General features: G+C 34.1%; 14 protein-coding genes across 29 annotated transcripts in view; 8 read left to right on the top strand and 6 right to left on the bottom strand.

Moving 5' to 3' along the window:
* Positions 1-15,813: 15,813 nt before the first annotated feature.
* LOC132278146 (E3 ubiquitin protein ligase DRIP2-like) lies at positions 15,814-18,822 on the top strand. Its single transcript, XM_059779960.1, has 5 exons — positions 15,814-15,979; positions 16,779-16,878; positions 17,756-18,038; positions 18,154-18,387; positions 18,505-18,822. Exons 1-5 carry the CDS (start codon positions 15,814-15,816, stop codon positions 18,820-18,822), a joined length of 1,101 nt encoding a protein of 366 aa, XP_059635943.1.
* Positions 18,823-52,678: 33,856 nt separating this feature from the next.
* LOC132275981 (protein ELF4-LIKE 3-like) lies at positions 52,679-54,618 on the top strand. Of its 2 annotated transcripts, none has more exons than XM_059777218.1 (2): positions 52,679-52,921; positions 53,990-54,618. In XM_059777218.1, the coding sequence occupies exon 2, from the start codon at positions 54,028-54,030 to the stop codon at positions 54,370-54,372; it is 345 nt and encodes a 114-aa protein (XP_059633201.1). In that variant the 5' UTR covers positions 52,679-52,921; positions 53,990-54,027; the 3' UTR covers positions 54,373-54,618. The 2 variants fall into 2 exon arrangements, with proteins under 2 accessions (XP_059633201.1, XP_059633200.1); XM_059777217.1 differs by having other exon boundaries at positions 53,982-54,618.
* A 3,787-nt stretch (positions 54,619-58,405) lies between these two features.
* On the bottom strand, positions 58,406-59,760 carry LOC132278145 (uncharacterized). Its single transcript, XM_059779959.1, has 3 exons — positions 59,710-59,760; positions 59,414-59,602; positions 58,406-59,314 (listed from the first exon to the last, which is right to left on the bottom strand). Exons 1-3 carry the CDS (start codon positions 59,758-59,760, stop codon positions 58,406-58,408), a joined length of 1,149 nt encoding a protein of 382 aa, XP_059635942.1.
* A 3,214-nt stretch (positions 59,761-62,974) lies between these two features.
* Positions 62,975-66,835, top strand: LOC132275980 (small ribosomal subunit protein uS3x). The gene is made up of 6 exons (XM_059777216.1): positions 62,975-63,134; positions 63,215-63,362; positions 63,461-63,632; positions 66,055-66,109; positions 66,195-66,326; positions 66,423-66,835. Exons 1-6 carry the CDS (start codon positions 63,105-63,107, stop codon positions 66,597-66,599), a joined length of 714 nt encoding a protein of 237 aa, XP_059633199.1. The 5' UTR covers positions 62,975-63,104; the 3' UTR covers positions 66,600-66,835.
* Positions 66,836-68,295: 1,460 nt separating this feature from the next.
* Positions 68,296-69,226, top strand: LOC132279157 (RING-H2 finger protein ATL52-like). The gene has a single exon (XM_059781088.1). The coding sequence runs from the start codon at positions 68,610-68,612 to the stop codon at positions 69,147-69,149; it is 540 nt and encodes a 179-aa protein (XP_059637071.1). The 5' UTR covers positions 68,296-68,609; the 3' UTR covers positions 69,150-69,226.
* A 2,116-nt stretch (positions 69,227-71,342) lies between these two features.
* Positions 71,343-76,610, bottom strand: LOC132275979 (vacuolar protein sorting-associated protein 2 homolog 1). Its single transcript, XM_059777215.1, has 5 exons — positions 76,415-76,610; positions 75,491-75,621; positions 73,316-73,420; positions 71,735-71,995; positions 71,343-71,622 (listed from the first exon to the last, which is right to left on the bottom strand). The coding sequence occupies exons 1-5, from the start codon at positions 76,449-76,451 to the stop codon at positions 71,479-71,481; spliced, it is 678 nt and encodes a 225-aa protein (XP_059633198.1). The 5' UTR covers positions 76,452-76,610; the 3' UTR covers positions 71,343-71,478.
* A 2,474-nt stretch (positions 76,611-79,084) lies between these two features.
* Positions 79,085-81,272, top strand: LOC132275977 (pentatricopeptide repeat-containing protein At5g66520-like). The gene has a single exon (XM_059777211.1). The coding sequence runs from the start codon at positions 79,173-79,175 to the stop codon at positions 81,081-81,083; it is 1,911 nt and encodes a 636-aa protein (XP_059633194.1). The 5' UTR covers positions 79,085-79,172; the 3' UTR covers positions 81,084-81,272.
* A 309-nt stretch (positions 81,273-81,581) lies between these two features.
* On the bottom strand, positions 81,582-91,817 carry LOC132275978 (omega-amidase, chloroplastic-like). 3 transcript variants are annotated; one of them, XM_059777212.1, is made up of 10 exons: positions 91,414-91,815; positions 90,630-90,746; positions 89,405-89,629; positions 89,151-89,244; positions 86,065-86,139; positions 84,258-84,336; positions 83,554-83,569; positions 82,606-82,686; positions 82,290-82,372; positions 81,582-81,876 (listed from the first exon to the last, which is right to left on the bottom strand). In XM_059777212.1, exons 1-10 carry the CDS (start codon positions 91,723-91,725, stop codon positions 81,789-81,791), a joined length of 1,170 nt encoding a protein of 389 aa, XP_059633195.1. In that variant the 5' UTR covers positions 91,726-91,815; the 3' UTR covers positions 81,582-81,788. The 3 variants fall into 3 exon arrangements, with proteins under 3 accessions (XP_059633195.1, XP_059633196.1, XP_059633197.1); XM_059777213.1 differs by lacking the exon at positions 82,290-82,372 and having other exon boundaries at positions 91,414-91,817; XM_059777214.1 differs by lacking the exon at positions 86,065-86,139 and having other exon boundaries at positions 91,414-91,816.
* A 1,036-nt stretch (positions 91,818-92,853) lies between these two features.
* Positions 92,854-95,222, bottom strand: LOC132278144 (uncharacterized). The gene is made up of 2 exons (XM_059779958.1): positions 95,163-95,222; positions 92,854-93,441 (listed from the first exon to the last, which is right to left on the bottom strand). Exons 1-2 carry the CDS (start codon positions 95,220-95,222, stop codon positions 92,854-92,856), a joined length of 648 nt encoding a protein of 215 aa, XP_059635941.1.
* A 3,434-nt stretch (positions 95,223-98,656) lies between these two features.
* On the bottom strand, positions 98,657-107,939 carry LOC132275976 (omega-amidase, chloroplastic-like). Of its 6 annotated transcripts, none has more exons than XR_009470814.1 (10): positions 107,387-107,939; positions 106,623-106,739; positions 105,400-105,624; positions 105,141-105,234; positions 103,149-103,223; positions 101,875-101,953; positions 101,182-101,197; positions 100,142-100,222; positions 99,790-99,888; positions 98,657-98,951 (listed from the first exon to the last, which is right to left on the bottom strand). XR_009470814.1 is itself a non-coding variant. In XM_059777206.1 (10 exons), exons 1-10 carry the CDS (start codon positions 107,459-107,461, stop codon positions 98,864-98,866), a joined length of 933 nt encoding a protein of 310 aa, XP_059633189.1. In that variant the 5' UTR covers positions 107,462-107,932; the 3' UTR covers positions 98,657-98,863. The 6 variants fall into 6 exon arrangements, 5 of the variants coding, with proteins under 5 accessions (XP_059633189.1, XP_059633190.1, XP_059633192.1 ...); XM_059777206.1 differs by having other exon boundaries at positions 99,790-99,872; positions 107,387-107,932; XM_059777207.1 differs by lacking the exon at positions 101,875-101,953 and having other exon boundaries at positions 107,387-107,937.
* A 2,978-nt stretch (positions 107,940-110,917) lies between these two features.
* LOC132275975 (protein Brevis radix-like 4) lies at positions 110,918-116,736 on the bottom strand. 3 transcript variants are annotated; one of them, XM_059777204.1, is made up of 6 exons: positions 116,219-116,366; positions 115,550-116,043; positions 115,073-115,458; positions 112,815-112,950; positions 111,986-112,392; positions 110,918-111,419 (listed from the first exon to the last, which is right to left on the bottom strand). In XM_059777204.1, exons 2-6 carry the CDS (start codon positions 115,676-115,678, stop codon positions 111,341-111,343), a joined length of 1,137 nt encoding a protein of 378 aa, XP_059633187.1. In that variant the 5' UTR covers positions 115,679-116,043; positions 116,219-116,366; the 3' UTR covers positions 110,918-111,340. The 3 variants fall into 3 exon arrangements, with proteins under 3 accessions (XP_059633187.1, XP_059633186.1, XP_059633188.1); XM_059777203.1 differs by having other exon boundaries at positions 116,223-116,366; XM_059777205.1 differs by adding an exon at positions 111,650-111,702 and having other exon boundaries at positions 111,358-111,419; positions 115,550-116,736.
* A 5,404-nt stretch (positions 116,737-122,140) lies between these two features.
* LOC132275974 (nuclear transcription factor Y subunit A-3-like) lies at positions 122,141-127,766 on the top strand. 3 transcript variants are annotated; one of them, XM_059777199.1, is made up of 6 exons: positions 122,141-122,323; positions 124,446-124,843; positions 125,608-125,720; positions 125,795-125,866; positions 126,182-126,349; positions 127,229-127,766. In XM_059777199.1, exons 2-6 carry the CDS (start codon positions 124,534-124,536, stop codon positions 127,565-127,567), a joined length of 1,002 nt encoding a protein of 333 aa, XP_059633182.1. In that variant the 5' UTR covers positions 122,141-122,323; positions 124,446-124,533; the 3' UTR covers positions 127,568-127,766. The 3 variants fall into 3 exon arrangements, with proteins under 3 accessions (XP_059633182.1, XP_059633185.1, XP_059633183.1); XM_059777202.1 differs by having other exon boundaries at positions 122,142-122,323; positions 126,188-126,349; XM_059777200.1 differs by lacking the exon at positions 122,141-122,323 and adding an exon at positions 122,345-122,744.
* A 1,394-nt stretch (positions 127,767-129,160) lies between these two features.
* Positions 129,161-137,914, top strand: LOC132275973 (alpha/beta hydrolase domain-containing protein WAV2-like). Its single transcript, XM_059777198.1, has 8 exons — positions 129,161-129,542; positions 133,713-133,748; positions 133,902-133,980; positions 134,117-134,171; positions 134,262-134,378; positions 136,381-136,545; positions 137,142-137,385; positions 137,680-137,914. Exons 1-8 carry the CDS (start codon positions 129,305-129,307, stop codon positions 137,694-137,696), a joined length of 951 nt encoding a protein of 316 aa, XP_059633181.1. The 5' UTR covers positions 129,161-129,304; the 3' UTR covers positions 137,697-137,914.
* Positions 137,915-140,166: 2,252 nt separating this feature from the next.
* Positions 140,167-143,887, top strand: part of LOC132275971 (PHD finger protein ALFIN-LIKE 5-like) — a 10,153-nt gene continuing 6,432 nt past the window's right edge. For 2 of the 4 annotated variants that reach the window (XR_009470813.1, XM_059777196.1), the window contains exons 1-3: positions 140,167-140,535; positions 140,714-140,746; positions 143,651-143,879. Coding sequence is in view for 3 of the 4 variants with exons in the window: in XM_059777196.1 (XP_059633179.1) it covers positions 140,439-140,535; positions 140,714-140,746; positions 143,651-143,879 (359 nt within the window). In the remaining variant the exon portion in view is untranslated. The remainder of the gene's footprint in view (positions 140,536-140,713; positions 140,747-143,650; positions 143,880-143,887) is intronic. The other 2 variants (XM_059777195.1, XM_059777197.1) reach the window with 2 other exon arrangements.

Below are 143,887 nucleotides of genomic sequence, written 5' to 3'. Positions count from 1 at the left end.
TTTTACTTATTTATTTATTTATTATATGCTATTAATTTAAGATGGATGGTAATTCCAGCAATAACCCTTGTTGATATTTTGAATTTAAACAGTCGTTTTTATGTCTTTTTTCTTTTTACTACGGAAAGAAGTGCATAGAGAATGACATGGTCTTAAAACTTTCACAATATTTCTCAAAAAATCTTTGATCTTTAAGTAACTAAATTTCAACCAAACCTGATGTCAAACATCTCTATATCTATTGAGAGATTTTAGGTAATGCACAGCAAAAAATGTAACCACTATAAAAAACATAAAGGGTTTACAGTTACCGATTCATGGCATAAGAGAGACACGAAAAAAAGATATGTAGCCTATTGAATGATATGATAAAAATGCATATGGAAGTAGTAGCAAAAGTCACAAGTCATAACGAATAAAGTAATCAACAAATAATATGCCTGATTATACATACTGGTAACTTCTACTCAATATGAGAAGAAAATCCAAGGAATTATGTAACTGCCATATACTTAAAAAGTTTTCCCTTTCCTGTATTATTTTTCATGAACTTTCGAAAATGACCGCACGAGGTAGCAAGAAAATCCTTCCCTGACATTTCACATGCCTATGGTGATCCTTTTTGTTTTGCAGTTTGCAAGAACTGCATATATCAAAAATTTCAAGAGGAAGAAAGCAAATGCTGCCCAGTATGCAACAAGGACTTGGGGTCCTCTCCTGAACGATTTCTAAGGTGATTTCAGGTTCAAGATATTATTCTTTGTAGGTTCTTTAATGCATCTTCTGATACAATAAATCTTGACAAAAGATAGATCAAGTGCTATATTATGTCCACCTAAATCTAGTAATTTTAAAATATTATGGGACCAGTTCTTGGTTCATATTGGATGGTTGGTGCTTATAGCTTTGTCCAATTATAATCTGATGGTGAATCTATAAAGCAACACCCCCAATACCAACAAAATAACCATAAGTAAGAAATTTGCATTTGGGCAACCATGTATCACATTTTTTTCTTTTTAATCATTTATCAGCAGTCATTTTAATTTAACGCTTGTTGTGGGTGGTCATTTTGTTGACAAGAATCATTTTTAAGATTTCAGTTTTCGTTATTATTTTTGTTTTAGTTTACTTGAATTCTTAATCTGATTCCATTTAATTTTATTTTTTTTAAGTTTTTATGATTTCATTTTATTTTCTCTAGCCATTTTAACCCGAGTGGATGTAAGTTTGCATTAGCAGCTTTATGGTCACAAAATTTCTATTTCAGTGATTCATTAACATTGACATGAACTGGAGCTTCCAGTCTTGACAACTAGAACTATTTTATATCTGAAGTTTCTATATTCATCCCCAATTAGTGAGCATTTATTCAGGCCAGGACTTACACAGCCTATCTTTTACTCAAGCAAAGACAGGCTTCTCCTTTTTTTCTCTTTCTTTTTATGCTTCTCAAATGTGTGTTCTCTATTATATAAATGTTTCTGAATGTAACTGACCTTTACATTTTATCAGAGCTGATGAACTATGGAATAATATTGCAAGGAAATTTTTCCCCCCAAGAAACTCTAGAAGAAACAATGCGACATCTGCAACTTCAAAGCTAAGAAACAAAAGGCCAGAAGTTACTAACGCCTGTGCAACTCGAACAGAAGCCGTGCCTCAAGATACATGTATGTTGCAAAAAACTAAAAGAAAATTTGATGATGGTAGCCATGTTGCAGGAATAAGAGGTCATCTGGATCGGACTTCTTCACATGGCATCTCACATTATCAGTCAACAGTTTCTAAAGAGAAGGTATTCATTTTCCCTAATATCTTCGTTGTAGATTCAATTAGGATATGTTAATAACTTCAGTGGCACATTACATTTCCATGATCTAACCATTGCGTTTTCTTCATTGTACTCAAGCAAATTTCTACTATGATGCCTGAAGTTACTTGTAATGTGTCTGAACATAACCCTCACAAGGATTTTTCTGAGACTGAAACACAATCAAAAATTCAAAGAAAGAAGAGGACCACAAGGGGAATATCTCGTTCATCATCTTCTAGCCAGAAGAAAGACAAAGAAAAGATTGAACATAAGAATGTAGAAATCAGCTCGGATGGTGCATATGGGTTCATGGACTCGGGAGAATCATATCATAAAACTTCATCTGAAGAAGAGCTCCCTGATAAAGAGAATGTTATTACTATTTGGTTAAGTCTATCTCCCTGTGAAAATGAGTAAGGAACCTGTCCAAATTGTTTCAAAATAATTTTATGTTCTTTTGACCCTTCAAATATTTTAGCTCACCAAAACATTTGTCATCTACTCCTTGCAGGGATGGACACATATACCCTCAGCTACCAGGTCCCTATTGCCCTGTCGAGTAAGTTGATAAATATGTATGTACATATAATCATGTGCTAATTATTCTAATTGCAACATGAAATGTTTACATGTTCTCTTCACCTGGGAATTCTATACAATTGATAATTAAGAACTCCTGAAATCTTGGTTGGTTGCATTGTTTAGGGCAATAGTAGTGAAATTACTATACAGATGGAATATACTATGGTTCCAGCAATAGGTTTTCACACCCATGAGCAATTGTCATGTTCTGTCATAGTAGAACCCTGATAGATAGGTTTAATTGGTTTCACTAAAAACTCAGTGCTGGTGGATTTTAAGTTATAAATTTCAGGTTATATTAAATGCATAAATTACCTCAATAATTAGGTAATACAGTAGTACTGCTTAGACATGCAGCAGTCACCCTGTCATCAGCCCATTAGAAAGTTAGCCTATTACCACCCCACCTTGCAATAAATCTTCTAAGTCCCAATTTGATTCTGAGAATGAAAGTGATAATCTTCTTTTAGTCGTTTGAGTAATCATCTGTCTGTATATTCATTCATATATGTAAAATAGGGTCATGAATGAAAGAGGGAGAGAGAGGGGTTAAGAGACGGAGGAGATGGAGACGTCCGGCTAGATGAGAGAGAAGATGACCAGTCAATGTGGGAAGAGAGAGGAGATAAGACTCTATTCTAGAATTGGATATAAAGATATACTATCTATTTATTGTTTGTATTTTAATAGAATTTGGGTTGGGCCTTAATTTAAATGGGTTATGGCTACTAATAGAAATAAAAAGTTAAGGAAAATTAAAATTTTATATATAACAAATATATATATTATTATTTTATTACCGCATCCTTCTGTGTCCGTCTCCGTGTCTGTGCTTCATAGCCTTTAAATATTGCTGCCTAGTAATTACTACATAACTAGCATCAGATATCTTATGCTTCAAATTTCATTATCACTATGAGAAAATATCATCAAACTATGTCTTTGTCATTTGGTTAGTATCAAGTCATTATACTTCCATAATCTAATCAGTGCCACTGTTAACTTCCCTTCGCTCCATATCAATATCCTTTTTTTCTTTTTTTCAGATTAAAAAGAAGAGACATTTATGTTAGCACACAATTTTCTTCCTCATTTGGCTATTATCTGAGATAATTAGATTTGCATAAACTTACAGGAATGAAAGAAATTTTAGAGTATTACACATCCAGAGATTCGTGAAGGAAAGACTCGGACTTGAAAGTGAATATGAGGTAATGTCCTGCACTGATAGTTGGGTAATGTGAATATGTACAATCATACACTTTTATGCAGCAGACATAAACACAACACATGCATGTCACATTTTAGTTCCTAGGTATGTAATTGGACATAAAAAATTGACTTCGCCAGAGGAAATAATTGTGGTGTTTGGGATTGTAAGGGGCAGATAGCTCCATAAATGTCTTAGACTAGTAGAGTATGTTCAAGCAATGAGAAAAACAGCTTTGATTCAGTCATGCTAAGATCATTGTAGCTATCACCTTGTATAATTTAAAATCCAATTGACCAATGTGCAAGGGTATACGATTTGAGAACTATTAGATACCACCTGCATTAATATATAACTTCAATTTGGATACTTACCGATATTATATATATATATATGGATGTTTCCAGAAATGAAAGGCAACAATCTGAGAGATGATAGTCCAGGAAGAGAAATTTTCAAAAGTAGGCTTGAGTGAGGAAAGTACAATGAGTTCGTGAGAGAGAGATGGAGAAAGAAAGTAGTCATGTTTTTATATTATCAAAATAATTAGAATATATAGGGATTTTCCCCTATTCATAATACTTTTGATTGATGTTAAATATGGCAGAAATGATTCTGCTATTTTGTGCTTAAAGAATCAAAAAATCATTGTAATCATAAGACCACTAAATAATTCAAAATTATTTTCGCAAAGGAGAGCTCTCTGAATCATAAATGTCAAAATGAACTGATAACAGTTTCACTTATGTTGACTGATTAAATTCCAAACTCCTGAGGAGAGTTGGTGATGCAGATAGGTAAATCTGGAAAAATTCTATGGAACATATGGAATAAAATCTGCAGTGTTCTGTCTCTATTCTTTTTCACCATCATAAGTACTATAGATGTACATGTGTCCCAACTGGGACTTAAAATATTGCACCTCCTTTCAGGGTGCAAGAGTTACCACTCAACCTAACAGTGTGCGATTACCATATTTGTGCAGGTGGAGATTATGTATAACGGTCAACACTTGGACCCACGTTTGGTGGCAAGAAGCATGGTTGATTTCTGGATAGACAAGTTGGAAGAGAATGACTACGTGATACATCTGGAATACAAAAAAAGCATAAATTTTGGAGCCCCAAAACAGAACTAGATTTGTTCAACCAATGGTCAGCCAAATTCCAGTGCATTTTACTCTCTGCTAAAAACTTCTCAAGACATTGTCTTTGATCAGTGTATTTAGTCTCACAATCAATCAGAACTGTAACTAAGCCAACCCTGCTATGTTTAAGTTACATTTCATCGTTATTATCGCCAAGACGTTGTGACAATCTATGCTTTAGGCCTTTAAACAATTGCCTGTCTATATTTTATATTTATTTTACTTGTGTTGTCTATTAAAATTTGCATTTGCTGGCCAATGGCTCATCAATTCAAAAGGAAGATATGTTTATGGGACACCATAGATTGTCCTTTAAACTAATTGTGAATTTATAATAAATTTTGTCTGCACGCAGACAAGCAGAGTTCAATGACACCCAAATTGGACCATTGACTTTTTGTTTCACAAGGTTCCTTTTGTTGGGAAAATTTGCAAATTGATTTTCAATTTCAAATACTTCAGTGTTGTTTAATTTGCTGTTACATCTGAAGGTTGATCTGTAACCCAATGATTCACACTCCTCACTTATTGACCATTCATTTACATGAATAAGACATGTCCCAGTCCATAGATTGATCTCCTAGAAATAGGCAGGTTATTATATAACTGGTGTTTGTATCCATTGATTTAAATATGTTTTTGTTCTAATTCGGGATCTATTTTACTCCATAAACCTTTGTTGATGAAAGTTCTTTGAAGTGAGGAGATTGTTCCACATAGAGCAAGAATACCGAAGTCAGCGTCCAAGGGGGAATCTAAGCAGCACAAGAGATTCTTCTGTCTTTATCGAGATTAAGAGAGGGAAGGCAGGTATTAATACTCAGGTAACTTGAGCTCAAAGGTTGCTGGTCTGTCCTTTAATGACTGATTATCTCTCCTATTTATACTTCTTCTTCCAGTTAAGAACCTCTGGTTGCGAGGATGACTCCTCTTTTACCCATAGTTTCAAATGGTCATGCGTCTGACAAATGGGACACCGGTAGGTGGTCCGAGGCAATTTATATCTTAGTTCAAGGAGGTGGTCATGTCCTGCATTAAATGCGGGTCATGTTGACAAGTTGATGCATTCAATGCGTCATCTATTCTCGGGTAAGAGCCCGGTCCTGAGTAATAATCATCCTCTACCCCTCGTGTTGGCCTCACCTTGAGGCGTTCCCTTAGATTCCAGCCACCTATCTGCTATACCTCAGATTCCAGACGTCAGAAATGCAGGAAAGGGGTCCCTTGGGGCTTTGCTTTCTAGATTCTCCAAGACCCCCCATCCTTGCTCCACACCCCGAGTTTCGTAAGCAGGTGAACTTGAGGTGAGGTCTTTTTTCCAGAATTGAAGCTCTATCTGCAAAGGAGAGCTTCGAGGGTAGCACGAGAGGTGGGACCCATCCTACTGGAGCGGGGTAACTCCACAGGAGAAAGAAGGGTAGCGACTCCTGTGATGACCCTGTGGGCGGGTGTGCCGTGAGCGGGTGCGAGAGACACTGTCAGGTTACCACACTGGCGAGCTATGGGTGCACAATCCCACATTGCCTGGGTAGAGGAAAGGTGAAGTGCTTATATGTAAGTGTGTCACCTCCAATTGGTATGAGGCCTTTTGGGGTGAAGCGCAAGAGTAAAACCGTGCGGACTCAGGCCCAAAGCGGACAATATCATACCATGTGGTGGAGTGAGTCGTTACAAATGGTATCAGAGCAGTCGGAAGTGTGCCGACCGGGACGTCGGGCCTCCAAGGGGGGTGGATTGTGATGACCTTGTGGGCGGGTGTGCCATAGGCGGGTGCGAGAGACACTGTCAGGCTACCACACTGGCGAGCTATAGGTGCACAATCCCACATCACCTGGGTAGAGGAAAGGTGAAGTGCTTATATGTAAGTGTGTCACCTCAAATTGGTATGAGGCCTTTTGGGGTGAAGCTCAAGAGCAAAACCGTGCGGGCTCAGGCCCAAAACGGACAATATCATACCATATGGTGGAGTGGGTCGTTACAACCCCTTCCTAATACAAGATGTGCAGTTTTAAGACAAGTAGCTCGAGGTTATTTGGTCACTTTCAGAGAGAGTCCAGACAGGTACTGGCGTGGTCTACTCAGCATTGACCATGTGTAATATTCCAGAAATGATGCCACGTGGCTTGGTGCCATGGCATGCCCATCTACATTTGCCCCCCTACTTGAGGTCACAAAGTGAGAGCTCAAGCAAATCATTACACCTTCAGAGTGTGCAACTTTTTAAAAGGCGAGTCCCAATCTTAGGATCATGGGGTAAGCACACGAGTGATTGGTTATGTTCTCGAGGTGCATGGTTTAATAAGAATGCGTCGCTTCATCTCCCTATCGGAGTTGCCAAATGTTGATGAAAGTTCTTTGAAGTGAGGAGATTGTTCCACGTAGATCAAGAATACCGAAGTCAGCGTCCGAGGGGGAATCTAAGCAGCACGAGAGATTCTTTTGTTTTTATCAAGATTAAGAGAGGGAAGGCAGGTATTAATACTCAAGTAACTCGAGCTCAGAGGTTGTTAGTCTGTCCTTTATTGACTGTTTATCTCTCATATTTATACTACTTCTTCCAGTTAAGGACCTCTGGTTGCAAGGATGACTCCTTTTTTACCCATAGGTTCAAATGGTCATGCCTCTGACAGATGGAACACCGGTAGGTGGCCCGAGGCGATTTATATCTCAGTTCGAGGAGGTGGTCATGTCCTGCATTAAAAGCGGGTCATGTTGACAAGTTGGTGCATTCAATGCGCCATCTATCCTCGGGTAAGAGCTCAATCCTGAGTTATAATCATCCTCTCCCCCTCGTGTTGGCCACACCTCAAGGTGTTCCCTTAAATTCTAGCCACCTATCCGCTATACCTCAGATTCCCGATGCCAGAAATGCAGGAGAGGGGTCCCTCGGGGCTCTGCCTTCTAGATTCCCCGAGAACCCCATCCTTGCTCCGCACCCCGAGTTTCGTAAGTAGGTGAACTCGAGGTGAGGTCTTTTTTCCAGAATCGAAGCTCTATCTGCAGGCGAGAGCTTCAACCCTTCGAGGATAACACGAGAGGTGAGACCTATCCTACTGGAGCGAGGTCCCTCCGCAGGAGAGAGAAGGGTAGTGACCCCTTCCGCATACAGACAAGTAGCTCGAGGTTACTTGGTACCTTTCAGAGAGAGGCCAGGCAGGTACTGGAGTGGTTTACTCAGCATTGACCATGTGTAATATTCCAGAAATGATGCCACATAGCGTGGTGCCATGGCATGCCCATCTACAACCTCCTTGCTCATTACTGCAATATAAATCTTCATTTCACATCAACGTCTTCATTTTACCATTTCTTACTTGGAGTGAGAATAGTAAAATTCCAAGAACAATCATAACAGCAGAAACCAAGTTCTTTCCTAAAGCTTTCTTCCAACTCTATGACTGTTGCTAGTTTTGAAATTTAACCTTTACAATTTTTTTTTTTTTTTTTAACAGCCTCAACGTAACAAATTGTTCGTGGGAAAATTAACTTATTCGTAAAATGTACAGATAAAACTAAAAACATCAATTTTGATTTACTTGGACAAAGAAAAGAAAAAGGAACTGGAAGATCACAAACTCACTTTAAAACTCAAAAGTGGTGAAATACCAATTGTTCTGAAGCTCCAGGTTCATTCAATTTCTTTAATTTTGTGATGTGGTTAGACACCGATTCCACTTTGGACTTCCCTGAAAACAAAACAGAATTGTTTGATTCAACTTCTAACCATTCTAGTTCCCAAGTTAATGCACCTTTTAATTAAGAGGAACTCAAACCTTCAACTTCTTTCATGCATCCAGTTTTACCCTTCACTTTGGGCTGAAATTCTTGGTCAATCTGCATCATGGTTGTGACTTGTGAGATTTAAGAATGAATGTTCATTAACATGAGCATAAAGTCAACTGCGGATGTGAATTTACTTGGTGTAAACTGCTTCAACAGTTGCCTCCTTAGAACGCCCATATATATGAGTTCATTCACAAGCTATACCGGAGGCAATGATTTGGCCATTTTAGCATTTTATTAAAAAAAACCTGTAACAGATATCAAACAGATATCAATATATATATATATATATATATATATATATATATATAGAGAGAGAGAGAGAGAGAGAGAGAGAGAATGTATTGGTTGGTAACATGGATAGACTACATTGGTGAGAAATATGTAAACTGATACGCAGACAAAATACAAAACACTGTATTGGTTTTTTCACATGGAGAGTCTACATCAGTGAGTGAAAATAGTTAAAGAAAGCTTCCATCAAAAGTTAAAAATTACAATACTATAGGCAACATAAAATGTTAAGTTTTATTTATTTTCAGTATTTGAGGATTACATGACATCATCTCAATGATAATTTTCTAACGCAGTTAGAAAGGATAACACATTAGTCAATAGACTCCCTATCTAGAGTATGCAACCCTCATTGGTTGTAATGACGGGTCGCTTGTAAATAGCCATGAAATTTGCCATTTTTTTTTTTGAGGCACATGATTTAACACCAAGTGCCTAGCTTCCTATTATTGCATATAAAACTTCAGTAAAATGGTGATACCAGAACGTTATCACGCCTACACGGTATCACAGACCAATCACAATACATCACAGAATAGAGGCTGAAGATTACTAAAGGCTACTTTTAATGCCAGAACCAACAATTCTACCGCATAAGGCTTAAGCACAATGGCATCTTTTTTATTAAATTGGTAATACCACATAATCATAATGATACTGTATAACCACCATACACAAGGTTTTCTCATGATTGGAGAGTTCGTGTTAAAGAGATTCAAGGATCAAGAAACATGGAATTGAATCTTACATTGGGTAAAAATTACCCTTTACAATGTCATATTTGCATATCCTACATACCCAACCAAATGCCCAAATCAATGGCATCACACAGAAATGTAAGTAATAATTTTGCCTATCTTTAACAGAAGTTTCTTCCCCTCACAATAATGAAAACTTCCTAACAAAACCAGACACATACATTGATTTGCTAGACAATGTTTCATATTATGTTTTTCTCCATGCCAAATTAACAACGTGTTTGTATGTTTCATCGTCATATAAAAACTTGTGTGTAAATAAATAGCAAAAGGATGAAGAATTAGACAACCAACCAAAGACAACATCAAGAATTCGTGTATATGATTTCATGAAAATATCAGTACTCTGTGTATTTGCGACTTGAACAGATATGTAGTAACCCTACTATTATATATAAAAATAATATATAGGCAATATGAAAATTGAAATGTATCAAAATACACTGACCTAGTGAGAAGAATGTTGGAAGCTTCTTTTGTGTTTATTGAAGAACACGGGCAAATTTAATTTAGAGAGCCGATCGTTTTGTAGTTTTCATATATACTCGGTATATATATATATATATATATATATAAGAACATTCATTTCATTGTGAAGCCCAATAAGCAAGACATGTCACAATCTGATTTTTTTATACGAGGAGTCTATGGGGTCTCGCGTCAAAATAAGCAAGACATGAGATGCAGATTTAGGCCTCCTTTCGCATAACTTTACAAATTAAAATGGGATAAAAAAAAATAAACGAGAAAATCAAGGTGAAGATAATGGGATGGACTTAGTAATTAAAAATCTATAATTAACATTATTTGAACTTTGGGCTTTGAAGGACGTTTTGTAATATCACTTTTACAACTATATAAAGTTTGTCATGAATTTTTTCTTTGTGGCGTTTGATCCAATCAAATCCACGAAAGCAATTAGATAAGATTGGAATAGTTACTCAGGTTATTTGGTCTTTAGTAAAAATTAACATATTTGTAATTAATTTTACTTAAACTATTTTGATGAGATTATTTTTAGTGTTTACATTCTAGTATTTTTTATTAAATTAATTCTACTTATAAATTATTTAGTTATATTATTACTATTTTTAATATTAACGATAATTATACAATTTTTTAACTTAAATGTTTGAAAATTATCGGTCCTCACACACAACATAATTACTTTTTTATTATTTATTATTCATTTAGTAGTACAAAGAATGGAAATTGAAATACAAAAGATCTCCCTGGGAAGATAAAGAATAAATTCATTCCTATTAAAGATGTTTTTGGAACTGTGATAATGTTAAGAAAACAAACAAAAAAATGTGCCTCCTTTCTTTTTCCCCACATTTGAGAGAATATGTGAGCTTGAAATGAAAATGCTTTCCTCACCCTTTTCTTTCCCCTTCTCTCTCCATCTATACCAAAAGAAAAATCTTCTATCTCTGTCTCTCTCCATTTCCCTCTTCCTCATTCCTTTTATTCATTTTAAACTATTCATTTCTCTTGACGTTATGTCTTTTTGTCCTAGCAATAATTAAATTTGTTATTAGCGTACATGTTTTTTAACTTAGAAATAAATTAGTTTTCCACAAGTAAATTTGAACTTACTATTCTACATTTAAAAAATGAAGATCCAAGACTATTAGAATTGGAAGGGGGGAAATAATTATCACAGGGGGTCAAGTTCAACCCGCCTCTATATTTTTATAATTTTCATGCAAAACCTATTTAAGGTGGAAAGAGCGCATTCTTTAGTTATGATTATATATATATATATATATATATATATATATATATATATTTTAAATAAATATTCGCGATGCAATAATGTTCGAACCTAGCCTTAAGAGATATAACAACATTGACAATAATTCGAGAGGTAAGTCATTAATATCTCTAGTCTTTCAATCGCACTCCTAATTTGAATGATTATACATTTTAATAAATGCACATTAATTTTACTTTTTTATTTAAATTAGATGACATAATTGTTTCATTATTTTATTCTCATAGATTAAGTTAAAAAAACAATAAATATAATCAATAATTCGAATCAACATCATTTCAGATTACAACAAATTCACAATCCGACCCTATCCCTAAGGCGTGTAATTAACAAATGAAGATTATCGTAATCAACAATTGTGCACGTGCACCCAATAAGTAATAATCAGGCACAAGCCAGCACAAAATAAAGTTATAGCTACCTCTAATAAGACGACACGTGTAAAGAATTGTATGTCAACTCCTTAATGTGACCTCAATCTAGGAAATTTCATGTTAAAAAAAATTTTAAAAAATCTAGAAAAATGCCACCTCAACTAAGGAAGCCTATCTTTCTGTGCTCCTACGCCCCACCGAATCTCAGTGGCCCTCACTTGACCACAAATAGTTAATGCACGAAGCCACCACATGCCTGACCTCTTGATCTTGTTATCCAATGTGGTTTGGTACACAGTACCATACTTGGACTTCTTCACATCACACAAATCTAAGCCACAAGTAACGTCAAAATCGTTGCATGTCCGCCACGTGTAACAAAACAAGATTTATTTTCCGAAAAAAACAATTGAACGCAATAGGATGGTGCCAAAAGTTGGTGATACAAAGACATAGTATATGAACATGATGTCACCTTTGTCTCAACTCATTATTTTATACTTTCTCTCTCTTCCCTTTCTCTCTCCTCTTTTTAAATGAAGATTATACAGTTCTTGCGTTGCGTGACCAAAAAATTTCACAAGCAGCATTGTGCAATATCAGGTGAGAGTATAGAGCCTGTTGTTCTACTGCATTACTTTGCTAACTTACAAATTAATCGGAAATTAGTTTTAATAGAGTTGGAGGACTTCAAGTTACATTTGATGCTAATAATCTGTTTATTTGTTGGTATAAAACAGGCATTGAAATTGTAAGATTGAGTTTTGAATACTTTTTTCGATCAAATAAACACCGGTTAGAATCGTTTAGCCCTCCAAAAAAAAATTTCTCTGTTGCTTCATTTTCTTCCATTGATGAGGCCTATTAATTTGGTGTGATTTTTTCTTTGTTATGCTTATTTGTAAATTTAATTTAATTGATTTTCACAAAGATTTACAGATGGAGTATGCCATCAACACCTGAAATCGAAGTAATGCACGAGGAGTAACTAGAATTGTTTATGTTGAAGATTTGGGAATATTTTATTAGTAGTTGTTTATGTTTAAGATTTAGGAATAATTGATTTTCTTTATTTAGTGTATGTTGAATCATTAGTTATGCATAAATTGACTGTTGCATATTTATATGCTTGATTTTTAGTGTTAGATCGCACATCTATACATGTTGAAATGATATTTTGTATTAAACCATATTTTCATCGATATTTTTTTATATGTCACATTTTTATACATAACCTGTGATATATCCCACAACTAAACATTCATTCTTAAACTGTGTTTGGTTGCATGTAATTCAAATCTGGCATAAAAATTAAAATTTTAGCTTCAATTTCATAGGAGGTGGAACCAAATTTGACATTCTATATCTAAGCACACTTACATGGTTAAAGGTAAAGAATCAAATTATACAACCAATTACTCTTACCTACCAGAGAGGAAATAATTTTTTTTGATAAGTCAGAGAAGAAATAATTACATTCAATTCAGTATGATCTTAAAACTTTCATAAAAGTGAACAAATCAAATCACAACCATATATTCATGTAGTCTATGACATTATTCAAGTTGTTTTCATTATCGTTGTTGTCTTTATTCCATACAAAGGAGGTGAACCATATGAATTTTCTTTTTTTCACCCTTTTCTATCATAAATCATATCTCCTACTAGATTTAAATTTTTTAAATAATTCTTTATCACTTCAATCCAAGTTAGTTTACGTTGACCTCTTTGTCTCTTACCTTCTATGCAAATCGGCGTTGAGTCATTTGCAACATTCTACTTTGTATAAAATAGCCGGTCAATTCATGATCCCTTTGACAGAGGTTAAGGATTTTTTACTAAAACTGTAGAAAAAAATCATGAAAATTAATATCACAATATATGCTTTTTTTTGACTTGGCAATGGTTAGAGAATTAGTAGTTAGTGGGGCTAGGGGGAAGAGGATTCAAACCTAGGATGATAGGATGGAGGACAATTAAAAGCCTAACCTTTTACGACTTGGATAACACCGCCACCACACCTAATATCATAATATATGCTTACTGTACATATATATGAATACATGGTTTCTTTCATTTTTTTCTTTAAAAAGCAAAAAACAAAATACAAAACAACTACAAAGTGTGGTTTCAAACTATTAAATATGACATGGTGTTTGAAATTTTTTGCATATGTTTCCTACAAATTGGCAGATATAATGTAAAAACATCATCATATATATTAATCAGATCCCTTGGCTGCACTAATGGTGTGCATCGTGTGTGTGTGTGTGTATTGTGCCTTACTAAGGAACCTCTTCTTGGTTTACCATAACGGCAGGAGTTTAGCACACACTTCTTGTACATACCTTCAACAACAATGCTCTCAACAATACATCTTATGTTAGGGTTTAAGAGCTGAACTTTAATCATTAATTCAAGCATTATCAAATTTGTACACAAGCCAAAAGAAGAAAAACTAGAAAGAGAACTGATTGCACGATATATTTCTTCTCATAATCATCCTATTAATTGAATGTGACTCAACTGCTCAATTACAAATACATTAGCAACGCAAAATAAGGGTTATCGCCACATTTTTTATTCTTCAAATTGCATTCTAGTCCATATACCTTACAAGGTAGGTTTTGATTCCAGTTGGAGAATATGAATTTTCAAGTAAATGATATCTGCACCCTCGTACAATTGTCGGTCTGAAACAAAGTTAACGTTGACAGCAAAAAGTTAGGAAACTGATTAAGTTTCAAACTTCTCTCATTTAAAAAAAACATATCTATAAGATCAAAACAATGTAAAGGTGCAACCTTAAGGGAAAAAAAAAAAAAAAAAGGTGCAAATTATCCATTATGTGTTTGTGTGTATTCATTTTGTAGTATTTTTCATTGAATTGTTCTTTCTTATTAAATTTGCTTTGTTCAAATTGGTCCATCACTGTTAATAAAAGCAGTGTGTTCCAAAATTAATGGTCTATCCTCTTCCATAACACCGAGAGGGGGCAAAAAATCTCACTCCAAATTAGCCCTACATTTTTCCCTTTGGTTTTGTTGTTATAACAAAGTGGTCTTATACCAACAATGAGGTTTGGTATAGAATGTATCAACCAACCGGATCAATGTGCAATCTAGCTTGCCATTTACTTGCAAATTTTAGCTGATAAATTAACCCTTAAAATACAATGTTTTGCAGCATTTAGTGTTTTACCATCAAAATAATTCTTACCTTTAGCGACAGCCAAAACCATCGCTAAAGTTTTTATAAAATACAAGTAAAGACTTTAGCTGTGGTCATCATATCCACCAGTAATACTCCCCAGAGTTTTAAATTGACCCTCAAGAACTGCCTCTCCTTTTGTATATTGTGTAGGCTTACACACACGCAGAATAAAGTCTTTAGCGGCGATCAGCATATCGGCCAATAAATACTCTCCACAATTTTTAGTCGACCCTCAAGAACTGTCTCTCCTTTTGTGTGGTGTATAGGCTTACAAACACGCAGAATAAAGTCTTTAGCGGCGGTTAGCATATCCGCCAGTAAATACTCCCCAAAGTTTTTTATCGACCCTCAAGAACTGTCTCTCTTTTTGTGTAGTGTGTAAGCTTACACATACGCAGAATAAAGTCTTTAGCGGCGGTCAGCATATTCGCCAATAAATACTCCCCACAGTTTTTAGCCAACCCTCAAGAAATGTATCTCCTTTTGTGTAGTGTGGAGGATTACACACACATAATAAAGTCTTTACTAGCAGTCAACATGTCCGTAAGCAAAGACCATCAATAAAAGAATTAGTAGCAGTTTAATTAGTCATGTTGCCAAGAAATACTCACTGCTAAAAGTAACCATTAGTAGTTAGTTCATATACCTGTTTTGTTTCACATACCATAACTAGCAATGGCACAAGTCTGTCAGAATGTATAAATTAACATATATTGTGGAAGAATAACTACATATCATAAGAAAATTTAAATCTGTTGATGCATTACTTCTCGCTTTTCTACTTGATCCACCTCAGTAATGTTCTGAATTTTTATGGAACTTAATATATAGCTAACCTTGCAGGTCTTTGTTGAAACAGATGGATCAAGGAAAATCTGTTCTAAAACCTCAAGCAACAGATTCTTCTATCAAATCACAAGATTCGGTAAAGGTTGAATCAGAAACAATTGTGGATCTATTGACTTGCGTTATTTGCAACAAAATCTTTAAGGAGGCTACCACAATTAATATCTGCCTTCACACATGTATGGTCTGCAGATTTCCATATTACTGAATTTGCTTCTTCTGATATTATTTTTATTCTTTTTTTGTTATATGTTATTAATTTAAGATAGATGGTTGGTAATTCCACCCCTTATTGATATTTGAATTTAAACTGTCCCTTTTTTTTTTACTTTTTTTTCTATTTACTATGGAAAGAGGTATATTCAGAGAATGGCATGGTCTTAAAACTTCCACAATATTCCTCAAAATAACTTTGATCTTTATGTAACTAAATTAAAACCAAACCTGATGTCTAGCATCTCTATATCAATGGAGAGATTATAGGTAATGCACAGAAAAAATGTAACCACTATCTGAATGAATATTAAAAAATATTTACCGATTCATGGCGTAAGAAAGACACTAATAAAAGAGATGTAGCCTATTGAATGATATGATAAAAATGCCTCTGGAAGTAAAAGCAAATATTAAGTAGCTAAGATATGTTGCTCAAACTATAAAGTCACAAGTCATAGCAAATAAAGTAATCAACAAACCAGTAATATTGGCATATATGCCTGATTATGCATATTGATAAACTTCTATTTAATATGAGAAGAATACAGCTAACTGGGATAAATTCAATTTAGTAACTTCTAAACTACATTTATTCAGGCTTTGGTTAGTGAAATCCAATGAAATATTTAACTGCCATATACTTGAAAAGTTTTAGGTTTCCTATATTAATTTTCATGAACTTTCGAACGTGACTGCACGAGGTAATAGGAAAATCCTACCCTGACATTTCACATTCCTATTATGATCCTTTTTGCTTTGCAGTTTGCAAGAACTGCATTTATCAAAAATTTCAAGAGGAAGAAAGCAAATGCTGCCCATTATGCAACAAGGACTTGGGGTCCTCTCTTGAACAATTTCTAAGGTGATTTCAGGTTCAAGATGTTATTATTATTATTATTATTTTCATAATTGGGTTCAAGATATTATTCTTTGCAAGTTATTTAATGCATCTTCTGAATTTTTATAAATCTTGATAAAAGATAGACCAAGTGCCATAATATGTCCACCTTAACAGTAATTTTAAAAAATTAGGGACCAGTACTAAGTATCCATATTGGCTAGTTGGTGTTTATAGCTCAGTCCAATTATAATCTGATCACAACCCCAGTACCAACATAATAACCATAAATAAGAAATATGCATTTGGGCAACCATGTATCATTTTTTTTTATGCATTTAACAGCGGTCAGTCAAATTCAACGCTTGTTGCAGGTGGTCATTTCGTAGACAAGAACAATTTTTTTCTGTTTTTGTTATTATTTTTGGTTTAGTTTACTTGGATTCTTAATCTGATGGTCATTTTGTTGACAATAATTTTTTTTAAGTTTTCAGTTTTCGTTATTATTTTTGGATTAGTTTACTTGAAATCTAAATCTGATTAGGAGTTATTTTACTATGTTATTACACGTAAGAGTTTTTTCTTTTCAATCAAGGAACTGTTCTGCAATGGTGCTTGGGTACTTTTGTGGGTTTCAAAATATTGATTTTCATGTAACTTTTTTCAATAGTGATCTCCTTATGCCTCATCACCCACCTAAGGATGTAGCTCTATTGTAAGTGTTTGTGATCTTGTGTTTTGGCATGTTTTCTATGATTTCATTTTATTTATTCATTTTTCTCTAGCCACTTGAACCTACAACTTCTTCTTCTTCTTTTTTCTTTTCCTTTTTATGCTTCCCAATTTTTGTTCTCTATTATATAAATGTTTCTAAATGTAACTGACTTTTACATTTTATCAGAGCTGATGAGAAATTGAATAATATTGCAAGAACAATTTTTCCCCCCAGCAACTCTAGAAAAAACAATGCGAGATCCGCAACTTCAAAGCTAAAAAACAAAAGTCCGGAAGTTACCAACGCCTGTGCAACTAGAACAGAAGCCGTGCCTCAAGATATATGTACGTTGCAAAAAACTACAAGAAAATTTCATGATGGTAGCCGTGTTGCAGGAATGAAAGGTCATCTGGATCGGACATCTTCACATGACATCTATGATTATTTGTCAACAGTTTCTAAGGAGAAGGTATTCATTTTCCCTAATATCTTTGTTGCATATTTGATTAGAATATGGTACTAACTTCAGTGGCACATTAAATTTCCATGATCTAACCATTGCGTTTTCTTCATTGTACTCAAAGCAAATTTCTACTATGATGCCTAAATTTACTTGTCATAGAAACAATGTGACATCTGCAACTTCAAAGCTAAAAAACAATAGGTCAGAGGTTACTAACGCCTGTGCAACTGGAACAGAAGCCGTGCATCAAGAAAAATTTCTTGATGGTAGACGTGCTGCAGGAATGAGAGGTCATCTGGATCGGAGATCTTCACATGACATCTATGATTATCTGTCAACAGTTTCGAAGGAGAAGGTATTCATTTTCCCTAATATCTTTGTTGTATTTTCTATTAGAATATGTTATTAATAACTTCAGTGGCACATTACATTTCCATGATCTAACCATTGCGTTTTCTTCATTGTACTCTAGCAAAATTTTACTATGATGCCTGACATTACTTGTATGTCAGAACGTAACACTCACAAGAATTTTTCTGAGGCTGAAACAAAATCCAAAGTGCAAAGAAAGAAGAGGACCACGAGGGGAAGAGGTCGGTCGTCATCTTATGGCCAAAAGAAAAACAAAGAAAAGATTGAGCATAAGAATGTAAAAATCAGTTCAGATGGTGCTTATGGAATCATGGACTCAGGAGAATCACATGATAAAACTTCATCTGAAGAAGAGCACTCTGATAAAGGGAAAATTCAAACAATTTGGTTGCATCTGTTTCCCCGGGCCGATGAGTAAGGAACCAGCTGTCCAAATTGTTCCAAAATAATTTTTTGTTCTTTTGACCCTACAAGTATTTTAGCTCACCAAAACATTTGTCGTCTACTCCTTGCAGCAATGGAATTATATACCCTAAGCTACCGCGTTCCTATATCTGTGTCAAGTAAGTTGATTAATATTTATGTACATATAATCATGCATCAATTATTCTTATTGCACTATCAAATGTTTACATGTTCTCTTCTGCTTCCTGGTTGAAAAGTTAAGTTGTATGTTAAAATACTGAGCTCCCGAGCTAGTAATGGCTCATTTGACTTGGTGAGTCAGTGGGGTTGTTCTGTTGGGATTTATATGCCCTGGCATAACAAATTCCTATCTGGATTGTAGTGACATATGTTCCTGACATATCTGAAATATTTATGATTTATATAATTGGTGAATTCAATGTATTATGTTTCGATTCACTATGAAATTGATAGTGTCCATGTAATTACAAGAAATATTTATATATATGTATGTGATGACAATCAATGCATGATATATAAATAGTAATTATAAATTATTCATAGTCGGTAATTATGGATGGACTCATAATTAATTAAGACTTGAACTGGATCCGCGTTAGGTTGAGATATATTGCGAGAGCCGTCGTATGCAATTACTCCCTATCACCGTCATGGCATTTGACTCTTAAGTATGAGAAAAGTATAGACTCTTTTATTAATTAATAATTACTTTGATTTGTTCGGCGGATTCTTCGGGATCCTTACACCGACACTTTGGGTAGTTATGTAATTAATAGTTAGAGGGTTATATTTTCAATATTTGCATCATTGCTACTTGTATTTATTTTGTATTGATTATGGTTGATCACAAAGTAAATTCGAAGGCCTTCGTGTGTTTTTAGACAAAATGATTTATTATATATTTATTTATTTAAATTATTATTTTTTGTCAAACAAATGTTTTATTGTGATCTAGCCAGAAATAATCAAAGGTACCAAAATAAATATATTAATTAAGTAGTCGGATTGATGGCTTTATTTATCCGATAACTAATTATGCATAGAGGGGTCAAAGTGCAATATTGACTTAGAGGTTATTTATTATTTAATTGGAGTTCAATTAATTTCTTTTAGTGGAGTAGAAATTAATTTATGAATTAATTTAATTGGGTCCATGGACCGGGCCAATCATTAATTCATTGTAGCCAATAAAATAATAGGCCCAATGGATTCTCACTCATAACCCAACTTGATATTGGAATCATATTAGATTTGAGACATGTGAATTAGAGATTGAGAAGGATTAGTTGTTTCCTTTTCTTTACCTTTATATTGCCTATAAATATACATGGTCTATGTATATTTGAGGGGGATTTTGATGAGAAGAAAATAGGAATAACTTTTCTCTCTCTAGAAAATTAGGGTTTATGTTCTCATCTAATGGAGGCTCCCACAAGCCTAGTTTTCCAAGGTCATTCATGGAGGCTTATGAGTGATTCCTAAAGGCAAGAGCATTACCAAGAAGATGGAGATCCATGGAAAAGATGTCTAGCAAAAGGGATCTACAATAAGTGAGAACATTCACTTTAGAGGAGAGATCTGAGATTTACTCAAACCTTGATGTAAGTATTCAATCTTTTAGTTGAATGATACATCATATTTTAATTTTGCATAAAACTTGTCTCTATGTGATGAATCAAGATTTATGAATTTAAATCCCTCGAAAAATTTTTAAAACTAGCACGTTTCCCAACAGTGGTATCAGAGCATGGTTTGATTCATTACTAGAGATCATAATTTTATGAAAATCATCATTCATGGATCCAAAATTATATTCATATATATTTTTTGATGTATGTTGATGTATGATTTAATATGTTGATATATATTGATACATAATGATGTATGAATAATTGTGAATGAATGATGATGTATGGTTGGGCCATGGATGAAGCTTATAGGTTAAATTAATGTAATTTTATCTTTGGATGAATGTAATTAAGGCTTTGATTTAGCCGTTTGAAAGTTCAATGAAGTAATTTAATTTTTTCCATTGTATTTCAAATTGTAAATATTTTTAAAGCCATGTAATCTTCGTCAAAGGATGCTATGAAGCTTCAAGAAGGTCCAAAAGGGTTAAATTATGCTTCAGTAATTTTTTGGAATTTTTCTGAATTTTTTGGAATTTTTCTGGAATTTTTTTAGGCTTAATTTAATTTTCTGGGAATTTTTCTGATTTTTCTGAAATTTTTCGGCGTTTTTCCGGTGGCCGAAGCATCGCTGGCGGCGAGAAGAGGCGTCAGAGAAGGCTGGAATCAGATGTGGTGCAGGTGGGGTGAGCCTGGCGCGTGAGGAACACGCGCCAGGAGGAGACATATGTTGGCGCGTGCATTGCACGCGCCAGCTAAGGTGGTATGGCCTCCACGCGCGTGCAGGCGCGTGGAGGCGCGTCCCACGCGCCCCACGCGCGTGCCAGCGCGTGGCTTCACCTGCAGCATGCCCCAGGCGCGTGTAAGTGCGTGTGGGGCCCTCCAGTCGCGTTCCAAGCAGTGTTTTGCTTCTCCTAGCGCGTATCAACCTCCTGCGGGTGTTTGCAAGCTGATGGAAGATCCTCGCGCAATACTTAGAGCAATTAAATGTTAAAAGCTGAATCCATTGGCCATTTAATTTGCTTTATCTGTCATTTATTGTTGTATGTGATGCATGAAATAATTAATTGCTAATTATTATTGTTCATGCATTGGATCCATGATATTTATTTAAATGGCTTGATTTATATTAGTTAAATTATGAAAATTAATTGGATTTGATTACTAATTAATTTGAGGGCACTTATTGGGAAACGCAAAATTATTTTTTGTAATTATTTTTTTTTTTAAAGTGTGCTTCAAATTAAATATTAGTGAATCATTTAAAGTCCAAATATTTTCTAAATTTAATTGGATTAAAATCAAGACGTTTTGCATGCATCATATCATGTATTTGAATAAAATGAAAACCCTAATTATAAATGATTAAAAAAAATTGAGTGGGAGCGGAGATTTTTATACATTGCCCCATGGCCTTCGTTATTAATACCATTGTAATTAGATCTTCAAAAATAAGGCCCCACGCATGATTTGAAGAGTCTTAATATTACAAGAATGGTTGTCTCATGAAAATAATAATATTAAATGTTCATTGTACTTATATCTTTAAAAATAAGGCCCTACGCATGATTTAAAGAGTCTAGATTATAATGACAAGATATTTAATATTTTATTTTTCATTAGAGCATTAATAACGTTATACACTCAATCTAAAATCAATAGTGTTAGCTCCCCAACGGAGTGGTCTACACTAGGTGATTTTAGAAAGGCTATACATAATCGGGAATCATTTCATATAGATAGACAAGGCATTGTCTTAAGAAATATGGAGATGATGGGATTTGCCCGCTAATAGCAATAATGAACTTCGCCAACCGAATAAGTTATTGGTGTATTGGTTATCCGATTTTTCATGCAGTGGTTAAGGGACCCACATATTATTTTAATGGAAGTGCTCACCTAATAGTAAATGAATCTCAACAATAGTAATAATGAACTCCTCCAACAGGATAAGTTATTGACATATTGATTGGTTGATTTATTATGCTACAGAGTTGAGGGATTCACATTAATTAAAAGGGATTGTTCACCAATAATGATAATGATCTCTTGTTCGATTGAGATTTATTATATTATGTGGTTAACAAACTCATTTTAATTTTAAATATGCATGATAGTATTAATAATTCACCTTGTATATCGTAGGAATGCATTTATATTCAGACTGATTATGTCTAATTCATTTTATCTGCTTGCTAATTTCAATGTATGTGGACTTCATTTATAATGACTAGAAAAGGAATTTAGATATTTTATTCACAACGTGGTGGTACAAATGTATTTACTACTCCTAAAACCTAATCCTTTTACTTTAAGATACCCAAGAGAACATTAATGCTTTGAATAAGTGAAATAAGGCAAATGAGATGAATTGGTGCAATATTCTAGAGTTTACCTCGAATACGCTCCAAAGCTAACATTTACATTATTTTATTTTCTTCAAGCATCATGTTAAATGTCAATAAAATATTTTGGTGAGATTAGATAGAGAGTATGCCAAAGTACTATGTCAGACTTGAATAGCATCAAGATAGCCTAAGGAACTCCAGTATGAAATCGAATTTTGAAAAATGATTGTTTATTATTTAAAAATTAGCTGGAGATCAATAGGGCTGACTTGAGTGGTAAGTTTCAAGTTAACATGATTATTGCCTTGTTACCAAACTCATTCGATTCTGTTAGAGTGAACTAAATAAGGAATCAGTTTGAGTTCACACTCGCTAATATTCTTATGGAATTGGTAACAGATGAAGGGATAATCAAGAGTATGGGCGTTCCTATCAATCTAACCTAGTCTATACCATCTTCTTCTAGGCCCAAGTGGACAGGCAAAGCAAAGAAGAAGGATGATAATAGGACTAGGCTAGCACAAAACATAGGTATCCAAAAGGTTAAAGGGAATAAGGCAGTGTATGTTGAGGGCAAAGAAAACTGTTTCTTTTGTCGCTAACTAAGACACTAAAGGACAAACTGTCTAAGCAATGACGTGGCATAGGAAAATATATATTTAATCATTGAGCCAGGTTCTGTGGTTGTATCTATTAATTTCTGATGAATAGATTCTGGAGCCACTAAACATGTTTGCAATTCATTGCACGGATTTCAGGAATCCAGAAGTCTCGATGATATGGAATATATTTGTACTTGACCTGATGTCAAGGTTGTAACTAAGTCAGTGGGAGTATTACATCTGAAATTAGAGAGTATGAGGATATTAGTATTAGAGAATTATCTTTATGCACAGAGGTTAGACGCTATCTAATTTTTGTTTCACTTGTGGCTTATAAAAACTAGATCGTTATTTTGTAAAACTGGTTTTATAAAATTGAATAGATATGCGATTGCTTCTGGTGCATTGAAAGATGGTTAATATACTATAATCACAAGCTCTTAAGATTTGCAGGATGTAGAAACTAATGTTGCATCTTCTAGATTGAATGTTAAGAGAAAATTTGTTATTCGTGACTCATTGTATTTTTTAGTGTCTATTTTTGGGTTGTAATCAATCAAAATGAGATTTAAAGATTGGTTAAAGAATGTTTATTACCTAGTGAGGCAGAGGAGCCTAAACCAAACTTGTGAATCTTGTTTTGAAGGATAGATAACTCTAAGGGCTTAATCAGCCAAATGAAATAGACATAAAGAACAATTGGAGTCGGTACACACGTACACGTGTAGTCTTATGAACATCCAATCAAGATTACTCACGTTTTGGATAAATTTACCTGTTGCGACACAAGTCTTATACTTTTGGTATATTCCGAGAAGGTCAAGACTGATGTGGAGCACAGATTAGGTAAACTTATCAAGACACATCGATCTGATCGAGTATTTGAGTATTTCTTGGGATAGTGCAAAGACTATATGGTCAATGAGGGTGTTGTGTACCAGTTTTCCGCAATTGACGCTAAATTAATTTAGGTGTCAAATAGGAATAACAGAATTCCACTTAACATGGTTAGATCTATGATCAATTATGCCACATTATCTCTTTCATTTAAGAGTTTAGCGTTAATGACATCGATGCGCATTATGAACTGCATTCCATCTTAGTCTGTCTCAAGGATACCGTTGAGCTGTGTTTTTTACTAAATCTTAGTTTGAATCATATGCACATATGGGGTAGTCTTGCACATGTGCGCTTGATATAGACAAGTAAGTTGGAAACAGATTGTACGCATGATAGATTTAATAGCTACTCTAAAAGTCACTAGAATGGATTATTTTATGATCTCAATGATAAAAGTTGATTGTTTACACTCACTGTTTATCTATAGGAGGATCATATTATGAATTATATACCTAGTAGCATAATGTTAGAGAATATGGTATGAGTACCAGATGTACCAAGTGTGAACACACTTATTATAGAAAGTGAGAATAATATATGAATTCCCTATTAATGCGTTAACATCATCGATTTCTGCATCGGTACATTGATGTAGTGGGAGGATTATTATCCAATTCGACAGAATCATGTTTTTAGGTGAGACCATTATGGATATCCCTGTTAAACATGAGTTGGACCCAGTAAGCTACACGGAAGCGTGAACCGATGTGGATACAGATCATTTTGGTGAGTTACTATGAAATCAGAGTTGGAATCTATGTATTCTAATAAATTCTGGGATCTTGTAGAACTTTCTAGTAGGGTGATTCCTATAGAAGGCAAGTTAATCTACAAAAAGATACCAGAAGATTTCTTAGTGAATAAATCATGGGTGTACAAGGGAATGTCATTATTTTTCTAATTCTATATATATTGATGACATCCTACTCATTTAGAATGATGTGGAAGTTTTGTCATCAATAAAGAGGTAGTTGTTCAATTACTTTTAAATGAAGGATTTTCAGGATGTAAGCTAGATTCCTAGGATCAAGCTTTTGCAAGATCAGGTTAAAAGGAAAATAGGCTTATATTAATAATCCTACATTGATAAAGTTTTGACCAAGTTTGGTATGCATAACTCAAAAAATGAGTTTTTGCTTTATTGATATGGATGACTCTCTCTAGTAAGTAGTTTTTCAAGACTATCAAAGGAGATTGAGCAAATGAGACTGAAAAAATATGCTTCGGCATATGAGAGTCTCATATATGCCATGGTCTATACCAAACAGGACATCCGCTACATAGTAGGGATAGTCAGTAGAGATCAGTCCAATACTGGACTTGATAACTGGTCTGTTGTGAAAAATATCATTAAGTACCTAAGGAGAACCAATGATATCATATTCATTTATGGATGTGATGATATGGTCCTAGTCAGGTATGCTAGTTCTGATTTTCAATCAGGAGTAGATACTATGAGGTTCATGACTCAGTGTAAGTTCACTTAATGGAAGGGAGATCAGTTGGTAGATTGTTAAGCAGATTTCAACTGCTGACTCAAACCTGTAGGTGGAATATATTGCAGCCTTAAAGGCGGCAAAGGAAGCCTATTAGTTTGATCTCACTGATTTAGAGGTTGTGGAGTATACTAGCCTGCCTATTGAGCTATGTTGTGACAATAGTGCAGAAGTAGTCCAAACCAATGACCCAAGGTTCCATAGAGGAACAAGATACACTGAGAGGAAGTATCATGTTCTACATGATATTGTCCGGCAAGAAAATGCACTTATAGTTAGAACATTGTATTGGAACACAACTTTGTTGATCCATTATCAAAGGTGTCATTGATCAATAATTTTGATCATCATCTGGATAACATTGGAGTTAGGTTTGAATTGGCTATGAGGGCAAGTGGGAGCTGTTGGGATTTATATGCCCTGGCATAGCAAATTCCTATCTGGATTGTAGTGACATATGTTCCTGACATATCTGAAATATTTATGATTTATATAATTGATGAATTCAATGTATTATGTTTCGATTCACTATGAAATTGATAGTGTCCAGATAATTACAAGAAATATTTATATATATGTATGTGATGACAATCAATGCATGATATATAAATAGTAATTATAAATTGTTCATAGTCGGTAATTATGGATGGACTCATAATTAATTAAGACTTGAACTGGATCCGCGTTAGGTTGAGATATATTGCGAGAGCCGTCGTATGCAATTACTCCCTATCACCGTCATGGCATTTGACTCTTAAGCATGAGAAAAGTATAGACTCTTTTATTAATTAATAATTATTTTGATTTGTTCGGCGGATTCTTCGGGATCCTTACACCGACACTTTGGGTAGTTATGTAATTAATAGTTAGAGGGTTATATTTTCAATATTTGCATTATTGCTACTTGTATTTATTTTGTATTGATTATGGTTGATCACAAAGTAAATTCGAAGGCCTTCGTGTGTTTTTAGACAAAATGATTTATTATATATTTATTTATTTAAATTATTATTTTTTGTCAAACAAATGTTTTATTGTGATTTAGCCAGAAATAATCAAAGGTACCAAAATAAATATATTAATTAAGTAGTCGGATTGATGGCTTTATTTATCCGATAACTAATTATGCATAGAGGGGTCAAAGTGCAATATTGACTTAGAGGTTATTTATTATTTAATTGGAGTTCAATTAATTTCTTTTAGTGGAGTAGAAATTAATTTATGAATTAATTTAATTGGGTCCATGGACCGGGCCAATCATTAATTCATTGTAGCCAATAAAATAATAGGCCCAATGGATTCTCACTCATAACCCAACTTGATATTGGAATCATATTAGATTTGAGACATGTGAATTAGAGATTGAGAAGGATTAGTTGTTTCCTTTTCTTTACCTTTATATTGCCTATAAATATACATGGTCTATGTATATTTGAGGGGGATTTTGATGAGAAGAAAATAGGAATAACTTTTCTCTCTCTAGAAAATTAGGGTTTATGTTCTCATCTAATGGAGGCTCCCACAAGCCTAGTTTTCCAAGGTCATTCATGGAGGCTTATGAGTGATTCCTAAAGGCAAGAGCATTACCAAGAAGATGGAGATCCATGGAAAAGATGTCTAGCAAAAGGGATCTACAATAAGTGAGAACATTCACTTTAGAGGAGAGATTTGAGGTTTACTCAAACCTTGATGTAAGTATTCAATCTTTTAGTTGAATGATACATCATATTTTAATTTTGCATAAAACTTGTCTCTATGTGATGAATCAAGATTTATGAATTTAAATCCCTCGAAAAGTTTTTAAAACTAGCACGTTTCCCAACATGTTCACAGGGAGTTCCAGACAATTGATGGTTAAGAACTCCCGAAATCTTGGTTGGTTGAATTGTTTGGGGCAATAGTAGTTAAACTACGACACAGATGGAACATAATATGGTTCCAGCAACAGGTTTTTCATACCCGTGAAGCAGTTGTCATGTTATGTCTTAGTAGAATCCTGCTAGATAGGTTTAATTGGTTACTAAAAACTCGTGCTGGTAGATTTTAAGCTATACAGGTTAAATTAAATGCATAAATTGCTTCAATAATTAGGGAATATAGCAGTACTGCTTAGCCATGTAGCAGTCACCCTGTCATCAGCCCATTAGAATCTTTAAGCCTATTACCACCCACACCTTGCAATAAATATTGAGGTCCCAATACTACTATCAAGCTGCATAAATAGTCTCTGTTTGGCACAAGGACGGACCAGTAAGGACAACTCTTAAGCAACAAGTTGTGTTTGGTTGAAGCTTTACTACCAACAACTTGGCTCTAGTGGTATCTTCTCTACTTTTTAAGTGGAAGATTGAGAGTTCTAGTCCCCATAACGGGCAATTATGGATATTATTTTGAAACTAAATAATTTTTAAATTATCATGTGACTAAAAGGACTGAAAGGTAAGCGACAAAAGGGTCGACCAAAACTTAGATGGGATTAAGTAATATAGAACGATCTTAAAAAACTAAATCTAAGAGAAAACATAGTATATAATAGAAAAGAATAGAAAAAGAGAATTCATGTGGCCGATCTCATCCATATAAGATAAAGACAAAGATAATAATGATGATGATGTTGACCTTTATTTAGATTTCATTTGATTAGCTTGAATTCGTATAGCAATTGAATCCACACAATCTCATAAAACAAAAATAAATAAACAAATGAAGGAGAGACGCCAGTACTCTTAGGTAATATTTCAATAGAATAAACCACAGGTACTATTAACAATCCACCATGAGAAAGAAGTTTTACAACTATATTACCAAATTTCCACCCTATAATTCCCTGGCTCTCTCTCTCTCTCTCTAAAATATTGATTTTCTCTCTAGATTACTTAGAGACACAATCCATGACCCTGGACCAACTGTAACTCAAATTTATAGCCAATATAGGAGTCTAACGTAGTATGGTAAGTAAAATCCTTTTACAAGTGTGATTTAAGAAAGTTTCCAAAAACAAGTAGCCGCAGTGTACCATCGATCGAGCCTTCAATCAACACCTACTAGACAAGCTTCGATCAATCTAGCCACCGGTCGAAGCATACAGGTTTTGGAAAACATTTTTCCTAGGAACACGCCATTTATCCAACAATCAATTGAGGATTACTAAAGTTCCCTCGATAAACTGACCTGACAATCGAGTTATCTAAAAATTCCCAATTTAAAAAAACTTCGGAAAATTTTGATTGAAAACCGTAATCTTGAAAAACAAGTTCAACACATAATTTGAGCCAATATAAGATGAAATCTAGGTCATGTAAGGTATCTATGGTCTCATTTACCACCTACATATGTGATTGAGACTAGCAAGGTGTGCGCCGTGTTCTTCACTGATCATCATCTATATCATCAACCGCGGTTGTAGACTCCTGATACTTTCACACATACTACAACAGTACAACCACAAGTTTAGAATAGAAAATTGCCAACACGTCTCGTAATCCTGACATTTACATTCCATGTATTTAATTTTAATTTTAATTTTACTTATCTTAAACCCCTCTGTATTTCCATGACATCCAGGTACATAGATTCCATTATATAACAAGTCATCAGGCTCCCTCTAGCCACCTCTATACACATGCTTTTTGTTTCATGTAAAGCCTTCAAGTTGCATCAATCATTTCACTCCCGAATAAATACAGTTAAACAAGGCATAAATGCAGCACAGTTTTTTAGTAGATAGAGGATGAATAATTGCAAAACAAGGAAAACACAACAAGGGAAGTTACAATTTTATGACACTTTTGACTCCCTCCCATGTCCCACAGAGAAAGGCAGTTTATCCCTACTGTGCTAATTTATTCAGGAATTTACTTATATTTTGATTGGGATGCTCATTACCAATAATATCCAGGGAGGAAGAACAAAACCGGACCAAATAGGAGTGCTCATGAGGATCCAATCATTTGAAAACGTTGTCTTGGCATTTACGGGCACCTATCTATCTTTTCTTATAAATGTTCTGCGCAGATGAAAACTGCTGCTCAATAGTGAATGCCGGAGTGTATTGCATGTCTTGAGGGACTAGAGCTTTCTATTTAGTTGGGGAACATTTTAGAAGATACTCTTTTTATGGGTTTTGTGCAGAGACATTGGCCTTGACTAAGTATTTATGCATTCTAAGACAACATATGCGGAACCAAAGACAAGTGCTATGTGACATTGTTTTTACTTTTCCATCCCGTGTATTTTTGTCATAAAGATGCGCTCTAGTCATTACTACATAAGTAGCATCAGATATCCTATGCCTCAAATTTCAATATGACTAGGAGAAAATATTGTAAAGCTTCATGTCTCTGTCATTTGGTTAGTATCAAGTCATTATACTTCCATTATACCACTGTTAACTTACCTGGCTCCATATCAATATCCTTTTTTTCTTTTTTCTTTTTCCAGACTAAAAGAAGTGGCATTTATGTTAGCACACACTTTTCTTCCTCATTTGGCTTTTCTCTGGGATAATTAGCTTCGCATCGACTTACAGGAATGCAGGAGATTTCACAGTTTTACACATCCAAAAATACGTGGTGGCCAAACTCAAACTGCCAAGTGCTTCTGAGGTAATGTCCTGCACTGATAGTTGGGTAGTGATGTGAATGTGGCCAATCATACACTTTTATGCATCAAACACACACACGACACATGCATGTCACAATTTAGTTCCTAAGTATGTAATTCGCATAAAAAGATGAACTTCGCCAGAGGAAGAAATTGTGCTGTTTTGGATTGTAAGAGGGGCAGATGGCTCCATAATGATCTTAGACTAGTAGAGTAAGTTCAAGCAATGAGAAAAACAGCTTTGGTCAAGTCCATGCTAAGATCATCGCAGCTATCACCTTGTCTAACTTAAAATCCAATTGACCAAGGTGCAAGTGTATACGATTTGAGAACTATTAGTTAAAACCTGCATTAATATATATCTTACAATTTGGATTCATACCAACATTTTCTATATATATACAAGTATATATATGTATATATAAACATATGGATGTTTCTGGAAATGAAAGGCAAGAGTCTGAGAGATGATAGTTCAGGAAGAGAAATTTTCAAAAGTAGATTTGAGTGAGGGAAGTACAATGAGTATGTGAGAGAGAGATGGAGAGACAAAGTACTAGTCATGTGTTTCTATTATCAAATTAATTAGAATATATATTCATTGTAATTTTGATTTATCTTAAATATGGCAGAAATATATGTGTGTGTGTGTATATATATGGGCGTTTCTGGAAATGAAAGGCGACAATCTGAGAGATGATAGTTCAGGAAGAGAAATTTTCAAAGGTAGATTTGAGTGAGGAAAGTACGATGAGTATGTGAGAGAGAGGGGGGAAGAGAGAGTATTCATGTGATTCTACTATCAAATTAATTAGAATATATATATATATATATATATATATATATATATATATATATATTATACTTTTGATTTATGTTAAATATGGCAGAAATGATTCTTTGTTATATTGTGCTTAATTTATCCGAAAATACAGTGTGATCACAAGACCACTAGAAAATTCAGAATTATTTTCATGAATTCTGTGATGAAGGAGAGCTCTCTGAATCATACTGATAACAGTTTCACTTATGTTGACTGATTAAATTCCAAACTACAGAGGAGAGTTGGCGATGCAGTGAGGTAAATCTGGAAATTTTCTATAAAACATATGGAATAAAAATTTGCACTGTTCTGTCTCTGTTCTTTTTCACCATCATAAATACTATAGATGCACTTGTGTCCCGACTGGGACTTTGTCAGAATTTGCTGAAAGATATTTGTGCAGGTGGAGATTATGTGTAATGGTCACCACTTGGACCCAAGTTTGTTCACAAGGAGCATGATTGACTTCTGGATGGTATCAAAAAGTAGCATGACATCAAAGTCTGAGAAAGAAAAACAGAAGATGGAAGGGAAGGACTTCGTGATGGACCTGGAATACATAAAAAGCAAAAGCCCCGAAACAGAACTAGAATGTTCGACCAATGGCCAGCCAAATGCCAATGCATGTTTACTCTCTGCTAAAAATCTTCTCAAGACATTGTCTTAATAGTGTGTTTATTCTCATGATCAATCAGATCAAATTGTAACTAAACCTAACCCTGCTATGTTTAAGTTACATTTCAACTTTATTATCGCCAAGACGTTGTGACAATCTATGCTTTAGGCCTTTAAACAATTGTTTGTCTATATTTTATATTTATTTTACTTCAGTGTTGTTTAATTTGTTACATCTGAGATTTGATCTGTAACCCAGTTCACACTCCTCACTCATTGACATGAACAAGTGAGCTTCCCAAATTTTAGATATCTAAACAAAAGGACATGTCCCAGTCTATAGATTGATCTCCTAGAACTAGGCAGGTTATTATATAACTGGTGTGTATATCTGGTGATTAATTGATTGAATTACTTGCCGCTTTGCTATCTTTAATTAGGTTTTTGTTCTAATTCAGGATCTGTTTTACTCCATTGAATCGATAAGACCTTGCTCATTTCTGCAATATAAATCTTCATTTCACATCAACATCTGCATTTTACCATTTCATGTTTGGCATGAGAATACTAAATTCCTAGAACAACAATAACTACAGAAACCAAGTTCTTTTCTAAAGCTTTCCTCCAACTCTATGACTGTTGCTAGTTAGGAAATCTTAGAGTTAATTGCACCCCAAAAAATTTGGCCATTTTAAAATTTTATTAAAAAAACTGTAACAGATATCATCTGTAAAAAATGCAATCTTAGAGTTAATTGCACCCCGAAACACACACACACATATATGTATTGAGAGAAATATGCAAAAGATTGTATTGGTTGGATAACATGGATATACTAAATTGGTGAGAAATATGCAAAATGATACGGGGACAAAATACAAAACATTGTATTGGTTTTTTTCACAAGGAGAGACTACATTAGCGAGAGAAAATAGTCGAAGAAAGCTTCCACTACGAAAGTTAAAAATTACAACACTATAGGCAACATAAAATAATTAGTTTATTTATTTTGAGTATTTGAGGATTACATGACATCATCTCAATGACAATTTCTCAGAGAGTCAGAAAGGATAACAAATTAGTGGATTACAATCACAAACGGCATTTAGATATTAGAAAGGCTTAATCATAATAGAAATTACAAGAAATACATATATACGTCATCACCCTTCGAAAGATTAACCAGACCAAAGATCTATGAGCACTGCCATGAATCTCAGAAAACCTCCTCCTAACTTAGTAACCTTACTACGGTACCACCCTTCTACACCCTCATTTGTAAGACAATGAATCTCTAAAAATTTAACTGGGACACTCTCTAAAGCATTTGTAAGAACTACATCTAGGAGTCACCCTCAGTCTAAAGAGCACATTTTTCATAGGAGTTAAACTCAAACAGTCCTTACTACTGTACTGTTGGGATTTATATGTCCTGGCATAGCAAATTCTCATTTGAATTATAGTGACATATGTTCCTGACGTTTCTGAAATATTTATGCTTTATATAATTGGTGAATTCAATGTATTATGTTTCAATTCATTATAGAATTGATAGTGTCCACTTGATTACAAGAAATATTTATATATGTATGTGATGGCGATCAATACATGAATATAAATAGTAATCATAAATTGGTCATAGTCAGTAATTATGGATGGACTCATAATTAATTAAAACTTGAACTGGATCCGCGTTAAGTTGAGATATATTGTGAGAGCCGTCGTATGTAATTGATCACTATCACCGTCATGGCATTTGACTCTTAAGCATGAGAAAAGTCTAAACTCTTTTATTAATTAATAATTACTTTGATTTGTTCGGCGGATTCTTCGGGATCCTTAGACCAACACTTTGAGTAATTATGTAATTAATAGTTAGAGGGTTATATTTTCAATATTTGCATCATTACTACTTGTATTTATTTTGTATTGATTATGGTTGATCACAAAGTAAATTCGAAGGCCTTCGTGTGTTTTTAGACAAAATGATTTATTATATATTTATTTATTTAAATTATTATTTTTGTCAAACAAATGTTTTATTATGATTGAGCCAGAAATAATCAATAGTACCAAAATAAATATATTAATTAAGTAGTCTGATTGATGGCTTTATTTATCCGATAACCAATTATGCATAGAGGGGTCAAAGTGCAATATTGACTTAGAGATTATTTATTATTTAATTGGAGTTCAATTAATTTCTTTTAGTGGAGTATAAATTAATTTATGAATTAATTGAATTGGGTCCATAGACCGGGCCAATTATTAATTCATTATAGCCAATAAAATAATAAGTTCAAAGGATTCTCACTCATAGCCCAACTTGATATTGGAATCCTATTAGATTTGAGACATGTGAATTAGAGATTGAGAATGATTTGTTGTTTCCTTTTCTTTATCTTTATGTTGCTTATAAATATACATGATTTATGTATATTTTAGGGGTGATTTTGATGAGAAGGAAAAAGAAATATATTTTTTCTCTCTAGAAAATTAGGGTTTATGTTCTCATCTAATAGAGGCTTCCACAAGCCTAGTTTTCCAAGGTCATTCATGGAGGCTTATGAGTGATTCCTAAAGGCAAAATAATTACCAAGAAGATGGAGATCAAAGGAGAAGACATCTTGTTAAGGGATTTACAATAAGTGAGAACATTCACTTTAGATGAAAGAATTAAAGGTTTACTCAGACCTTTGATGTAAGTATCAATCTGTTAATTGAATGATACATCATATTTTATTTTTGCATAAAATTTGTCTCTATGTGATGAATCAAGATCTATGTATCAAAATCCCTCAGAAAATTTTTAAAACTAGCACGTTTCCCAACAATTGTATCAGAGCATGGTTTGATTCATTACTAGAGATCATGATTTTATGAAAATTATCATTTATGGATCCAAATTTATATATGCATATGTATATATTTTTGTTTATATAATCATGATGTATGTATATTTGTGATTGGATGAATGTTGATGTATGTTTGGGTCATGGATGAAGCTTATAGGTTCATTGAATATAATTTTATCTTTGAATGAATGTAATTAAGGCTTTGATTTAGCCGTTTGAAAGTTCAATGATGTAATTTAATTTTTTCCATTGTATTTCAAATTGTAAATTTATTTCAAGCCATTAATATTCATCAAAGGGTGCTATGAAGCTTCAAGAAGGTTCAAAATGGTTAAATTAGGCTTCAAGAATTTTCTGGAATTTTTCCGGAATTTTTCGAAATTTTTCTGCAATTTTTTGGGCTTAATTTATATTTTCTGGAATTTTTTAAATATTTTCTGGACTTTTTGGCCTTTTTCCGGCGACCGAAGCCTTGCCGGCGGCAAGGTATTGCCCGGAGATAGCAGGCTAGTGATCCAGTGCATTGCGATGCACCATCATTGGGTGCACCTGGATATAAAGTCACTGGATTGAAATTTATAAAAGGGAATAATCCTATGTGGCGCGACTGTGGTACAATCACCACATTTTGAACAAGCTAGCGCGTGAGGAACACGCGCCAGCATAGTGCTGAGGAGTCAACGCGCGTGGCACTATCCGGTGCATGGCAACGCGTAAAGGCGCGTGCAAGAGTGTGGGGATGAGCTGCAGCTCCTCCAAGCGCGTGCCAGAGCGTGTAGGGTCCTCCGAGCGCTTTCCAAGCGTCGTTTTGCTATTCCAGACGCGTACTAGCTTCCTACGGGTGTTTAAAAGCAGTTGGAGGACGCCTGTATAATACTTAAAGCAATTAAATGTTAAAAGCTGAATCCAATGGTCATTTAAATTGCTTCTGTCTGTTATTTATTTATTTATCTGATATATGGAATAATTAATTGTTTATTATTATTATTCATACATTGGATCCATGATATTTATTTAAATGGCTTGATTTATATTAATTAAGTTATGAAAATTAATTGGATTTGAATACTAATTAATTAGAGGGCACTTATTGGGAAACGAAAAAATTATTTTGGAAATTATTTTTAAAGTGTGCCTCCAATTAAATATTAGTAAATCATTTAAAAGTCTAATTATTTTCTAAATTTAATTGAATTAAAATCAAGACGTTTTTCATGCATCATATCATGTAAATGAATAAAAATAAACCCCTAATTATGTATGATTAAAAATTGAGTGGGAGCGGGAATTTTTATACATTGCCCCATGGCCTTCGTTATTAAAACCATTGTAATTAGATCTTCAAAAATAAGGCACCACGCATGATTTGAAGAGTACTAATATTACAAGAATAGTTGTCTCATGAAAATTAAAATATTAAATATTCATTATAATTAGATCTTTAAAAATAAGGCCCTACGCATGATTTAAAGAGTCTAGATTATAATGACAAGATATTTAATGTTTTATTTTTCATTAGAGCATTAATAATGTTATACACTCAATCTAAAATCAATAATGTTAGCTCCCCAACGGAGTGGTCTACACTAGGTGATTTTAGAAAGGTTAAACATAATCGGGAATCATTTCATATAGATAGACAAGGCATTGTCTTAAGAGATATGGAGATGATGGGATTTACCCGCCAATAGCAATAATGAATTTCGCCAACCGAATAAGTTATTGGCGTATTGGTTATCCGATTTTTCATGCAATGGTTAAGGGACCCACATACTATTTTAATGGAAGTGCTCGCCTAATAGCAAATGAATCTCAACAATAGTAATAATGAACTCCTCCAATAGGATAAATTATTGACATATTGATTGGTTGATTTATTATGCTACAGAGTTGAGGGACCCGTATTAATTAAAAGGGATTGTTCACCAATAATGAAAATGATCTCTTGTTCGATTGAGATTTATTATATTATGTGGTTAACAAACTCATTTTAATTTTAAATATGCATAACAGTATTAATAATTCACTTTGCATATTATATGAATGCATTTATATTCAGATGAATTATGTCTAATCCATTTTATCTGTTTTCTTACATATTTTATGATATTGGACCTTATTTATAATGACTGGAAAAGGAACTTAGATATTTTATTCACAACGTAAGAGTACAGAATGTATTTACTACTCCTATACCTAATTCTTTTACTTTGAGATACCGAATTTGACATTAATGCTTTTAATAAATTAGATAAAGCAAATGATATAACTTGGTGCAATATTCTAGAGTTTAGCTCGAATATGCTTCAAAGCTAACATTTGCATTATTTTATTTTCTTCAAGCATCATGTTAAATGTCAATGAGATGTTTTGGTGAGATTAGATAGAGCATATGCCTAAGTACTGTGTCAAATTTAAATATCATTAAGATAGCCTGAGGAACTCCAGTTTGATATCGGATTTTGAAAAATGATTGTTTATTATTTAAAAATTGAACTGGAGGTCAATAGGGCTAATTTGAATGGTAAGTTTCAAATTGACATGATTATTGTCTTGTTACCAAATTGGTTCGCTTTTTTCAGAGTGAACTAAATAAGGAATCAGTTTGAGTTCACACTTGCAGATATTCTTATAGAATTGGTAACAGATGAAGGGATAATCAAAAGTATAGGCGTTCCTATTAATCTAACCTAGTCTATACCATCTTCTTCTAGGCTTAAGTGGAAAGGCAAAGTAAAGAAGAATGATGATAATAGGACTAGGCTAGCACAAAACATGGGTATTCAAAAAGGTTAAAGGGAATAAGGCAGTATATGTTGAGGGCGAAGAAAACTGTTTCTTTTGTCGCTAACTAAGACACTAAAGGACGAACTGTCTAAGCAATGACGTGGCATAGGAAAATGTATATTTAATCATTGAGCCATGTTATGTGGTTGTATCTATTAATTCTTGATGGATAGATTCTGGAGCCACTAAACATATTTGCAATTCGTTGCAAGGATTTTAGGAATCCAGAAGCCTCGATGATATGGAGTATTACATCTGAAATTAGAAAGTATGAGGATATTAGTATTAGAGAACTATCTTTATGCACAGAAGATTAGACGCTATCTAATTCTTGTTTCGCTTGTGGTTTATAAAAATTGGATTGTTATTTTGTAAAACTGGTTTTATAAAATTGAATAGATATGCGATTACTTCTGGTGCATTGAAAGATGGTTAATATACTATAATCACAAGCTCTTAAGATTTGCAGGATGTAAAAACTAATATTGCATCTTCTAGATTGAATGTTAAGAGAAAATTTGTTATTCCTGACTCATTGTATTTTTAGTGTCTATTTTGGGTTGTAATCAATCAAAATGAGATTCAAAGATTAGTTAAAGAATGTTTATTACCTAGTGAGGCAGAGGAGCCTAAACCAAACTTGTGAATCCTATTTTGAAGGATAGATAATTCTAAGGGCTTAATCAGCCAAATGAAATAGACATAAAGAACAATTGGAGTCGGTACACACAGACACATGTGGTCTTATGAACATCCAAGCAAGATTACTCACGTTTTGGATAAATTTATCTGATGCGACACAAGTCTTAAATTTTTGGTATATTACGAAAGTGTCAAGACTGACGTGGAGCACAGATTAGGTAAACTTATCAAAACACTTTGATCTAATCGTGGATATGAGTATTTCTTGGGATAGTGCAAAGACTATATAGTCAATGAGGGTGTTGTGTACCAGTTTTCCGCAATTGACGCTCAATGAATTGAGGTGTTAAATAGGAATAACAGAATTTCGCTTAACATGGTTAGATCTATGAATAGTTATGCTATATTATCTTTTTCATTTAAGAGTTTAGCGTTAATAATATCGATGCGCATTATGAATTGCATTCCATTTAGTCTGTCTCAAGGATATCTTTTGACCTGTGTTTTTGACTAAATCTTAGTTTGAATCACATGCACATATGAGGTAGTCTTGCACATGTGCGCTTGATATGGACAAGTAAGTTAGAAATAGATCATACGTATGATAGATTTGATAGCTACTCTAAAGTCACTAGGATGGATTATTTTATAATCTCAATGATAGAAGTTGATTGTTTACACTCACTGTTTATCTATAGGAGGATCATATTATGAATCACATACCTGGTAACATAATGTTAGAGAATATGGTATAAGTACTAGATATACCATATGTGAACACACTTATTATAGGATTGAGAATAATATATGAATTCCCTATTGATGCGTCAGCATCATCTAATACACAGATTTCTGTATCGATACATTAATGTAGTGGGAGGATTATCATCCAATCCGACATAATCATGTTTTTAGGTAAGACCGTTATGGACATCTCTGTTAAACATGAGTTGGACCCAGTAAATTACACGGAAGCGTGAACAGATATAGATACAGATCGTTTTGGCGAGTTGCTATGAAATCAGAGTTGGAATCTATGTATTCTAATAAAATCTGAGATCTTGTAGAACTTTCTAGTAGGGTGATACCTATGGAAGACAAGTTAGTCTACAAAAGGATACCAGAAGATTTCTTAGTAATTAAATCATGAGTGTATAAGGGAATGTCATTATTTTTCCTAATTCTATATATTGATAACATCCTACTCATTTATAATGACGTGGAAAGTTTTGTCATCAGTAAAGAGGTAGTTGGTCAATTATTTTGAAATGAAAGATTTTAAAGATGTAAGCTATATTCCTAGGATCACACTTTTGCAAGATCAGGTTAAAAAGGAAAATAGGCTTATCTTAATAATCCTACATTGATAAAATTTTGACCAGGTTTGGTATGCATAACTCAAAGAATGAATTCTTACTTTATTGATATGGATTGCTCTCTCTAGTAAGTAGTTTTCCAAGACTAGCAGAGAAGATTGAGCAAATGAGACTGGAACTATATGCTTTGGCATATGGGAGTCTCATATATGCCATGGTCTATACCAAACAGGACATCCGTTACATTGTAGGGATAGTCAGATGATATCAGTCCAATCTTGGACTTGATAACTGGTATTGTGAAAAATATCATTAAGTACCTAAGGAGAACCAATGATATCATACTCATTTATGGATGTGATGATATGGTCCTAGTCAGGTATGCTAGTTCTGATTTTCAATTAGAAGCAGATACTATGATGTTCATGACTTAGTGTATGTTCACTCAATGGAAGGGAAATCAGTTAGTAGATTGTTAAGCAGATTTCAACTGCTGACTTAAACCTGCAGGTGGAGTACATTGCAGCCTTAAAGGCGGCAATGGAAGCTTTTTTGGTTTGATCTCTCTGATTTAGAGGTTGTGAAGCATACTAGCCTGTCTATCGAGCTATTTGGCGACAATAGTGCAAAAGTAATCCAAACTAATGACCCAAGGTTCCATAGAGGAACAAGATACATTGATAGGAAGTATCATGTCTTACATGAGATTGTCTAGCAAGAAAATGTACTCATGGCTAAAACATTGTATTGGAACACAACTTTGTTGATCCATTAGCAGAGGTATCATCGATCAATAGTTTTGATCGTCATCTGGATAACATTGGAGTTAGATGTAATTTGAATTGGCTATGAAGGCAAGTGGGAGCTGTTGGGATTTATATACCCTGGCATAGCAAATTCCCATTTGAATTATAGTGACATATGTTCCTGACGTTTCTGAAATATTTATGCTTTATACAATTGGTGAATTCAATGTATTATGTTTCAATTCATTATAGAATTGATAGTATCCACTTGATTACAAGAAATATTTATATATGTATGTGATGGCGATCAATACATGAATATAAATAGTAATCACAAATTGGTCATAGTCAGTAATTATGGATGGACTCATAATTAATTAAAACTTGAACTGGATCCGCGTTAGGTTGAGATATATTGCGAGAGCCGTCGTATACAATTGCTCACTATCACCGTCATGGCATTTGACTCTTAAGTATGAGAAAAGTATAGACTCTTTTATTAATTAATAATTACTTTGATTTGTTCGGCGGATTCTTCGGGATCCTTAGACCGACACTTTGAGTAGTTATGTAATTATTAGTTAGAGGGTTATATTTTCAATATTTGCATCGTTACTACTTGTATTTATTTTGTATTGATTATGATTGATCACAAAGTAAATTCGAAGGCCTTCGTGTGTTTTTAGACAAAATGATTTATTATATATTTATTTATTTAAATTATTATTTTTGTCAAACAAATGTTTTATTGTGATCAAGCCAGAAATAATCAATGGTACCAAAATAAATATATTAATTAAGTAGTCGGATTGATGACTTTATTTATCCGATAACTAATTATGCATAGAGGGGTCAAAGTGCAATATTGACTTAGAGGTTATTTATTATTTAATTGAAGTTCAATTAATTTCTTTTAGTGGAGTATGAATTAATTGAATTGGGTCCATAGACCGGGCCAATTATTAATTCATTATAGCCAATAAAATAATAAGTCCAAAGGATTCTCACTCATAGCCCAACTTGATATTGGAATTCTATTAGATTTGAGACATGTGAATTAGAGATTGAGAAGGATTTGTTGTTTCCTTTTCTTTATTTTTATGTTGCCTATAAATATACATGATCTATGTATATTTTAGGGGTGATTTAGATAAGAAGGAAAAAGGAATATATTTTCTCTCTCTAGAAAATTAGGGTTTATGTTCTCATCTAATGGAAGCTCCCACAAGCCTAATTTTCCAAGGTCATTCATGGAGGTTTATGAGTGATTCCTAAAGGCAAAATAATTAGCAAGAAGATAGAGATCTAAGGAGAAAGCATCTTACTAAGGGATCTACAATAAGTGAGAACATTCACTTTAGAGGAAAGAATTAAAGGTTTAGTCAGACCTTTGATGTAAGTATTCAATCTGTTAATTGAATGATACATCATATTTTATTTTTGCATAAAACTTGTCTCTATGTGATGAATCAAGATCCATGTATCAAAATCCCTCATAAAGTTTTTAAAACTAGCACGTTTCCCCACAGGTACTAACCTTCTACACCGTCATTTGTAAAACAATCAATCTCTAAAAAATTAACTGGGACACTCTGTAAAGCATTTGCAAGCACTACATCTAGGAGACACCCTTAATCTAAAGAGCACATTTTTCGTAGGAGTTAAACTCAAACAGCCCTTACCAACGACACAAACAATATAGGTTCAACTTGGATCAAAAGCATTCAATTTTGGCCCCTTGTGCATCAAATCAACTACCACATTTTTTGCAGTGAGTAAATCGAAGTATTACATTGACACCAATTACATGTTTTATTCTAACCAAATAAACATCCAAAGGTTTTCTCTAACAATTAATTCCTTTAAGCAATATACTCTATATTTAAGTTAAAATTTGTTATAATAAGAAATCTCCTTCTAGGTTTGTCTTCTAATCCATTTACCCAAATGTCTTTGGAGTATCCTAATCTCATGTCATTCATATTGACATGACTACACAACACGTCGTATAGAGATATGCCCTGTGAAAAAGCACATTGAGACACATTTATTAACTGAATGACATAAGAGGAGTACTGATCTCTTGCTTTCCATAGAGCAAGTAAATTCTTCCGCACTTTCTACAGTAACTATTAGATTTAATCTAATGGTCACATTCCCAACCCACCAATATGTATTCCTTTTAATACAAAACCACTATCACTATTTCTAATTTCTAAATTTAATATTTACTAATACCACTCCTTTAGAACGTCTCACCATCACTAATCGGAATTTTTGTTTTCTTTGATGTCTTTGTTGTAACTTTACATATTAGCTGCTTTTCATACTTTTTTTACTTACCAAAAAAATGATGATATTGAAAACAAAAATAATGATAGTAAAAAATAAAAAAATGATGATGGTGAAAACGAAAAAAATGATCTCTATTATTTCCTCATTATTAGTAATTAGAATGTGTTTACAACTAGTTAAAATTTGAAATAAAATAAAACAAAACTAATAAGAAAGATGAGATAATTTGTGACAAATGATCAGAGAAAAATATATTGAATTTCTAATTTTTAATTATGATGCATTTAGAGAGGTATACAATAATTTAAATTGTAATCTATTAAATTTTTTTATGGGTGAAGTGTTGTACAAATCGCATGTTACCTTAAGTTAACCAAGTGGATAAAAAAATAGAGATTTTATTTTAAATTTTTTATTATTTTTTAATGGATGTTTCATTGTTTTGTATGTCATTAGTGTAATTTTTAATTTCTTTTTCACACTCAAACAGGCAATGCCAATTTTAGTATCAAGTCATGGATGCAATTTTCTAACACTTGTAAATTTATTTTAAAGAAAAAAAAAATTCAATTAATGGTGAGACGTGATTTCGAGATGTGAAGAGATTTCTATTTTTATTTTTTTAGTACTTACCTTTTATTGTAATAATTAATTGTATTGGTAAATATTAAATATGAAAACTTGAAATAGTGATAGTAGTTTTGTATTAAAAGGAAAGCATATAAGTAGGTTTAGAATATGACTATTGGATTTAATCTAATAGTCACTATAAAAAGTGCGGAAGAATTTTTATACTCCATGGGAGTAAGAGATCACTACTCGACATAAGAGTATCATATGGGAATTCGACAGAGCTCAAAAATCCAAACTGAACCATGGATTGTTTTTTTGGATACATTTTATTGAACTCAACAATATGGATTGTCACTATTCAAATTCTTATTTGAGAGTTAATGAACCAATTACTTCCTTGAACTTCACTTTGCTTTTTAGGTTGGTGCACCCTCTAGAGTTATGATTAAGCCATAAGAGCATGTCGTCTGTAACTTTATTTTTTGTTGATTAATTAACTGCCTATTATCATTAATTTCTTCCACAGTTTAATATTTAGAGGAAGTATTTATGAGAATAATCTCAATACATGCCTAATTAAACTCAAATACTTATCAGTGTTTTCAAGTACTTGTGTTTTCTATTGCAATTTAGTAATCATTTCTACATCCCTAAGAGATGTTTAATGAGGGCATTGTTCTTTAATTTCAAAGTTTTCCCAAATGTGTTTGTCAGGGAAAGGGTGGCCTTTCGCAGCTTTTAAACCAGCCTAGCTGGGGTTATCATGAACTGATCAATCATTCTGCACTTTACCTTTGTCTATGCTAAATTTTCTTTACCCAGAAAAACTAGATATGTTTAGTTGGTTGAATATATGAACATGGATTGGGATTCACTAAGTTTAAATGTAGTCAAAGATTTGCAAGATACATGATGTTGTGTTTGCATTTTACAATGCAACTACTCACGCTTCCGATTCTAGCACTATATATAAGTATCATATTCCCTAACGAATGATTAAGATATTTCTTTAGAATACTCTTTTAAAAGAATCTAGGTATTTACAGCTCGATAAAACTCTTTTTACATTGAAATCTATCCATTTTCATCTTACTACACATTTTTAGAATTCTATAAATATGTTGGTGGAGACATGGCGTCAAGATTGACAATACACAATTATGTTGTCCTTTTAATGTTCATCAGTTAAATTGTCGTGATGTATTTTTCACATTAAATATTTTGACAATATAACTTTTTTGCGTAATTAATTAATTTATTGAAGTATGTCAAAATCTATTAGAAATTGTCATTATCTGTTTACCTGTGATAACATGTAATTTAAGATTTGATCCCGTTCTAAGAAAATTTTACTAGATTGATTGGGTGTTCTACCAAAGTGGTTCACTCATGAAATCTGTAGAATTTTCTTGGTTCAAGGTTATTTGGATCAAAATTGCATTTTTGGATATTGAGATTTTTATAAATTTGCATTCTTATATATTGGTTATGTGATAAAGTTGTAAAGTTTATTGTATATTATTTATATTCTCGCCCAAATGAGATGTTATATAACATTAAATAGGGAATATTTGGGGCTCAATTGATTATATTAGCTATTTTCATTATTGTAATTGTAATTAGCATAATTTTATTTGTCTCTCTACAGTTATGAATGCTTATGTTATGTATACTCACTTTTAAGATATTGATTGGCAACAATTTTAAGAAAATAAGACCTATAGATTATTATTGGAGTGTAGTGAGGATGAACCATATATGCCAACTAAAAAGAGATCTCATGGACATATAGCAAAATATGAGGAATGAGATACAGTAAACCGCTTGTGTACTGTTTGTTTAATATTATGCAGGTAACTTACTTATTCACATTATACGGATTATTTTTAGTTTTGAAGATTTCAAGTGTAAAACAATTATTTGATATCCTGAATAAGACTAAATTTGAATTTGTGAGGATATCTTGGGGGTGATAAATCTATTGTCCTTTCCTACCTCAGTGATCTTTCAACCCATATGGACAGATATTAAAGTGTCGCACATGTAGAAATTTGGGTTGATAGGATCTTCCACACTTCTAGAGAAATTGTGTTGTGTTTGTAGAGTGGTGGTGGATTCTAAAAGTTTGTTATAATATTTAGATATTTTAGAGGAATATTTTGGCTATGGATTGAAATGATTTCTAAGGAAATGATGTGTGTATAAAGGGGACAGACCAATCACAATACATCACAGAATAGAGGCAGCAGATCACTAAAGCCTAGTTAATGTCAGAACCAGCAATTCTACCACATCAGCACAACGGCATTTTTTTTTAAGTAACATTGTATTATTAAATTGTAATACCACATAAGCACAATAAGACGGTATTACCACCATACACAAGGTTTTCTAGTGATTCCAAGAGTTCGTAAATAAGAAATAAACTCAAGAATCAAGAAACGCGGAATTAAAACGTACAGGGTTGATCTTCTTGTAGTTTTCATATATATACATTCCCTCATTTCACTGAGCCCAATAAGAAAGACATGTCCAGCCCAATTTGATTTTTTTTTTTATTTTTTATGTTATCGCATCAAAAATAAGCCACCACATTCACCAACATTTTTTAATTTTTTAATGTACATTTACAAATGAACATATTTACTTCACCTAGGTGAACCCTAGTGACAGCTCATGTAGTCTACTAAGGGCAACATATAATCGTAATTTGTAATTACAAAATTAAAAAAATAATAAATAAGGAAGACAAAGATGGTGACTGAATTTTATTCCATAAAATGTTAGTAGTCAGAAGAAAAGGAGAATACAAGGCTCGAACACGAACTCCCAAAAACGACGGACAACCCAACTACTAAGGGCAACATGACGCTTGCATAAAAAGTGACATAATCTTAGTAAATTAAAACTTTATACTTAATATTATTTGAGTGAATATATAAAAATATAAAATATGGACAATACTTACTAATCACAAATAAATATATCATTTGTTATTATAAAAACAAAAAAGTGATAAATAAGAAAATTAAAGAGGATAACTGAATTTATTCGAATAAAAGTTATTATCCTTATTTATAACTTTCATAATTTTGTAATCATAGTCTAGTGCTTTGTGGTTGGACCACATTAGGGGTCAATATGGATGACCTCTACTCACTGGTGAGTACACAAGTATTATCTATAAAATGTAATAGAAAAACTCTTTTTTTGTTCTAGTCTAGACTAGAATTGAATCGCAATGGCTTATGAGAGTAGAACTATTCTTTAATAACTACGGTGAAAAAGAGAAAATCAACAAGTCTCAATTCATTTCTTTATCACTCTTTCATTAATAACTACGGTAAGAAGGGAAAATCAATGGTAAAAAAAAAAAAAAAAAAAAAATCAGCAAGTCTCAATTCATCTCTTTATCACTCTTTCAGTTTCATCTATTTTTATTTCTTGCATTATTCTCACTATATAGGAAGGGAACACCTTCTCCATAAAACAGATCAAACTAATTATTATTTCATTTTGTAATAATAAAGTCAAAAATGAAATTCACTTATTATAAAAATATATATAAAACAAGGGCAAAATTATGTAAAATACACTCTCCTACGTCCTCCTCCCTTAACTATTTTAATTTATCTCTATTTTTTCAAACAAAAACACAATATGAGAGGTCTTTGCGGGAAAATTCTTGGGGGCGTGAAACAGTCGTCCAATGCCAGAAAATCGGTTTGACAAAATTTTAAATGCTTAGCAAAACATGAAAAATGAAGTCCTACGATATATTTCTTTTCTTTTTATTTCGTCCAAACAAGGCCTAAAAATTTTTCACGTTACTCTGATGATTAATATGGGAACTTCAAAAATCGAAAGGGCCCAATAAAAGCTACCTACTTGACTAATATGCTACCAAGTGTGTATCAATCTTTATACCACCATCTCTTAAGTCAATACCTATAATTAGTCTAGACAAAGAAATGAAATTACATAGATCATTAGAATTTTGAAGTCCATTCATTGGCTGTTGAAGTTGTCTTATTTCTGTAAACAGCTAAGGATTTTGACACCTGTGCAAGTGACCAAAGGTTGGGTGGCCCATAGTCATTACCCAAAATATCCTTATCTGTAATAGAAAATTCATTCAACATAAAATTTAACCTAGATGAAACAAAATCCAATAATTGACGATCAATAAGTGTTGGGATTAGTATAGTGATACTAATTGACAATAAACCATAGTTTGATACCATTTTCATCAAAGTAAGAAATATTGTATTATTTTGACAAAGACCTTGAAATCTAACATATAATAAGGGATTTAAGTCTGCGCAAAAATAAAAAATACGTGTAAGTGTATTTTTTATCGATATAAAATATATATGTATATATGTTGTATAATTGATCTAAAACTAAAATCAAATTAAGAGAAAAAATACATTGATCATAAGTGATAAATTTTTTGTATATATGACTTGTGCGGTCACACATGATCATATTGGTTGGTGCATTCAACGCAATTAAATATGATTCCAATACATTACTTCAAATGACAAGTATTAACGTTAAAAACATCTTACGGTTGAAGATTCATATGTGAATTGTTAACAGGTTTTTGACCGTTAGAAGAGATATTTTTCAATGGTTAATCATGATAAACTTTTTGTATATATGACTCATGTGCGGTCTCACATAGGGTGCATTCAACATAAAATATGATTCCAATACATTATTTCAAATGAAAAGTACTAGTGTTGAAAACATTTGACGGTTGAAAATTCAGATGCAAATTGTCAACAAGTTTTGACCGTTGGATGAGATATTTTCCCGACATACTAAAAAATCACTGATACGAGTAGGTAAATTTGTGTTTGAGGTGATTTCAGTGTCACCGTTGCATCAGAAAGCACAGCACACAGGAGAGAGGATTGTCATTTAGCTTGTTTGGTTATGGAGACAAAGAAGGTGCAATATCTATCCATGTCCCTGGAAGAGGACAGTTGGTGATTTGATGACAAATCAAGGGATAGACCTATAAATATCAAAATTGGAGGTTTTTAAGTGCCGTCAGGTTACGTCAGGAGCACAACATCGGCATTGGATAGCGCGCCCACTAGTTTTAATTTGTGGGTCCCACCCTCGCAGCAAATCAGCTGCTTTTGGAATCTGGAGAGAGGGGCTCGGATTCGAAGCTCTAGATATCCCGAGCCTAAACGCGTCCACACCTCATTGGACGAGAACTGGTTGTTGAAAGACAATTTTAGTAATAAATTCTTGACGGATAAAATTCCATTCTATTTTTCTATTCCAAACGAAGATCCTCGGACGGAATTGGGCCAGGCGGAGCCCCGGTGAACATTAGTTCTATTTTTCTTTTTCTTCTTCTTCTTCTTATTATTATAATTAGTAATTATTGCACTCATTTTTTTCTCTAATTTTAATTTTAAACTCTCAATTTTAAAAGATAAAAATTATATCATTAAATTATAATATTTGACTATAATAGACGCAGCTAATGCCCACAGGGCAGCTGCCCTGACTTTTTTTTTTGTTCTTATATATATATATATATCTTTTGTAATATCACAAAATACCTCCCTGAGTTTTTGTTACTAGCCTTTGTACATATGGGTGCTTACCAAGAGTTGTGCCCCTCCTTATTCCAAATCCCAGTTTCGTCCGTGACCCTATAAGTTGGTGACTTGACCTACTTTTTCACATTTAAAATATAAAATATATTATCATCATTTTAATTTGCTTTAATTCCATACGAAAAGTGTCGGCTATTAAAAATAAGTATCATCACATTTTTTAATAAAGAAAATTTAAACTTAATTTATAATATAAATAAATACTATTTCTACAATAAATAGAGTAACATGATTTCAGGATTGTGTATGTTTATTCCAAACTTGTTTTTCAAAATATATGTTTGCACTTAGGAACAGGAATCAATACTGAGACCTGATACTTCATACAATACCAAAACTCAAATCTTTTTCAATGAAGCTAACCTTTGAGGTTAAATATATGTCACATTGTTAAGTGGGTTATGAAAAAAAAAAATCTATGCACACTTTTCAAGGGAAAAAATTTTCAATTACATTAGAACAATTTATAAAATTAAACAAATGTTTATTAAGATGCATAACTTTCTTAATTTATAGTTAGCAACACACACACACACACATATATATATATATCAAATCTTAAAATATAAGGGAAAAAAAGAAAAAGAAAAACTGAAATTAGTACAATTATTGTTAATATATATTCTTGACTAGTAAAGCAAGTTTAGATTTGAAAAGGACAAGTTTTGGCTCTCTTTCTCGAAACCACTCTAATTAGTACGAATCATCTCTAATGTCTTTTTCACATTAAAAAAGAGCATATCCAAAATCTATTTTATGTGGAGCCTTGATTTCACGTGATAGATGGAGTACCATAGAAGCAAACATTATAATCATTAATTGAGCAATTTTCCTTCAACAAATAGTGGTTAGTGGTTACTATAATGTAGTAGACAGAAACAACTCAAAACGTACATTAACCACACGTCTATACCTTCTTCTTAGGGTTGTTATACATCAATACATGCATTGATGTTGTATCTAGTAAACTATATGATATAGTCCTAAATTCGAGAATTTAATCTCACTAATTAACCATCTACTATGTGACTGTCTACAGTAAATTCATTATGAGTCTTGTGCCACAACAGTATCATAATTATTAAAAATTTATTCTTACTCAAAAGCAGGGAGTATGTCGTATAAAAGTTGATTCTGAATAATTTTAAATATTTTATTAAATTACATTTGAATCATGCACAATAATACATTTAGCAAAAACACGTATCTATCTTTTAGTTACGATAGAGGATTGAGTTGCGATTACAACTTTAAAACGCCTTATGTTATAAAGGGATATTGAACCTATATATAATGGGATATCATTTGTAATAGTCTTTACCTTACACAAACACAATATTATCTACTTTTAGCTCTCCCTAATTAGAGACTTCCGGGAGACTTGTTTGGACTGCTTTAATGATAGTCTTTACATTTTCCCACTTCCTAGAGGGACCAGAGACTTCTTTAAGTCTTGGTTGGGCTGCTTCAATGATAGTCTTTACATTTTTCCTTTCACTCATACTATGAGAAGAAGTGGACTCTAGAAGTACTACGAGTTGCGGAATAAAACTTTATAAAAATTTTATAGATCTTTGCATTTTTCACTTTTTATAATGAAAACATCTTTATTTTTGTGTCATAAAAAGATGTTAAACCTACATATTGCAATTTTTTTTTTTTCACATTCAGACGATTTGGATTATGCACTCGTGAATTGTGTAATAACATGCCAATACCTTGCACCCATCCAGGCACCTCCACCCACATAACTCGCCACAGTACAAGTGGGACAATAAAAACCCTAAATTTCCTCCCAATCCTTTGATCGTCATTTTTTCATTCAAATAACTTTTATGTTCAAATTATCGGACAAACTAATGAAGAGGTAAAAGATTACCGAATATTTGGTTAGTAACTTTTCAACCCTTGATGCATGTGCAACATATATCAGTAGATGATTTAATGGGAGGAAAATCTCTACCTACCATATCAAACATTTTTGTCCGTAGAAGCTTGATGCGTCCAAATCAATGCCCCACGTAATAGATATCACGCACATATATATATACATTCATATATATAAAGAAATAATCCATTTATTATGTTTGCTTAGTTGCTAGAATTCATTAATTATCTATTGTTTGAAACAAAGAAAAAAAAAAAAAAAATGGACAACCCTTTAAAATAAATCAATTTTGGCTTGCTATTCTATTTAATATGATAATATCAACTAGGTTAATAAAAAATTTCCATGCAAGTTTCATAATCTCCAATCGTTAACTGAAACTAATAGATCTACGACTTTCTTTAGAATTTTTTTTTTTTTCCATTTTAATCAAATTCATTTTAACCATATTGAGTATAATAATAATATATTTATGAAAGAAAATAAAGGTAGTGAGAAGATAATACCAACTCTTTCTCATTTTTTCATAACTAGGGAAATAAATAAAAGTAAATAATAGCATTATAAATTCGTTTGTTTGAAGAAAAATAGAAATTAACCAGCTCACATCTCGTCTTGTTCCAAATCATCCCACTCAGAACAACAAAAATTTCTTCTCATTTCCAAAAACAATTATCAAATAAATTCTCATTTCTTTCCTTCCCTTTCCTTTTCTTTCCTTTCCCTCCAACTGCCCCAATCCAAACAGAGTGGAAGGCTTAAATTGTTACAATGGTAAATAATTACAAAAGCAGAATCAGTTTTTGAGTGGTAAAAAGTAACAATTGACTGAACGCAAATCTCATGAAAGTGCTTGTTACACTGTTTGAGGGTACAGCTCAGTCAATGTGAATGGGTCATGAGTTTTAAATCAGTGTAATAAAACTGAAAAGTAATTATTGCAGCATAAAGTAATTTTGGGTAACTAGTGTTTCTTAAGTTTGGCATAAGCGAAGGCTCTGAATCGACCAGAAAGAATAAAGGTATCTTTGAATGGTTAAAGATAAAGTAATATGAAATGTTTTTTTATCAAAAGTAAAATCTGCGTACATGCATATTTATAATAAAAAAATTTTAATACGATAAAAAAACTTAAAAAATAAATTCTCTCCAAAATCTCTAAAAAAAAAAATAGAATAAAAAACATAATAACTAATAATTAATATCACTTTGTTTAGCCTCCAACAATAATTTTGAAATAATCAATAAGCTTAAAAACACAATTTCGGAGTCATAAATAAATACATTCAATCGAAAACCAACATGATCTACAAACTAAAATTAATAGATTTATCGGCACAAAATAAAATGACACATAAGAGACATGTAAAGCTTCACAATACATATAATGATTCATAAATATATATATATATATACACACACACACATACATACATAAGTTAATCCTATAAAATAAACATGTGAGATTGCAGGATACATCTAATGATGCATATAGTATTATCAGAAGCAATAAATAAACACTATATTAAGAACAAGATTCATATTTCAAACATTATATGCCACCTAAAGTTTCAAGTGTTTGAATCCATTTTGATTTAAAGATGACGATAAAGAGTAATGATACGTTCACATTTACCATTTTAGAGCCATGAAAATAAATAAATAAAAAATTAATGATTAGAAGAAATAATTTATTACAAGGCGGTGTAATAGATGATTAGAACCACTTCATTAAAATAATTAAAGTAACAATAAATAAAAATAAATAAATAACATACATGTTTTGATAGAGTATTTATAACCTCCCATTATACCGTCTCATCGTTACATTAAGTAAAATAAATAATTACTCCACCTATAAATTATGTAAGAATCATCCTATCCACATCTTGGATCGAGATGTAGTCGGACCAAAGGTGTAGATTTATCCTATAAGTGGGACCTGCTCTTTGAAAAGTATACACAACATTAAAAACGTGCCACGTGGACGCTTAAATTTCTCAATAATTCACCCTTTGGATCTGAGCAAGGTGTACACAAGTAGAACCCACTGAATGAATAAATGGAACAAAATGAACAATAAATTACAAACTAACAGATAGGTGGAAAAGAGGAGAGAGAAATATATTTTAGACAGGGGTGGGTCGGAGCGTGACTGTCAAATCTACATATTCTCTCTCTCTTCTCTCTCTCTATCTCTCTAAAATTCAGAATTCAGGGTCCTCCGGAGATTCGATTCAATCGCCGATCTTTTCCACTGTTCCTCGGGAATTCCTCGTCTCCTTCTTTCAATCGGTGTCTTCTCCTCAGAGAAATGTTCCTAGATTTTCAAGGTACGGTAACAATATATATATACACACACAGTCATATATATAAATATATAGTGACGACTTTGTAAAATAATTAATATCTTTTTTTTTTTTAATCCTGTTTCTAATTTTGGAGTTGTATGAGTTTCTGAGTTGATAGGTTTGCTGAATCTTAATGAACTCAAAAGTTGATCCCATCCAGTTCTTGCATTTATTTTTTCAATATATAAATACATTATTTTTTCTGAATTCCCACGATTTTTTTTAATGATGTTCAAATGCTACTTGATTTTTATTCTTTTTAATTTATGGTTTTACTATTCAATGGATTCCATATGTTTATTAAATTATTTTCTACTTTCATATTTTCGGATTTTATGCTTCTCCAACTGCAATCTTTAAAGCAAAGTATGAACATTTAGATTCCCAATTTTCCAGAATTTTAATTAAGTAAAACATGTTTTTATTTTTTTTGTTTGTAATGGGTTGCTGACATACATATATATACATGCATTATACACACATACACGTGTATATAATATGTATATGTTGATAAAAATGGTGACCCTGTAGCACTACCCTTGTGGCCATATATGTACATAAAAATGGTGTTTTTGTAGCAGTACCTTCTGGCCATACCTTCTCTGCATCATTGACTGTTTTTGGGGTCTTAAGATTCTTCTTTTGAAACTCTGAACTTTAAGCTTTAGGTGTGAATTTCTGAGTACATATGAAAAAGGTTCCCTTTTATGGAAAATGGGATCTGCTTTTTACATCTCATCATACCCCAAATAATAATTATAATAACTACAATTATTATTATTGTTATTAATTATTATTATTATTAGACTTGTTTGTTACATGATTTTCATATGAAAAGAAGAATCCATGGAAGGGTCATGATTAATTTCTTAGTTTCAGACCTTGTCTCTTATGCTTAATATCTTAAAATAATTCCAAAACTTATCATGTTTTGTCTTGTTATTTTGTTAATGTGGCCAAAATAGAGACATGATGATTAGTATTATTTAAATTAAATTAATTTTATAATTTAATAAATATATTTTTCATTGTTCTTTTTAAGTGGTGCAGGACTGGCTTTGATTTAATTGAATTTGATTTGCTTAGAAATGGAGGGGGACACATTTTCAGGACTAGGCAATGGCAGTCAATTAGACGGGAAGGTGTTACAGACATTTCAAAAGAACTTTGTTCAAGTTCAGAACATATTGGATCAGAACAGGTTGTTAATCAATGAGATTAATCAAAACCACGAGTCGAAGATCCCGGACAACCTCAGCAGGAATGTGGGTCTGATCAGGGAGCTCAACAACAACATCAAGAGGGTGGTTGACCTCTACGCAGATCTTTCAACTTCTTTCACCAAGTCCATGGATGTTTCGTCCGAAGGAGATTCGAGTGGTGCTTTAAAACCGGACGGAAAAGCCGGTCACAAGAGGACCAGGCCTGCGTAGAGACAGGCTCAACCAGGCTCCAGCCAATGCCGATTCTGTTCTTGATTCTTTTGCTTAGTGGGTAACAAGAAATTCACAGTGGATTAGACCGTGTGACTCTGCTGTATTAATTAATTAGTGAACTCTTTTTAGTGCTTCACTTCACATTTATCCTAAAAATAATTGTCCCCAAATCTCTGTTACATCGTAATTCTGTTTCACTGTGGATCTACTAGAAATTAATTAAGCATGTTTGTGCCCTTCTAATCTTTTGTTCTTCTACTTGTTTTAATAATGGTCGGTTAAGGTTGCATTTGTTGATTCTCTTCATACTTCAGAAAGCAATCAACATTTCTTTTGTCAAAAAGGCTTAAATGATAAATCTGATATGGGTTGTGAAGCCCAAGAAATTGCTGAAAAAATAAATAAAAAACAACGAGTGTGCAAAATAAATAATATCTACTCGACCCGTCACGGGATTTTACCATCTTCTTTTGAAAGAGTTGGTTCAAGTCCTTTACCTGAGCAGTGGAAGTGAAGAGGTGGCAGATGATACTGTTTTCAGTAGTCTCGCATGATACAAAAGCCCTTTTTCTTTTTTCAGATTGCATAGAAGTTACTGTTCATCATTTGGTTGTTTGGAGAAGTGAGCAAACATGCATATTTCTCTGAGAAGATGCTCTGAAACAATTGGGGGAGAAAGCAGCTTTAGATAATCTTTTTGGTTCCCAATCACACACCACAAGAACAGAATCTCAGATAAGAAATGATGGACTTTTTGACCCCCTTTTTTTATGTTTTTTGTTTGGTCTATTAGTCTATCCAATGACAATATCTTGGATATATAGTATTGATAAGGATATAAATGTATAAAGAATATAGTGTAGCTTGCTTAGTTCAAAACAAACCACTACAGTCCCATGAGGCAGACATATATATACATATATATATATATACACACATATACACACATACTTATATCATATAAACAGTGACCCCAAACAACATGACAAGGGCCCAAATGTTCTTTTTTGGGATGGAACTGAACTTCTCCATGCTTATCCGTTTCTCTCTCAGTTCTTTCCATTTGCTTTTCATTTTCTCTCTTTTTTTTTATTTTATTTTATATTTTTTAGTCTTACATGTTGTACCTATATGAGTTAGTTTAAGATTTTCGAATTAATATCCTTTGCTGTAACGCTTTTGGTCTTTCATCGCACCTTAATTCGTGTTAAACAAATTGTTTTTTTTTGTTAAAAAGTAATTTAAGTCCACTTAAAAAAACACGTAACAACAGCACTGCAACAAAGGATTTGGGTTCGATTGTCCAACCTCTCACACACACACACAATTATTGAGCAGTACCTTTGTTGGTGGACCCTGTAAGTGGAATCCTATTATTCTGATGTTAGGAGAGAGGCCCACACGTGTAATAGCTGGAAATGGATTGTTCATGGTAATACAATTTGATATTTGAGCATTGTCGATACACGTGTCACTTCCTAACTTCCTAATTAGATGAATTTTTTAGCTGTTCATCTTCCGAAATTGGAAAAGGAAAATAAATTTTATCAGTACATTTTGAAAAGAGTAGCGATAGCCTGATAGGTTCACTGAATTAGTGAATAATTGTGGGATAGTGCTTGTTGTGGTGAGCTGCATGCACTATATTTGTGTTACTAAATGGATTGTCGACTCGATGAGTATAACAAAATGTTGGCATATAATTCAAATACGATGATATTGAGATAGATATTAACCGAACTAAATCTGCCTTACTTAACGTAATCATCAAGCTATAGAAAATCAAATCAGTTTGGTCCGAGAAACAGCCAAAACAAACTAAACACGCTAAAGCATAGCATGTGAAGTGAGAATCTGCTTTTCTTTTTCCCTTCCTTTCCTTTTGTTCCAGCAAATGGGTTGGAAAGAACCAAATATTGTTTGAGGCTCTACAATTTATACAATAATTGTACCTATAGGGTACCTACGTTCATTAGTTTGATCCAATTGCATTATTATTATGACTATATTAATCCATACCCATGCTTCGAATAATCAATTATGACTTTCTAATAATATGATTATCTTCTTCTTCTGTACCTATTAAAAAACTAACATGCTTTTTCTTGGGCGTTGTTTGACAAAAATAAATATTAATCAGCATAAAGTTTTAGTGCTAAATGTAATCTTGAATTTATTATGAAGCTGAATATTTTAAGAGTAAAATTGTCTTATTTAAAATTCATAAATCATTAAAAAAAATTCTTTGTTTAGTATCTAAATTTGTTAGCAAAAAACACCTTAATTTTTTTAAAACAATGCTAGATCTTTTCTAATCAAACAGCTAATTTTCTAGTTATTGTTGTAGTTTCTAGTTAAACAGTGCTCTGAATTTGTTGCGGTGGTTTAAAAAAATAAAAATAAAAATTGACTTAAAATTAAGATTCAATTTGACTAAAAAAAATTTGTAAGATTCAATTTAAATGTCGCACACAATTGACAACATCACGTTAGCAACATCGTAATGGAAAGATACAAATCTTAAAGCGAAACGTACATTTTTGGATTATTTTTGTCGTGGATGTGGCCTGATGCGGCCCATGTGGGTTTACTGTTTAATGTCACACCAATGACATCTCATGTAATATAAGTAACATATATACATATTTTAGTACTTCCAAGTTCTCAGCCATTCACTCCAAGATATTTTAAAATAAGACTCCATTATCTACTTTGTCACATTAGAAAATTAGACACGTTGTTATTTAAAAATTAGGTAAAGGCAATGACATTCCCTCAATTTGGATTAAAGATAATCATTTACACATTAGGCATCTTTTTAACAATGACAATCTTAAACTTAATAAATTAAATAGTGACATCCTAAAGTAAAGTAAAAGTACTTTATTACTCTTTGACTTGTGAATTAACTTATTTGATTTATGATTTTACTATTTTAACATCCTCAAAGCATTCTAATGGACAAAATTAACCTCCTCATCTTCAAATCACAAAAATTTGAAACCCAAATTCCATTGCCACCACCATTGACGCCAAAATAACTGTTGCCGAGTCCTAGAGCTTTATGCCATTGTTGATACATTTGATTATGGTTGTTCTTTAGTAATATGAACACACCTTTTTAAGAGGTAGCTTATTTGTGGCTCTTAATAATTGCTACCACAATTATTGCCACTATAAATAATACACGTGCAAGAGGTAGCATGAATCAATAGTTAGATTGCACATCAACGTAGATTTATGATACTTATATTTGTTCTAAACTCTAAATGAAACTTTATGTATGTTCAATGTGATGGAACTTAGATGTTTTTGTTGCGTGCGATGAAATCATTATAAAGTTGCACATAACATCAACTTCATTACATGAATTTGTAACAATGGATTGGTTTCGGCAACTGGGGTGCTGGACTGGGACTCAATGGTGCAAAACCCGAGGATTTTGCGGCGGTTATTTTCTTCTTAGCAGTAGGTGTTGGAGTGGTATTGGCATCAATGGTGGTGGTCGTGGGTGGTGGTAGTGGTAATGGAGTTTAGGTTCTAGATTTTGTGGTTTAGAAATGAGGAGGTTAATTTGTCCATTAAAATGCTTTGAGAAGGGTAAATTTATAATTCGAATAAGTCAATTCACAAGTTAAAGGGCAATAAGGTACTTTTTTCCTTAGTTTGGGGTGTCATTGTTCAATTTAACAAACTTGGAGCTGTCATTGTTTAAAAGATGCATAAGTTGTAGATGAGTTGTCTTTAACACAAACCTAATAGAACATCTGTGCAATTTATTTTAAAAAATTATTCCAAGTTATATATTTGTATCAATGACTGTGATATGATTCATAAAATGAATTATGATATTCAATGTGATTATCTACTCAAGAAGTAGTTGATAAAAATGTCACATTATTTAGGTCCGAATCAGTATGAAGAAATCAAATTAATATACTAATTTTTCACTTGCATGTCTATAAGCTTGAGTTTTTTCTTCTTTTTTTTTCTTTTTTTTTACCCTCGCAAACAAACAACAGTAGCGCAATTAAAACAAACAATCGTTGGCTGCCAGGTCAAGAATATCACCAAGAATATGAACCATAGCAAAATCATCTTGAATGTGCTGGTGTGAAAGCTGGGCAAAAGCGTGAACGGCTCCATTACCATGTCTAAGGACATGACTAAGTCTAGAAAAGGAGAATCGCATAAGAGCCACTTGAACATCAAACGAAATGGAATGAATTTCAACAGGTCCACAAGCAACTCTATTCACCGCCAGGACCACCAACAACGAATCACATTCAAACCACACCTGGATATAAGGAGAAGATAAAACCCACATAACCGCTTTACGAAAACAAATAGGCTCGGCCATAGCACTACAAGCCAAAAGAGGAGAAAAAATCACCGCTTGCAGAATGATTTCACGAGAATCCCGAAAAATAGCACCCCCACCCCCAACTTGGGTAAAAGATGAAAATGAAGCATTCACATTACATTTAACAATACCATCTATTGGTGGTAACCAACGGGAAGGGGAAGGATGGGAAAACAAAGCAGAATCAGGACCATACTTATAAGAGGTCAAAGTGAGAGTTAGGGAACAAGAGGCTTCCTTAAACTCCCAAAAAGAAGAGCAAGCCAGCAAAACAACCCTAGAAGGATCAGAAAGCTGCCCGTCAAAAACAAACTTATTCCGAGCCTTCCAAATACCCCAGCAACAGTAGGCCACCAGACCCAACACATCCTGACCCTCATCCTTAGACGCCGACTTCCTTACTAATGTCATCCACCAATTCGTAAATGAGGAAGGGGGTTCTACCATAAAATCAAACCTTAAAGGCAATAATTTCCAAATCTGGATAGAATGAGGGCAAATAAAAAGCATATGTTCCATGGACTCTTCCTCAATACCACACCTGGGGCACACAACCTCAACAACTATCCCATAGACCTGAAGAAGTTGTCGAACTGGTAAAGCAAGTTTACAACATTTCTACAGAAACTGCTTTAATTTTGGAGGAACTTTATATTTCCACAGGGTACTCCAAACAAAGTTTTGGTTAGGCACAAAAGATGAAGCATCCTGGGACCGGACCTCGCCCTGCCGCCCCAATTGATTAGCCAAATAATAGGCTGACTTCACAGAAACCTCACTATTGGGCTCGCCATCCCACCCCAACTTGTCTTCCCTAGAAAAGATGCTGAAACTACATCCAAGAATAACGGTTACAATTGGTGACTGAAATAAAAAATGAAGTAAATCCACATCCCAACCAATCCGCTGAGAATCAAATAACTCCATCACTAAATTAGGAGCCACTAAATGAGGAGATGGTAAAAGCTTACCAGGTACACCAGGGACCCATCAATCATTCCAAATGTGAATAGAATAACCATTCTCCACTATCCATCTAGAACCATCAGCAATGAGAGATTAAGTAGTCCATATACTGCGCCAAGCCTAAGAAGGATTGGACCCCAACTGCGCTTCCAAAAAGGAACAATTGCGAAAATATTTAGTTTTAAAGATTTTAAAAGCCATCCCCTTTTGGTGAATCAGAAAATTCCAACCCTGCTTAGCTAATAAAGCATCATTATAGGCCTCAAAATTGCGAAATCTTAACCCCCCTTCCTCTTTGGTGTCACATAAAAGCTCCCATTTAACCCAATTGATATTGGCAGAATCACCCTCTTTACCCCACCAAAAGCTACGAACATGCTTCAGAATTGAATTACAAATTTATGGGGTAACTTAAAGCAAGACATCGCATATATAGGTAAAGTACTCAAAACTGCTTTAATTAAAATTTCTTTACCTGTTGGAGACAAGAGCACAAATGATTATCTGCTTTTGTGCTTGTTCTTATGCTATGGAGGTGTGGCAACAAGTGCTCGATAGGTTGCATATACCCAGATGTGAGGTTTCAAGGGATAAACCAGTTTGTGGAGTGGCTGTTGTTACTGGTTCAGCCTAATTGTCTTAAGTCTAAAATCCTAAAAGGGGTATTTTGTGTGTTTATTTGGAAGATTTGAATGGAGAGAAATGTTTCTTTGCATGGTGGAACTAAGGAGCAGGCTTCAATGCAAATGTTGTTATTTGGGAAGTTTTGCTTTTTTTTTTTTTTTTTTCTCAATTGGAATTTGCTGAGTTGATTGTTTTGTTTGATGTTGAGTAGTTTGATTTTTGTTATTTATTGGAAGTGGGCTTTCTCCATATTCCAGTGTTAAAGTGAAGAGGGGTATGTTAATTATTAAAAATGTCAAGAAAAGGCACATTTGCCAACTGAAAATTATTGGTTGCTAAAACTAAGCCGCCACCTAAAGTTGTCCTTGCATCACTTGACCCGCAACTTTCTCTCTCATACAAGGCTCCTAAATTTAAGCTGCTCTAATACTTTTCAATATAGCATATCAAGTCCAGTTATGTTGCTGCAAATAAAGCCCACTGTGAAGGTTTTTTAGTTATATTTAACAAACTTAGTTTGCTAACCCCCTTCCCTATTGTCAATAGACTTGTCCAAAAACTGCAAAGAACGTTGAAACAAAGGCACACCACTACAAGAAATTAGTTTGTTTGGGATGTGTTATTTGGAACGGACTAAATTCCATCTCAAAAAGGAAGGGTTTTTGGGACAAAAGAGACTTGCTATCCCAAGTAACCCAAAAAAAAAGGGACGCCAACACCGAACGTATGCGGAATTTACTCAAAAAATTATTTCAAAGTATTTTTATATATTTGTATCAGCGATTGTGATATGCTTTATAAAATAATTTTATTTCCCATTATGATATTCAATGTGATTATCTACTCAAGAAGCAATTGATAAAAGCGTCACATTATTCACGTCCAACTAGTACAAGGAAATCAAATTAATATACTAATTTTTCACTTGCATGTCAATAAGCTTGAGTTTTAAAAATAATTTATCTGGAAACATATATTGAAACAAAAGGTAGTAGTTTATTATTAAAAAGAAATAAAAAAAACAGTTGATGTGCTTTGAGCTTTTAGAAACTCTTCTCATGATGCACTAATTATCTACTTATATAAAAAGATCTACAAATGAGATGTGCATCAATAAAATGGTGGGTCCGCCAACCAAATTGTCTATAGTCCCCAACCAAGAGAAAGTGACCACATAACAATAATTGATGCAATCTAAGAGAAGCCAACTATTTGGATGGAGACAGGAAATGGATTTGAAAATAAAAGCAGCTTTTCTGTGTCCACTCATATGTTCAATTCCTATAAATCAGAAAGAGTTGAGTCTTGTAACATGGAGGAGCAAAGATGTTTGGAGCATTTTACGAAGTTCATACAGTAATTATAAGGACTATTATTAGTGGTGTTTCATATTGAATTATAATGAGAATTGAAATGGATATAAATAAGTGAGTATGTAATATTATTTTAAGTTTTTGAGTTTGCAGGTAAACGTTCACATGTTATTACTATTTTCAAATAGATTTTTTTATAAGCTCTTATTAATTTGTCAGAAAAATAATATTTCTTCTAGATAATACAATCACATTATAAATTTCTTATTTTTGTAAGTTCACTTTATAAATTTAACATTTATATTGAGATGACCCACTCATAGCCATTTGCTAAAAAATGAATATTGTGTGCTTCAGGTGCACTGTGCACCTGTTTCATTCGAGTCGTACGTTCATTACATATACTCGTGCGTGCACAACACATACGGTTCGGATGAGCCTGGTGCATCCGGCGCACCTAATACATTCTCTTTGTCGAGACCGAGGAAATACAATTATTTTTTTGAGTTGGACCACTAAATTAACAACCATTTAAAGGGAGGATGAAGAGTGCTTATTTGGCAATCCATCTGAAAACTTAATGGCATACTTGGTTTGTAACTCTGATTCTGTTTTAAAAAAACTAAAAACAAAAAATTATATAAAAAATTATGCTTGTTTCAATTTTCTGAAAATTCAGTTATAAAATGTTTATTTTCAGATACCTGCCTTTTATCGTTTTCTAAAAGTTATTTTTTGTTCTGTAAATTCTTAAGAATTGTTTTCAGAGTTACAAATCAAACACGACCTAAGTTGTTATATAGTATTGACTAATTACTTAAAATGAACCGCAGGCATCCAATACATTCTCTTTGTCGATACCGAGAAAATACAATTATTTGTTTGAGTTGGACCACCAAATCAACCACCATTTAAAGAGAGGATGGAGAGTGCTTATCTGTCATCCCATGTGAAAACTTAAGTTGTTATATAATAGGGAGTATCGACTAATTACTTAATAATGAACTGCGGGATCAGATTAATGTAGCTGATTTAAGAAAAAAAATCTTGATTGATTTATTTATTTCTCCCAAGTTGTTTGTTGAATTATTCTATATGGTTCAAATGACTAAGGAGCTTACTTGTTTCTTTGTTCAGGTTTGGGCTTCTAGGCCCAATGTTGTAAGATTGTAGGCTTGTAGATGCACACCTGGGCCTTTAACGATAGACTTCTTCGTTAGCCCATCTTGAATTTGGCTTGCTATCTGACGAAATAAAAATAAATCTCAAAGTCATCTAGGCCGTCAATAGCAAACCCTAATTTGTATTTCAGCTTTCACCGTTCGATCATTTCGTCTTGTTAGATATAAACCGCTCACAAACCAAAACCCAAACGAAACTAGGGTTTGCAGAGCCACAAAGCGGATCTCATTTGTGAAACTTGATTCGATCAGCTTCGCTTATCCCTTCAACAATCTGTGAAAATGACGACTCAGATGAGCAAAAAACGAAAGGTCAGTTGTTCTTGTCCTCCATACAAGCCTCTCTCTATATTTATGTACACACATGTTGATCTGAGTTGATTTGGTTACAGTTTGTCGCCGATGGCGTGTTTTTCGCCGAGCTGAACGAGGTCTTGACCAGAGAGCTAGCTGAGGATGGATACTCAGGTGTCGAGGTCAGGGTCACTCCCATGCGCACTGAGATCATCATCAGGGCCACTCGAACTCAAAATGTTCTAGGTGATTCCTCTGACTGTTAGGGCTTTCAATTTATTAGTAGTCGTAGTTTGTTTGAATAATTTATTGTTTCCGACTATTTATTGATTGATTGGATTCAGGTGAGAAGGGGAGGAGAATCAGAGAGCTGACATCAGTAGTGCAGAAACGGTTCAAGTTTCCGGAGAACAGCGTGGAGTTATACGCCGAGAAAGTCAACAACAGAGGACTTTGTGCCATTGCTCAGGCCGAGTCTCTCCGTTACAAGCTCCTAGGTGGACTCGCTGTTAGGAGGTATTACTAGGCTTATTAAATCTTTAGTTTCTGTTGTTCGTGATCTGAATCTGATCTAGTGGTAGCTGTGCTTTTTCTTTGTATTATTTTGTGGATAATATATACAAACTAAGATTGATCGTAACTGTTTAATTAGACTTCTACATTTGTATTATTTTGTGGATGATATATATATATATATATATATATATATATATATATATATATATATATATATATTCTGCTGCTCGTTATTGCATTTGATGTGTTACATTGATGTCATTAGATTGTAGAGGATGAGCAATGACCATTTTGGTCTTAATTCGTGGAGCTCATTTTGTAGAGGTGATTTAGTTACATGTTTGTGTATAGTGGAAGCAAATTAAAAATATTTAATACTCACTTTGTTGGTTTCTGATCATTTTGAAAAGAGGTTGCCATGGGTTGTAATTTAGACATGCTTTAATGTCATACACAAATCAAATTGGTGTTTATATTCCAACTTTGTGCAAAGATGGTTACACTAATTATGTTCTTCTTTCCCACCATCCTTGTGAAATTCACTGGTCTCAATGCAGTAACCTTAGGGATGTGACATGTATGGAATTTGTTTGTGTGTGTGTGTGTGTGTGTTTTTTTTTTTGTTTTTTTAATTGTATTTCAACTTTGGTCATACACTTTTTTTGCTTTAGTTGTTCCAACTTCACATGGATACTTGACCTCTCCTTTTTTTTTTTTTTTAATTGTTTTTGTTTATTCAATTTGCATTTCTATTTTCCCTTTTTGTTTGCCATACCTTGGTCGTATCACCATACATCCTGTCATCTACAAAGCAAATTGGGTATTTCTGTATCAAGTTTGTGTCGGAAGATGACTATATGAACCATGCATCTCAAGCAATTTTGCTAATGTAATGTGACATACATTCATTTGTATGCTTGGAGTGGCAACAATTATCCTTACAAATGCACCTTACTTTATTCAAATTTTCTTTGGGGATTCACTTTGTTGCTTTAAATGTTCAATTTCACATGGATACTTGACCTCTCTTTTTCTTTATTTACTTTGTTTCTTTAAATGTTCAACTTCACATGGATACTTGACCTCTCTTTTTCTTTATTTTGTTTTTACCCCTTTGCATTTCTATTTTCTTTTTTGTTTGCCACACCCTGGTCAGATCACCGTACATCCTGTCATCTACAAACCAAATTGGATGTTTTGTCCATACCAAGTTTATGTCCGAAGATGATTATTTGAACCATTCAGCTGAAAGCCATTTTGCTAATGCATTGTAACATACACCCATCTGTATGCTTGGAGTTGCCGCAACTATTATTCCAAATGCACCATACTTGATTCTTTTTTATAGTTCTTGCTGAGAAAGAAGATGATCTTATTCTGGGCGAGACATGAAGGTAGTGTTGCGTGTTTTGGTCATACTCTTTTTGCTTTAGATGATCAACTTCAAATGGATACATGACCTCTCCTTTTTTTAATTTTTTTATTTTGAAATCTTTTTTCTTTTTTGTTTGACACACCTATGTCACATCACCATAAAGCCTGTCATCTATAAAGCAAATGGGTTATTTCCGTACCAAATTTGTGTCGGAAGATGACTATATGAACCATGCATCTCAAAGCCATTTTGCTAATGAAATGTAACATACATTCATTTGTATGCTTGGAGTGGCAACAATTATCCTTCCAAATGCACCTTACTTGATTCAAATTTCCATATTTTTTTTTTTTTTTTTTTTTTTAAATATTATCACTAATCCTTAGTTTCTACTTATAAAAATTTGCAAAGTATTTATTTTCCGTATATATATTATTTGATGGTTGATGAGCAAATTAGAACTATTTGATTTTTCTTTTTGTACAAGGCGATATTATTGTGGTCCCTGTTTACATTTAGTTATCTTTCCTGGGTACTTTTTGGTAGCAGAGTCAACGAGGATTTTTGTTTTTTGTGTCATTTTTTTTTATAAACCATGTATGTATCTCAATGAATCATTTAATTTATTTGTCTCCTCTAGTGTGTATTACATCATGCTAAGCAGTGGCGTACTTACCATGTTGAAATTCCGAGGCTAAATGTCTTACCAGTTGATGGTGACAAATTGTATGCAGAAATTGCTTTTACTAACCAGTTTTTCATTTAGCCATTTTATCCATTAATTTTTTTTTTTTAAATTTTTTTATTGTTTCAACATATTTAGGAAAGGCCTATTTACCTTTTGTTTTTAGCTTATGCACCATTCGCCTGTCTTGCAATATTTTTTATATTGGACCATTTTTTTACAAACCTCCATCATTGTGGTTGGTTTTTACTAGATACCACTTGCACTTTTTTGGTAAATATAAGAAAGTATACATTTGCTATCAACTCTTGGTACCTTCAAATTATAGGTAGCCTCTTGATATTATTGTTATTCTCTTTTAGGGCATGCTATGGTGTTTTGAGGTTTATCATGGAAAGTGGAGCAAAGGGGTGCGAGGTATATGTCCTTTTGTTTTCATAGATCCAATTTTCGTTCTTCTTTGTGGTGATTGGATGTGAATCTAAATTAATGCACTTAACAGGTGATTGTTAGTGGTAAGCTGAGGGCCCAGCGTGCCAAATCCATGAAGTTCAAAGACGGATACATGATATCATCTGGTCAACCTGTTAACGAATATATCGATTCAGCTGTTAGGCATGTTCTTCTGAGACAGGTCTGTCTCTCTCTCAAACATAGTTTGTCATTTTAAACTCTGTTCTGTCATTTTAAACTCTCTTCTGATTATTCTCGGCATTGGGTGACAATACAGGGAGTACTTGGTATAAAGGTGAAGATCATGCTCGATTGGGATCCCAAGGGAAAGCAGGGTCCAGCAACACCCCTTCCAGATCTAGTCACAATCCATCCTCCCAAGGAGGAAGAGGAGTACATGAGGCCTCCACCAGTGGTGACAGCTGATGTTGAGGTCCCCCCGGTGTTGGCTTAAACATCTATTACTCTACTTCAAATGAGTTTCCATTTTTATATCTTTTCTGAATCCTTGAGTGATGTTTTAGTTTTTTAATGGAAGTGTGTTAAGCACTGAAGAGGATCTTCTGTATCCGAGTACATTAATATATAATGGTTAGGATTTGTTCTACCATTAGTAACGAGACTAATTTTGGATGAAGATTTTGGGAATGTAATATTTACTTGGTTTTTAAGGTGTTCCCTTAGTATGCTTGATTCGACTTGTATCTCATTAGGTTGGAAAATGATAAATTGAATAGGAAAATGATATTAATTAGCAGCTTTAGCTGGTTTGCTTTATGTTGAAGTGAAGCATTAGTGTGGTGGTGGTTTTCAAGCAAATTGATTGTGAAGCTTTATGTTCTCCATGTGAAGAGTAATTGCGTTCAAATTAGGTTAGTTTTTATATGGCTAGCATCAGCAAATATGGTTTTTAGAACCCGTGTTTCTACTTTTAGAAGTAGTCTGTTTTCACGTGTGCACTAGAGTGCAGGTGCATTAGATGCTATTGGACTATATATGCATAACAATGAAGCTCAAAAATTTTATTTTTTTTTAATGGGAAAGAAAATGAAGATCAAGAGAGAGTTTGGTAATATGTAGTTAATACAAATATAATTGTTGTGAACAAAAACAATTTTTTTTTTTTTTTTTTACTTTTTTTTTCGTGTCTAAGAGCTAAACATCAATAGAGAATTTTGTTAATCACTTCACAAGGTATCTTGCAAACTTCTGAACAGGGTTTATTTTTTCAAACTTCTCAGTAATAGACGGGTACAAATTTCAGTCAATAAAACATTTAAAACTTTTATATGTAAGTTGTTATTTACAATTAGTCTTAAAGTATAGTTTAATTTGTAAAATAAATTGTAATATGTGAAGTGGTACAATTTACCTATACATCGCATGATATGGACCGCGTATTGGCTAGTCGATAAGATGCAGGACATGGACCGCATATTGGCGGTCTGGTTTCTTATCTTCTTGTGATGCAATCAATATATTTGAATAATTATCAATATCCTAGTAATAAAATCATGCTATGCTTAATTCCACCCTTGTATTGCGTCATATATATATATATATGTATGTATGTATGTATGTATGTATGTATATTATGTACGTATGTATGCATATGTATAAAAACCAAAGAGAAAAAGAATTGAGAACCTAACCTAGACGTCACTCCATATTTCCCCTAAATAATAGTAACGACATATTTATATAATTCAATGATAGGATTGCTTACGCTTAATTGATCCAACATGCTGTTGCAATGTCAGCATCATAAAGGAGGACGGCTCAAATCACACATTCTTTTATGATTTCATCTATATATATATATATATATATATATATATATATATCTTAAATAAAACAACATCTTTGACAGTATTAAAAAATCACTTAATTCATTAATAAAAGGAGATCCCAATAATTTTTTCTGACGTGGCAGGATTAATTATTTTAGACTCAGCATAGTCCAAGTAGTACAAAATTGTACAATAAATTCATTACTATATCGTAAAGAAAAACTATCCCATGTCTCTAAGCCACCCAAACACATGTTTTTGTTTTGATTAAGTTGCAACTATTTAGTTTTTCTTGATTTATGATAGATCATTATTACTTAAATAAATCACTTGGTTGGTTAACCATCGGCAATTTTATCTTATTTATGAACATCTTATATATGTTCTCTTAATTTGTCTTTCTTCAGCACAGAGAGAGAAGCTTATCTAAAATTCAAATGTTGTCATCTCATCCCATACATTGTTCACTGTCAAATGATAGTACATTGCTTTGTCTTCATTCCATTTTCTTAATTTGGTATTCATGAACCTACAACACTACAAACAATTTTTCTATACTCCTTGACAACCACGGCTTCAGGATTAACTATTCTTTTATCAATCATTAATTCAAATTCAATCCTCTTCTTAACCACACAGCCTTTGAAAAGCTTCTTCTTTCACAAACCCTAATTATGGATCATGATGTTCCTCCAAGCCCTTTCACACCACCTATAGCCACTCCTCCACCAAAGTCCAACCTACCCATGTTGTACTATGGCCTCGTGGTGGTCGGGACAGCCGCCATCGTGCTGGCGGTCTACAACCTTATCATGATCCGGTGGTGCGCCGATCATCACCGTCGATCACGTCGAGGCCGGATAGCAAGAGGTATTAGCAATCTTGAGCCCATGTCAAGCCGGAGCTTTGATAACCCTAATATGAAGCTGGTGTCCAGTTTTCGGTATAAGAAGGAGGGAGTGGCTCAGGGTGGTTATGAATATGAATGTCCAGTTTGTTTGTGTGCGTTTGAAGAAGGTGAAGAGGTGAGTCAGCTTCCGAGGTGCAAGCACTCCTTTCATGCTGCATGTATAGATATGTGGCTTTTCTCTCACTTGGATTGTCCGCTTTGCCGCTCCCCGGTGCAGCCACCGGCTCCTCACCGGCATCCAGTCACCGATCAATCGGAGGATTCCCGGGAAGGATTGATGGTAGATTCGGCCGTCTCAGTTTGATCAGTGTCTTCCCTTTCTTTTTCTTTTTTTTTCTTTTTTATATATTTATTTCCTTAATATATTTGTTATTTTAAGATGATAGTGTTATTCTTGTGGTTGTTGTGGACCCTTGACAGGGTGGAGATTGACAGAACCAAGGAAATGTTTCGAAATGAGTAATGTCAGGGTGAGGCATTTCACGAATATTCTCTTTTTGTTTTGATCATGTATGAAACGTGCATTTATATGAGTCCATATAATTGAAATTTTGTATCGAAATTCATTTGTAATAAATTATACCAATCAGTCGAAGTTTAAGGTGTTGTTTGATTACTCTTAATTCTGAATGCATTAAACATTTATTCAATTGAGCGAGTTTGATAACGCAATTTAAGTATCTTTTAAAATCGTAAACTCTCGCTTAAAATAGGGTAAAATTTTAAATAATGTACGGTAAATGTTACTTAAAATAGAGTAAAATTTTAAGTCATATAGACATTACTTGTTACTGAATGCTACTGAACGTTTGAAAATTTTAAAAAATATTTATTTTTTAAGAACCATTTAAAATTTTCAATACTTAAAATTTAGCTCTTAAAATTTCTCGTACTTAATTTTGAGGTTTTATCAAACAATATCTAAATTTTTTCCGTTCTCCTCCGTTTTGTTTTGGTTTTTTTTTTCTTAATTAATTAATATATTTGTTATTGTAAAATGATTGTATTAATCTTGTGGTTGGGGTGGACCCAAGATAGGGTGAGATGGATAGTAACAAGGAAACTTTTTGGAAATTAGTATGGTTTAGGCAGTGGAAAAAAATTGTTGGGTTGTTAGTAACTTGGTCTAGTTGAGGTTTGTGGGTCTACCAAATCAGCTGCCCACTTAATCAACAAACATGTATATTTGGTGTAAAGCTAAACCAACTTCTCTTCTTTTCATTACTTCATTTTTCACTTTACTTTCCTATAATGTGATTATTTTTATTAGTTTTCTTTCAAAATTGGCAAATTTGAAAGCTGAACGGTCTTCGTATACTCTATGTTAGTGTAAATTCAAATACCCTATGTTGGTGTAAATTCATAATCCATTACCCATTCCATCTAATTGAGTATTAGAGACGAAATTAATATTTAATATTATTTTATACAAAGTAACCGTTGTCAATTTAGAAATCCCTACATTATACTTCTCAAATTTGGCTTCTATTACCATTTCATGCCATCATGGTATACCAACCAAAAAATTGTTCGAGAGTTTGATTACGAAGGGTATTTTTAAGATTTTAATAAAAATAATGAGGACGGCAGTCCCCACTGAGCCCTTAATAATTTATCTATGTGAATAATTTAGTATTTACAGTGAAAAATGTACATTGCTTGATACAAGATGTGACGGTAAAAGTTCAAATTGATGAGAACCGAGAGCAACTGTGAATGTCAAAATTCAGAAATGTTTTCCAACCAAGTAAGCGTAAGCAATTGGCCACCGTGAAATTGCCAAGGGACTAGTTCTACACGGATAAGCGTTTTGTTGTTAGAGCTACAGCAACTTGAACACAACCATTCCCAACACAGAACGTACCTTCCTCAAAGAGAGACTTGTAAAATGTTCAAACGTACCCCGATAGGAAGTTTTGACGGACAAATAACAGAGCCATTTGGGCCCTGAGACCAATTTACAAGGGTTTTTATTCTCGTGTTGAACAACTAGTTCAGTTGCCTGAACCCTGAGAACTTTCAAGACTCGACCAAACTTGTAAAAGATATCCGGGTGTACAAAAAATTAATGAAGAGTTGAAGACATGCCAATATGTTGTTGATTGCTGGAATCGGAAAAACACATTTTGTTAACGGTCACCTATCATGGTCTTGGCTACAAGGACAAGAAAGGTATAACCAAACTTCCTGGTTTAACCTTGTTACAACTAGCTAGCCCAACGAAACCCGATACCTGAAGGCAGAGAGATTCATGGTAGTGTAGCTTCCTAACAATAATGCCAGTAAGATCATGTCGATACAACAACTGTTGGGAGAAGCTATGTTATAAAAAGAAAGATGCCAAAGGAAATGAACGAGGGAGGGGTACAATATGGAATGACCACACCAATCCGATCTAAAAAAGTTGGGGAAAAGATTAGAAAAATTACCATAAAGATGAGGGTCGAGACATTAAATTGGACATGGCCCCTTAAAATTGGAAAAATCAAAGACAATATGACGCAACAAAAGTAGTTTTTATACCGATATCAACTGTACCAAACCATTATTCGAGTTGACAAATTCTTCACAAATATTACAAGGCCAAATAATAAACTGCTGTTTCACAATCAAAGTACTCTCTACAAGCAAAACTACATTCTTCTTAAATTGTCTAACCGTGCCTGTAAGTCACTGTCTATCCCACCGTCATCAGTTCCTGTTGGTTCAGCTTGTGCTGCTGCAACCTTGTTCTTTGCAGCTGGGGCAGCAACTGCAGATGAGGGTGCATTCAAGAGCTGTGCATTCAAAACCCATAACAACATCAGTATAAATACTCAAATACAGTACTAAATAACACCAAGGAGAAGCCCAATGTACAAGAAGGAATTCAAAGAATGATGGAAATACCTCAGAATTAATATCGATTCCAATTTCATCAAGAACCTGACTCACAAGCTCTTCTGTTTCTTCTTCTTCCTCATCCCCTTCCAAAGCATCATCAATGGCGTCCCCCATAACCTCAGTTACCATTTCCATCTTCTCATTCTGCCTCTCAAATTCTTGCATAATTCTCTGCAAAGATGGCAAGTTCATTTGCCTATTCATCTGCCCCATTGCCTTTGTGACGCCTTTCATTGCCTCCCCCATCGCTTGTGTTGACTTCAAAGTCTGATTTCAGATCACCAAAAAAAGAACAAGAACAAGAACAAAAAGATAAAAAAAAAAAAAAAAAAAAAAAATTAGTATTACAACAACATAACAAGAAAGGGTCCAACAAATTTGTTAAAAGTACACGATTTAATGGGTCAAAGGACAACCTAAATTCGCATTTCGATGCACCATTGCAACTCAAGTTTTTTCATGCCCAAATCTAAACTTGGCTGGGTAATCTGAGCAAGTCAGCACATTGTAGTCATTTTGTCACTACCTATACTCTTTTTACTCATCTCTAAGCATTTCAAGTATAACCCAAGTACGCTCAACTAGGAGGAAAGCAGATCTACAGTAGACAACTTGACATGCCAAATCAAATATGACCTCAAATCTATGGATCAAAACATGGTCCAAATGAAAACAAAAACATGACATATCAAAATTCAATATTAAATGCCATATTACGGAGCACAAAGGCATGGAGGACACGCTCCACAGGATTTTCAACTAGAAAGAGCAAAGAATATAACCCTTCTTCCACTATATCTAATATATATAAATATATATATACACGGAAATGACCTCTTGCTCATCGGTGAGCAAGAAATTCATCCACACCATGATTGGATGACCGTTACATGTGACTGCTACTCCCTTTGTCCCAAAACACATGACCGCTTTGAGAACTACCTTTTTTTACATCCAATGGTCACTATACATGGTGCGGATGAATTTTTTACTCACCAATTAGCAAGAGATCATTACCCTATATACATACATATATACATATATATATATATATATATGTATATATATATATATATATGCATTGAAATACATAACAAGCTATTCAGTAATTGGAGGTTCTGTAAGAGGAGCATTGGCCTATCTTATGTTTCAATTTTCCTCATAACAATGACCTGAAACTAATTCAAACCTTCAGAGTATAGGTAATGAATCAATGACTGAGAAACTAGCACTTTCATTTCAAATTATACACACCAATCGATCTGCTAATAGGGATTTCGACCTTGCAACTCTCCCATTGAGGAGACAGGCAACACCATACTAGGTAACAGCTCATGGTACTATGGTAGTGATAGAGCTCATCATGTTTTCAGATTGCCATTTAAATTAGCTGGCCTTGTTTCAAAATTTCCCAAAGAGAGATGACACACTATCATCCTTTGTTACTTTGTCAGTATCAAATGTACAAAAGAGATGAGCATGCAACAGAAGTCAAGCTCTAGACACCTAAAGATGAGGAGATCCGGCAACAATCCAAAAAATATTATCTGATGTATAATATACATTTGAATACAAGAAAACATTTACCTGAATTCTAAGAGAAACACCCTGTAGTTGGGATTTAAGCTTATAAAATTTTTCAATCTGATGCCGTGTTCTAATAAGGTCTTTGGCCATCACCTTCACAGCTCCCTGGAACAAAAGTACTTCATATCAAAAATAGTGTGCTTAAAACACTTTAAATATGCATTCTTAGATGATGCTACAGACACAATAATTCTATCAATGAACAACCAAAAATTAATCAAAAATGCTGCAAGCCACAAGAAAAAATGCCATACAATGCTCTATTCAATTGCCAAAAAAAAGGATTAGAAAAAAGAAAGTATTAGATATCAAAGTCAAACAGAGAAAAAATGATTGCAAAACTATGTCAATCTGTTCACACAAATAACATCTCCAAAAGAGTAGACTAATGACTGAAGCACAGAGATAAAAATCGATAACGTATTACAGAAATACAGAAACTGACAGGAAATACAAATAAGAGACTATAAACCTCTTATTAAAATAAACAAAGTTGCAATCAAGTTGACAATTCTTTTTTTCATTAAACAACTAGAAAATTTATTCAAGAAGATGAGGAAGAAATACAACAAAGAAGGGTGCACTATCCTTTGATACAATGAAAAGGGAAATAGCCAATCAACACAATAAGAAGCCATAAACCCCAAAGGAAGGGGGAGAAAGAAAAAACTATATATATAAACCAGTAAACCTCTGGATCAGCTAGTAGCCAAAAAAATGGCCGCTCATAGGAGCTAAAGAAAAAACTTCATGTTTAATCAAAGTCAATGAGACTTGTCTGACCTTGAGATCCATATTATCTTCATCTTCAAAGAAGAAAACATAGTCAATATTTCTCCAGAAGACTTATAGTGCCAAAGGCTAAAAAAACCCGTCTTACAACCATGTAGGAAACACCCTCAAGCACCCTCAATTAAAAAAGCAGAAAATCAGAGTAGATACCTCTCTGAGACCTTTCAAAAGGGATTAGATCTCAGCCTCTATCAATGTCCTATACTTGCTGGCCAATAAAATGAAAATGGTAAACCCACCATCATTCATGAGTATAACGCAATGTCTGACCGCCCTGACTCACCAAATGATCATCCTCAATCAAGTCCACAGTCCTTTCAGGTACACACTAATATATATACCAAACTCCTCAGATTTGCAGAGTATAAAGCAATGCATGTTCATCTTTCAGCTTCTTTTTTAATAATCCTCCATAACAGTGTGATGTAATTATGATCACAGAGGCTGAACAAATACACTGCATAAAACTCATATAAAGGAAAATACTCTTGTAGAGTACATGGACAACCAATCTCTTGTTACCTCCAGTAACATAAATAGAGGAAACGAAGTGCCTCTCAAAGGCTTCCATAGAGCACCAGCTTAACATTAACATCCCCAACTCAAATTGCTTACAATATGCTTCCATTTAGATACACAAGATAAATGTTTTCTCCTATTAGAAGTTCTTTCATTCAATCTTCTAACCAAATTGTAAAGTTGATACAGCTCAACAATCATATCCACTGATGGAGGATGAAAGCACAGCATCTTCAGTTTATTAATCAAATTGATGTAATTTTTCAACATGATAAATTATGATAATGCAGTCTGTGACCATATGTTGATTTCAACAAGTTAGGTTCATATACCGTGTTTTTTTCAGTATACTTCGCAAAGTGTTGGCACATTAGTTCACCACAGTTCAAAAAAATTATTAATGAATGCCAACAAATTTAATATGAGTTAATCTGAGCTGAAAGTGAAGATAAGGGCCAAATAAGAATTCCCTAACATGTTCACTGAGATCAGAATATGCTTCGATTAAAAAAAGTACATTTTCAAATTTACCCAGTCAAGCAGCATAAAAACAAGTGAATATCTTAGTCCAGACCAGCACTAGAGTTTCCAAAACACATAGATGTACAGACCTAATCCATCTCTAAGCATTACGGAAATGAATTGGGTGATTTGAAGCTATTGTTCAATCATAATTTCAACTATGGATAAGTCATACTTGGATTCCCATCTTAATTGAAGTGGCAAAGGCATCCCTTTTCAAATGGCTAGTGGAGATCTTGTTTTCAAAATAACTAACCAATATTAATGCAGAGTTGTAGAATAGCCTATGCACTAACACACACACATATATGACACAAATAAAAAAAAAAAAAAAATACATACCATTTGTCCTTGTTTGGCACTTTTCTTTATTTCAAGAATTAATTTCTTCTCTTGTGTTTGTAAACCTTGCCTCTCTCTTTCTATTTCTCTAATAGATTTGTCCAGCATCCTCTTGTTCTCCCGTAGGAGTTCTGAAAATCACAACCACCGAAAAATGTTATACTAAATGCCAGGTTTCAGGGAAAATAAGTAACCGACACCTCAAGCTGTATGGTCAATAGAATTATCATTTGTTGACATGAATTACCAAATAAGTATGCACCCGGGTAAAAGCACAAACTGAAACTCAAAGGTTCCTGCTCTAATTGAATAGGATATGTATATACAGAATGCACAAAAAAAGGGAAAGGGAGAGAGAGAGAGATTCCTCATCCACCCCCAATGATAAGCTGTGTTTTTCCCACATTTTATTTATTCTGATTGTGCAAAAAAAAAACACGAATTAAACCCTTAAAACCAAATTAAATGGCAAACTTACATACTCGATCACACAAGTAAATAGTTCAAAAGGCTAACTCTAATTGTAAATCACTTCACTTAAATAAAATACAAGTAAATAAATCCAGACCAAAGTATTTCAAGTTCCTTGTTTTTACAATCCATTTCTCCATATCACCAAAATTTATCGGCAGAGATGAAAACCCTAACTCAAGAGATCACAAGCAGAGAGTCCATCTTACAACAACAAAATCCAAATTTTTATTTATTTATATATATATTTTTTGTACGAGTAAAATTCCATAAAATCATTATGAACAACTCAAATTTCGAAAACTTTAAATCAATATAAATCATATCATTAGAGTTACATGCATAATTTAAAAAGGAAAAAAATCAAAAAAGGGGTAAAAATCAAGTAATTGATATCCAATGATTGATACTGTGTACAAGTACAAGCATATACATATAGATCGAAATATGAACCTGCGGGTGTCTTTTTCTTGCCGAAAAGAAAACTCATCTTGCTCGATCAACGAATACACGAAGAATTCCGATGAAACTCGCTTTCTTCTCTCTCTAATCTGTTTCTGTCTCTAAAAAGGATTCTTCAATTAAGCAAAGGTTTGCTTCTGGCCTCCTCCGATCATATCCCACAATTCAACGCGGTATGCATTCTAGTGGTTGAGGCCTACTGGGCAAACTACAATGACCTCCCATGAGGTTTGACATAATTGTAATTAAATCTGAGATTTGTCAAATTTTTGCAAAGACCTCCCCATGTCAAAATTTGGTATAAATTTACTTATTACCCTCATTATTATATTATTAAAATGTCAAATATTTGAGTATATCAAATGACTCTTTTACCCCCGATAATTGTTATACTTAATCAATATATATATATATATATATATATATATATATAAGAACATATATATACACATATATGTATATATACAAACACATACTCTGCAACAATGGTCGCCACAGAGACCAGCAAGACCCAACAAACCCTGCCGGAGACGAATCCCAATCGGAATCAGACTCAAACCATGGCACCGGAATTTGACCGCGACCCACAAACCAGCTAGATTTTGACACCCACTTCACTGGAAGAAAAGAAGATGACAACCGCACCAACCGTTGACGGCGCAGCAACCCACGGCTGGAGAAGAACACAATTCCAGCACCGAACCCGCAAGCGATGCAAAACAGCGACCAACAAACCATGGCCGGAGAAGAATGCTACCCACGATGCCCGACAGACCCAATCGACTGTGGCCGGAGAAGAATCCCCAACCTGGTATTGCACCCTGTCGCCGGAATTGGACACCCAGTGTACCGTGGAAGAGAAGAATAGAAAGGTGAGGGACGCTGATTGAATTGGACACCCACTGTACCGACGGTACGAGCTTATTTTCCGGAGATGGTGATTGGTGAAGATGCCGAAGCCGACGACGGAGACGAAGCCAAACCAGATCAGTCTCAAAATTATGGTTGTGATTAGCTTCAATTTATAGATTGTTGGGCAAAAGAAATTAGGGTTTGAAATTCAAAGTACTGCAAAAACAAAGTAAGAAATTGAAAAAAATAAAAATAAAAAATTGATAGAGAACGATATCATAACATACAAAGCCAAACCCAGAAAATAAACCATCAAAAGAATATATACAGATCAACAAAATATCATGGCCATGGCGGCAGTGAAGGGTGGAAAATGAGGTGGAGAGGAGAAAGATGGTGGTTGTGACGATGGTGGGTGGAGAAGATGAGGTGGAGATGAGCGAGATGGTGGAGGCAGTGGGTGGAGAGGAGCGAGAATACAGATGAATTTGTATAAATTTGTTAACATATATGCATTATATGCGTGTGTGTGTGTGAATTTTGCACACAAAATACATTATTTTATTTGATTTGGATGTTACATATGGATTTAGCAGAAGTGATGGTGGCAATGAAGCAGTGAAGGCGGGTGAGAGAGAGAGACAATGAGGAGTGGTTTAAGGGTAGTTTGGTCCATTTAACATAAATTTTATTGTCATTTGTTTACATTACAAGGGTAATAGCATCTTTTTACGTTATTGATAGGTATTTTAGTCACTTCAAACTAATTTTTTAATAAAAAATATTTTTTTTGTACGGAGGAAAGGTTATTGCAAAATAGAGAAAACTTCAGGGGTCATATTGCGACAAAATAACAAATCTCAGGTTTAGTTGTAATTAGTCCAAACCTCAGGGACTTTATTGTAGTTTTCCCAGGAATGAATAATAGTAGGAACACCGCTTTTAAAAATGTCCTTTTTGATGGGTCGATTAGGAACCATTCATTTTGGGATGTGTACACGTGGCGAGCATCTGAAGCTGTAGGTCCCATTTAACTGCTGATAAGTGGGGTCATCCTTACCGCAATCTTAATTCATAAGGTTCGACCGGGTCGGGCTTTAACCAAGGTTCTGTGGCACCGGCACGGCAAAGAACTTCAATTTGGGCCCGTCTGAAGAAAAGCTTAAATTTGGGCCTAACCTTGTTATCATATTGGGCTACACCATCTCATGCAACTGTCGTGGGCCTAATAACACCACCAACATCTATAATAATTACTAATTAGAAATATAGTACGTCATTATTTTTATTAAGATATATTAATGCATAGTAGATTAGTAACCAAGTAATGACATAACATATTTAATAATTTTTAATATATTAATGTAAAAATCTAAATATTACATTTAAACACCTTTTAAAAATTACCATCATTCACATTATAAATATTTAATTCTTTTTTAACTCAACATTTTAAAAATTACTTTTTAAATGTTCCAGACAACTTTTCACATGTAAAAAGACACTTGCTACACCCTTAGACTCTCTACATTGACTTAGGAAAGGGGTCGAGACTTACAACACCACATTTGTGTTTTATTTTTATAAAATAAAAGAAAATGATTCTGGCATAAATTTTTTTTTTACAAATGGTATTTTTCTCTACTCCAATTTTCACACTACTCTTATTTTTCAAAAAGAGACCAAAATCTTATTAATTATAGACAAATCAATTTATACTACTTGTTATTTGGTTTTAATATAAATAAGACCAACCAAAAAATAATTCTAACATTTTTTATACCCATTTACACATGGAAAATTTTCTTCCACTTTCCTGCTTACCTTTCATTTTTAACCCAACAAATGCTATGCTGAGTCGACGGAATCATCATCCACATTATTTTGGCAAACTGAAATGGTTCACTGTGTTTCATTCTTGTGCTCATCACTCCCATTTCACTCCTCCCCAAAGCTTCAAAGCCACTATTCAACTGATCATCACTCACCCGCTTCAGAATCCCTCAGAATTGATCTCCTCCACAAATTCAACTCCCCATTTGAACTCAAACAAGTTCATGCTCACATCATCAAAACCAACACTCATCACTCTATTCTACCCCTTACCAGAGTCGGATTTGTCTGCGCTTTTACTTCTAGTTTTGAATATGCTCATCAAATCTTTGAGCACGTCGATAAACCAGAGATTTTTGTCTGGAATTCTTGTTTGAAAGAATTGGCCCAAGGCGATTCTCCTAATGATGCTATTTTGCTGTTTTATCAGATGATACAGTATAATATTTGTCCTGACACTTTCACTTGTTCTTTTGTTCTCAAGGCTTGCTCACAATTACTGGACCTTTTACATGGTAGAATTGTTCATGGGTTCATAGAGAAACTTGGGTTTCAATCAAATTTGTTCTTGCAAAACACAATTGTTCATCTCTATGCATCTTGTGGTGCGATGGCCGATGCTCGGCTTCTGTTTGATAAAATGTCGCAACGAGACACAGTGACTTGGAATATAATGATAACTCAACTGGTAAAACGAGAAGACATTGAGGGAGCGTATGCACTGTTTTCCGAAATGCCGGAGAGAAGTGTGAGGTCGTGGACGTCGATGATTGCTGGTTTTGTTCAGTGTGGGAAGCCAAAGGAGGCTGTTGAGCTTTTCACAGAGATGGAGGAAGCAGGGTTGAGTCCGAATGAGGTCACGGTGGTGGCTGTTCTCGCGGCATGTGCTGATTTGGGTTCACTTGATCTTGGCAGGAGGATTCATGAGTACTCGAACATAAGTGGGTTTGGAAGAAACACTCGTATTTGTAACACACTGATTGATATGTACATCAAGTGTGGATGTTTGGAAGCTGCTAGTAGAGTTTTCGGGGACATGGAGGAACGAACAATCGTGTCATGGTCAGCCATGATCCAAGGGCTTGCCATGCATGGGCAAGCTGAGGAAGCTATGAGACTCTTCGATAAGATGATCCGGATTGGCGTCAAACCCAATGGGGTCACCTTCATTGGAATCTTGCATGCTTGTAGCCACATGGGGTTGATAAATCAGGGTAGGATGTTCTTTTCTAGCATGACTAGAGATTATGGAATAATTCCCAAGATTGAGCATTATGGTTGTATGGTTGATCTTTTCAGCCGGGCAGGGCTCCTTCAGGAGGCCTACGAGTTCATCATGAACATGCCCATCAAGCCAAATGGGGTTGTCTGGGGTGCTCTTCTCGGCGGATGCAGGGTTCACAAGAACATCGAATTGGCTGAAGAGGCAATCAAACACCTCCTTGAATTGGACCCCGCAAATGATGGATACTATGTGGTTTTGTCGAACATTTATGCAGAAGCAAAACGGTGGGAAGACACTGCAAGACTGAGGAAGTTGATGAGGGATCGAGGGGTGAAGAAGACACCGGGGTGGAGCTCAATCAGTGTAGATGGAATGGTCCATGAGTTTGTGGCTGGGGATGAGACCCATCCTCAAGCTGAGGAGATATTTCAAATGTGGGAAAAGTTGTTTGGGAAAATGAAGCTAAAAGGTTACGTACCAAACACTTCAGTAGTTCTGCTGGACGTGGAAGAGAGTGAGAAAGAAAAGGTTTTATTTCGCCACAGCGAGAAACTAGCACTGGTTTTTGGGCTAATGAAAACACCAACTGGAACACCAATTAGGATAATGAAGAATCTTCGAGTTTGTGAAGATTGTCACGCAGCCTTGAAACTGATATCAGAGATCGTTCAGAGAGAGATTGTTGTGCGTGACCGGAATCGGTTCCATTGTTTCAAAGATGGTTCTTGCTCTTGTGGAGATTACTGGTAGTGGATTCAATTGCTAACAAATCACGTAAGTTCTATTGAATTAGCACATTCAAATGCAATGTACATCCAAAATTCATTTTGTAATTTATGGTGCTCCTTAGCTGAAGAGTCCTTTGATCTGCTGTTTCATATGATTTATTTTGCACGCAACAAAATATTGATCAGATCCCTTTTGCAATGCTCTGGGTTATTAACTTTGAAACTAACCTGTTTTAGACTTGGAACCTGCCTGCCTTTACTATAATAAATGCTAATTCTAAAATGTGACCATATTGTTGAAATATAAAACTACCAGATGGCTCTATTTTGTTACTATAAGCCATGCAATCTTCAAGATGTAACCACTTTCTCAAAATGCAACACAAACGACTAGCCAACAATGAGAGAGAAATTACTTAAATTATCCCTTTATTTTAGGCAAATGAAGGCTGTATGACATTAAAGAAACATCCAACAAACCCATTCGGGCACAGTTCATCCTAACAACGCCAAATAAATGTTCTTTTTTTTTTTTTTTTTTTTTTTTTTTAATAAAGTTAACGCCAAATAAATGGTTGATCCAGTCTCATTCACCAAGTGGAGAATGTTCTCTTTCGTTGACTAGATCATCATGCCGATAACACCCCGTGAGATGTTCTCATGTTTGCTGTCCTCATCACCATTTAACTCTCACATTTTCACATCCCTTCAGAGTTTCTCAAATTCCTTATTTGGTCGATCTGGGGTTCAACCTTTGAACATCTACCAACTGGTACAAATCCCCTCGCCTCTGCTTCTGGAATGGAAGGTATGTCCTGCAAGTTATAATGCAAGTTAAAAACTAAGGACCATGGAGAATTGAGTTAAATCATTTGTAGGGCCGTTTATTTCTGTGGAAAAAAATATCCTCATTGAAAATGGACATAACGTGGCCACAAAGTGCAAAAATGATTTTGTTATGCATCTGTATCATTTCAGATCGGAAAAAAAATGGTGAAAACTCATCTGCCTAAATTCTTATAAGATCATGGAAAGTAATAAAAAGCAGGAAAATTGATGAATGAATGATCTCTACAAATACATGCTAGGGTCAGGATTGTTTAGTTTAGTGAGGTGGCCAGTAGAATGATGGAATTTACCAAGGAAATGACTACCATAATTAATCAAGACTAAGTAATTTGGAAGAATTTTACTAAGTTTATTATTCCATGGTTGGTAAGCATCTTACCTTCTGAGATCAATTAGCGAATAATCGATCTCTGCAATGACTATCACCTCATCATGCTCTGTTGTCGCAATTACCTCTCCATACTGCCACATTAATTTTCTTTAGACATTGGTATTCAACGCTCAAAACAAATAAATTATATCATTGAAAGGTTCAAAGTTTTAGGCCTATTTATATTATTTGTCAGAACACATGCTCCATTATTTAGATCATTAAAATCACGAGCAAAAAATGAGAAATAAAAATGAAATACAACTGTCATGCAAGTTAGATGTAAGAAACTACGTAAGACTTAATATTGAAAGTATATGCTCACCGGTCCAACAAGGGTGGAGTGCCCCCAAGCCACATAACCAGCACCAGCATCTCGGGCAGGAGAACAAGTTGCGACATACAACTGTCAGTTGAGTGTGGACACCAAATAAGTCGTAAACAAAAAAATTATGACAGGAAATATGTAGTGAAACCTAAACATAACACAAATCATTATTTTGTTCAATTATGAGATGATGTTCGATACGTACTTCAAACATCAGTAATTTTCCAAGCAATGACGTGGCAATGACTAAAGTTCTACAGAATTGAACAGTGTGCTGTTCAGGGGCAAGACCCATGTTCACCAGCTAAGTGATCAGCAGGTGTTTAAGAACTGGAAGCTACTGAACCAACTAGGTAATCTATTTATCAACTTTTTTTTTTTTTTCCTTCCTGAGAGATCAATAGTCTGTGAATGACAGTTTTTCTTATAAGAACTACAAATGTAAAGAGCAGCAATAACCTTACCAAATTGAGAACATCACGATTTAGGAACAAAAATGGAGAAGAAAACTTGGATATGTGTAAGAATTTAAACACAAAAAATAAAATAAAAGAAGCTTGGTTTTGACATTTGAATTTGTGACTTTTATTTGTTTTATTTTATTATTTCTGAAAGGTTCTCCAAAAACCTTTTATACAGAAAGGAATTTTGAGTTACACAACAGCAGGTCAGATAAGACCACCTAAAAGAAAAGGAGAGGAAAAAGTAGAAGTAATAGCTCCTTTCAATATTTAAAATGGCTTAGAACTGAAAATAAAAGATGGATTAATAGGTTCCACTTCAAACCAATCAAACTCCCACTGTCTATGTTAAAAGCATCAGTGCTGCTAAGCATGGAATCTTTTGGTCTTAAGATTTGACAATTGGAAATATATTATTAAGTGTCATAAATGTATTACTAGCAGTTTCAACATGTAACAAAAATAGAAGTTACGAAGAGAATACCTGACAATCTGCTGCCCTGCAGATCAACAGACAAAAATAGAATCAGTACTGTTAAGAGGTACACTTCACACAAGCCATACAATTCACCAATAATTACATCATAGTAGGAAGAAAGATGAGCAAAACATTTAAAAAAAAAAAAAAAAGAAGTGAATTTAAAATATATACATTTAAAAGAGGAAAAATGCAAATGAAAACTTCAATCAGTACTCCTCAAAAGACCACAGCAAAGGTCAGTCACTAAGACCATTAGCATTTGATTGGCTGCTTGTTATTTGTCACACATAAAGGACAACTTCTTCCATATTGTTAATATTATATCTTCTTTGCCATTTGTTATAAGACAAAACACCCATGATTGCATGATTCATTTCGGTCCTCCACAGTCAATGACAAAGCAAGAAAATGTATTATGAATGGCAGATTTTTAATAGTAATGGACATATTAGGTGTTCAAGGCAACATTAACCCTTTTTCCAGCACAGGCACATGACCTAACATATAAGTAATCAACAGTTAAAAAATACAGAGCAAGCAGAAGTCCATAAAACAAACAGAAGCCCGGAGATGCACTTGTCTATTGCAAAGAATTCCAAATTTCATCTTCCCCCAATCAAACAGAATTTTATATTCTCCCAAAAGGACTTACAATTGAAGATTTCTACATGGAAGTAACTTGCAGATACTACATGCTAAAGCATTACCTTGCCCTCTGCAATAGCTCCCAATGCAGTGGCCCAGTAGTCATGTTAAATGCTCCAGGATAGCAAAGCAAGTGAGCTCCTAATATTCAGGTTGGCACAGTCCTGATGTTAGAAACATCTATGCCAATATAATAAGCAGAGAGAATCATATGAATAATTTTTTCAACAATTTCAGACCAAGGGAATCAATAAGGGTGAAAAAAAGTAAAGAAAATTAATAGGAAATGGTCGGATTTGCAATTTCAATCTGTCAGAATTGCAATGGAGATGGAATTATACTTCCACTGTGAAGAGTAAGCACCAGATACCAATGCAGTAATAATGACGTTCAGGGTTTAACATGTGTGTGCATCTTTCAATATTTAAATGCTCTTTAGTAGCTTAACTATGTCTTTCAAAATTCAAATGTTCTTAATGAAGAAAATAAATTATTTTCCATTATTTTACCTTTTTATTGTAAATTGGATGCTTTATTTTCTTTTATCTTAAAGATGTAACTAACAATTTGACACTTCTTAGTCACAAAACAAATCAACACTGTCAATCTAACATTGTCAGTGGCTTTGGGGATCACAGGTTTTGAGAGGTCTTTGGTTCCCATTTTTCCTAATTTCCAACATTGCATCAACAGCAATTTTATCTTTACTTGAATCTCAAGTTAAAATTAAGACGCACCAGTATCTTCTGAGAGTATAACTTATAAAAGATATCCAATATTAAAAAGATACCTTCTGAACATTATTTAATTCATAGGAAATCATCTTTACGGATTGGATGGCAGACGGCCTTGTGGATGCACAATCCTACAGCTCATATGCTTAACATGTAATCAAACTGCTTAAAGATTAACCATTCAAAAAACAAAAAACAAAAAAAAAAAAAACCTGCTTAAAGATTTATGATGATTCACAGGTAATAGTAATAACAAAAACACTGCACAAATTTACACTTTCCACCAAAGATCAAAGACAAAGCTTAACAATTCCTAATATAAATTTTACCTCTGAGAAGTAGATTCCCAAGGAAAAATTAGTTATGACATCATAGTTGTTTTGGTAAACATATAATGGTCCATCTAACTGTTAAGAATTATGTCTCAAATTCCCATTATTATTAGTTTCTATTTTAGAGTGTATTTTTATGGTAATTTCTTATAGAGACGTGAATTGGGCTCTAAGAAATTGTAATCATTGTCCACAAAGGAATTGGGTATGTGACTCTATAAATAGACACTTGGGCTATTGTTGAGAGTTATGAGTTGAGAGAGATGTAGCATCATGAGGGAGTACGTTGATGGTAGGGGTGAGTTACGGGTTTGGTAGAGTGAACACTGATGGCGAGAGGGAGTTTCGTGGAGTACACGGAGAACTCAGTCAAGAGTTTGTGTGCATGGTCCAATGTTGAAATTCTCTACTATTGTAATATCTCTACATATATAGTGAATCTCTTCTCATCCGTGGATGTAACCCTGATTTTGGGTGAACCACGTATATATATCGTGTTGTGGTTTGAATTATTGTTTTCTTTCTTTCTTTTGCTTCCGTTGTGCCCCAACACTAACCCCAGCTTACCAATTGAGGTAAAGTACAACAAATTTGCATCTATCCCCAAGGTCCTTCAATATAAATCACCATACTGAAAGACACCCATTCTTGATGTACATGAACACAATAATTGTAGAAATGTTAGCATGATGAGAAAAATCGAAAAACGGTCTTCTTAGATGACAGAAATTACTGAAATAAGCCTCCAAATGAAATCAATAGCAACTAATTTTAATAAAGGAAAAAAAAAAACACACACACACCTCTTGCCGCATATAATGTAGCTAATTCCAGGAACCGAATGTCATAACATATACCGATACCAATACGACCTACATCTGCAAATCAAACTCGCTTGTTTATTTTCTGCTACATCAAACAAAAGATTAGTGGATAAGAAATGAACTAATAACAAAATTTTCCTGTTAAAAAGGAAAAACGTTAAGGGTTTCATTATGAAAATTTAATTAACTGCAGAGAGAAAAAGAAAGTCAGAATTTGACAATCCATATCAATGGAGGTGAACAACTAGGTGGCTGTTAAATCTTCTATGTCATTATATTTCCTTTTCCATATCAAATCGTTAACAGTCAACAGAGGAGAAAGACTAAATATTGTCCAAACATGATACATCCTACAGTTCTATTAGGAGAATATCTAGGCAATGATACCAGATCTGGAGTATAGTCAAATTCAGATGTCAAAGGATTACAGACTTTAATACCCCGTGTAAATTTATTAAAATCCATATTAATTTTATCTATCCAAAAAAATCTATATTTTTTCGGTCTGAATATATATTGATAATACGTAAAAAAAGCTGCTCATTACGACTTGGAACAACCCTTTTTATAAGACACAAGGGAGGCACTAGCAAAGATTTAATCCTAGCCCGATTAAAAAAATCTATATTGTTTCTAATAAAATTAAGACTTAAATTATACTCTTTGATAGCATTTCTAACGCTTATATATTCTTCTTAAAGCATCTGTTGTAGAGGATGTTAATATGAAAAGAAGCAAATTGTAAACCCTTGGAGCTTGAGTTAGAGTTAGATCTCGTCTAATGAAGATTGGATATAATTCAAGTCTTATTTTGTGTTAGTTTTACAGAAATGTACAGTTAATATACTTTTATTATTTAGTTTTTTTAGGTTTTGGGAGTCAAGTGTATTTGATGTTTTATTTGGGGTCAAGTTATTCAATTGAATTTTCATATAGAAACCTAGTTGGACTTCAAAATTTTAATCTATTAGGTGATTCCTAGGGTTTGTTTGGTTAGCATGAAATAGATAGAAAGGAAAAGAAAAGGAAAATATTTAACTTTTTTAGGAGTTTGGTTAGCGTGAAAGAGAAAATTTTCAGGAAAGTAATTTTCTTGAACTGCTTAATTTTCCTCAAAAATTTTCTGACATAAAACACAGGGAAATTTTACTTTCCCATGAAAGTGGTGCCTTCACATCTTAGTTTCCGATCATGTCCATGTCACTCTCCTCACTTTCTCCACAAACTTTTATAACAAGTGAGTTTCATTCTTTTGTAAATTGCTTATAAGATCATGTAAATACTAATTTAATTGTATATAGTTTTATATCAAAATTAAAATTTTTTTTTATTTTTATTTTTTTCCTTCCACAATTAATAATGATTGAGAGTGATATATATATATATATATATATAAATCTGAGTATTTAGTAAAAAAGTGTTGGGTAAAAAACTAGGTTAGTGTCTTTACGTATATAAGTTTTTAAATTATAATTTAATTCATATATATATTTTTTTATACATAGACTTCTAATGACTTTAGGACTCAACTACTGAAATGTACCAAACTCATTTAATTTTAACTCTACATATATTAGATATACCAAATTAATTTAGTTTTAACTCTACGTATATTATATGTACGAAACTAATTTAGTTACAAGTATTTTATTTCTATGAATATTTTTTTTTTTTTTTTTTTTTTTTTTTCTATGACTAAAAATATATATATTAACTTCAACCTTTTATCCTCAAGAATATTCGGATTAAAATTTTTTATTAATTAAACTTGTACCTATAATCACATATATCTAATTATTAAACATCAGAAGACAAATACTATAATGTCCATTAATTTATCTTTGAACTTAAAATTTTAATTTTGTTCATAATTCTGGAGATATAATAGTATCTCAACAGAGTACAAAATAATCTTATAATTAAAAGGGTAGTTTTGGGAACTGCAATCACTTTCTTTTCACTTTCATTCTTTCCAAACTCACAAAACAATATTTTCTTACAACTTTCTTGAAAAATTTTCTTGCTAACCAAATACATAATAGAAACTTGATTTTCTTTTCCTTTCATTTACTTTCTTTCACTTTCAATTTCCATCAAAAATTTCTATCTAACCAAATGGACCCCTAAGGAATTCTAAGTGGAACATAAATTAGTTTCTTTTATTCTCCCCCCCACCAAAAAAAAAAAAAAAAAGAAAAGAAAAGAAAAGAAAAGAAAAAGAAAGTCCTAATCAGTCCCGACTGTTTTCCCCACCTTTTAACCTTCAATTTGACACCTGAACACCTTATTTAGTTGTCATGGCTAATTTTTAGCAATCAAATTTATAAATTTCAACTTATCACTTCTTAAAATAAATAAATAACTTCCAAACCCTTTCTTTTCTAAACTCTACATTCTTTTTTTCCGCCCTACCTAATCCACAAGCTTTTCACTAAGAGTCATTCTGTCTGTCAGTAACTTGTTGAATAATAGTAGCCGGATGAGATATTTTGTTTTCCAATTTCCTGCTATTGCATTCCTTCCAAAATGTGAAGCTCAGCAGCACCTTTCATGCTTCCAATTGTCCTTGCATTGGGAGTTAATCATCTTGACTGCATATAATGAGTCAAACTCTACCCAAAATATCTGGCTTTAACACACCAAAAATGTGATTAAGTTTCTTAAATCCGTCTTGCATCAGCATCCTTAATGCTTTAGGATTCAAGGAACAACCCAACCTCTAATTTATTTTAATGGTTCTAAAGATGTTTCACATGGTACTAACTTGTATCACCATATGCTATGGAAAATGACAATTCAATATCCAAAAGGCGCTTATAAACCCCTCTAAACTGACTAAAGGAGCATTTTTGAGAGCCTATCATAAATTCCCTCTATCTTTTATAAATATCTACTTAACAAATCATTAGACATGTCAATTAAGCCTTTGATATAAACCAATTAATGGATTATTAGCATAATACAAATTTTGATATGAAAAAAAGAAAAAAAGAAAAGGAAAAGAAAGAAGAGTTCAATCTATGTCGTACTGTCCTTGTAACAGGTGAAGGGAGAGCACTCCAAACCTGTGTCTACAATTGTAGGTGTCTCCCCTGCTGTAAGAGTTTTTGATTCCTTAAAGGTCATCTGGCCTGGAATATCAATGTCAAAGAGATGTATCTGTATTCATGGAATGTGACCAAAATTTTTTGTTAGATGCACATAGAGGAATATTGCAAAGCAGTTAAATGGGGAATTCTATATGAATAATATTTCTAATAGATAGCAAATTAGCAAACTGGTTAAATGATGACTTAGTAAGAATAGCTAGGACATATACCTTCCTGTGTTTGGCCAAGAGCTTTCCATCAGTTCCAAAGACGCAACAGGTATTATACAACCGATCACCAGAGCGCTCTGGTATAGAGCCACCAACTATTGTGATCTGTAGACTCCGAGAAAGTTCAGACAGCATTGCAGTTGAAGGGGATGCATCACCACCAGAATCAATATCCTCTGCATATACTGGAAAACTATCATTTGAATATGGGCTATTCCATATTTCCTGACATGACGGGAGGGAAACCATTATTAATTCTAGTTCTAGAAGGACCAGTGCCCAAAGAAAGTTGCAGTACCAATATATCATAGGAAGATTAAATGCGAGGAGACAGAGGATGTCCATCCACAATCCACAAATAGACAATCACAGATGGGGGAAAAACAAACATGGGAATATCAAATGCCTTTGAATATATAAACTGTGACAAAAAAACCCATTATTGAAGACCTGTTTGGGTAGACCAAAGAGAAAATCTTATGGAACTTTCCTTTATGTCCTATGTGCACACATACAAACATACGTTCCAACAGGGACATGATTGATGCACCTTTCCCTTTGGAGTGGCAAGAGATATCACTCAAACTAACAGCCAGTGTAATCTCATGGCAATTGATTTATTAAAGTAATTAGATCCATGTTATGAATTCTTCACATAATAATGCTGCAATTTCCAATATTGAAGCATTTTTTAGGTATGCAATTTTAGTACTGATAGATAGAAAGTGTTTTAGAAGGTTTTTACTTATTTTTAGGGTTTTACAAGCCTATAAAATACGAGTACCATTTTGAAGCAGTGTTAAGCCAGTGATTTCATAATTGAACTTTGAAAGAGCTTTAAGAAAATCCAAAATATTAAAATGGCTCCAGACAAAATACTAAACAGGCAGTAATTAAACATTGTTTATTTAACAATTTTTAAAAAAAAATTATTTGACTTCCATTCCTGCTGCCGTGCTTTTCTATCCGGACCAAACAATCTGTAAGTCTTACATATTGGACAACATGAACATCGAATGGCACTAGGGTCGTAAACCTGATGAGATAAGGTTAAAATAGTACGGGAAAACTTATCATAGTGATTCTCTTGTTCCACTCAAGCTTCCAAAACCAGAATGTTTTTACTTGAACATTTAAGAAAAATTTAGTAGTCACATAGAGAAGTGATGCCAATGTGCAGAAAATGAGATTGCATGCTCAGATACACTTAAATTCCTTCACTTACCGGAAGAAGAACAAGCTGAGCACCCTTCTCTGCAGCCTCCTCGATTGCTTTTCGAGCATGAATAATGTTTCTCTCCTTGTCAGTAGTCACTGACAGCTGGCAAAGAGCGATCTTGAACTGAAATAGAAGGAAGTAAGTGTTATAGCCTGATGATCCAAAGGTAGAATATTTAGAAACAAATGTCACAACTCTTCTAAACACTTCAGAACACATCCAGTAAAAAAAAATAGTGAGACAAAATCCATTCAGTTTAAGTTAACATTATGAGAGAAAAATAGTACTCAAAAACCTAACCTAGTTCTTCTTTGACATGCCATACCATTTCCTATAGCCTTTACAAGTAATTCACCAACAGCTAACACACTTCCAATAAAATGACTAATGCATGATAGCACTTCACTCGTAAATCATTCAGTCTCTATACTCCTGATCAGCTAAAAATTTAAAGCATACTTGTTCAATTTTCAAGCAATCTCTTTTCCTTACTCATTCTTTCCGAGAAAAATTTAGACATTCAAATACATAGTTGAACAAATTTGAATCAAGGAGCACAAAATCTACAGGAAGCGTCTGACATGAATCGTCTAGAACACACATACACACGAATACACACATATGCGCGTTTGGAATCAATTAAGAGCAACAGAGTATTACAACGTATAACTAACAGGACCGAAAAAAAAAAAAAAAAAAAAAAAAAAAACAGATCAAAAGAACAATTATGTATAAGTACACGCATAAAATATATATATATATGTATGTATGTTTGAGTTTGGATTTTTGCCTTGGTAACAGGAGGAGTGGGCAAAGGAAGAGCAGGAGGAACCCTAGCTTCGTCAGGCTTGAAAGAAGTAGCCATTCTTGCAGCCGAGACGACGGTGTGGACCGCCTTGGAAAACTTCTTGGTTTTACTGTAATTGTTGAGGCTTACGAGGGCAAATGAAGAAGAATTAAGTGATGAAAGCTTGTGGACTTGAGAAACAGAGTTGAATACACCGAGATTTGCAGTGTTGTCGAGGGTTGAAGAGGAGAGCGATCCAATATCAGCCTTCATTTTCACGAGCATTGAGCAACAGACTGGACCCACTGTGGACATATAAATTGGAGAGGAGCTCTGGAATTCAGGATTTCTTTTTCTTTTTCTTTTTCTTTTTCTTTTTCCATTTTCATTTTCATTTTCATTTTCATTTTCCCACTCTTGTTGCCAATGAGTAAACGACAAAATCAATCACCTGCCTCTGGATTAAAAGGAAAGAATAAAAAGAAAGGAAAAGAGAAAAGAACAAAAAGAAAGTGTGGCCCTAACCGATAAAAAGAGGAAAAAAGAGATAATAAAACCATCCTCCTTAATTTCTTTAATAGTAGTTTCTTTAATTTCTTTTTTACTCTGGATCAATTTTTTTTTTCTTCATCCTACTTTTTATAAAAAAAGGAATTACAACTATTTTTCTTTTACTTGTACAAACAGAAAGAGATAATAAAACCATATTTTCTTTTTTTATTGTTGTAAAGCACCTGTTAGTATAACGGACAGAGCTCCCTGTTGCTTATTTTATAACCTAAACTTTTTTTTTTTTTTTTCGAAAAATGAAGCTATGATATAAATATAAAAAAGTTACAGAAAAAGGCCTTTGGCCCGAACAAACCCAAAACAAATGGGGAAAAATGAGCCCAATCCCAACCCAAAACAAACCTAATAACATCATAAGAGCTTATGGCCCTAAACCTAAAACAAAGAAATCATTTGGTGACAGTTATGAAGCCATTACCGGAGGATTTTAGGTGCAATTCTGGTGGCAAGGCCTGTGACGGCAAAGACAGCCCTTGGCTTCGAGACTCAGTCTGGCTGCCTCGGCGGAGGACGGTAACAAGAAGGGAAGATGTCCCAGTCCTTTAGGATGAGATGACCAGCATTGGAATTCCTTAGAACCCCCAGTTTTAGGGTTGAGGTGATGCTGTTAGAAACCCGTGTCAGAATTGAGTTTTGGGATAACTTGAAACCTTTAAAGATGCAAGCATTCATTTCTTCCCAAATATGGTGCACCAGAGTAGCGAGACAAAGCTTTCTAACCTAGTTCCAAGGAAATGGAGAGGACCATTGAACACGGAAATTAGAGATTAACTCCGGCCAAGAGAGCTGCGCAATGGATATTTTGCATTTAGCCTTGAAGAAACTCTAAAATGGTGCTGTGTAATCACATGAGAAGAAGAGATGTGAGTGGGATTATGGGCTGGCATTGCAGAGGGGACATTCATTCTGATGCCGAGCCATGGATATCTTGTCCAAAGTTGGGAGACGACCTTGCACAGCTGACCAGAGATTGAATCTCATATGAGGGATAGCTGGGGAGTGCCAAACGAGATTGAACCATGGCACTCTTGGCAGGGTTGGGGATAATTGAGCCAAGGTGTGCTTGATTGGGGCAGGCAAACCAAGCAGCTCAGGGATTGCCCTTGATAAAGAAGTTGGGAAATGCCAAGAATTGTTGGTGATGAAGCTGCTGACTGTGGTTGTGCGCTCAAATCCTGCATCAGAGAGGAGGTGTGATTGGAATCTAAGGCTCAATGGACCCAAAGGAAGCCAGTTATCATTCCAAAAGCAAGTAGAGGTACCATTGCCAATATGGTGTTTGCTGATGTGTCTAGCTGAATGTCTAAGATGCAGGAGTTTCCTCCAACTCCAAGACCAGGATTGTGGAATCTCTAAAGCCCAAATATTCCTGTCTTTAATGAGGTAAGTTTTGTACCATCCAATCCACACTCTTTCACTGTTGTCAGTCAATAAATCCCAAATATACCTTGTAATGGCTGCCTGGTTTGAAATTACCAAATTAGGGATGTCCAAACCCCCAGCCTCCTTAGGTTTACATATAAACATCCAAGCAATCTTTGCACATGTGGGCTTTATCTCAATGCCAGACCATAGAAAGGACATGAAAATTATGTTGAGCTAATCAATAACCCCTTTTGGGAAAATGAAGATACTTAACCAGTAAATCTGAATGGACACCAAAACTAATTTGATTAATTGTAATCTTCCTCCATATGAAAGGGATCTTGAGGTCCAGTGAGTGATCCTATAGGTAATCCTTTCTACGAGAGGCCTGCAGTCAGTTGATCTTAGGCATTTAGAGATCAAAGGCACCCCTAAGTGCCTAATGGGGAGAGAACCAGTCCCAATGCTTAGCAAACTTGAGATTGCAAGTTATGTGGGTGGATCAATACTAGAGAGAAATAATGAGCTTTTGTTCAAGTTAATAGATAACCCTGACATGGTACAAAAGTGGTCTAATTCACATTTTAGGATTGACATTGATGTAATATCACCGTGATAGAAAAGAAACAAATCATCAGCAAAAGCAAGATGGGTAGTACCCAAGTCTTTACATCTCCAATTGTATCTAAACCTTGGAGCTCTTGACACAAAAATTTTCACAATGGAGGTAAAAACATCCATGATAATGACAAATAAGAATGGAGAGATAGGATCACCTTGTCTTAAGCTTTTGCCTTTGAAATAAACCTTGAATTCACCATTAATAGCCACTGTAAAGGATAGGGATGAGATGCAAGCATAAATGAGTTGAATAAATGTAATACCTCTAATTTTTAAAAGGATATAATTAGGATTTAATTTATTTATTTTATTTGCATTTTAATTTATTAGTAGTTTCTTTAATTTCCTTTTTACTATGGATCAATGTTTTTTTTCATCATCCTCCTTTTTTATAAAAAAAAGAATTACAACTATATTTTCTTTTACTTGTACAAACAAAAAGAGATAATAAAACCATTTTTTTTTTTCTTATTGTTGTAAAGCACTTGTTAGCATAACGAACAGAGTTTGGAAATTCTATTAGGCTCCCTATTGCTTATTTTATAATTTAACATTTTTTTTTTTTTCAAAAAGTGAAGCTATGATATAAATATAGAAAAAGTTACAGAAAAGGCCTTTGGCCCAAACAAACCCAAAACAGATGGGGAACAAGAGCCCAATACAATCTCTGTTTCTCTCTCTAAGAAGGATTCTTGAATTAAGCAAAGGTTTGCTTCGGGCCTCCGATCATATCTCAGAATTCAACGCATTTTAAAAGTGTCCTTTTTGATGGATCAATTAGGAGCCATTCATTTTGGGATGTGTACACGTGGCGAGAATCTGAAGCTGTAGGTCCCATTTAACTGCTGATAAGTGGGGTCATTCCTTATTGGTATCTCACTCTTTCCATCTTATAAAAAGTGTCATGTTTGGAAAACCGTGACTCACAACTTTATATGTTCGGAGGGAGTAATTCTTAAGGTTCGATCGGGTCGGGCTTTAACCAAAGTTATGGCATAGAAACAAACTTCAATTTCAATTTGGGTCGTTGGAAGAAAAAGCTTAAATTTGGGCCTAACCTTGTTTTCATATTGGGCTATACCATCTCATGCAACCAACAATTTTTTATTTATTTATTTTTAGTGTACGTGTATATAATAAGACACATATCATTCAAGTTAAAAGTGCGATTCAAAAGAGAGGTTTCAAAAACTTACTTTCCGAATCCTTGCGAATGCCGCTATATCCATGAGGCTAACACCACCAACATTTGACATGGCATTATTTTTATTAAGATATATTAATGCATAGTAAATTAGTAACCAAGTAATCACATGGCATGTTTAATATTTTTAATATAACTTTGGATGTGGGCTTGTAGCTACTTGAAGAGATTTTTCTTTTATTTTTATTTTTTTTAACTTGTTCCTCCTATTAGGACTGCATAGATGTAAGATCAGACGATTATTATCTTGAAATTTCAAGTTTAAGTCATAATTTAAGCAATATTTGTGATTTTACGAATTATTATAAAAATTCTTACATACGTTGTAGTCGGTACGTGTCCATAAAATGCACAATTAAAATTAAACGTCAACTCACATTCAAAATTTAAAAAGGGTTAGATATGCAATTTAGTTACCCCTACTTATACAAGACCCAAAAATATAAAAAATTCAAAACAAATTCTCAGTAAATTAATTTTTAATAGATTAGTATAAAATAAATTAAAATTTAAAGAAAAAGAAACAAACGAAGAAAAGTTGATTAAAATTAGGGTGAACTACATTAAACTCCACTCTTTTCTATTTGTGTTTTTTCACTAAACCTCTCTTTTCTATTTTTTTGTCAAGAAACCCCCCCTCAACTATTAGAAGGGAGTGATTTAACTAAATTTCGTTAACTAACTATTTGAGGGGGTGATTTAATTCTCATATATATATATATATATATATATATATATATATATATATAGCAAATAAATTTCAAGAAAAAAAAAATTAGGCATTATTTTTGGTAGTGTCCCTTTAATAAATCTATATAAAATGAAAATTAATAAAAATCAAATAAATGAATGCACAATATAGTTCTTAAATATATATATATGGCAAATAAATTTTAAGAAAAAAAAACCTAGATTTATATTGGGAAAAAAAACTATTGCAACAACATGTACTCTTCTTGTTTAACTTCTTTTATTTACCCATCATTATAATATTATATATAATTTCTATCATAATATAATGGTATATATAATATGTATCATTAAATATTATTTAAATATATTTTCATTTCCATCTAGCCATCAGACCAATATAAAAGTAGGTTTTTATTATATTTTTTTATTTAGGAAAAAAATCTAGGTTTTTTTTTCTTGAAATTTATTTGCTATATATATATTTGAAAATTATATTGTGCATTCATTTATTTGGTTTTTATTGATTTTCATTTTATATAGATTTATTAAAGGGACACTACCAGAAATAATGCCTAATTTTTTTTTTTGCCAATATAAACCTAGGTTTTTTTTCTTGAAATTTATTTGCTATATATATATATATATATATATATATATATTTGAGAATTCAAGCACCCCCATCTAATAGTTAGTTAACGGAAGTTAGTTAAATCACCCCCCTCTAATAGTTGAGGGGGGTTTTTTGACAAAAAAATAGAAAAGGGAGGTTTAGTGAAAAACACAGATAGAAAAAGGGGGTTTAATGTAGTTCACCTTTAAAATTATAAAAATATATAATATATCTAAAATTTAAAATATACAAAAAAAGTTATGTATCATTCGGGTTCAAGTTACTTACACCTCAACCCAATATCAATCATAATTAAGTTCATTTGAGGTTTTTCAATTTTAGAAATATTATATACCATGTTCAAACTTGTAACAACACATTTGTGTTTTATCTCTATAAAATAAAATAAAATAATTCTGAGGCCTATTCATGCATAAATTTTTTTTACAAATCATATTTTTCTCTACCAAAATCCTAAAGAATTATCTATTCCAATTTTCACACTACTTTTATTTTTCAAAAAGGGACCAAAATCCTATTGATTATAGGCAAATCAATTTATACTTGTTATTTGGTTTTATAATATAAATAAAAACAACAAATAAATAATACTATCATATTTTTTTTTTTATAGCCATTACACCATTTGATGGAAAATTTTGTTCCACTTTCTTGCATACTTTTTGAGTACGTTTGGATATGTTAGATTTGGAGGGTTAAGGAGAGAAAAAAAAGAAATGAAATGATAGTAAGAGTGTGTTCGATTGGTTAAAAATGAGAAAAAAGAAATGACAAAGAGAGATAAGGATATTTCTTATTTCCTATATATCAAAAAATGAGAAGATAAAGAGAGAAATGACAGAGTTTAAGTAATATTTTTATAATTTTGAAATTGACCTCAATAATTAAAAGGAGAAAATTATTATTTCACTCGTATTTCATCTATTCAAAAGAAGATGATAGGAATTTGGTAGTAATCATTTCTCTTAGTATTCCATCTCTTCATTACATACATCCACCATAGGCTGTCCACAATGACACTCCCAGGGAGGACTTTCTCTCTCTAACTTCTAGAGCAAGAAACATCAAATTTCAATTTGATCTTCACCCTTTCCTTCCAAAATCTTCCCGATCAATTCTTGTTGCTTCTATCTTCTGTTTGTTCTTTGTTCATCAAAGTTGTTTCTTCCTCTACCCGTAGGGTTTCTCTGTTCATCAGAGTTTTTTTCTCTTCTCTCCATGATGTATTCAGTTGGGTTATTTTCCATCCAGTCTCAAATTCGTTGTTTATGTGGGTGGTCAGCTTGAATGGGTTCATGGTTTATGCGGTATGTTGGATTGGGAGTTTTGATCGGGGGCAATCGAATGGGTCCATATCCATAGCCACCGATATTCCCTTTTGACCCGGGTATTGAGTTGGTTTTATTGGCTTCTCTTTTAGTTCTCACTTTTTCAGGTTAGTCGTTTATAAGAGTCGAGTTTTTGGCCGTGGCCATGGCATTTGGGTTATGGTTGGTTGTTGCAAGTGTTTGTCTTTCGGCGAGTACGATATTTGGGAATCGACTTTTCGTTTCTTATGGTGCTTTGTTTTCTTTGTTGTCCACAAGCAACGCATCTCAGTCTTTTGCTAGTTGGACGATTTCTTGCAACAGGTTTGATGCTCCTTTCTCTTGCTCCGATAAAGGATGCCTCTCCTCCGACCGCCATTGACTATAGGACGTGGCTAGGTGTCGCCAGAAAGATTTGTCAGGCTGGACTCACAATGATTGTGGTTCGTTGGCGTTTGGTCCCTTCCCGACGTTTGGTCTTCATGTTCTCCAAGGTCTTCCTCATTTCTCAGGTTCTGCAGTGTGGGATCCGCTTTTGTTTGTTGATGCGTGGGAAAAACGCAAAGACTATTGTTTCTGGAATGTTGGGCCCCCTATGGATAAACAAAACGTCAGGTACTTGATTGAAATAGTGAGTATATTAACCGTGGGGCTGATGTTAAGTTTGGTCCAGCTTAAGTCCCTCTTTGTGGCCTGCATTTATAAATGACCAATTCATTATGGGTCTTTAGTTTGGGCTGGGACGTGAAATACTTTTACGGTTGCAAAGTCTTTGGGCCTTATCTTATATTATGGTAACTTTGTTTGGTGTTTGTCCCTGTGAAAAAAAGCCAAGAAAGAGAGAAATTACTTAAATTATCCAAATGAAGGCTGTATAACATTAAAGAAACATCCAACAAACCCATTCGGGCACAGTTCATCCTAACACCACCAAGTGGAGAATGTTCTCTTTCGTTGACTAGATCATCATGCCGATAACACCCTGTGAGATGCTCTCATGGTTGCTGTCCTCATCACAATTTAACTCACATTTTCACATCCTTTTAGAGTTTCTCAAATTCCTTACTTGGTCGATTTGGGGTTCAACCTTTGAACATCTACCAACTGGTACAAATCCCCTCGCCTCTGCTTCTGGAATGGAAGGTATGTCCTGCAAGTTATAACGCAAGTTAAAAACTAAGGAACCATGGAGAATGAGCTAAATCATTTGTAGGGTCCATTTATTTCTGTGGAAAAAATATCCTCGTTGAAAATGGACATAATGTGGCCACAAAGTGCAAAAATGATTGTTATGCATCTGTATCATTTCAGATCCGAGAAAAAAATGGTGAAAAACTCATCTGCCTAAATTCTTATAAGATCGTTGTAGGTAATTTAGAGAAAAACTTGTAATACTGGATGATCTTTATTGTAGGTCTAAGCCTCTATTTATATACAAAAAGAAGGTGAAATTATGGTAGGATTCGCTATGCCTGTCCTCCAATTCATTCCATATATAATTCTTTACCAACAAGGTTCTTTCCTTTTATAATTCCTTCCATGCAAGACTTTTCCCATGCAGAACTTCCTTATGCGAAGGATCCTTTGTTAAGCAGGACTTGATTAACTTGATTATAATGTAAATGGGCCGAATGGGTTTCTTAGCGGGCTGAGAGGTTAATATTAATAACGTTGGATCGATATTGACCATATTTGGGCTTGATCAAGATTGGGCTTTGATGGGCTATTGGAGAAGAAATAAGGTTATATGATTCTTATTGGAGAGGAATTTTTCAATCCACAATCGTGGAAACTAATAAAAAGCAGGAAAATTGATGAATGAATGACTGACCTCTACAAATACATGGATCGGGAATGATTAGTTTAGTAAGGTGGCCAGTAAAATGATGGAATTTATCAAGGAAATGACTACCACATAATCAATCAAAACTAAGAAATTTGGAAGATTTTTAGAAAGTTTATTATTCCATGGTGGGTAAGCATCTTACCTTCTGAGATCAATTAGCGAATAATCGATCTCTGCAATGACTATCGCCTCATCATGCTCAGTTGTCGCAAGTACCTCTCCATACTGCCACATTAATTTTCTTTAGACATTGGCATTCAAGGATAAAAAAATTTGTAAACATCAGAGGCTTCTTCAACGCTCAAAACAAATAAATTATATCATTGAAAGGTTCAAATTTTTAGGCCTATTCTATTATTTGTCAGAACACATGCTCCATTATTTAGATCATTAAAATCATAAGCAAAAACTGAGAAATAAAAATGAATCACCACTGTCATGCAAGTAAGATGTAAGAAACTACGGAAGACTCAATATTGACAGTATATGCTCACCGGTCCAACAAGGGTGGAGTGCCCCCAAGCCACATAACCAGCACCAGCATCTCGGGCAGGTGAACAAGTTGCAACATACAACTGTCAGTTGAGTGTGGACACCAAATAAGTCACAAACGAAAAAATTTATGACAGGAAATATGTAGTGAAACCTAAACATGACACAAATCATTATTTTGTTCAATTAATGTGATGATGTTCGATACATACTTCAAACATCAGTAATTTTCCAAGCAATGACGTGGCAATGACTAAAGTTCTACAGAATTAAACAGTGTGTTGTTCAGGACAAGACCCATGTTCACCAGCTAAGTGATCACCAGGTGTTTAAGAACTGGAAGCTACTAAACCAACTAGGTAATCTATGCATTAACTTCTTTTTCTTCTTTTTTTCTTCTCTTCCTGGGAGATCAATAATCTGTGAATGACAGTTTTTCTTATAAGACCTACAAATGTACAGAGCAGCAATAACCTTACCAAATTGAGAACATCACGATTTAGGAACAAAAATGGAGAAGAATACTATGTGATAAAGGGGTCACAACTAAATGTGATATGTGGTTTCCCAATTTGTAGAACACCACTAGACCTTATAATGGAAGAGTAAATAGCTTGTATTAAATGACAAAAGAAAATAAGAAAAATAAAATAAAGAAGCCTGGTTTTGACATTTGAAGTTGTGGCTTTTACTTGTTTTATTTTTTTTATTTCTGAAAGGTTCTCCAAAAACCTTTGAGGAATTTTGAGTTACACAACAGCAGGTCAGATAAGACCCACCTAAAAGTAAAAGAGAGGAAAAAGTAGAAGCAATAGCTCCTTTCAATATTTAAAATGGCTTAGAACTGAAAATAAAAGATGGATTAATAGGTTCCATTTCAAACCAATCAAACTCCCACTGTCTATGTTAAAAGCATCAGTGCGCTAAGCATGGAACCTTTCAGTCTTAAGATTTGACAATCGGAAATATATTATTATGTGCCATAAATATATTACTAGCAGTTTTAACATGCAACAAAATTAGAAAGTTACGAAGAGAATACCTGACAATCCGCTGCCCTGCAGGTCAACAGACGAACATAGAATCAGTACAGTTAAGAGGTACACTTCACACAAGCCATGCAATTCAGTAATAATTACATCATAGCAGGAAGAAAGATGAGCAAAACATTAAACAAAAAGTGAATTTAAAATATATAAAAAATTAAAAGAGGAAAAAAGCAAATGAAATCTTCAATCAGTACTCCTCAAAAGACCACAGCAAAGTTCAGTCACTAAGAACATTAGCATTTGATTGGTGCTTGTTATTTGTCACACATAAAGGACAACTTCCTCCATATTGTTAATATTATATCTTCTTTGCCATTTGTTATAAGACAAAACACCCATGATTGCATGATTCATTTCAGTCCTCCACAGCCAATGACAAAGCAAGAAAATGTATTATGAATGGTGGATTTCTACTAGTGATGGACATATTAGATGTTCAAGGCAACACTAACTTTTTTATAGCACAGGCACATGACCAAACATATAAGTAATCAACACTTAAAAAATACAGAGCAGGCAGAAGTCCATAAAACAAACAGAAGCCCGGAGATGCACTTGTCTACTGCAAAGAATTCCAAATTTCATCTTCCCCCAATCAACCAGAATTTTATATACTCCCAAAAGGACTTACAATTGAAAATTTCTACAAGGAAGTAACTTGCAGATACTACATGCTAAAGCATTACCTTGCCCTCTGCATTAGCTCCCAATGCAGTGGACCAGTAGTCATGTTAAATGCTCCAGGATAGCAAAGCAAGTGAGCTCCTAATATTCAGGTTGGCACAGTCCTGATGTTAGCAACATCTATGCCAATATAATAATCAGAAAGAATCATATGAATAATTTTTTCAACAATTTCAGACCAAGGGAAATCAATAAGGGTAAAAAAAGTAAAGACAATTAACAGGAAATGGTCGGATTTGCAATTTCAATCTGTCAGAATTGCAATGGAGATGGAATTATACTTCCACTGTAAAGAGTAAGCACCAGATACCAATGCAGTAATAATGTCAGCGTTCAGGGTTTAACATGTGTGTGCATCTTTCAATATTTAAATGCTCTTTAGTAGCTTAACTATGTCTTTCGAAATTTAAATGTTCTTAATGAAGAAAATAAATTTTTTTCCATTATTTTGCTTTTTTATGGTAAATTGGATGCTTTATTTTCTTTTATCTTAAAGATGTAATTAACAATTTGACACTTCTCAGTCACAAAACAATTCAACACTGTCAATGTAACCATTGTCAGTGGCTTTGGGGATCACAGGTTTTGAGAGGTCTTTGGTTCCCATTTTTGCTAATTTCCAACATTGCATCAACAACAATTTTATCTTTACTTGAATCACAACTTAAAATTAAGATGCATCAGTATCTTGTGAGAGTATAACTTATAAAAGATATCTAATATTAAAAAGATACCTTCTGAACATTATTTAATTCATAGGAAATCATCTTTATGGATTGGATGGCAGACAGCCTTGTGGATGCACAATCCTATCGCTCATATGCTTAACAAGTAATCAAACTGCTTAAAGATTAACCATTTTATAAAAAAAAAACTGCTTAAAGATCTCTGATGGTTCACGGGAAACAAAAACACTGCACAAATTTACATTTTTCACCAAAGATCAAAGAAAAAGCTTAACAATTCCTAATATAAATTTTACCTCTGAGAAGTAGATTACTAAGGAAAAATTAGTTATGATGGTCCATCTAACCCCAGCTTACCAATTGAGGTAAAGTACATCTTATCCCCAAGGTCCTTCAGTATAAATCACCATACTGAAGGACACCCATTCTTGATGTACATGAACACAATAATTGTAGAAATGTTAGCATGATGAGAAAAATCGAAAAACTGTCCTCTTAGATGACAGAAATGACTGAAATAAGCCTCCAAATGAAATCAATAGCAACTAATTTTAATAAAGGAAAAAATAAAAATAAAAATAAAAACACACCTCTTGCCGCATATAATGTCGCTAATTCCTGGAACTGAATGTCATAACATATACCGATACCAATACGACCTACATCTGCAAATCAAACTCGCTTGTTTATTTTCTGCTACATCAAACAAAATATTAGTGGATAAGAAATGAACTAATAACAAAATTTTCCTGTTAAAAAGGAAAAACGTTAAGGACCCTTAACGTTTTTTCCTTTTTATGAAAATTTAATTTACTGCAGAGAGAAAAAGAAAGTCAGAATTTGACAATCCACATCAATGGAGGTGAACAACTGGGTGGCTGTTAAATATTCTATGTCATTATATTTCCTTTTCCATATCAAATCGTTAAGAGTCAACAGAGGAGAAAGACTAAATATTGTCCAAACATGATACAACATACAGTTCTATTAGGAGAATATCTAGGCAATGATATCAGATCTGGAGTATAGTCAAATTCAGACGTCAAAGGATTACAGACTCTAATACCCCATGTAAATTTATTAAAATCCATATTAATTTTATCTATCCAAAAAAATCTATATTTTTTCGGTCTGAATATATTGATAATATGTAAAAAAAAACCAGCTCATTACGACTCGGAACAACCCTTTAGTAAGACACAAGGGAGGCCCTAGCAAAGATTTAATCCTAGCCCAAGTAAAAAAGTCTATATTGTTTCTAATAAAATTAAGACTTAAATTATACTCTTTGATAGCATTTCTAAAGCTTATATATTTTTCTTAAAGCATCTGTTGTAGAGGATGTTAATAAGAAAAGAAGCAAATTGTAAACCCCTTGGAGCTTGAGTTAGATCTTGTCTAATGAAGCTTGGATATAATTCAAGTACTAATATGTGTTACTTTTACAGAAATATACAGTTAATATAGTTTTATTATTTAGTTTTTTTAGGTTTTGGGAGTCAAGTGTATTTGATGTTTTATTTAGGGTCAAGTTATTTGATTGAATTTTCATATAGAAACCTAGTTGGTCTTCAATACCTTAATCTATTAGGTGAATCCTAAGGAATTCTAAGTGGAACATTCAGTCCTGACTTTTCCCCGTCTTTTAACCTTCAATTTGACACCTGAACACCTTATTTACTTGTCATGCCTAATTTTTAGCAATCAAATTTATAAATTTCCTAATAATTCTAAGTGGAACATTCAGTCCTGCTGTTTTTCCCATCTTTTAACCTTCAATTTGACACCTGAACACCTTATTTAGCTGTCACGCCTAATTTTTAGCAATCAAATTTATAAATTTCAGCAACTTATCACTTCTTAAAATAAATATAGAACTTCCAAACCCTTTCTTTTCTAAAATCTACATTCTTTTTTCCACCCTACCTAATCCACATGCGTTTCACTAAGAGTCACTCTGTCTGTCAGTAACTTGTTGAATAAATAATAGTAGCCAGATGAGATATTTTGTTTTCCAATTTCCTGCTATTGCATTCCTTCCAAAATATGAAGCTCAGCAGCACCTTTCATGCTTCCAATTGTGCTTGCATTGGGAGTTAATCATCTTGACTGCATATAATGAGTCAAACTCTACCCAAAGTATCTGGCTTTAACACACCTAAAATGTGATTAAGTTTCTTAAAGCCGTCTTGCATCAGCATCCTTAATGCTTTAGAATTCAAGAAACAACCCAACCTCTAATTTATTTTAATGGTTCTAAAGATGTTTTCACATGGTACTAACTTGGATCACCAGATGCTATGGAAAATGACAATTCAATATCCAAAAGGCTTATAAACCCCTCTTAACTGACTAAAGGAGCATTTTTGAGAGCCTATCGTAAATTCCCTCTATCTTTTATAAATATCTACTTAACAAAACATTAGACATGTCAATCAAGCCTTTGATACAAACCAATTAATGGATTATTAGCATAATACAAATTTTGATATGAAAAAAGGAAAAAAAGAAAAGAAAATGAAAGAAGAGTTCAATCTATGTCATACTGTCCTTGTAAAAGGCGAAGGGAGAGCACTCCAAACCTGTGTCTACAATCGTAGGTGTCTCCCCTGCTGTAAGAGTTTTTGATTCCTTAAAGGTCATCTGGCCTGGAATATCAATGTCAAAGAGATGTATCTGTATTCATGGAATGTGACCAAAATTTTTTGTTAGATGCACAAAGAGGAACTATTGCAAAGCGGTTAAATGGGGAACTCTATATGAATAATATTCCTAATTGGCCATTAGCAAATTAGCAAACTGGTTAAATGACGACTGAGTAAGAATAGCTAGGACACATACCTTCCTGTGTTTGGCCAAGAGCTTTCCATCATTTCCAAAGACGCAACAGGTATTATACAACCGATCACCAGAGCGCTCTGGTATAGAGCCACCAACTATTGTGATATGTAGACTCCGAGAAAGTTCAGACAGCATTGCAGTTGAAGGGGTTGCATCACCACCAGCATCAATATCCTCTGCATATACTGGAAAACTATCATTTGAATACGGACTATTCCATATTTCCTGACATGATGGGAGGGGAACCATTATTAATTCTAGATCTAGAAGGACCAGTGCCCAAAGAAAGATGCAGTACCAATATATCATAGGAAGATTAAGTGCGAGTAGACAGAGGATGTCCATCCACAGGCCACAAATAGACAATCACAGATGGGGGAAAAACAAACATGGGAATATCAAATGTCATTGAGTATATAAACTGTGACAAAAAAACACATTATTGAAGGCCGGTTTGGGCAGAATAAAGAGAAAATCTTATGGCACTTTCTTTTATGTCCCATGTACACATACAAACATATGTTCCAACAGGGAAATGATTGATGCACCTTTCCCTTTGGGGTGGCAACAGATATCACTCAAACTAACAGCCGGTGTAATCTCATGGCAATTGATTTATTAAAGTAATTAGAGCCATGTTATGAATTCTTCACATAATAATGCTGCAATTTCCAATATTAAAGCATTTTTTAGGTATGCAATTTTAGTACTGATAGATAGAAAGTGTTTTAGAAGGTTTTTACTTATTTTTAGGGTTTTACAAGCCTATAAAATACGAGTACCATTTTGAAGCAGTGTTAAGCCAGTGATTTCATAATTGAACTTTGAAAGAGCTTTAAGAAAATCCAAAATATTAAAATGGCTCCAGAAAAAATACTGAACAGGCAGTAGTTAAACATTGTTTACTTAACAATTTTAAAAAAAAAAATTATTTGACTCCATTCCTGCTGCCGTGCTTTTCTATCTGGTCCAAACAAGCTGTAAGTCTTACGTATTGGACAACATGAACATCCAATGGCACCAGGGTCGTAAACCTGATGAGATAAGGTTAAAATAGTACGGGAAAACTTATTATTGTGATTCTCTTGTTCCACTCAAGCTTCCAAAACCTGAATGTGTTTACTTGAACATCTAAGAAAATTTTAGTAGTCACATAGAGAAGTGATGCCAATGTGCAGAACATGAGATTGCACCCTCAGATACACTTAAATTCCTTCACTTACAGGAAGAACAACAAGCTGAGAACCCTTCTCTGCTGCCTCCTCGATTGCTTTTCGAGCATGAACAATGTTTCTCTCCTTGTCAGTAGTCACTGACAGCTGGCAAAGAGCGATCTTGAACTGAAATAGAAGGAACAAAGTGTTATAGCCTGATGATCCAAAGGTGGAATCTTTAGAAACAAATGTCACAACTCTACTAAACACTTCAGAAGACATCCAGGAAAAAAAGATAGTGAGACAAAATCCATTCAGTTTAAGTTAACATTATGAGAGAAAAATAGTACTCAAAAACCCAACCTAGTTCTTCTTTGACATACCATACAATTTCCCATAGCCCTTACAAGTAATTCACCAACAGCTAACACACTTACAATAAAATGACTAATGTATGATAACACTTCACTCGTAAATCATTCACTCTCTATTCTACCGATCAGTTAAAAATTCAAGCAGACTTGTTCAATTTTCAAGCAATCTCATTTACTTACTCATTCTTTCCGAGAAAAATTTAAACATTCAAATACAAAGTTGAACAAATTTGAATCAAGGAGCACAAAATCTATAATAAGCGTCTGACATGAATCGTTCGGAACACACACATACACACGAATACACGCATATGCGCGTTTTGAATCAATTAAGAGCAACAGAGTATTACAACGTATAACTAGCAATGACCGAAACAAAAAAACAAAAACAGATCAAAAGAACAATTATGTATAAATACACACATAAATATATATATATATATGAGTTTGGATTTTTGCCTTGGTAACAGGAGGAGTGGGCAAAGGAAGAGCAGGAGGAACCCTAGCTTCGTCAGGCTTGAAGGAAGTGGCCATTGTTGCAGCCGAGACGACGATGTTGATCGCCTTGGTAAACTTCTTGGTTTTACTGATTGTTGAGGCTCACGAGGGCAAATGAAGAAGAATGAAGTGATGAAAGCTTGTTGAGTTGAGAAACAGAGTTGAATAGACCGAGATTTGCAGTGTTGTCGAGGGTTGAAGAGGAGAGCAATCCAATATCAGCCTTCATTTTCATAAGCATTGATCCATGCCCAGGATAAGATGCCACTTAATTGAGATCGAAGCTGGGGAGAGACATTTGGACAAAAAAATGCCCCCCACTGGTCATAGATTCATAATTGATTGACTTACCCTAGAGAGCTTCGTATTTAGACAAAATGCTTATTTGGGTCTTCCATCGAAACTTGGTCGCTCCAAATTAGCTTCATTTAATTTTCTTTCTGAGCGGATTAGTTCAAAAATTAAACAAGTTAAGGGGAGATGCTTTCCAAAGCAGGAACGGAAGTTCTTATTAAGTCTACTTCCCAATTATTGTATGTCATGCTTTAAAATACATGTTTTTACGTGTAACGATCTCTCAAAAAGATGATGAACTTTTTTGTGTAGTGGAAAAGGAATATAGTTCTCATCTCAAGTGGGTTGGGTGGTGGAAGCTTCGTACTCGAAGTGTTGTTGGTGGTCTGGGCTTTAAAGATTTACAAGCATTTAATTTTGCATTACTCTCCAAATTAGCCTGGAGAATGGAAAGTTCTGATGGTTCTTTATGTGAGCAGATCATGGAAGTGGAGAGTGGTGAATGGCAATAAAATTGATTGCTGGAAGGATCCCCACCTTCTTGATCCAAATAATTTTTTTGTGACACCCCTCGATCCTGGATCCTATTCAATTCTAAAGTTGCGGACCTTATAAATCATAATCTCAAGCAATGGAAGAAAGATTTAGTTGTCAGAATTTTCAACAAAAGAGATGCAGCTCTTATCCTTCAAATTCCCCTTAGAGAGTACAGTGGTGAAGATGTCAAAATTTGGGGTTTATCACAAAATGGGTTGTTTAGTGTTCGAAGTGCTTATAAGGCAAGCTTATAAGGCAATCATTGATTCTGATCATCATCTTTTTAAATCTTTAGGACGTCCATGTCGCAGCATTGACCAAGAGTTTCTTTCCAAATGGAAGGAAATTTGGAAAAATAAAAATAAGAGAAAGATTCAAATTTTCATTTGGCAAAGTTGATGGATCGCTTACCGGTCATGCTGAATCTTAAAAAATATCATGTAGTGCCTGAAGCTATTTGTAAAGTTTGTGGGATAGAAGATGAATCTACTCTTCATATGTTTTGTAAATGCCCTATTGCTCTAGTTGCTTGGAAATATAGTCCATTGTGTCTGGGCTTCAGTAATGAGGCTTCTAACTGTTGGCAGGCAGTATGGTGCACATTATCGGATAAGTGGAAGAAAGCTGAATATTTTGGCCAACTTATAAGCCTGCTTTCATTCATGTGTTGGCAGATATGGAAGGCAAGAAATGATTTTTGTTTCAATGGTATAAAATGGAATCCAAAGAACATTGTGGACCGAGCTTTATTTAATTTTAATGAGTTTTGGTCTTTCCTTGATTAAGGTATTCCTTCTACGATTTCTTCTTCTCGGTTGGCTTCTCTCTCTCACTTGGTTCCTCCAACTGATGCATCTTCTAGATCTACTTCAAAAAAAGCTAGCAGTGGTCTTATTTTGAGAAATTCTAATGGTAATCCAATTAGAATTACATCTGTTTTTACTTCTCATGTGGCCAGTTCAGAGGTCGCTGAGGCTTGGGTTCTCTGCAAAGGAATGAAGATATTAATCCAATGGGGTTATGACAAGATAGATATAGAAGGTGATTGCTTATCCATCTTTACTTCCAATCTTTAGGATCCCTTTTCATTTCCTTTAGTGATCCGGTTCATGTTGAAGACAAATTCTCATTTTCGACTTGGTTGGACGCCGAGGGAAAATAATTTCGTTGCTCACAAATTCTCAATCTGGTGATGTGAGGTGGGATGTTTGGCCTACCCAGGTGCTGAAGGTTATTGAACTGGATATCAGGGTGTTTTTGTGTTTTTTGTTTGTTGAAAAAAAAAAAAAGCATCTGACTGGACCCACTGTAGACATATAAATTGGAGAGGAGCTTTGGAATTCAGGTTTTCCTTTTCCATTTCCATTTCCATTTTCATTTCCCCCCTCTTGTTGCCAATGAGTAAACGACAAAATCAATCACCCCAATGTTTGCCTTTGGATTAAAAGGAAAGACTGAAAAGAAAGGAAAAGAGAAAAGAACAAAAAGAAAGTGGACCTAACCGATAAAAAGAGAAAAAAAAAATTGACAGAATGAAGGTTTCTCGCTAGTGTTGTTAGTATTGTTTATTACTATAATGTATTAGTAGTTTCTTTAATTTCCTTCTTTAATTTCCTTTTTACTCGTATCAAAATTTTTTTACCTCATCCTCCTTTTTATATAAAAAAAAAGAATTACAACTATTTTTTCTTTTTCTCTTTCTTTAGTTATACAAACAAGAAGAGATAATAAAACCATATATTTTTTTCTTCTTATTGTAAAGCACTTTTTAGTATTATGCACTTAGTTTGAAAATTCTATTCGACTCCCTATTGCTTATTTTATATCTCAACACTGAACCATCATCAGTAATCCATCGTTTTCAAGCACCAAAATAAATTTATTTTGTTACATTAGAAAAGTAATCGAGTAATTTCAAGCATCCAAATGATTTTATGTTGTTCCACTAGAATCGAGTAGACAAATGCTATTGATTGTACAATGGTGGAAGGATGAACTGTAACAAGTGTTCGATTGAGTGTCTCTAATAGTCCATTTGACATGTGATTTGTTTTAAGCGTTATGTTTTTCGTCAATATCAAAACAACCGTTTTGTCGTAGGAGTGTTTTGAGTAGAAATCGAACCATGGTTAGTAACGAAAATTTGTTTTGAGAAGTTCAGAAATTTGCGATAGTTCCTCGGCTAAAATATCAAAACACACTATATCCCAATTTGGTGATATGTGTTTTGCCCAAAAAAACCTGATATGGTATGAACTATTCCACGCTAATATCAACCGTCCCAAATATGATATGAGTTCAAATTTGGATATCAATATCAGAAAAACAATATTATAACGCATGTCAAACGAGCCATTAGTATAGAAGTTTGACAATAATTAATGAAGACCAAATTCGACCAAAGTGTACTTTAACAGTATCTTCTTTGCCTTTTAACGTAAAATGTCTAGGCTCAGTCTTTTTCTCCCAACCACCTTTTCTTGTCACAGTGAGTTTCAGTTGGGTACAGTGATCGGAGCTGCAGATTTAGTTCAGTCAATCTCTCAAGCACGTTGGTTGTTCAATATCAGTTCAATTTCATATTCTTTGCAGCCAATTATAGGCTTTATAGCTATGTTTCTGACAGAAGCAATTTTACTTCACGTACCATAATTCCCAGTACATATTGTTCCATATAGAAAAAAACAATAACCCTGATAGAGACATTTCCTGATAAGAAAATCTGCGTGGCCTGTGATCAATTGAGGCAAGGAGAAGAAAGATAATTTTTGCCCCCTCTTGGCATTAAAATAAAGTTTTCATTCAAATTCGACATTTGTCAACTTTCACCTTCTATACCCAACCAACTCCACTTCCAAATACACAATTGTTGTTCTACATCCACCGTAATTTTATATTACTTAGAAAAAAGAAAAAAGAGATATTAATAGGGAAATCCACTGACCACAAGCTGGGCAGGTAGCATTTGAAATGGTGTCACTGATCACCCCAAAGGTGCCTGCTGCATCTTTTGATTCTTCTAAAGAAAACATTTTACTGGGAATAACAGGAACAAGAACGCAGAAGAACCACATGCATGCTCAATTACAAGTATTGTTTATGTATCCTTGCTCGGTTCTCTTCCCACCACAATCTAGCATGCATCTCCCCGAACATTTCCCGGCTGCACCGCACAAATATAGCATGGAAATAACCCAATTCAGTCCAAACCAATATGAGGGGAAAAAAAAAAATCAAATGATAAACATAGAAGAGTAATGTATCCATCCTTATAATCATTTATAAATTTTCCATGCACCCAAATAACAGAGATAGAAGTAGATTCATCTGTGAAATTCCAATTAGTTGGTTCAAGAAGTTGAATATGAAGATGTGTTTAGCAACAAGTAGAACCTCAATTAATGGCCCAGAAATTGAGCATGTATCAACCTTCCTCTGAGCCAAACCTACAGAAAGTTCAGGCAAATAGAGAATATTCACTTTTGGATTAACTTCAAAAGGCCTATCCGCAACACTTCCAATCCGACAAAGACAAAAAATATACCCTCTATCTACATAGCCAGGAATTGATCTTCTTCAGTTCAACCAGGAAAAATTATTGAGCTGGAATAATTTTACAAAAATATACCCTTCAAAATGCCACAAATATGCAATGCCGCTCTTCCTGCCACAAGTAGTGGCCAATTGAGGGGTTTTATAGAGTTTGCATGGGAGAAAAGTTAAACTAACCTGAATCTGACACGTCTGAGTTCCTTTGTGCCTCCAGGCAGTGCTCTGATAGTAATGTAAACTCCTGGCTCATCCTGTTCAACCCATTCTGTCTCTACATCACTGGAATTGCTGATGGATAACTCTCCGGAGTGATCTGCCTCTCTTGATGAGCTAGTCCTTATAGAGGCCTCCACTGATGATGTTTCTGTCTTAGCCCCACTAATGCTTGAGAGGTTTGGGGTCGACGCGAGACCGGAAGAGTCATGGTTATTTCGAGATTGCATTGGATGGTGGTGTTCAAGTGAATCCGAGGAAGAGTATCCCATTCCCATTCCCACTCCCACTTGACGGTGCAATGAACGAGGCAGGCGTTCTCTGCTCAGCGCCGGTGTTACAGGACTGTCAGCAGATTCAATTTTTGAAACCTGGAAGAAGTGGGTGAATGAAATCATTGGCATAAAACAAAAAGAACAAAATCCCAATGTACTTGATTAACTTTGATTCAAGACAAAATAAGCCGAGCTTCATCAGTAAGCTTTTGTTTAGGCCAAATTATTTGATATATATATGGATTAGGATCCTCTCCACAGAATCTTTCTCCTGAATTCCGCTGGCTTAGTCCAATTCTGCCACGTCATCATCTTATTCAACTTTACCGCTCACAAATTAGTTTAAAAAAAAAAAATTCAATATTGGGTTGGAGACGATGATGTGGCTGAAGCTGGACAACCTAAGCTTATAAATAATAATGTCTTAAATGGTAAATGGGGCAAGCAAAACCACTCTATACATGCCTTTTCAAGGTTACAACTTACAAGTCTGAGAGCTAATTAAGCTCGGATCTCACCTCATCTTCAGATCTTGGAGGGGTAGGAAGTGGGAAAGCGTGGCGGTTCAACCTCTGGACATTGTAGAGTTCCATTACCCTGTCATGATTCTCTGCCCACCACCTTTGAGCTTGCCATTTATTGAATATTCCTCGACTATTTAAAAATAAATAAACCATTAATCAGGATCGTTACTAAACCCGTTGAAATACGTGAGTGACAACTTTTTAATTTTTTTTTATGAACGAATCACAAAAGTGATAACATATCACATGCAGTGCATTTGAAATAACTTTTAAGAAATCAATTAAGAAGAAAGAGTGGTCTTAGGAAAATGATATTAGGATGATGCTTGCTATGCAGCCTATGCATGCCAAAAAGGTGAAGCAATAAAAAACGCATGGTCATGGCAATAACTAATCTTAGTGCCATGAGCATGACGCCTAGGCTAGAATGTATACGCTTAAAGCATCAAACACATCAAGACAAAGTAATCCTAAGAATTATAGTAGGTGGTCTTTTTATGAAATATTGATTATGTTAGGCCACTAAAGTGGACCTTCGCAAAACTTTTTTGACAAAAAAAGAAGAAGTAAAAAGAACACCCCCTCCATATTTTAAGGATACTGTCGTACTGATAACCCAAAACTGCCCTTACTGCGTGGAGTAATAATTTACATTGACTTTGCATGGGGGCATCTAATTTTCCACAAAAGTGTTAATAATTGATACTAAAAAGCAAGGAACGGATCAAACAACTAAAATAACTTAAGGGGAACCGGTTTTGATTACAGTACTCCAGCCAAGGTGTGAATATGGTCAATTCTCAATTCTTCAACAATTGTGCTGTTTCAAGATTTGTATAAGTCATGCTTTCAATGTGCTCTGAGTATTCATTTAGGTGTCTCATGGATGCTATTAGCCCAATGCCAAAGGAGTAATATGAGCATTGGGGTATTTACTCCCAGAACCAAGCACCACTTAATCAAATAGGAAATGAGACCACTGATGGGCAATTCCGTCCATGGAGAAATTGCTAATGATGTTAGTCCACAGTAATTAATGGAACTGGAAGGGGAATGCCATCATGGATGCACTCTATTGCCCCTCAAGTTGTATCACAGACATGAGGAAGGAAAAGAAGAGAAAATGAGTGACAAGGAGGGATCACTTAACCCCTATAACAGTGTTTTCACTATTCTTGGAGAATTTGAAGAGAAATGATAACTCTTTTAATGGAACTTTTCAAAACAACCTTATAATTACAAAGAAAACAAAATTGAAAAATACATCTCAGTCCTAAGGCTTTTTTAATATCTTCTTTATTTACCAAAGGGCCGTTGGCCCCTATTCTCAAAAAGGAGGGGAGAGATCCAGTCCGACAAAAGGGTGTGTGTATTTGTTTTACCAAAAGAGTGTGTGTATTTGTTTTAGCACTCAGAATTGTTTTCTGACAAAAGGAGGCTCTTGCCATTGTCTAGCTTTGGAAAATTGTTGTTGTTTACGGGACAAATAAAGTAACAAGTAACAACCATTCTCCAAATCCTGACAATGGCAGGAGCCTCTGGGCTAGCCTGTTTTAAAATTTAAAAGGTAATATTGCGTATAATCAATGGCATTTGTGTTTGGACCTAAGTCACATTAAGCGGGAAGAGGAGCGAAAGCGAATTTGAGAGTAGGAGCGTGAGAGTAGTAGAATAAAGTCATAAATAGTTAAAATTTGAGCCAGAGCGTGAGAGCGCTAGTAAGAGTGATACCTGTTAAGAAAGATTGTGTGACTTAGGTTTGGACCATATCTTTTAATGTGGTCCAATCACAAATGCACATAGTCTTTAATTATAAAATAAGGAAACTAATATATAAGGAAAACCACGTATTCCTTTTATTTTATTCATTTATTACTTTTCAGATTTTATAATGAAGACAATATGTATATTTGTGATTGGATCACACATGGCCGTGAGTAAGCAAGTATTGTCCTATATTTTTTAAAAAACATAATAAGCTTTGGGATTTGTAATATAGTAGCATTACTTTTGTGAACATTTTTAATGCACCAATGCTTTACTATTTTTTATCTAAATGAAAATGGGCAAAATTGTAAATTTAATAAAATACAGTAATTTCTGTCTTTTCTCTTCATACTTTCCAAACAAGAATATAGGTTATATACTTTAGATTATCCTCCTTTGCTTTTCCATTCCACTTAAGAAACGGGGAAACAATTAATCAGACAAATCAGGATCGTCCAAAGCAAAATCAGAGAACACTAAAGTACCTGAACCGAATGCGTTTGAGATCGTTTCCGCCACGTGGAAGCGAGACAAAATTGATGAGAACACCGGGCTCCACCTGTGCAACCCACTCCTTGGGCTCGTTTTCCTCCACGAACACGACCGGGTCAACTCGGCGCCCACTCACCGATGCCGCCGGCGTCCCTTCGCCGCTCGAAATCCCCTTCAGCCTCGCCTCCATTTCCTTTCCCCACGGCCTCACCGTCGTCGAGCTCGATTTCGAGCTCCCCGTCCGTCGATACGTCCGCCGGAACCTCTCCGACGCCGAGTCCCACTCGGCATAGCTTTTGTGTCGGTTCTGAGCCGACGGTCCCGAACACGGATTGCAGTTCCTATACGCTCCCGATGCCTTCAATGCCATGTCCTTGATCTAAAACCCCAAATACACAGTCACACACACATATCTATACACATCATAGGAAGAAAAGAAAAGAAAATGATAGTATGAGAAGATGAATTACCTGATAAGTGAGAGATTTGATGGCATGCTTGGTACCATGCGTGCCATTACTATTAGGGTCTATTTCATGATCAGGTTGATTAAGAGATTCATCGCTGTGCTCGTTTGAACGAGCTATGCATGTAATCATTTTCGATTCTCTAAGTGTATGTGTGTGTGAATAAGGATATATATATACAATCTTCGGAAGAGAATTGATTGTGAAATGAAGAAAGAATTAAACACTATACGGATTGTGGAGACGAGTAGATAAGAAAGAACAGAGCAATCGTTCAACAAAATGCTTACATTAATTACTAATTAATATATATGCAGATATAGAGATACATATACATATATAGAGATACATGTGATATGTGTTTGATATATATGGGGCCTCTGAAATGGAAGGATCAGTTGTGGTAAGAGTTTGAGAGCGCAGTGAACGAGGCAGCAGTGTCCCTGCACGGGAACTTTTAAAGCCTCTGCTTAAATGACACCACCAAAGAGAGAGTCCTGAAATAAATAGCTAAAAGTCAAAAATGGAGAAGATTAAAGAGAATGAACAAGGTGGTTTGTGTATGAAGCAAAATGATACAAAGATTGAAGAAAATGCTATATATATGTGTGTGTGTGTGTGTGTGTGTTGAAGAAGGCGAGCTAGGAAGATACAAGGATTAGCGAAATTTACATACTAAAAAGCAAATTTGTTTTTTGGGGTTTGGGGCGATTTGAAATTGGCAGATCCAAAATTATTAGAGCTTCAAGAGGAAGAAAGTGAAAGTATTTATTTCACTTTTTAGTGGGGGGACTTTTTCTTTTTTGGCTCTTCTCATTTTCGCTTCAAAACGGGGCGACTTTCTTTTTCTCCTTTTACCTGCAACCGGAATCTACGGGTGTTTCTGTAAGCTACAACCATCATAGGAATAGCTACGCCATCCCATTTGCTTCTTTACGTTCTCGTCGTCCCAATCTCGTCTCTCGAGTCTCGCCTCACTTTACAAAATTACTTTTAAATTTTTTTTTTTTTTTTTCAAAAATTAATATCAGTTTTCTTACTTTTCTAAAATTATTAATTATTAAAAAATAATCTATAAATTAAGGTATGCACACATTCGATTTGGTATGGTTTTAAGCTAAATTGGAAATAAATCTTTTCCAATTATTTGGTTTAGTTCTAAATCACAATTTTTTTTTTTTTAATAATATTGTGAAAATAATCGGTTTACTTTTCAATATATATATTGTGGGAATAAATTACATGGATACAAAAGCAAATACAAAATTTGTGACATGTTATAAATTAAAGATTTCTAATTTTAGAATCGAAACCGAACCGTAAAAAAATTGAACCAAATCTTCAGTTTAGTTCGGTTCATATCGATTTACTAATTTCAATAATTATTTGTGCACAATTTCTATATACTCAATTAGTACATCGAATAATAAATTAATAAATATATTTTATTACATCTAATAATAAAGTATACAAGTAATTATATTTAATTTTGTGACATAAACAAAATGGATTCATAGATCTTATAACTCCAACGAATAACCTCCTCACCTCATACGTACAAGGTTGAAAAATCATCTTTGAGCGTCCCCAAGAAAATTTTTCAATAATTGTTTGGTGCATATGGTAGAGGAGATCACATGCGTCGATGGTGGATTATCAATACTCTTAAGACACCACCATCAGTCAGTAGATTAAAGAAAGTTTGAACCATTTATCTAAAACGTATTTGAGAATATAATTTTTTGAGGATAAATTATATTCATATCTCTTAAAGTTTCATTAATATATACTGACTTCCTCCTCATTTGTCAAATTATACTTATCTACCTTAAAAATTTTATATAAATAATACATACATCATCTTTGTTAACAGTTAACGAAAAAAAATCCTGATATTAGTAATTTTGTAACTTTTAAATTCTAATCACCTTTGGAAGACAAACTCGGTAAAATGAGAGGTTAGTGTATAATATACATTGACAAAACATCAGTAAATGTCAGTGTAGTTTATCATAATTCCTATATAATGTATAAAAAAAGAGGGTTTGTACATTTAAACTGGTTCAGAATATTGTGAAACGGTTCAGAGTATATCCGATGTGAACGTTAAAATATTGAAAGTACCTTTTTTTTCCTAGTATGAGAAGACCTGAAAGGACACATCTCTGATGTACAATTAAATTCTTCTGTTTGTTGGTTTGATGAGTTGTGCAAAGTGTTGTTGAATTGTTGAGGGAGAATTTTTTTCTTTTTTTCTTTTTTTGCTTTGCATCACTGTACTCAATAATGTTTATGAAATTAATTAAAATTGAATTTTCCTTTTGAGGAAAACGATATTTACATTATGTAAAAGTTGTAGTCTCAAACTTTCACTTCTTTTAAGGAATCGATACAATTAAGCCCTTAAAAATGTTGTCACACTCTCTACATGTGTCAAATAAAAAATAAAAAAAAAATACTTTAGAGTCCAGTACTCCACTTTTAAACAAAATTTATGTTATTTACTTTACTAAAAGATCAATGAAGTGTGCCAGTACTTTTATAGAATGTGAATACCACTTTACTTTTTCTTAATCATGTTTAATTATAAATGGAATTTCTTTTAATAATTTATTCTGGTACATACCAGAGTGAATATGAGATCCGGTATTATTAGATATAGATTGAATTGACTTTATTCGGATAGGATGAGATTTGGATAAATCTCAACGGATCCAATAATAATCACGCAATCCAGTCCGGGCTAGGCCTGTTTCCTTCTATTTGAGCTTTGAGGCTTTGTAAGCCCACATACTGGTCCTAGGATAGAGTCGGAACAATAATTTTTAGTACTTACTACTACTTTTGGGCCCAAAACCCTCACACCATTCTCTCTCCGTGTCTCGAAGCTCATCTAATATTGGAATGGACCATACCTCGTGAGTAATTGCTTGTTTTTGTTAGGGTAGGGACTTGGACGGTTTGGCAGCCCACTCCAGATTCAAACTTGAATGGTCCGTGCCAAGTTCAAGTTTCCAAGAACTTACTCACATTTTAACTCGCGCCATATTTGGGATTTTCAGGTCATTTAAAATTGTAATCTTCTACTAATAAATAGTGATTATATAAAAAATTGTTAACCAAACTAAGTATATTATATCTTTTAACAATAATTTATAAATTGTAATAAAAGATAATATCAATCATTCGATGATTCCAAGTGTGTCAAGTTTAGGTGAATACCCTCCAATAAATATTATGTCATTTGGTTTTAACATTATTTTATATAAATAACATAGAACATTAAAAATATAAAAATTATACTTTCTTTTTTATAGGGGCATTTGGGTTAAAACATTTGTCCAATTGTCATTCAAAATAAAATCTGATTCTAAAATTTAAATATAGCCTCGTTTTATGGTTCCAAGTATCATGATCAGACACGTAAAATTTTCAGGTGAGCCTCGAATTGCTAGAGTTAGGCCCACTCAAGTCTCACCCAAAGACAAATGTAAGATAGAAAAAATAAAGTAAAATTATACATTGTTCCATACTTCTTCTATCTGTATCAATTGGATCTTTCAATTTTTATTTTTTTATTTTTTCCACTGTCAGTAAATAATTTGTCCAATTATCTTTTTCAATAAATGTCGGTTAATAGTATATTTCATTATAGGTTATCATTACTTGCTATATTAAAGAGACACATATTGGTTGGAGAAGAAAATGCACTAGAAGAGTTCAAATAGTACAATAGCAACAAATGTTGTGGTGATTATATATGAATTCGCTCGCCATTTCTCTCCTTAACAAAGAATGGTATCTATTGATTACATACTACGTTTTAATAGGATAGAATTTAAATAAGATATTAAATGTGTTCGGCGCCTCTAATAAAATATAATATATTATTTCGTTATTAGTAATTTTATAAATAAGTGGACCAATTTTTTTTTGAAATAATGCATTGTCATTAAATAAGTACACTAATTACATGGCGCGTAAGACACACTTAACATCTACTCGAACTCAAAAACCCCAACAACAACTTAATTTTATTATGAAATTGCTTATTTTAGGAGAGCTATCCTGTCTTCATCACATGGAAACAAGAATACAAAATAGTGTCTACTGAAATCACTTTGGACTGATCGATAATACTAGTTGAAAAAGAAAAATAAGGTATAATACTTTAGGTCAGATAATACTTTCAATTTACAATCATATCTTAAAAGACTATTATTAGGTTCAAGTCTGGTCAATTGATATTACAGGAGGAGTAAATGTTTGGCTTTATTAATTTTACACAAGGAGCTTTTAATATGAGACCATCATTAAAGTGCCAAGAAGTATGAATACTAATACTAGATACTGATAATCATGGTTACGATACGAGAATACGATAATTTTTTTTTTATTTAAAAGAAAAATATACGAATATGACACGTACACATTAAAAATAACATATAATGCATTTTTATATAAAATAAAATTAATAATAGCTAGATGCTTTTTATTATTATTATTATTATTTTATATTATTTTTTACTTAATCCATAATATTTAAATTGCATTGAATTTAATTTTTTTTAAATAATAATAATTATAAAAAAGTGTCAGTACTTCATCATTAACAAGTAAATATTTCGTGTGGTCCATACACTACGTACCGAGCACATCGCAACCATCAGGGCACATCGTGTACCGAGCATATCACAATGGTTCACCAGCACAAGCATGAACGATTCCAATGTGCCCCATAACAAGTTATTAAATTAAATATTTCAAAATCAAATTGGAACCAAACTTGATTCATTGGCAGGCCAAAAACATTGAAGATTTTGATTTGTATCAAAAGTTCTGAACCTTCTTCGCTTTTATTTATTTATTTTGGGCCGGCATACACTACTATTTTGGAGAGAAGTATTTCTCTTTCTTTTTTCAATCTAAGCCGACGACGCAACTAACTGGTCATATTTTTGTCTCTTTCGGCGTCGTTTTGCAACGGGAAGGAGTCAGAATCCGCCGGACTTCCAAAGCGTTCCTATTAGTTTAAGTCCAAGTAACTACAGTTAATATACTACATTGAAAAACCGATAAATATTCTTTTACCCTTACGAATATTCTTAATTTACTACTAAACTATACTCCCTCTTGCTCTTGTGACGCTAGGTGCACTTATAATTACAGTATTTAATTTTGTGATATTTGTATCATTGTCTTTTTGAATTGTGATGGAGAGTCTAAAAATACAAAATGATGTCATTAAAATTGATAAGATCATCCTAATGGCATTCTTTATCTACATAAAATAGTTTGATTAATTTGAGAATTGGACTAACTATTATTATTTTTTGTTTTAAAAGTTCAAGCGAACACACATATACAAAATTACTCTTAATTGTGTTCAAATTAGGATGACAATTTCCTCCGATCCAGCAGGTTTTCGCCCCGCCTTGTCTCTAATAGGGTGGGCTTGGTAGTCTTTGAAATGGGTTTGGGGCAGGGGTGGATTTAGTGATGAACCTACTTCGACTCCGTCTTGATTGTATATGTGCCTTAAAAAATTATATATATATATATATATATAATTTTTTTAAGACTCTTGTTACTTTATTACAATTGTCATTCAATAATTTAAAAGTTGTGCCAACTTATTTATCGATCAATATAACATTGGGTTAGTTTTTTTTTTTTTTTTTTTTACTAAATAATAAAAGTGGCATTACCCAACTCGCTTTGCAATTAAACGAAATATGCGTGGGGGAGTCAGTATTTTGTTCGTCAGGACGGGGATGATATACCGATTACAAATTCATTCCGGAGTAAGTATGACGAATTTTTTAATAAAGTGGAATATAATTTAGCCAAACTCGCTCCAACTCCGTTCGGTTCAAATAATCAATCTTTCTTTTGAGCCTACAGTTCATATTATGTTAGCTAATGCTCATTTTAGTGGTATCATTTTTCAAGTCAAAAACTCATCAAAAGTTAAAATCATAAAAAATTATATATATTTAGTTCATAATGAAAAATGATATTTAAGCCAACGTTTTAGACCTAAAACACACTAGGGCTTATCTACATTGACGAACCCATGATAAAAAAATTCATTCCACGCTTGCTTATCTACCTTATAGATATATTTTAAGTAAAATTCGTAGAATAAAAGTCCTCCTATTAGTGTTTTAAATCTAATTTATTGATGGTAACATTATTCTTAATCTATATCATATGGTGTTTTTTTTTTTTTTCAATCTTATCCTTATAAGCAAGAAGTCAATGTTGACAAAGTTGAACTCTTAACCAAAACTGTGATGAACAGAGAGAAGATAACATAAACTATGTGGGGGTATTATAGCAAATAAACGAACAGAGTGGGGGCAAGTGCAAAGTAAAACTCATAAACTCTGGAGCGTGGAAAGCGCGTGGCTTGTTAGTTGTATAAACTCTCTATTAACAAAAGCCAAAATATTGAAGGGTGCGTTTGTTTGTTTGCGTGTGGTGTAGGTGGGGTCCACTGAGAAAAACGACGTTAAATGCTAAAAAAACAAAACAAAGGACAAACAAGGTGGGTTGATGACTTGATGTTAATGGTGTTGGAGGTGGGTGGCGTGTCTTTATTCAGACTATTGTATCACTTGTAGCAATGCCAGCGAGATACTCCTCAAAATTTTAGAGAGAGAAAGCGCGTTTGTGTTATGGAGAGAGAAAGAGAAGACGACCTGAAGGTTTCATGGGAGGAGACATGCCCAATTTCATCCCTACAGTTGTAGTCCTTGCTCATTCATCCCAAAGGTCTCTTTCATTTCTATTTCTCCATGACTCTCTCTCTCTCTAATTATATATATACATGTGTAGAAGAAGTAATAGTAGTAGTAGTTTCTTCTTCTCATGGAGTCTCCACCTTTCATATTTCATCTGCTCATTTTTTTTTTTTTTGTTTTGGTTCTGTTACCTTCTGATCCTTTTTGTCTTTCCTCTTTATAACATAACTTTTTCCTTTTCCATCATACACATATATGGTCTATGATAAGTGTGGTTTGGTTTTATTTGTTAATTTTTGAATGCATGTGGAGTTTGGGATCATGGTGGTGTTATTGGTGTAGATGGTGAAGGAGATTTGGGTAAAATTGTTACTTTTATCGGGTTCAGGACTTATTTATTTATTCTTGGTTCTTGATAGAGACTCTCTCTGTCTACACACACACATATCAGAGTGAGTGATGGATTCTAAATGATGAAATTGTTTTCACATTTGCATTTGCCCTTTGGTTCTGATGAGTTTTATGTTTGGTTAGTGGGCAAGATACATGTTTATCATGGTTGATATCTATAGGCTTCTGTGATTGGTTGTGTTGTGCAAGTTTTGCAGTTGGTCTGATGGTTTGATTTTTATATATTTAATGAGTTCCTATTAGGTTATTGACTTCTGTTGTTGCATGTTTACCAAGTGCCAAACTGATCTATATATTGATTGATGAAGAATTGTGTTGATCATATCCTTTAGGGGTTTTCCTTTTTTCTTTAACTAGGTTTCTGAGTATTAGCCCATCAAGACTACCCTTACTTTGTTGGGTTGTGATAAGTTGAAAGCTGTTTGGAACCCCTTGTTAAGAATTGAATTTTGAATTCAAAATTGAGATTGTCTTTGTTTCTTATGCAAACTGCTCAAGCTGTATCTGGTATATCTAGCTTTCATGCTTACTAGTGTTACCGAGTTTAGAGACAATGAGGTAGAATGTGTGGTCGTTGAAGAAAGAATATAGATTTAGGAGCATATATTAGAAGTTTGGGATGTCAAGCGTGAGAGAGGGTTGGAGTTTTGATGTTGCCTCCTAACCTTTTATTCATTCGGACCAACACTGGGATTTGGCCTTTTTAAAACTGCATAGTGTTGTAATCTTTAAAGTAATTTTTGGAATTGAACTTCTAAACACTGCCTAACGACGACGAACTTCTAAACAGCAACTAATATTAGGCTGTCAATTGTCAACCTAATTTCTTTACTAATATCCCACAGTTTGACACAAAATCATAACTGGCAACTCCGAAATGCTATGTCTGCTTAGAGAACTGTTACATTTTAAGCATCCCATATTATATACCCACATCTCTTATATTAACATAGCTGTATCCTAAAGAGGTATGTGTCTGGACTCATTCCAGGGCAGCGAATTGTTCATACTGAGATAACTATCGCTGTTGTCTTTGACTTTGATAAGTTAATTCCTTTTTCTTTATGTTCTGGTAATTACTATACATACCCACACATCACTGCGGGACTTAACGTTGCATCTCCCACCTTTGGAGTTTCGTGAATTTCCACCCAAGCTTATGATGGTGGCATTGTGCTTGTTTGCCTTTTGACTGCGGTGGTTCTCTGTAAATATGTTGGCACTCTGGTGAGCATTTGTGATGTAGTGTGGACCGGTCACTTCTATTAATTGATGAGTTTAACAGTGCGTTTGGATTGAAGAAGTTGGAAGGAAATGAATGCAAGGAAGAGGAGGGAGACCTTATCTTGTGTATGCTTTAAAAATGAAGAGGGAAATGAAAGGAAAAAAGGACGGAGAAAGAGGTGGGTTTGTTAACTTCTCCAAGAGTAATTTTGCTATCCGGCTAAAGGTGTGAAGATTTGGAAGGAAAATATTAAGTAGTCAGTGACTAACTATTTGTCCCTGTTGACTAAACTTAAATTTATGGAAATTGTTGACTAAACTATGGCCGATTTTCCCTTTGGACTCTTAGGACTTTTGCATATTTTCTCATTAAAATAAATTAATACAGATCAATTCTCTTGATTGAAATCAATGTTGCTAATTTCATAATTTTCTGTATATTTGGAAATAATTAAGGCATTGGTGACTTATTTTTATGCCTTGTATTTATTTATTTTTATTTTTATTTTTTTAAGCAGCTAATCTCAAAGTGATCCAAAAAGAACTATTTTTCGTAAAGGATCTTCAGGATTTCCTGTCACAGTTCAGAATTCTTTGGTTAACCAAATGCCTATTCAAGTTCATAACTTACCCAATAAAAGTTTTGGTCGAAGTCCCATCCATGCAATGTCGTATTTTTCTCTTAATTGTCCATCATGGAGGAATTCACATGAACACCAACTTCACGAGTCTTTATCCAAGAATTCAAGTTTGGAAGTGGAATCTCCACCCCGACACCGTAAAGAGGCAAAGCGTTTAGGTTTCCAACTGCAAAACCAGAACTCATCCTCATCTCAGTCAACTGATCAATCTCACCAGGAAGTGACTGTTATTGGAGGGACTAATTCTCAAGCTCAATGCATTTCATCAGAATCTGGTATGAGGCTTTAAATTTCTTGATTTTTTTGTAATGTGTTGTTCCTGATATTGGCTATTGCACAAGTAAGGTAGAAGTGGTTATTGTTAAGGTGGCTTCAACAACTTTTCATTTTAAATTTCTTGTTGCATAGATTTCTTTTAATGGGATTGCAGTGATGGGAGTACACTAATAAAACCGTCATCTAGTTGTACCATGTTTCATTTTTATTGTTGTGTGGGTGATCTTCATTGTTGACACTACATTTGATGTCCTTTATTGATTAGTATTTCTCCTGTAAACCTAAAGAGTACTGATGCAAGGTTGAGAACTGGTTGTAAAATGAAATGATCATAAATCTTTGGTTAATCATATGATTTGATATTTACAGTTGATCCCAACGAGTGGGAATTTATGTTTTCTAAAATGAAATGATCATAAGTCTTTGGTGAATCACATAATTTGATCTATATGGTTGATCCCAATGAGTGGGAATTTATGTTTTCTGATTTATTTATTTATTTTCCTGATTCCAAATCTAGTTTTAACTAACACCATCTGTGTTTTTAGTGTTTAAATGGAGTACAATGCATCATCTTTCTCTATAGTGCCATCAGTCCGTTGTGTTATTGTTTGCATCACATTAATTTGCTCATGACTGGAGCCACCAAGGGGCTACCTTCACAAATTATTTAAATCATGTATCCTGAGTTGCTGGCATATGTCGATGATCTTACGCTCATCTAGTCTGACCTTAAACCTATTGTTTTTTTCCATCTACCAAGATCAAGACAAAAGTCATGGGAAACGTATAGAAGACCAAATGAAGCCAGTTTTCTTAATGGCCAATCCGGATTTAGTCATCAATCCTTCACAAGTTGATATTAGGCACACAATGGTAAATCGAGATGTTACTTTTTGGTTTGCCTTTGGCTTTGTCATTAATCTAATACGTATAACCTTCCATTTCAGTCTTGCATTCCCCATAATTATGCTGATCCGTGCTTCACTGGGTTATATACTGCCTATGGACCGCAGGCCATCGTAAGTACTGTTGAGCACATTATTAATGCTTTACATTGTTTTGACAATACCATTGTGCTGCCTTGTCGATTATATCCAGTAGAAATTACTGAGCTGTTGGAATCTCTGAGTACATTTATGGTGGTGAATTATCAGTGCAACCAGTTTGTGTTCAATGGAGGCTCAATCTGGATATCTATCTTTCTGAGCTTGAAGTTCATTGAATGTGTTTCAGTCAAATGTCATGTAGTGTATGAAGAGTTTTATGAGTCAACATTATTCCTCTTTCTGACTGTTGTTCCTTTTATGATGTAATTATTATGTGAACTTGATAAGATTCAGCCCCAAATGGTGGGAATAGCACCTGCACGGGTCCCACTGCCTCCTGAACTTTCAGAAGATGGCCCCATTTATGTCAATGCAAAACAGTATCATGGAATTCTCAGAAGGAGACAGACACGGGCAAGGCTCGAGGCTCAAAATAAGCTTGTCAAAAATCGAAAGGTACGTACTTTCACTCCAGATTTACTTGAGAATTGGCTTGCCATCATTTATAGATTTCCTCTAATTGCTTCACTCTAGAATGAAAACAGAAAAATACAGGGGGGAAAAAAAGAAATGAAGATAAGAATTATACCTACCATTGGATGTGTCCCCTTGTTAATCAGCTTTTGTGAAACCATCTTAATTTGATTATTCCTGCAAAATTTTACCAACTTATGGTTGTGTACAATCGTTTGAACACGCCAGAAAAAAAGAATGCAGTTCGGAAAATCAAAACTCATGTAATTAGGCTGCTTGTTGAATAGATGCTCTACTACATGGACATCTAATGTGGTGGGTTTCAGTACTCTTTTGGGGGTACAGCGATGTATGGTCAGTTTCTAGACCCATCATGTGGGGTTGTGATGAGTTTCAATTGTCTAGGGTCAAATTAAAATAAAGGAAGAGGAGCCAAAATTTATTAAATCCGAACTCATGCACTATATTTGGCACCATAAAAAGGTAGATCCTGAAAGTTACACGTCACCTTCATTTTTTACTGTATGGCATTGATACTTCACTGAATACATAGCTACTTACCAAAAAAGAAAAATGAAACCTACTCTATATTTTTAAGATAAAGGGAATTGATTTCTATTACTTAATACTTTTTGAATGTCGTTACAGGCGGATGTGTTTATTTTGATATCAAATTACACATTACTTCAATAAGAATGACAACACGCTGTTGTTCCGGGGAAAATTATTAGTGATAATAACAAGATACCGTTGTATCACTATAGTGTTTGTCCCATTGAACAACAATAATGCAGTCCTTTTATCCAAATAAATCCTGTTGATATGAAAATGGACTGAATACCTGCTTTCAAATCATTGCAGCCATATCTTCACGAGTCTCGGCATCTCCATGCATTGAATAGGGTAAGAGGTTCTGGTGGACGCTTTCTCAGCACCAAAAAGCTTCAACAATCTGAGCAGAGCCCCACTACCAACTCCCATTATCCTTCGGGCTCTCGTCACTTTTGTCAAAAGGGATATATGTCACAGTTTGATAACCATCAGTCTGAAAGCAGCACGAGTGTCACCAACACTGATGTCCATTTACAGCAGCAGGATCACAGATTCTCAGTCATCTCTCCACACATGGGCGTCACTGTTGCAGGCAACGGGAGCCTTATGTGCAATGGCACTTGGCCCCGAGCTCCAGTTGTCCGGTGAGGTGGGAGCAAATGCTCCCCTGCCACCGGCTGGGCAATTCATCCTTGGCTTTGTCACTTCAACTTCCTATGGTTTGAGTTTGTTATTAAAGACGTTGAGAATCCTCCTAATCCTAAAATACTCTGTTACTTTCTTATTCTATATAAATTCTGAATAAATAGACATAATTTTAAAGTGGTCATGTTCATGTTTGGGGGTTTATAGCTTTTGTGATCCATTAGTTAATTAGACAGTCTAGTATGATATCACATGATGTTTTTCAGGAACATGTTCAATGGTTGTATGTGAATTTGGACATGAGTAGACGAATCCTGTCGGCTTCTTGTCCAGATTCAACTTGGGTGCCCAAAATAAATTGATGGTTCCAGTGGTTGAGTTTTTATTCTCCTTCAATTTTGAAAATTGTTTCCAGAAGGTGACCTTTCTCCATTCTCGGTATCGCGTACCACCGAACCTAACCACCTCCATAACCGTTCTTCAAATAAAGACGGGTGTTTTGCCAGGATTCATCACCTCAAATTGAATCACTTTCAGAATTGGCTAAGGTTTACAGATTTTGCTACAATGTTACTTTGCATTGAACAAAGTTATAACAAAAATTTGACCGCGAAATTTGTTAACTTAACCGTGAAATAAACTTAAAAAAGATAAAGGAAACCAGAACTTTAAATATACTTAAAAAAGATTAAACAAATGTAAAAGTATTTACTAAATTATAAACTTTATTTAAAGAGAGGGATGACAAAATTACAGTTGTACTAATCCATGCATGATAAGAAGTTGATCCATCAAAAAAAAAAATAATAATAATCCATCAATCTTTTTCGAAAGTGTGTATATATTATTATTTCCTTTACATATTAAAAGCAGAAATTAAAGCGACTGTAAGATACTAAAATACACACACAATAAAGTTAATGGAATTATTGTTTAATAATCAGATGGATCATCTTTAAGTTATCATAACCATTATTTAGAATTAGAGTTAAGCATGTATTTAAGTAACCAACTTATTAAATGGATTATTTAGATTCAACTTTTCACGAGAGCCATCTTTTGACAAGCTATTTATAAACATAAATAATAATGCATGATGTTAACAATGTATTTAAAAATAATCAAAATTCTATGAAATATGGTGATAAAAATGAAATTTCACCATAAAAAAAGTAGGTAATATTTCTTTGCTGCTACATTTGAGTTTTTCTTCTTCTTCCATTGTCAAGAGATTCTCCTACCCATAACTATTTCTGTGAATATGTTAAGGGAAACGGGAGAATATATGTAACATATAATTAAAAAAATTGGGTAAGATTGGACTGAGGTTTTTAACTAAATTCCATAATTAGGTTAAATTCAATTAAATTTATTTATATGTTAATACAAAAATACATTAAAATGCAAATTGCTATTATTTTATAAAAATACTCTTGTATAATTTGATTTATATAGTATGGTTTGTAAGGATGAGAATCCAAATCAAATGTGCACCTACCCAAAAAAAAAAAAAAAAAGTGAGATTCCAATATGCTGTTAATGATAATACATCGTTTCCGTACTATATATATATATATATATATATCCATGGGACTTGAATTCCCACCATTTTTACCTTCCATTTTCAGTACAACCCCACCAAGCGAAGCGCTTCTCTTCTGAGATATATCGAAGGAGAGAGGGAGAGAAAGTTAGAGAGAGAGGGAGAGAAAGTATGTGAGATACATCGAAGGAGAGAGAATGGTGTCGTACGTGAGTGTGCTGCTGTACGGAGTGGGAGGCCTAGTGTTCGTAGGGATGTCATTGCTGGTGGCGTTTCAGGAGAAGCTAGTCTACGTGCCAGTGGTGCCTGGTTTCACCAAATCCTATCCGATCACGCCCGCTCGTTTTCGTCTCACGTACGAGGACGTGTGGCTCAGATCTTCCGACGGAGTTCGTCTTCATTCTTGGTTCATCAAACTCATCCCTGAATGCAGAGGTTTTTTCTTTTACACATATATATACATATAGTATTTGTGTACACAGATTATGCATATATTTTCGATCGCATTTGCGTTTACTGTTCCATATTTTTTTATGGATTTTTCTGCTTTAATTTTGTGTGGCAAAATTCCTTCTGTCTGGTTACGATTTCGTTTTTGTTTAATTTGATTCCAATTAACGGTTATAGATTTAGGGCTTCCTGTTCTTGTTGTTTTATGGGAAATTGGAATTGACAAGTGTTATGAAATAAGAATGGAATAGGAGTTTATGAGAACAAGAGAAAAATAAATGACAAAGAAGATAAAATAGGCACACACAAACGAGATAAGGATTAACATGGTTCGGCTATGCCTACGTTCACGGAGAGAAGTCCACAGGGAGAAGACAGGACAATACTTCACTATAGAAATAAAGGGACACAAAGCAAGGTGGCTCACACCGAAAATCCAATTACACTCAAGCTCTCTCACTCCAAATGATACTGATACAAACTGAATTGATGATTTCAGATCATTTCATCAAGTGTGTGCAAGGCTATTTATAACCCAAAAAATACTTGGTGTCCAAGCATGTTACAAAGCTTCCATTGGAAGCTTCACCATCATACTTCTGTAGCCAATATACTTCCTTTTCTTGTAAGCTTTGTGCAAGTTGGGTTGTAATAATTTTTGAGCCACATAATTCAACAAATCTCCACCTTGGCCAAAAATTTCAAATGAGCCACTGTATCTCTGCCAAACAAATTATCTTCTCCACAAAACAAAATTAATAAAGAATTTTAGTTAAGTTTGAGTTATCATGAAACTTAACCCTCATTCTTCAACCCATACATGTCTTGCGCAGCCACAAGTATACCTCCAGTATTTATGTCAAACTCTAAGCGCTTACCAAAAACATCATCAGAAACTCTAAGTTTGACATATCCTTCAGCAACCTTCTCCAACCGCCCACTAACCACCGGTTGGTAATGAAAATTCATCTTCTCATCCTTGTGGAGAATAGGACGTCCTTTACTTTTCCTCACATCTCTATTGTGACCAACTACTTGCCTCCCACATATCTTAATGGAACTCAAATGGACTATCTCATTTCCACTAAGATTATTGTAAGTTAATATCACACCTGTCCTCATAGGTCTGCCTCCCTGTAAGGACTGCTGCAATTTCGATTGCCATCTGAAAATGAATTTCATTCTCCCATCACGTTGTGTAGTCCCTTCACAACCTTTTTGAGAACTAAGATCGTTACTCATCTTTCTAACTCCTCCTTTGCCAATACCTGAATGCAAATTTCTGCGAACAGTAGAATATCCTGTAGTAGCTCCACCTGTTACTGTATTCCCTTGGAGAAGATACAAATTTCCCACCTCGGTGCCCTGTAGCACAATAAGAGAATCCATCACGACCATCATTGCTCCACCCTCTGTTACAACCGTGTAACCTTTGGAATCTAACACACCTACTGAAATAAGATTCATCTTCAGATCCGGTACATGTCGCACATCTGACAATGTTCTCCCCAACCCATTATACGTTTTGATCTTGACTGTTCCACTTCCCAAAATTTTGAAAGCTTTCCTGTCTGCCGTCTAAATCGAACCACCTTTCACCTCTTTATAAGAGGAGAAAGAATCCTTACTGGGACACATATGAACGGAACAACCAGAATAAAAAATCCAACTGTCATTAAATGACATATCTGGTGACATATCTGAACACATGGTTGTCATGAGAACATATTCATCACTTTCCGAATCACTCATTGTAGCAGTTGCCACAAAAGCTGCTTCTTGAACCTTCTCTTTGCCATTCCCATTCTTTGTATTTAGTTTGGGATAATGCTTGATGATGTGCCGCATCTCGTGACAGTAGTAACATTCTAAATTTTTATGAGATCTAGATTTACCTCTACTAGCGGAACCCTTTGTCTCACTTTTGCCTCTTACAAATAGACCCTTTGCCTGTTCATCTCTAATATCCCCAGACACCTTTTTCCTCAACTCCGGAGAGTTCAATGAGGATTTAATATCCTCCATACTAATACTATCTTTTCCATAGAGCAATGTAGTAACAAAATGCTCATAAGAAGCATGCAAAGAACACAACAAAATAAGGGCTTGATCATCGTCATCAATTTTAATATCAGTATTTTTCAAATCCATAATAATAGAATTGAAATTATCAATATGCTCCTTAAGAGGCATACCTTCCTTCATACGAAGGGTGTAGAGTTTGTCAGTGAGAGACTTCATCACATACAGACTCTCCAATTTCAGCAATAACTTTGCCGCCGTGTCTTCATCAATAACTTCACGCAGCACCTCATTAGCTAGATTCAAAAAAATTGCACTGCGCGCCTTTTCATCGACCTCATCCTTGTCTTCATTGGACATAGTTGTTGACAACTTATCCTTCCCCAACAACACCTTCTTTAGACCTTGCTGAGTCAGCAGGGCCTGCATCTTAATGCGCCAAAGACTGAAGCTAATCTTGCCATCAAATTTCTTAATCTCGTATCTGGTTTACATCTCAAAAAACTCCCCAAAATATATCTCGGTGAATAGTACCGTATTTGTGAATAGTACCTGAATAGTATATGTGTACAGTACTGTACGTGTGAACAGTATCTGTACACAATATACGAACCGATCTATAATACCAGTTTGTTATAAAATAAGGATCGAATAGGAGTTTATGAGAGCAAGAGAAAAATAAATGACCAGAAGATAACATAGGCACACACACAAACGAATTTACGTGGTTCGGCTATGCCTACGTCCATGGGGAGAAGACAAAACAATATTTTACTATGGAAATAAAGAGATACAAAGCAAAGTGGCTCACACCCAAAACCCAATTACACCCAAGCTCTCTCACTCCAAATGATACTGATACAAACTCACTGGATTGATGATTTCAGATGCATTTCATCAAGTGTGTGCAAGGCTATTTATAGACCAAAAGTTACTTGGTGTCTAAGTATATTACAAAGCTTCATTTGGAAGCCAAATGGCACTTGCTGCCCAAGAATAATTCTTGTTGCCCAAGAATTTCAAAGCTTCCTTTGGAAGTTAATTTGGAAGTTTCACCATCAGACTTCTGTAGGCAATATATTTCCTTTTCTTGTAAGCATTGTGCAAGTTGGGTTGTAATAATTTTTGAGCCGCATAATTCAACTAGAAGTTTAGCTTACGAACTGGAGTTATTTTAAAATTCATTGGAGGATTGGAAATTTGGAATTACATTGAGCACATAGGTAAGGGAGAGGCTGGTTCATTGTTTCGAACCATAACCTCCCCAGAACCCACAATGGTGGGAGCCTAGTGCGTTTCATTGTTTCGAACCATGATTTCAGATGCATTTTATCATCATATTATGTTGTTTTCCATTTTTGTTTCCGGGTTGTATAATTATTTGAAAGAGCTATAGTTAGGATATGGATTTGATGACTTGATTTAACCGAACTTCAAACTTCTTCGTTACCATGTCCATGTCAGTTTGTTCTACAATTTGAGGTTCACGGGGTTGGTGCCTACACATTCTCTTTCCATGTCCAATGTGTCATAGCTTCTCACTTTTATCTCCAATTTTAATGCTACTTCTACCATCTCACAAATGTGACTATCTCCAATTTACACTTATTTTACCACCTTTGCATTTGGCCATGTTTATATTAATAGCCGACAATCTTATGGGTGCACAAAAGTCACCAGAAGTAAACCTCCATTAGATCTATCTTATTTTTGTCCTATTAGAAAAATTCATATTCAATCTCTCCCTTTTGTGAATTGTGGGGAAAGAAAACAATAACTATTTGGACTACATCCCCGTTTGTATTTCCAGATTTTCCAACGTCATATTTAATCTTACCTATGTCTAATTCTTGGATTCTACTTCAGACTTCTAATTTAGCATTTAGATTTATCAATTTGTAACTTGTAGGGCTTCATTTTGTGTGACTAATGCAAACAAGATAAGGATTTAATTCTAATTTCTGATGTATAACCTAAGAAAATAGGAATTCAGTTTCTAAAGCATCATTTATACAAGAAAAAAAGTTATAATAGCAGGACCTTCTTTGCTTTCTTTACTTTCATACACTATTGAAGTTTCATTACATTTTAATGTACTTTGAAACTTAGAAAGTAGCGCTGTTGGTTTTGCAGGTCCAACCATCCTTTTTTTCCAAGAAAATGCCGGAAGTATCCTTTTGTTGTTATTGCTGCTGTCGGGGAAACTGGCATTAGGTTGTACTTGCATTATTACATATTTCAATTACTTCTAACATTTTTGACCTTTTGAAAAGTCTTGATGAGATCTAGTTACTGTTGGTGGCCTTTACTAGTTAATCGCAGATATCGCCCACAGGCTTGAAATGGTTCGCATATTGTTACAGAAGTTGCAGTGCAATATTTTTATGCTTTCCTACAGAGGGTAATATATTTTTTGTACTAGCTGCTAGAATTGTTTACTTCTAGTGGCTTGCTGTGTTACTACCAGCTGCTAGAATTGTATTCACATATGTATGCTGCTTGTCTAACTGAATGGAAAATAATTTGTCTTTAATCAGCTTTGGGGCTAGTGATGGCTATCCTTCTCAACATGGAATCACAAGGGATGCTCAGGTTTGGTTTCCAGACAATGTCTTTCAGTTAACATTATTTTCTACATCTGTTCTATAAATGATTGGCATTTTTTTTCTTCCTTTTGGTTAGGCTGCATTGGATCATCTAATTCAGAGGACTGACATTGACACATCTAGAATAGTTGTCTTTGGTAGGTCACTTGGGGGAGCAGTTGGAGCTGTGCTCACTAAAAACAACCCTGACAAGGTAAGATTGTAAGTTTTGCAACTTGATTTTTTTTTTTTTTTTTTTTTTTTTTTTTTCAAATGTGTTATTTTGTTTACATTCATAAAGCATTCCATCATTTGGTTTAGGACTTTTGAATCATTAAGTCTTGTTAATAGCCCAGCCAGTGGGCTCATAGCTTGTATTTTTAATTTTTGGACAAATTGTTGTAAATTGATAGCTGATGTTATCGGACAGTGTTTATAAAGGCACCAGTTGAGACATCATTGTTTGCATTATAAAAATTCAAGATAGAACAGTTGGTATTATGTTTTGATTCTTTGACACCATATTAGGTATTGAATATCACCTTGGTTAATTCCCTGTACAGGGTGCTCAGAATTCTCAGATTTGTGAGCGTGTAATATTTGTAATTGCCTCCTCAAAAAAAGAGCACCGAATACAATAGGCTGTAATTCAAGTGATAAGACATCTTATTTGATAGAGATGTTGGGGGGTCAAAAACATGGGAATAGGATCAATGGAGTGGTTTCTTCTCATGTTCGGCAAAGAACTAAAAAGACTAATTACTATATTAGCTTGTGATAGAGAATATTGGCTTACATACACTATATTTTTAGTTTCTTCTTAATGAACCCATGCATGGCTTTCTTTCTCTCTCTTGTTTTCATTGGATGGGGTATTTGGAAGACTTCGTTACAGGTAAATACAGCAACTACAAGACCAGCCACCAATAACCTTAAGATCCACTGCATACTTCATCGCAATACATAAAAGATGATCTATCACGACTAAGAAATTTGTGGAGAACTACGAATATTGAATTCTCTAGTATTCGTATTGAATTCATAATGAAAACATTATTATGAAACACGGTTATCCTCTCTAACTTCATATCACGTGCTATATCATTTCAATCATAAATGCTCACTACATCCTTGAGTGAGGATCTTTGGTTTCTCATTTAATTAGTTTCCTTTGTTATGATAGGTTGATTAAAGTGTCATCAACTTCTTTGTGGTAAAAAGACAGCTGCTTTTATTTGTGAATATTTCATATCAGAAACTATTTGTATATAAATTGCCTTGTAGACCACAGTTCTGCAAATGTAAAAAGATGGAACTCAAATGATTTGGCAGATTTTCTAGACCCTTTCAGTTGCAAACTAAATTTAAGAGATTCCTTTTCCATTTATCTGCTGAATGTTATGGGTACCTTTTTCTGGTAGTAACAGGCAGCATGCATGAGCTCCAATTGACATAATGAATGTGTGTGTGTGTGTGTGCATATCTTTTTATTCTTTGTTTCTCATCTAGAACAATTGAGTTGGAGACTGGGATCATGGTTTAGTGGTTGATGACTGTATTGCACATGTAGTTGAATCCCGTTCTGTTTTTAATTTATCTTCCAACAAAACTATAAATGTGAATACCGCTCCCTTTTGGTCTGTCATGGTCTGTTCGTATATCTTAATCTGTCACTTTCTTGATATTTTAATAAACCATGCAACTGGATTGTGATAACATTATGTTATTCCTCAAGTTTTCTTAGTTTTAGTTGACCCCATAGGGTCTTGTCTATCATCTCGGGAAGTAGTCAAATTGATATGGTGCAATCATGATATGATGTGTTGGTGATGGACAGGCACCATCATCTTGTAGTTTTTTTATTTAGTTTGTTCTCACTGAAATTGTGCTTCAGTCTTGTCTCCTATTGGTCCATGTACTTCCATAATTATCTTGGTATGGGGTTTCTGTTTTTAGTTATGCATTTTTGCTATGACTGCATTGAATTCAATTTGTTGTTATGATGTTTGAAGATGCCACTACTTTGCTGGTAAAACACGACGGCAGTAAAATCAAATTCTAGAGTTCGTCTCCTAAGGAGCTTGAACACCATCTTCTTCCCTGTTTGCCATGGCCTACCCAAATCCGAAAGGAAACAGGCGTTATAATCCTCAAAATATATCTCCTTATGCTCAATCTCTTACACACATCATTCATGGGTGTTCCTAATTTTGCAGGTTGCTGCACTTATTTTGGAGAATACTTTCACATCTATTCTGGACATGGCTGGAGTTATACTGCCCTTTTTGAAGTGGTTTATTGGAGGAAGTGGCTCAAAAGGTCCTAGGGTTCTTAACCGCCTTGTTCGCTCTCCATGGAGTACTATTGATATTATTGGTCAGGTGAGGCTAGACGTTGGTAGAAGCTCTTGTTTGCACCTGTAAACTATTAAACCATGCTCTGTGGGCACTTCTAAGGATGTAAGCTGAGTGACATGTATATGCCATATCAAAATTTCTTTTCCCTTAACATTAATTATTATGATATATAATCGAGCATTCATCAGTCTGCACCTATGCAAAGTCTGCAACTGAATGGAATAGCTCTTCTAAGCATAAAATGCACCTGTTATCGCATTTGTAATGCCCTTTTTTAGAATGTATTAATGTTTCATTTAAACTCTGTTGCAAAGTTCGATGGAATCTATTAATGTCTTATTTAAATAATATAGTCGTAACCAGCACTGTAAGTTCTCAAATTTCTGAATCTATCCCTTTGTAACAGTATTTGATTTTGTCGAAATCAAACTTCCTTGTACTTGAAATCAAACTTGTATACCTATCAAAAAAATATTTTACCTATCAAAAAGAAATCAAACGTGTATGCCTTTGCTTTTGAGATTATGATTCCTTTAGTCAAAATTGTACCTATGGTCTCTAAAAGCAACATCCTCACAAGATTTGTGCATTGCACTATTTTTTGACCTTTCTGACTGCAGATCAAACAGCCAATCCTTTTTGTCTCTGGATTGCGAGATGAAATGGTTCCTCCTCCTCACATGCAGAGGCTGTATGTTAAAGCAGCTACGGGTAACAGGCGGTGCACCTTTGTGGATTTTCCTACTGGCATGCATATGGACACATGGCTGGCTGATGGCGATCGCTATTGGAGAACTATTCAGCTATTTTTGGAACAAAATGTTCCAGAGAACAAGGATGATGAGAATTCCCACAGGGGCAATGGTAAGTTTTGGAGATCAAATCTTCAGAACTCCTATTATTGAGACGCTTTGATAGCTTTTACCTCATTATGGATTCCCATGTTTCTTTTGTGTTCCACATGCTCTGACTGGACTCTCTGCCTCTCTGCTATTACTCCTTCTTTTATATTTATTGTTTTACGGAGTATTATTTTTTCTAGGTTTCCGAGACAGCAGCATTTTGTAGTAACATTCATAATAGTCACAAGCATTTATACTTGTCGCTAAAATTACCCTCCTCTGTCTACTTGTTGATGGTTATTTTAACTGATTTCAGATTTTGAGGCAAGGTAACTGGCTTATATTCAAGACTCTTGAGTGGCAATCAATTTGCTATATTGGTAGCTTTTTGACAGACATTCCAGTGATTGGAAGCCCTTTGTGATCGCTAGCTTTTTGTATTGCTCATTGTTATATTGTCGGACTCTGACATACTGCTCAAGCACAGTATGGGATCTGTCCCAGTTTTGTTATTTCAAAAGGGTTAGATTTGAATTTGATTGATTAGTTCATGGCCCTTTTAATATATGACCAGTCAAATATATCCATATGAGTAATGGCGGCCTTGTTGAATCAAATAAAAATGTAAATGGAAGTGATTCTGAAATGTTGTTTAAACATTGTGAGAGTGAGAGAGACTGTTTTACTCAACTTGTTCCTAGGTGTAGAATACATGGATGATCCAGTTGGACATGAATTCTCATTTGGGGATGTAGAAATCACTGGCTTTAGCCCATCAAAGGTAAAGATTCAAAATGAGAAATCTAGAATGGTGGAAGATTCGATTGTCAAAATGAGAAATTCAAGTTAGAGTTTGAGGGTAATTGTGTCTTCTTCATGTAAATAGTGTTGCACTTCACTCCTGCCAAAAAAAGGAACCATCATGGTGCGCTAGCTAGCACCCCCGCGCACTAACCGTGCAATGGTCGGTGAAAAAGGGTGGTTTTGTTGTACGGTTCTGACAGTGCACCCAAAAAGCCATCCCATTGAGAATGAGACAGCTTTGGTAATAGGATCCATCTTAACCCTTACACACTGTAGCACTTAATCTTTTTAGTGATGAGGATGAGGTGCTCTAACAGATCTGATATGACGATCATCAATTCAAAGTTCAAACACTGCTTACATTTTTTTGATAATTGGTTCAGTTTGTTTCGACCTAAAATATATTTTAAAAAAAATATATATATATTTTTCAGGTAAAATATTATTTTATATTTATTTTGTTGGTATTTGACAAAGGTTTACGTAGAGGCTGAGGTCGAGTCTATCGGATGAGACATGTAAAATAACTTTCTGAACATTAATGAATAAATTATTTTTGTTAAATTTTAATATTTTTTTTTCATTCGTAAATATTTTACTACAACCAAATACTAAAAAAATATATATATATATTTTACGTCCAAACAAACGGAACCCTAATGCTAAATATTTTTAACTAGCCGAACCTTCCCTTCACGAAATTAAGGGTGAATTTGAACAAGTTAGGATGAGGTCCCAAAATAAGTATATTTTCACTCTCATTCAGTCCAATCCGACTTTTGATCTAAGTTCCATCTATTTGGATTAGTTGGTATGGATTTCGGGTTCGGCAAGGGAGGTTAAAAATCAGTTTTGAATTTGGATCAATTCCAAGTTGCCTGATACAATCTGCATCCTTGTACAAGATCCATATTGGTACGAAGTAAATTCAAATTGAAAATAGTTTGGTTTCGTTAAATTTCTCTACTGTTTAAAAACTTTTAGTACAATAATGCATAACAAACAGATTAAAATCTGCATGTTATATGAACTCATATGATACAAACATAGTATATGTATACAAATTGCTTGTGAATTTCACTTTTGTTTTTACAGGGTTAAGTGCAAAAAAAGAAAAAAAAGCAACCTGTTATATAAAAAAAAATTGTTCAAAAATACACCCATGTATGTGCATATAAATCCATATAAATACCTAATATTTAAAAATATGTACAAATTGTGTCCAGTCAATTTGACCATTTTTTTTTTTTTTTTTATTATATATATATATGAAACCCAAAATACCTTATAATCTCTCCCTCCCCTCTCTCATCCCGAAATCAATGTTTTTTATTTTTATTTTATTTTAAGGACATTTTAGGTATTTTGGTTTTCAAATCGACAAAAATATCCTTATTTGCTCAATTTTTAAAAAATATAATTATGTGTATGACAAGATTTTATTTTTTTTTTTTTTTTCTGAGGTCGATCTCACAATTAGAGATAGACCTATCAAAAGTTTAGGGGGGATGAATCCAATTATATAAGTTCGTCACTGTTTACAATAACTGTCATAAACTTTCGTCATATAAGCGTTTACTTGGTTAAGGGGGTTCATTTCCGGCTAGGGATTGAATTTGATATCATTTATCACGATCCGTCCTCAATCGTGTACATATTATCTTTGCACATTCTTCTTATTATAATTTTACACAAAACGTGTTGAACTCGTGTAAATATTATCTTTGCACACTCTTTTCTTAATGTTTATAATTTTACACAAAACTTGCCTATATCTTTACGAAATATCCACAAATATAAATATCATAGCCTCTTCCCGAGATAATGTGGGACTTATATAATTACTATCATATTTTTATATTTTATTTTATGATATTTTGAACATATTTTTTTTCCAAATGAGATTCCTTGAATCTATAGGCAAAAAATATATGTTATTGGTTACATGCTAGTTTACAAAAGAGCTCATAACAAGCATTATGAGATTCCACCTCACATAACATTAGTCTAAATAACTATTTTTTATTGATACATACTTCTCAAGGTCTAGTAATTGACTCCATTCCCTGCAAATTGCAATGTTTGTTTTTGGTCCTCGCAGTCGTTGTATCTCAATAGAATACCCTAGAAAACTATTAATTTTCGAATAAATACCCCTCTCTCTCTCTCTCTCTCTCTCTCTCTCTCTCTTGTTCAGTTTCAATATTTATTTTACCTTGGAGTACATTCCAACTCTCTGCAAAAAGGGAATTGTGAAGCTTGCGTACGGCCATGGAAGGAAGCACGCTTTACAACCCTCGAACGGTAGAGGAGGTTTTCAGGGATTTCAAAGGTCGCCGAGCCGGCCTCATCAAAGCTCTCACCACTGGTATATCATATTATACAAGTGTGTGTGTGTATAATTATGTATATGTATATGTATATACGGATTTTCAAGTTTGAGTTTTAGGGTTTTGCGTAGTTATGTTTTAGCACATTTTTCATAAAGAAGTGTAACGAAAATGTTTTTATCTTCATTAATTTTCTGATTTTTTTTTTTTTGGCAGATGTTGAAGAATTTTATCAGCAGTGCGACCCTGGTAAGTTAGGTTTTCAATTTGTAGTTCTTTTTTACTTTTTTTCTACCTCGCGCCATTTATATGGGTATAAATTATTACTGCTATTTCTATTTTGTGTGTTCTTTCACGTTGGAATGTCTGAATGTGTGGTATTATTTTGGGTTGCAGTTTGTAATGTGGTGATGGGGAGTGATTAGGTTTATATTTGCGGAGAAAGCTGGTGTTCAAATTTTTGCTTTGGTTGCTTTGATATCTTCTGTTCTGCGTTTTTGTCTTATCTGATCACATCAACCGTATGTATACATGTATATCATGTATGAACTTTCAATCGCCTTGCAATTCATGGCTGCATTTATATGTCTTTCTTACATTTGTGGCTACAGTCATATTTTCATGTGCTTTAGAGTGTAAAATGTTAAAACTTACCCTCTTCTGCCCCCATAAACACACACAGAGGGACGTGCGTACCCATGTTAATTTATTCATATACACATGGGTATGTGAATATGTGTATAAATACATAATTATGTGTTTGTGTGTATATATCTTATTCTGTATATTAGAATGCACGATTACCTGTCTGTCTTGTAATGATTATTTTTCATAAAGAGAGCAAATCAGATGCTCTGTAACTAACATTGTTCCTTTTTTTTCAACGTAATTTATACGAAAACATGGAAAATGTTGGTTAATGGACAATGTGATTTCGAGCATGGTATATCTGTTGTCCTATGTGTTTCTAAAAGTGTTTAAAAGGCTAATAATTGGCTGCTAAAGAGATACTCTGAAACGATGGCTGTAACATGCTTGTTTTTAAAAGAGATTTTTATTTGAGATGATTGAAAATGTCAATAATTTTGGAAAGAAGAAAACTTCCCCTCCGGATTTGTGTATTTGTGACAACCAACTCAAGACTGCATAGTGGGACTTAATGAGTAAATAATATATCTCCCTTTTGTTGTTCCTACAAACAAAGCTCGGCATCAATAAATTGGTATTGGTCATTCGTTAGTTTCAGTCCAAAGCCATAGACTAGATTTTGCAAGGATATTAACAGAAGATCTTTCTCATCTCACCATGTCTTGTAATTGTTGTTTGTTTTAGTCAGATTATCTGTTATTCTGATGACTAGTTTAATATTATTATGGGCAATGAATTATGCAGTACATGTCTGTTTTATTCTGGTGGTTGTGACGAAATAATAATTAATGTAATGAACTTCTGGAAGTTTCTCAACTTATATGTCAAAATTGGCTTTTGATTAGTGCGGGGGGTTAGAAATTAGGATTTTCTACTCTTATAAACAACATCTGTTCATGTGGACTTATTTTGCATTATTTATCTAACCATCTCATGGGTACCATTTCTTGAACTCCTTGCAACCTTCTTGATTATAGGTGCAAATTCTGGCCTCCGTTATTTTTTGTTTGCTGTGCATCTTTCCTGACATGGTGGAATGAGCCTCCATTTATCTACACTCTCTACTTTGCTGGTGATTTTGGTAGGAATGCATTTTTATGCATTTTTAAAGTTGTGTACCAGATTCAATTTAGTCTGACTCCTTTCCTTTCTCTGTGTTTGTGTGATTATTACTCATTTTGATCATGTTAATCTACTCATGAATGGCAATCACTATGTGTTGACTTTTGCTCTGTGAGTTTGATTCTCTCTACCGGGACCAATTTCCATGGACTTGCTTTTATCCTTCTACAAGTACCGACTCTTAGCCTATAGGATAGGTAGACCTCAGGGTATGATGTCGTCATGTGGTGTTTCTGATGTTTTGATGAATACATATTCTGCACCTTTTCAGTGTTTTTTTGTCACACAGAGGAAATTAAATCCAAAGGGTTTCAAATAAGCCTGATCTTCAACTGCGTGTTTTTTGAAGTAGGTTGTGCATCATCTCAGGAATGACTCGAGGATTGTTGTTTGGCTGTTAGAGCAAAAGGTAATTGATTCATTGAGATGACTTAGCAGTCTGGGTCAATACAACTAACTTGATTTGCATATCTCAAGAGAAGTATGTGGCCTCTGAACCGACATCATAGTATTCCTGATGGTCAATTGTAGCCCGCTGGTGATCTTAAATGAACCTTTGTGTTTGTCAACTTTGCTACATTAATTTTTGACCATTTAGTGATGGAGGCCACTGTTAGACATTGGAGATTTTACCGCATATTTCCCAGAATAGTTATTAGCCATGTTAATGTGGGATTACAGATTTAAGTACTTTGGTGTTTGGCATTAGAGAATTTTTGGAATTACTGGTGATACAAAAGTTAATTAGGGGTAATTCTCTTTCTAGATGTAATATATGTATGATATCCTGTATTATTTGTCAAAAATGAGAAGTTAATATGGGTTTATGTTCTGTTTTAGACTTTAGTGCTTCTAAAAGACAGTGTAAGATATTTGAGGTTTACATTCATTCACTAGCACTCTCTCTCTCTCTCTCTCTCATTTAATATTTTATCTTTCGTAATACTGCTTTTGTTATGCTTATTAGCTTTATGTGGTGCTGTACTACCAGTGGTTTGTGAAATATATAGCTGAATGTTTATATGTTCTTTTGCTATTCTACCATTTATATGGCTATGGTTTAAATGAGTTAAAATGCAGTGCTATATTATAAGTGGTTTTTGAAATATATAACTGAATGTTTATATGTACTTTGTGCGAAATATATAACTGAATGGTTATTTGTTCTTTTGTGCTATGCTACCATTTATATGGTTATGGTTTAACGGAGTTTGTATTTTAACTGATTATGTTTGGTTAGATGAAAAATTCTGATTTTTAGTTCACCTTTGTGGCTTTTATTCTCTTTTATCCCCCAAACAAATATGATTCTATAGTTAGTTTCAGTGGCTACTTTTCTTTTGTATTGATGTTTTTATTTCTGAATAACTGGGTACCTTGCAGAGAAGGAAAATCTTTGTTTGTATGGATTTCCTAGTGAGCAGTGGGAAGTTAATTTGCCTGCCGAAGAGGTACCTCCGGAGCTCCCAGAGCCTGCATTAGGTATCAACTTTGCTAGAGATGGGATGCAAGATAAGGACTGGTTGGCTCTTGTTGCTGTCCATAGTGATGCATGGTTACTTGCTGTGGCTTTCTATTTTGGTGCTAGATTTGGTTTTGATAAAGCTGACAGGTATTTTT

This window comes from Cornus florida, unplaced genomic scaffold (assembly GCF_030987335.1).
Source record: "Cornus florida cultivar Cherokee Brave unplaced genomic scaffold, ASM3098733v1 CherokeeBrave_3.0.0_Hap2_Chr10, whole genome shotgun sequence".
NCBI lineage: Eukaryota > Viridiplantae > Streptophyta > Magnoliopsida > Cornales > Cornaceae > Cornus > Cornus florida.
Note: the sequence above shows the minus strand (reverse complement) of the source record. Positions and strands in the feature narration are given on the sequence as shown.

Coding starts and splice junctions, on each gene's coding strand:
- LOC132278146 (XM_059779960.1), top strand. CDS start 15,814: ATGGATCAAGGAAAATCTGTTCTAAAACCTCAAGCAACAGATTCTTCT. Junction 16,879..17,755: donor TCTCTTGAACAATTTCTAAG/GTGATTTCAGGT, acceptor ACATTTTATCAG/AGCTGATGAGAAATTGAATA. Junction 18,388..18,504: donor CAACAGTTTCGAAGGAGAAG/GTATTCATTTTC, acceptor ATTGTACTCTAG/CAAAATTTTACTATGATGCC.
- LOC132275981 (XM_059777218.1), top strand. CDS start 54,028: ATGGAGGGGGACACATTTTCAGGACTAGGCAATGGCAGTCAATTAGAC.
- LOC132278145 (XM_059779959.1), bottom strand. CDS start 59,760: ATGGTTATTCTATTCACATTTGGAATGATTGATGGGTCCCTGGTGTAC. Junction 59,603..59,709: donor ATGGGTCCCTGGTGTACCTG/GTAAGCTTTTAC, acceptor TTTTTATTTCAG/TCACCAATTGTAACCGTTAT. Junction 59,315..59,413: donor TTGTGCCTAACCAAAACTTT/GTTTGGAGTACC, acceptor CAACTTCTTCAG/GTCTATGGGATAGTTGTTGA.
- LOC132275980 (XM_059777216.1), top strand. CDS start 63,105: ATGACGACTCAGATGAGCAAAAAACGAAAG. Junction 63,135..63,214: donor AGATGAGCAAAAAACGAAAG/GTCAGTTGTTCT, acceptor ATTTGGTTACAG/TTTGTCGCCGATGGCGTGTT. Junction 66,110..66,194: donor GTGGAGCAAAGGGGTGCGAG/GTATATGTCCTT, acceptor TGCACTTAACAG/GTGATTGTTAGTGGTAAGCT.
- LOC132279157 (XM_059781088.1), top strand. CDS start 68,610: ATGGATCATGATGTTCCTCCAAGCCCTTTCACACCACCTATAGCCACT.
- LOC132275979 (XM_059777215.1), bottom strand. CDS start 76,451: ATGAGTTTTCTTTTCGGCAAGAAAAAGACACCCGCAG. Junction 75,622..76,414: donor CAAGAAAAAGACACCCGCAG/GTTCATATTTCG, acceptor TGTGATTTTCAG/AACTCCTACGGGAGAACAAG. Junction 73,421..75,490: donor GTGCCAAACAAGGACAAATG/GTATGTATTTTT, acceptor CTTTTGTTCCAG/GGAGCTGTGAAGGTGATGGC.
- LOC132275977 (XM_059777211.1), top strand. CDS start 79,173: ATGGTTCACTGTGTTTCATTCTTGTGCTCATCACTCCCATTTCACTCC.
- LOC132275978 (XM_059777212.1), bottom strand. CDS start 91,725: ATGTCCACAGTGGGTCCAGTCTGTTGCTCAATGCTCGTGAAAATGAAG. Junction 89,245..89,404: donor TCTTGGCCAAACACAGGAAG/GTATATGTCCTA, acceptor CCATGAATACAG/ATACATCTCTTTGACATTGA. Junction 86,140..89,150: donor ACCTACAATTGTAGACACAG/GTTTGGAGTGCT, acceptor TTTGATTTGCAG/ATGTAGGTCGTATTGGTATC.
- LOC132278144 (XM_059779958.1), bottom strand. CDS start 95,222: ATGTCAAATGTTGGTGGTGTTAGCCTCATGGATATAGCGGCATTCGCA. Junction 93,442..95,162: donor CATTCGCAAGGATTCGGAAA/GTAAGTTTTTGA, acceptor ATTTCAAACCAG/GCAGCCATTACAAGGTATAT.
- LOC132275976 (XM_059777206.1), bottom strand. CDS start 107,461: ATGGCCACTTCCTTCAAGCCTGACGAAGCTAGGGTTCCTCCTGCTCTT. Junction 103,224..105,140: donor ACCTACGATTGTAGACACAG/GTTTGGAGTGCT, acceptor TTTGATTTGCAG/ATGTAGGTCGTATTGGTATC. Junction 101,954..103,148: donor GACATTATATGCGGCAAGAG/GTGTGTTTTTAT, acceptor CCTGAATATTAG/GAGCTCACTTGCTTTGCTAT.
- LOC132275975 (XM_059777204.1), bottom strand. CDS start 115,678: ATGATTACATGCATAGCTCGTTCAAACGAGCACAGCGATGAATCTCTT. Junction 112,951..115,072: donor CTCAAACGCATTCGGTTCAG/GTACTTTAGTGT, acceptor ATTTTTAAATAG/TCGAGGAATATTCAATAAAT. Junction 112,393..112,814: donor CTCCAAGATCTGAAGATGAG/GTGAGATCCGAG, acceptor CACTTCTTCCAG/GTTTCAAAAATTGAATCTGC.
- LOC132275974 (XM_059777199.1), top strand. CDS start 124,534: ATGCCTATTCAAGTTCATAACTTACCCAATAAAAGTTTTGGTCGAAGT. Junction 125,867..126,181: donor CCTATGGACCGCAGGCCATC/GTAAGTACTGTT, acceptor GAACTTGATAAG/ATTCAGCCCCAAATGGTGGG. Junction 126,350..127,228: donor AGCTTGTCAAAAATCGAAAG/GTACGTACTTTC, acceptor AAATCATTGCAG/CCATATCTTCACGAGTCTCG.
- LOC132275973 (XM_059777198.1), top strand. CDS start 129,305: ATGGTGTCGTACGTGAGTGTGCTGCTGTACGGAGTGGGAGGCCTAGTG. Junction 134,172..134,261: donor GAATCACAAGGGATGCTCAG/GTTTGGTTTCCA, acceptor CCTTTTGGTTAG/GCTGCATTGGATCATCTAAT. Junction 134,379..136,380: donor CTAAAAACAACCCTGACAAG/GTAAGATTGTAA, acceptor CTAATTTTGCAG/GTTGCTGCACTTATTTTGGA.